This window comes from Halichoeres trimaculatus, unplaced genomic scaffold, assembly GCF_033239565.1.
Source record: "Halichoeres trimaculatus isolate MK-OKI-2021-1 unplaced genomic scaffold, fHalTri1.1 fHalTri1_scaffold_5, whole genome shotgun sequence".
NCBI classification, from domain to species: domain Eukaryota; kingdom Metazoa; phylum Chordata; class Actinopteri; order Labriformes; family Labridae; genus Halichoeres; species Halichoeres trimaculatus.
In genome coordinates this window covers 27,878,654-28,020,702 of record NW_027437183.1, presented here as the reverse complement: position 1 = coordinate 28,020,702, position 142,049 = coordinate 27,878,654, and the positions used below count along the sequence as shown (strand labels likewise).

General features: G+C 40.0%; 10 protein-coding genes across 14 annotated transcripts; 5 read left to right on the top strand and 5 right to left on the bottom strand.

Moving 5' to 3' along the window:
• The first annotated feature begins 13,061 nt into the window (after positions 1–13,061).
• Positions 13,062–20,472, top strand: stc1 (stanniocalcin 1). 2 transcript variants are annotated; one of them, XM_074671221.1, is made up of 4 exons: positions 13,062–13,349; positions 15,071–15,210; positions 15,326–15,537; positions 16,138–20,472. In XM_074671221.1, exons 1-4 carry the CDS (start codon positions 13,169–13,171, stop codon positions 16,436–16,438), a joined length of 834 nt encoding a protein of 277 aa, XP_074527322.1. In that variant the 5' UTR covers positions 13,062–13,168; the 3' UTR covers positions 16,439–20,472. The 2 variants fall into 2 exon arrangements, with proteins under 2 accessions (XP_074527322.1, XP_074527321.1); XM_074671220.1 differs by having other exon boundaries at positions 15,068–15,210.
• A 12,793-nt stretch (positions 20,473–33,265) lies between these two features.
• On the top strand, positions 33,266–34,865 carry nkx2.7 (NK2 transcription factor related 7). The gene is made up of 2 exons (XM_074671137.1): positions 33,266–33,506; positions 34,327–34,865. The coding sequence occupies exons 1-2, from the start codon at positions 33,266–33,268 to the stop codon at positions 34,863–34,865; spliced, it is 780 nt and encodes a 259-aa protein (XP_074527238.1).
• Positions 34,866–40,858: 5,993 nt separating this feature from the next.
• Positions 40,859–41,670, top strand: nkx3-1 (NK3 homeobox 1). The gene is made up of 2 exons (XM_074671114.1): positions 40,859–41,036; positions 41,270–41,670. Exons 1-2 carry the CDS (start codon positions 40,859–40,861, stop codon positions 41,668–41,670), a joined length of 579 nt encoding a protein of 192 aa, XP_074527215.1.
• Positions 41,671–50,158: 8,488 nt separating this feature from the next.
• Positions 50,159–60,062, bottom strand: slc25a37 (solute carrier family 25 member 37). Its single transcript, XM_074671311.1, has 4 exons — positions 59,748–60,062; positions 55,650–55,878; positions 55,382–55,438; positions 50,159–52,816 (listed from the first exon to the last, which is right to left on the bottom strand). The coding sequence occupies exons 1-4, from the start codon at positions 59,940–59,942 to the stop codon at positions 52,287–52,289; spliced, it is 1,011 nt and encodes a 336-aa protein (XP_074527412.1). The 5' UTR covers positions 59,943–60,062; the 3' UTR covers positions 50,159–52,286.
• Positions 60,063–62,331: 2,269 nt separating this feature from the next.
• entpd4 (ectonucleoside triphosphate diphosphohydrolase 4) lies at positions 62,332–68,355 on the bottom strand. 3 transcript variants are annotated; one of them, XM_074671217.1, is made up of 13 exons: positions 68,179–68,355; positions 67,669–67,797; positions 67,376–67,573; positions 67,086–67,291; positions 66,806–66,956; positions 66,568–66,671; positions 66,233–66,292; positions 65,979–66,133; positions 65,311–65,477; positions 64,912–65,236; positions 64,722–64,807; positions 64,435–64,596; positions 62,332–63,526 (listed from the first exon to the last, which is right to left on the bottom strand). In XM_074671217.1, the coding sequence occupies exons 2-13, from the start codon at positions 67,683–67,685 to the stop codon at positions 63,292–63,294; spliced, it is 1,866 nt and encodes a 621-aa protein (XP_074527318.1). In that variant the 5' UTR covers positions 67,686–67,797; positions 68,179–68,355; the 3' UTR covers positions 62,332–63,291. The 3 variants fall into 3 exon arrangements, with proteins under 3 accessions (XP_074527318.1, XP_074527320.1, XP_074527319.1); XM_074671219.1 differs by having other exon boundaries at positions 66,003–66,133; XM_074671218.1 differs by having other exon boundaries at positions 62,333–63,526; positions 67,678–67,797; positions 68,179–68,354.
• Positions 68,356–68,834: 479 nt separating this feature from the next.
• On the bottom strand, positions 68,835–73,565 carry LOC141790635 (uncharacterized). 2 transcript variants are annotated; one of them, XM_074670642.1, is made up of 5 exons: positions 73,496–73,565; positions 72,657–72,928; positions 72,384–72,550; positions 69,860–71,034; positions 68,835–69,743 (listed from the first exon to the last, which is right to left on the bottom strand). In XM_074670642.1, the coding sequence occupies exons 2-5, from the start codon at positions 72,886–72,888 to the stop codon at positions 69,350–69,352; spliced, it is 1,968 nt and encodes a 655-aa protein (XP_074526743.1). In that variant the 5' UTR covers positions 72,889–72,928; positions 73,496–73,565; the 3' UTR covers positions 68,835–69,349. The 2 variants fall into 2 exon arrangements, with proteins under 2 accessions (XP_074526743.1, XP_074526744.1); XM_074670643.1 differs by lacking the exon at positions 73,496–73,565 and adding an exon at positions 73,204–73,350.
• Positions 73,566–74,751: 1,186 nt separating this feature from the next.
• gda (guanine deaminase) lies at positions 74,752–84,690 on the bottom strand. The gene is made up of 14 exons (XM_074670794.1): positions 84,551–84,690; positions 83,711–83,799; positions 83,442–83,613; positions 83,126–83,213; positions 79,837–79,942; positions 79,254–79,281; positions 79,043–79,150; positions 78,643–78,750; positions 78,469–78,566; positions 78,116–78,183; positions 76,786–76,932; positions 76,377–76,495; positions 76,266–76,293; positions 74,752–76,187 (listed from the first exon to the last, which is right to left on the bottom strand). The coding sequence occupies exons 1-14, from the start codon at positions 84,677–84,679 to the stop codon at positions 76,123–76,125; spliced, it is 1,353 nt and encodes a 450-aa protein (XP_074526895.1). The 5' UTR covers positions 84,680–84,690; the 3' UTR covers positions 74,752–76,122.
• Positions 84,691–88,480: 3,790 nt separating this feature from the next.
• cunh9orf85 (chromosome unknown C9orf85 homolog) lies at positions 88,481–90,696 on the bottom strand. Its single transcript, XM_074669398.1, has 4 exons — positions 90,466–90,696; positions 90,063–90,169; positions 89,434–89,547; positions 88,481–88,862 (listed from the first exon to the last, which is right to left on the bottom strand). The coding sequence occupies exons 1-4, from the start codon at positions 90,565–90,567 to the stop codon at positions 88,625–88,627; spliced, it is 561 nt and encodes a 186-aa protein (XP_074525499.1). The 5' UTR covers positions 90,568–90,696; the 3' UTR covers positions 88,481–88,624.
• A 365-nt stretch (positions 90,697–91,061) lies between these two features.
• abhd17b (abhydrolase domain containing 17B, depalmitoylase) lies at positions 91,062–108,145 on the top strand. The gene is made up of 4 exons (XM_074669818.1): positions 91,062–91,565; positions 93,658–94,134; positions 105,691–105,870; positions 106,288–108,145. The coding sequence occupies exons 2-4, from the start codon at positions 93,668–93,670 to the stop codon at positions 106,505–106,507; spliced, it is 867 nt and encodes a 288-aa protein (XP_074525919.1). The 5' UTR covers positions 91,062–91,565; positions 93,658–93,667; the 3' UTR covers positions 106,508–108,145.
• A 2,393-nt stretch (positions 108,146–110,538) lies between these two features.
• cemip2 (cell migration inducing hyaluronidase 2) lies at positions 110,539–135,276 on the top strand. The gene is made up of 24 exons (XM_074669817.1): positions 110,539–110,799; positions 113,025–113,376; positions 113,494–113,634; positions 113,802–114,369; positions 117,826–117,995; positions 118,714–118,905; positions 120,005–120,174; positions 121,426–121,638; positions 122,626–122,831; positions 123,747–123,816; positions 124,472–124,600; positions 125,398–125,486; positions 128,174–128,305; positions 128,715–128,750; positions 129,031–129,186; positions 130,437–130,614; positions 131,472–131,687; positions 131,777–131,988; positions 132,181–132,363; positions 132,461–132,680; positions 132,768–132,869; positions 132,994–133,139; positions 133,246–133,352; positions 133,445–135,276. Exons 2-24 carry the CDS (start codon positions 113,043–113,045, stop codon positions 133,642–133,644), a joined length of 4,170 nt encoding a protein of 1,389 aa, XP_074525918.1. The 5' UTR covers positions 110,539–110,799; positions 113,025–113,042; the 3' UTR covers positions 133,645–135,276.
• Positions 135,277–142,049: the final 6,773 nt, after the last annotated feature.

The window sequence follows — 142,049 nt, the reverse complement described above, 5'->3', positions numbered from 1 at the left end:
TGGGAATGATACTGAAGAGTTTGTCATTCCCAGAGTTCTGTGAGTGACTGCCCTCTGGGTCATAGTGTGGGTCTGATATATTAACACATGTCAAATGTATCTTTAACAGCATGGGTCACGCAAGTAGACAATTATTTTTTCCACCATCATACTTCAAAAGCATTCCTATTAAAAATGTTTCCAGTCAAAATTAACTGCTTGCATAAGAAAACTGGAGCAAAGGACAGACAACAAAAACACACAACACCCAAAACTGCACTTTGTACAAAGTCTTTGGGCTCCTGATCTGGGTGAACAACATACTTTGAACTCCCTGTGGAGAAAATTTTAATCTCAGCTTTTGGCGTTGAAAGGTTAAGCATAGATGAGACAAACATTGAGTTAAAAGTACGGACAGGTCTAAAAAACAAGGTGGCAGCTAAGGGTTAGCGTCTTTCGCAAGAACACTCCAGGAATACTACGTTTTGGGGGGGCGACGTGTCACAAACACACTTCAACCACAGCACTAAACTAGGGTAGAAGAAGTTTGTATTTGTTAACACAATTTTTTCACCAATTCCTCCTCTCTGTGGAGAGTGGTCGCAACTTCACGCCAGGAATTGTTCATCACACAGTTATCACAGTGATTGCTGTGTGAGTATTTCTGTACCCCAGTCACTAAGGTCCTGTTCAGCCAACATTTTGTTTGCCTGTTTCTATCCTGCAGTTAGAAATCTTCAGATGTTTATGATGTGAAATTTTTCTGCTCGAGAAGAACCACACAAGGAGGCGAAGCTGCTGAAATGACATAACTTGTCGGCGTAGAGCCTTGCGAACTTTGCAGATGCGTCAAGCATGAACCAAGCTTTAAGTACCCGTTTGAGAGGTAGGATCCTTATAGGACCTAGCCTTTGAAGGGTCCAACCTTTGCAGCGTGCAAACACTGCTCAAACTGAACTCAACGTAGACAGTCAGTTTACATCAGCTGTTTACACCCTTGCATCACATAGCGCAGTCCAGCACAGTCCAGGCCAACAGCAGGTAGTTGTAAAGATAACTCATAGTTCAAAGACAGACGTCTTTAAGCTTTGGGATCTTTTGCTGTTTCACATCCTGATTCAGACTGAACGTCATAGCAAAGGTTAAATTATGTGGTCAGGAAAGATGTTAAAGGGGACATATCATGCTTGTTTCTCCTTTTCACTATGCCAGACTAGGATGCCTGTAAAGCATTTCTGCCCTCAGTACAAGTCATTTAGTTCCTTCATTGCCCCACATTAGCGTTCTCAATATCCTCAGTTTAGGCCATTCTGAAGATCTTGTTGAAACGCTCCGTTTTGAGAATGACCTCCAGAAACCTCGCAACGTCCCAGCCCTTTGTGCTCTGATTGGTCAGTTCTGTCAGAGAGGCGGAGGGGGTAGAGCCAGGGGGCGGTTTTTGTAGCATGGCAGTATTTACAAAATCGCCATATTGAATGGAGCAGACCGAGCGAGTTTGCTGTTTGCCAAAACTTCACCGTAAGGCATTGATAGCACTAATAAAATGGCAGAGTGTACGATACGTCCTTTTGTATTGGACCCCGAGTCAGACCCGGAAGGTTCTGCAGCTAAGGAGGAAGAAAATCCACCTCGACACAGATCATCTCAGGACACTTCAGTGTGGTGAGTCAAACCAGTACTGTATAATGTGTAGTTTATATGTTTATATTCGGCTCTTGGTGGGTGTATCCCTCGGTGGCGGTTGTGTGACTAACTGACATCACAGAGGAGGAGCTGCTTTATCAGATTACTCCAATAAAAAGAAAGGATCCTCTTGTCGTCACGAAGGTCGAAATCTCGCAGCCAAATGGCAATGACCTATTTTCAGAGGCATCAAGTCTCGTACTAGGATATCAGAAAAATACAATATCTCATTTTTTGAAAATTCAGGGGGTGTAAGGTCTTTTTTCAAATTTACTGCATTATATGTAAGTATTAAATCATGGATCAGCATGATATGTCCCCTTTAAGATGTTATATTAACACCAGGATAAATTCAAAGCTGTGTCTTGATTCCCTAACTGTTGATTAAAATACTGATTGTTTTGTCTTGTGGCGTATTGTTCCATTTGTAGCAAAGTGACCTGAGCACAGCTTGTCATGTGTCTCAGAGCAGCACATGGAAAATGTGAAAACAGTTGTAGCAAATAACAGTTTGAGTGTAATGTTTTGGTGCTATAAGGTTTCATGCAGCAGAGCAGCAGTGTGTTTTCATTCCAGCCTCCAGATGTATAGCCAGCTTTGCTACTCGTATTGGATACCCTTTCAGGAATGCAGGTCCCCTGAGATTTTGCGTTATGTTCGAGTCATGCAGACATCTGTTTGAGGAAAAACACCATGCATTCAGATACTACAGTGCAAGAAACCAGCTTAACACTGTTAGGAAAATAAACTGAAACACCACAGTCTCCATTCTGGGGAGGTGACAATGAGTCTATTGTCAGTCAGAATCATACTTTCTGTATGGATTGTAAACTCTGCAGGACTGGTATAAAAAAAAAAAAAAAAAACATGAGCTCCACACAAAGTGGTGTTGGCTAATTTCAGCCTTCTGAGCAGTGAATGCCTCTCGCAATGGTAAACAGGGAAGGCTGTTCAGTCAGTGTGATCGCAGAAACCGAATCTTAGTTTGGTTTCTCGCCTTCATGTGACTATACATTTTTTTTCTAGTGATACAAATTTTACAACACAACATTAAAAAAATGTCTTTGATTCATGGATTCAATTTTAAAATGGTTTAGGACAGGATTTTTTTGATACACTGGGGTTTTACACATGAATATACAATCTTTTCTTGAAATCTAAAATCTTAGGCCTGAGCCATAAAACAATAAAGGTATGTATTGTAAAATAACTTTTCCTCCATAGAAATATGAGATGCGATTAAGCAGTTATGTGTCTGTCAAAACACAGACTCTGAGCTGATCAAGTTGGAATAGAGCCATGTCAAGTTAGGTTGACACACACAGAACATACGCAGCAGCCAGCAGCAAACGTGCCGATCTTTTCATTTGTAAGTCCACAGTAACAGAGATAATAGGCCTGATTTACCAAATATTTATGAGTTAAAAATCAGGTGCAAACTTGCAAAGCTTATTTCCTAACTGGGGTACATCGAGGATTGTGTCTGTCAAATAAGCGAAATAGCACGCGCAGTCCATTTAGCATGACTGCCTTTGTGAATGTGTAGAATATATGCAGATCATCTGAACACACAAAGTTCTGGGAGTAGGAGATGCAAATGTGATCATTTAGCACCCACAGAGTTGCACAGAGTTGCACAGAGGTGCAATGAAAAACAAAAAAGAGAGAATCCTCTGTGTGCGAATCAACACAGTTGGACTGTCAGAAATAAAAATACTAGAGCCATATCTCCAATCTAACAATGCCATTTCTGAGCTTTGATTTTGTAACTCTGGCTTTTTTCTATTTGCCAGCAGCTTTGTGTGTGTGTGTGTGTGTGTGTGTGTGTGTGTGTGTGTGTGTGTGTGTGTGGATGTACAGAATAAATTTAATTATTTTAAAACTTAAAGGCTATAACGCAAAAGATCAATTCTCATTGAGTCCTACTCCCTAAATTCAAAGATCAGAAAAATTGATTTTGACGTGCATGCGTGAGTGAGTTTATGAAGCAACAGTGACTAAAGCGCTGCGATCTTACTTTAACTCTGAAGACTTTGAAAAGAAAAGCTCGTTAACTTTGCATTTAGCAGCTGACATAACCATAGTGTGCACACTCTGTTAGCTAAATAAATGCAATGAACTTGTTCTTTACCACAGTCTGCAGTAAAGCTTTTCATCCTTTCTCCACATCTCTGGATTTATAGAGCAACTATCAGAGACAAAAGCTCTGACTCCTCATGCAGATCTAATAAACTTGCACTAACATTCAAGAGCAAAAACAAATAGAGAAACCAACGCTGTTTACAACAATTTAATTTTAGATTTGTCACTGATATGATCCTGTGCTCTGAAACAGCGCGTCAGTGCCAACCTGTACGCAGAGAGCGACTCCAATGGCAGGATAAATACGCGTTTACACATTCATGTCTGTGCAGGATCAAAGTGATATTAGAGTTCGGGTTTGAATCATGAAGACTTATTGTTATTACTTACAGAAACTACAGGTGCAGTTCACATGTTAAACTGTATCAAACTGTAACTCTGCTTTGCTGAGAGGGTCAGAGTGTGTACAGGGCTGACACATGGAGCGCGTGGTACACAGAACTTAGAGTCAAACCCATCTGTGAAAAGGGCTGGCAGACCAACATCCAAAGCATTTTTTAATGACATGCAATTCAAGGAGGGTGTACAGTTGATAGGGGACCCCACCATGTTACTGTGTAATGAGCGGTACAACCAGAGCACACTGAAAGCAAAGGGGAGCTGAGTAGCCTGCTTAAGAATATTATGAGACAGCATACTGGTGTTCCTAAAATTCATACCGTCATGAAGATGGCCGACGGTATATCACAGACACCGGTATACCGCCCAGCACTAGCCCAGCCCTTGATGCACTGTTCTGATCCTGGTTTCGGGTATCGGCCCCAATACAGCCCCTGAAAGCTGGATCAGGTTTTAGTGGGAAAGGATTGGTCTGAGCTTGACTCTAAGGCCAAACTATGATTAAGTCTACAGTAGGGATGGAACGGTTTACAAAACCCACGGTTTGGTTCCTATCACGTTTTTTTAGTCACAGTTTTCGGTTCGGTTCAGCGTACAATGTTGTTTTTAACATATTTATTTTTACCATAAACCCTAATAATCCACTATTAACACATTATTTTTAGTCAATTATCTCATGTATAGTCATGAGAAACCTGAAAAATTTGAGGCTGTGTCCGATTTAATACACATCTACAGCTAAGTGAAGCATTGCTAGTTTCAACATGCCAACTCCTCAGTAAGGAAAGTCACTATTGGCTGTCCCAGAAGTCAATAAATGTCACTAAATGACGCTGCTGTCTAATTTGCATAATCCATTTGCATGTAATGTCAAGGGCTCTGTAGGAGAGAGAAATAATGAGTGAGAGACTGAAAGCAGGTAAAACACAACATCATCACACAATATGTTTAGAACTGCAAATTAACTTTCTTCTGTCACTTCTCGTTTTTTTTTTTTTTTGACCAAATATCAACCCTCCTCCTTTATCTGGGCTGGGGACTGGCAGAAGTGACCATAATGAGACACACACTTGCGTGACTTCATCTGCTGCAAGTGAGGACTGTCTCTGTGTTTCAGATAGGGGAGGGGTTCATGATAGCACACACTGCTCATTCAGGCGATCAAAACAAGCTTCAACATCAGACTCCAAACTCCAGCAAAGTCGCAAGGATTTTTGTCTTTGAAAAAAACTCACCAGAGGGGTCTGAAATCTACTGTAAAGTGCTCCAAGATAGCAGAAGGACTCAACGCCACATAGGGATGGGTACCTTTCACATTTGATACGATTCGGTACCGATGCCCGGTACCTGGCAATCGTTACTGGTACTCAACGGTAACACTTTTCGGTACTTTTTTGAGTTTATGTAGTAAAAAATATCAATTTGTTTATTTATTTATTTATTTTTTGCAATTTAACATGCTAATTCTTCTTTATATAACCTTGCAATGCTGTCTTCATGTCCAGCAAGGAAAGTTGTCTATTCTTCCACTCCCTTTCAGGCATTCAGGTACCTAAACATGGTACCTTTTGATTTTACATGAATCGGTACTCGGCAAGAGGTACTTTTGACAGAATTTGGTCAGTACCTATAAAAGTACCTCATATCCATCCCTAACGCCACAGGTACACCCTCTAATTCTGTCTTCTCCACTGGTCGTGTAAACAACATACATGCTTTCCCACTACTGTTCCCCTGCATCCTTCCTTCATTGCACATGAGTATAATCAGAGCTACGTACTCGCCTCAAACTGAGCTGTAAAACAAAGGAAAACGAAAAACATGAACCAAATGGAGCACAAGTGCCCTGAACCGAGTGAGGGAAACCGAACGGTTCAGGTGTTTGTTTTTTTTTATAAACTGTTCTATCCGTAGTCTACAAGGAATAAATTTTACAATTGAATAGTCATTTCTATAGATTCTGAAGCATTGTTTTAACTAAACTGCTGCAAAACACTGAAACACAAATAGTTATAATAAATAGCTTCAGTAATACCATACGTACCATACGTCATCTATCATATGTCTTTTAATTAAAACATAACCATCTCATCCCACAGGGGGGCATGCAGGTTATTATTTAATCACTTTTGGTATCGGTCAACACCCAAAGCCCAGGTATCGGTATCAGGACCAGAAAAGTTGGATCCCTACTTTAAGGAGTCTCAAAACTTCTTTGTTTTGAGATGGATGGATCTTTTTTCTGTCATTTCTGTTTTTTTGCGCAGAGCACAAGCCCTCAACAGAAAATTAAGTGTTATTCTCATGAGGACGCCACAAGTGAAATGCATCATCCAACATCACACATCAAACCACCACAGACACCACAGAATCTTTGAGTGGGTCACTTGGTGATGATGATTTACGCTGGGTATTTTGCTTCCACTTCTCAAATTTGACTAGTATTTTAAGTTTCTGCTTTATAGTATCAACTCTCATGAGACAGTATGATCAAGAAAACAGATGTCCCTCTAGTGGACAGAAGCAGACAAGCACTGTTATTCAAATTACACCTTTAAAGGGATTTCATGGAAATGATAAATAAACTTCTCATTAAAGTAGTACTTCAGACATTAGTAATATCTGCAATTTCATTTCTCATATTTGAAAATGATGAACTTCCAATTTATTTAATTCTTTGCTCCCAATGAGCAATCCTGTAGTGATGGAGGAAGTTGCTGTCAGGCAACAGCAATAAGCTTAGGGCAACGTTCAACTTAAATGCAAAGTGACCTCTAATCAGTGCATCAGTCCGTCCACCCCAATGTAAATACATGCAAAACTCTCATGCTGGAGCCGGATGTGTCGACTGTGTGTTCACGCTCTGTAACCAATATGACCTTTAAGTGAACTCTGCCCTCTCTCTCTCTCCAGCATCGTGCGAGTCTTGTCTGTTATATTTTTGCACACAAGGTGAATCACCTTCTCCTACCTGACAAAGGAATTCATTATCCTTTACCCCCCCTCCCCAAAAGGGCACACAAGTGGTCTGCTTGGATATGTCTGTGGTATGGCAATGCTCCAAAAAAGGGAGAGTCTGCGGTGATGTGCCAACAAGGATGAGATCGACTTCAAAAACTCATGAATAAACTCTGTTTCAGCTGAGACACAACGACCGCCCCTCATACACGGGAGGGAAAAAAGCATAGGGAAGGAATAAATGCATGAGCAGAAACATTCATGGCAAGCATAATACCGCTCCACATCTGACTCAAATCTTACCAGGCTTAGACTATTTTTGTCAAGTTTTTTTCAAGAGTGCTGACATAACCAATAAGCAAGCAGGCCGGTCTTTGAAAGATTGTTTTCCACACATAATTTACAGGATGAAGAGCCAGTCAGATGTCACTCTGGATGCTCCCTTATTGATGCATAATGCCATGCTGAAAGTAAAAAGAGTTTAATGACTTATTTCAAACTTAACTATATTGAAACATCTAGTTTAAAGTCTAAAAAACAGTGCCACAAAATAACTTTTTTTCCAACAAAACTCTAATTTAGTTTGAGTCTGTGCTTATCAGTGGAGTGAGCTCTGGTTGAATCATTTAGCAAATGGCTTTTTTGATTAATGATAGCTTTGATTAACCACACATCATCATTTCTATGCCGGTACATGCAGTTGCAAGCTAGTGGACCATGGAGAACTGGGTCAAGAGCAACAATTACCCTCACATGTCAACAACACGGGTTGTTCATTTCCATGTTAAGGAGATTCCCTTAAAGCAACAATGGTGTCATCGCTACGTTGGTTCAGGACAATGCCAGAGTGATTAACCCTTATGATGTCCTGGGGTCATTTTGGACCCCAAACAAAAACTTTTTCTGCAATAACATGCTTGTTTTTTCATCAAATGGTTTGAAAATAATGGGGGTTGTTTATTACTATGATCTTCACAACATAAAAAAAGTTGAAGTAATTTGATTGAATTTTGAGTGCTTTTTTAAATTTAGTAACTTTCATTATCCTCTGGGGTCCAAAAATACCCCACAGCACAAGGGATGCAAAGGGGCAAATTGTCATGCCATACTGCCCCCCCCAAACAGCACAGGGACACACAGAGACACACAAAGACATAAAAACACTCACACACACACACACACACACACACACACACACACACACACACACACACACACACACACACACACACACACACACACGCACACGCACACGCACACACACAAACAAACAGACACAAGTGCATTCACACACACACATACACACAGACAAACAAACAAACACAGGTGCATTCACACACGCACACACAGATACACAAACAAACAGACACAAGTGCATTCACACACACAAACAAACAAACAAAAACAGGTGCATTCACACACACGCATACACACAGACAAACAAACAAACACAGGTGCATTCACACACGCACACACACACAAACAAGGAAACAAACACAAGTGCATTCACACACGCACAACACACACACAGACAAACAAACAAACACAGGTGCATTCACACACGCACAACACACACACAGACAAACAAACAAACACAGGTGCATTCACACACGCACACACAGATACACAAACAAACAGACACAAGTGCATTCACACACACAAACAAACAAACAAACACAGGTGCATTCACACACACACATACACACAGACAAACAAACAAACACAGGTGCATTCACACACGCACACACACACAAACAAGGAAACAAACACAAGTGCATTCACACAAGCACAACATACACACAGACAAACAAACAAACACAGGTGCATTCACACACACACACACAGAGACACAAACAAACAGACACAAGTGCATTCACACACACAAACAAACAAACAAACAGAAGTGCATATACACATGCACACACACACAAACCCAAGTGCATTCACACACGCACACACACACACAGACAAACAAACAGACACAAGTGTATTCACACAAGCACACACACACACAGACAAACAAACAAACACAGGTGCATTCACACATGCACACACACAAACAAACAAACAGACACAAGTGCATTTACACACACAAACAAACAAACAAACACAAGTGCATTTACACATGCACACACACACACAGACAAACAGACACAAGTGTATTCACACACGCACACACACACACACAGACAAACAAACAAACACAGGTGCATTCACACGCACACACACAAACAAAGAAACAGACACAAGTGCATTCACACAGACAAACAAACAAACAAACAAACACAAGTGCATTACACATGAACACACACACAAACACAAGTGCATTCACACATGCACACATGCACACACACACACAAACAAAGAAACAGACACAAGTGCATTCACACACACAAACAAACTTACAAACACAAGTGCATTCACATATGCACACACACACAAACACAAGTGCATTCACACACACACACTAACAAACAAACACAAGTGCATTCACATATGCACACACACACACTAACAAACAAACACAAGTGCATTCATACACACACACAGAAACACACGCACATGCACACACACGCAAACAGACACAAATGCATTGGCACGCAGACACACACACATGCGTGCCCACACCCTTTGATGTGTTGGGGTCAAGCGATGGACAAGACAACAAAAAATATAAAGAAAAATCAATCAGGTCCTTCTATCACAGATTTTGGGGCATTTTACATTTTATGTAAGAGACAGGCAGCAAAATGAGGAGGCAGAAGTGATATACGGCACAGGAGGTTCATGAACTAATATTTAACGTTTTAAAGTTGTGGAGACCAATTATTGAGAGGAAAATGCTGAAGAAGAGGAGGAAGAATCAACTGAGGAGGAAGAATCAACTTATGAGGAGCATTCAGGCTCAGAAGAGGAGGAAAATAATGATGAGGTGATGGATCCAACATACAGACCACATGCTAATTCTTCCTCTGAAGAGGCCCCCACATCGCCCGCTGTTGAAATTAAAGAAAATTATGAACAAGATGATGAAGGAGGATCTGAGGCTGAAATGGAAGAAGCGTCAGAAGAAGAGGACTGCACTGATTATGAGAAAGATGAGGAATCAACTGATGAGGAAGATTCTGAGAAAGAGGACCCAGCTGAGACTGAAGAAAATGATAATGTTATGTTTTGTGCTTTTTAACAGTCAAACCAGTTGGGGTCCAAATTAACCCCAGAGGACAATGAATGTTACTATTCACTGCCATTTAAAAAAAAATGAAAAAGTAAAAAAAAAATCCTGATGGAAGTTGGACTTATACCAGTGTCTAATAATCCATCTACTTATTTGCCTTTGATCTTTACTGAATTTGAAATTATTCAGAATTTTAGTTTCGTGAAACTCAAAAAATAGCTATTATTTCATATAAATAAGGTATGAATTACCAAAAAAGTGTGAAATTAGTATTAATAGGTTGGTCTGAAGTTGAATAAAAAGATGAAACACAAAACTGTGTGATAATGTTATGTTTTGTGCTTTTTAACAGTCAAACCAGTTGGGGTCCAAATTGACCCCAGAGGACAATGAATGTTACTATTCACTGCCATTTAAAAAAAAATGAAAAAGTAAAAAAAAAATCCTGATGGAAGTTGGACTTATACCAGTGTCTAATAATCCATCTACTTATTTGCCTTTGATCTTTACTGAATTTGAAATTATTCAGAATTTTAGTTTCGTGAAACTCAAAAAATAGCTATTATTTCATATAAATAAGGTATGAATTACCAAAAAAGTGTGAAATTAGTATTAATAGGTTGGTCTGAAGTTGAATAAAAAGATGAAACACAAAACTGTGTGATAATGTTATGTTTTGTGCTTTTTAACAGTCAAACCAGTTGGGGTCCAAATTGACCCCGGAGGACAATGAATGTTACTCTGTTGGGAGGACATCATGAGGGTTAAAAAAAAAAAAAAAGACAAGCCATTTGAATATATTTTAGAGTGATATTTGGACACCTCATTTGAATAAATACAGTCAGGTTAAATTAAGGGTTAGTTTTGAAAGCTAGCTACAACTAGAGGAAGATTCAAAATGTTAAAAAAGCAAAACTTCTCAACTACATAAGCCAGCAGTTATAGGAACAAGAACTCCGACTAAGGAAGCTAAGGAGGGACTGGGTTGTCTATGGCAGTAAATGACTTTACACTACTCATATTGCTCATATTAAAACATACCTTATGCAATACAGATAACCTCCAAAGTATGCAAATGACATGAAACAACTTATAGACAGCTGAAATTGTGGTGACCACATTCACATTAGCATTTTTGTTTTAGCTCTGCAATTAAGGCAACCAACTGGAACCCCAGCTCGCGACCGTTAGCCGTTAATGACGGAGTTTGCCTTAGCTTGCGAGCAGGTGGTTAATGTTAGCAGAAGGTAGGCTACAACGCAAAGCAGAGGCAGCTAACTCTCATCTCGACACTTACTGTTTTAACGTAGGTCGTTCCAATGGTGGTCCCGTCCTCCGTCCTCCTCCTCACAAGCCATTGTTTGGGTTATTAACGTGTCTTCCGGCGGGTTAGCATCGTTGTTTCAATTAGCAGTGTCATCGCCACCGCTGGCTTCAGAAGTGACAGGTGAGTCAACTTTCGGTATCAGACTTGCACTGGTTTTGGTTTAGTAGACCAAGGAGTGCCCCAAACCAGTATTCTCACGGGCTAACAAAAGGTGCCCGCGCCGATCGAGTAAAAAAACTGTCGACTTAATTTTAATAACCACTATTCTCACCAGTTAAGTAGTTAGACTCCAGGCAAATACAGAAGAGCTGGGGCCGCCCGTAAGATTTCCGGTTCTAACAGTGGACCTGATGCGCGACACATAATGCAATACGTAACAATAAAATAAATAAACAAATAGATAAATAAAAATAAATTTATACATTATAAGAAATAAATACAAACACAAATGGAAAATGCAAAATATAACATCTCCCAGTTAAAACACTGTGTTTGTGTTTTCTTGTTTAAGTAAGCATTTTCTCCTTTATTTTTATCTATTTATCTTCTTTTTAATGTCTTGCTTTGCTTTAGTCTAGACTGGTTAAATCTACTTTCTTATTCTTGGCAATAACAAATATATTTAATACATAAGTAGCTCTGATGATTAGCTTGTACTCACTAAGCACTATCTTTTTAGAAGACAACACTGAGCTTACAGTGATGCAAGCCTTAAAACCAATCAGTAGTAACTAATGCAAGAAAAGGGATTCACTGTTTGCTTGTGTACATCATCAAGTTGGATTGTACTAGTAGCTTTATTCATTTTCACTCCTTGAAACAAAAATAAGCAAATGATTGCATTTGTTAAAAAAGAATTGGAATATAGTTTTGCATATAATCTACTGTAAGGACAGGATTTGCAATATGTTTACATAATTTAATCTTCAGTCTTTTATGTCTAAATTATAGGGTCCAACTCATGGCAGTTTTTACTAAATTAAATCATTACATAGACCCACAAGCTTGTCATTGTCTTCTGCACATACTTTGTATTAACTCAATATTGAGTGATAATCGCAGTGATGGGTGCCCAGTAAAATGGCTGTTAGGCCTTCATGAGATGTGAAGGAAAGTAAGTGACAAGGTTGAACAGTATATATATATATATATATATATATATATATATATATATATATATATATATATATATATATATATATATATATATATATATATATATATACCCTCTATTTGGACATAATAAAACACTTATACCAACAGTCTCCATGTTTAGCTGGAGAGCGATGGTGTTGGCTGCTGTTAAATCATTTTATCAATTAGTAGTGGAAACACTGGGACCACGGGCTTGAATCCTGTCCTGTGATTGGTCCAGCCGCAGAACTCGTAATGTTCAGCGCTCCCATATAAACCCATGCAGACTTGCCATCGGTTCTATCTGTCATGCAAGTCAAAAGGATAGTGAGGAGTCCGGTGTAAAGAAATAGCTGGCAGCGTACTTGTAATATCTTACGTTTTTTTTCTGTGTCCGGAGCTGCAGAAGCTTTCAGAGCGTTATTCTTATGAATTACACACAGAGCAGGAGCCGTCTCTTTGTATTTAGTTGTATTATCTGTGTTGAGAGGACGATGCCTTTGAGGACCGGACTTTTTCTCCTGATGGTGCTCAACGCATCTGCATATGAACTGGATCAGAACGAGTCTTATTCGCCTAGAAGAACACGCTTTTCCGCAAATAGCCCTTGTAAGTAACATGCTGTTTCCATTTGCAGATTTCACAGAGTGCACTGCTTGCTCCGTACCATTTCCACAGTGTATTTAATAACCTTTGCACGCTTAGTATGTATGCATTTTTTCCTCTTATATGTTTATTTTCTTGGCCTATGCAGCCTTTTGTGTGTAAACGAGCGCGTTGAAGCACAGAGAAGGCTGCAGGATTAACGCTGTGGTTCTGCCGGTGTCCTGCCGGCAACAGATGAGCATGGAGCTTGGTGCTGACACCTGAGAGCGCAGGCTGTGTCATGCTGATAGTCTCTTTCTCATGGCTTTGGCTGCTGCATAGGTCCCTCTGTTCAGAATTATAGTGGACTTGGAGCGTGCATAAAACATAAAGCTTCTGGTAGCCTTCCTGTGTTGCCTTCAAGTCAAAAAGAAAGTAGGATAAATCACTGTTTTTTCTCAGTATGCCTCAGAAAAAAAGATACAGTTTGTCACCTGGGCTGCTTAATGAACCCTTTTAGTTTCTTATGCTTGAAACAGAATTGACTGTCATAATCCCCCATTGACATCTGCAATGAATGAAACAGCAAAGCACTAATCTGCACTGCTTTATTCAAATGTTTGTAACACAAAGATACAGTGCAGCGGTAAAAGGTAGGGGGTAACAGAGATGCTGATTCCCTTCTGCAGGAATTGCTTCATCATCATAAGAACTGCAGCTCATTCCCTGTATTTTGAGAACAATCTCTGGTCCCGAATGGCACGCAGACTTTATCTGACTGTGCAGGTCAACATGGGGCCCCAGATTCAGGAGTCTGCCAAGTAGGCTTAGGCTCTGCAGTGACATTTCTTGATGGTTATTACAAAGGATTTGAAGTCAGGCTGCTTGACAATTAAGTAAGGGACAACTGTTTGGATGAACTGATTAGCAGATTATGTTTTATGGCTCTGTCTTTGCGTAACCTTTCATCGGCTTCAGATGTTTTTTGAGCTCCTTGTGGTCATGGTCAGTTTTTGAAAATTAGACTGAAGTGATGAATTATGTCACAGATGTGTCGGAACTTGCAAAATGCAGATTAGGATTATGTATATTTTTGTAGGCCAAATAAATATTTTCATCATGTGACACTTAACTGAAATATGGCAGAATTTTCTGGATGTGTGTTTTATAATCTAGATCACTTTGTGATCAGTGCTGGATATTTAGCTTGATTCTGACACGTGCTGAGTTACTAGTTATGAATATTTAAGTGGTTTGGATGTTCTCAATTTAGCCTTTCTGCTACAGCTTGTAATAAAATTGAAGACAGACTCCAGTTGCAACATGTTTTTTTATGTGTGTGTGTTTGTGTGCCAGCAGCACAAGTGTATTGTTTTGTGTGTCGACAGGCATGCCAACAATTTTCAGGAAACTCTTTGGTATTTCTGGGGCTGTTCATCCAAACTCTGCTGAATAGAACCAAACAGTGGACTTCAGGTCCCTGCCAAGAGAAAAGAGCACTCGTGCCAAATAGTGTCTGAGACTCTCCCAGTTGTAAGGTATCCAATCTTCAGTCAAGTTTGCCCCAAGTGACTGTATGTCTTTTGTGAATCACCAAAGTATGAAAATTCTCTTGTGTTTGCTGCATTTTTCGAGCTGAAACCCTGGCAACCTTTTGTGTAATGAGCTCAGTGAGTGTGCAGTGATTCCCACTGAAGCCACTGTTGGCTCCCCCGCTGATGGTCCATTCTCTGTGCCCACAGCAGATGTGGCACGCTGTCTCAACAGTGCCCTCCAAGTTGGCTGCGGAGCCTTCGCCTGCCTGGAAAACTCGACTTGTGACACAGATGGAATGCATGACATCTGCAAGTCCTTCCTATACAGTGCTGCTAAATTTGACACTCAGGTACACACTCCAATCCACCTCACAAAGACTGCTTTCTCTGTGTTTGAACATGCACATTAAATGGGTGTAACTGTCAGGGCATGAAGGTGTGAAGCACTGCTGTTCTTTTTTATAGGGTAAAGCATTTGTGAAGGAGAGCCTTAAGTGTATTGCCAATGGTATCACCTCGAAGGCATTCCCCACCATCCGCCGCTGCTCCACCTTTCAAAGAATGATATCAGAGGTCCAAGAGGAGTGTTACAGCAAGCTGGATATCTGCACTGTGGCTCGATCGAATCCAGATGCTATTGGTGAAGTGGCACAGCTTCCAAGTCACTTCCCTAATAGGTGAGTTCTTCCTTTTCTGTGCTTACTTAACAGAGACAGGCTGGCCAAGGTTAAAGCTGTAGTTCATATTGTACAAATAACTTTCATTTAAGAGTTAAAGCTTGTGATGTCGACAGGTCTCTTTGTCCATAAAAAGGGTTTATAACATTGGTTCATTACAAGTGCAGACAAGCCTCGGCAGTGTGTTTAGAGCATGCCCAAAACTACAAATAAACATGGCTTGAATGTTACAAAAACCTCTCAGACTCCAATTTATGCAGCAGAGCAGATGGCTGAATTTGTATTGATTTCCATGTTTTGGTTACCATCTGCTTCATACATTCTTCCCTACAATGAGAGAAAATGAAACAGGAATATCAAGTTTGCATGTTTTTGTTCCTATTGTTCTTGCAAGACATGTAGGATTGCAGTTTGGGAGTGGATACAAAAGGGGGCTGAAAGGGAGGTGCACATGGCTTAGTAGTGACTGGAGAAAGGACAGTTACTCCCATATGGATGACATCAGACTGCAGAGAAGTGTGCAAATGCACAGAAACACCTATGAAGCAGAGTGTAAAAGTACATCATGAACATTTGTGATGCTTTTTTTCGTCCTCCCAGGTTTTATGGTAAGCTGCTACAGAGCCTGATGGACTGCGACGAGGACACGGTGGATCGCGTTCGGGCCAGCATGGTGTCGCGGCTGGGCCCAGAGATGACCATGCTTATTCAGCTGCTGCAGAGCAAGCCCTGCCCATCCACTGCTGTGGCTGCAGCTGCCGCCATCCCAACTGGAGTGGAGGGCCGTGGGAGCTGGCGCTGGTCCATGGGTCCCCATATGTACAAGATCCAGCCTAATCTGCGAAACAGAGACTCCGCCAGTCATTTTGGCAAAAAACGCTCGGCCACTGACAGCTCCTAACTTCCATTCAGATTCAGAAACTCCACACACTCCTCAAAACATCATGAAAGCTCCTCTATTCCCTAAGGGTGACAGTATACATTCCTCTGCTAGACTGGAAGTTACAGAAACATGCACCTCTAGGGAATGCCGGAACGCCCATAGAGTCGATATCAGAATTTGATTGTTGTTGCATCGTATATCCCACACTTAGGCCCATCCATCGACTGTTTCCAAACGTGTCTGCTCACAGTTAGTGTCGAACATGTGGCTGTTGCAGCGTTGCGACATGGTCCTATTAACTCCTCTTCACCTCCTCCTCCAACAGAGCTGAATCCTTAACAAGTCTTTTGATGCCAAGAAAAAAAAGAAAGAAAAAAACAGTCATAGTGGTAAATGCCTCTCGAGCACAAGTACATTAAAAGATGAAAACTCATTATCTTGACATTTGTTCATGACTAGAAATTAGTAGTTGGATTACTATCATTAGTTCACTGATAGGAGTGAGAATTTATTGGTAGATGTGTCTAATATTTCTGCACTGAGACCTGTGAAATTGTGAGCATGAGATGTGGAAAAAAAAATCTATTTTCTAACACTAACATAACAGTTAAATGTACTGTATAATAAGTTATCTGAGACAGCCATAGTTAGCCATCTAAGAAAGAGACAGCTCACATGGAGGGAGGTCTGCAGAGGTTTCATGATAACCTTTGAGAGGTTACCTTAAAACTGACCAAAAAACTAAAAACTGCCCTGAATGCTATTCATAAAAACCAAAATAGTGTATAGTGATAGCACTTATAGTTGTTGTTTTTTCTTCTGATGGCAGATGTAGCCATGGTTGCGTGTTTCAAAGCATCGTCCTGCACATAAGGATCGTCCAGGTCATGGCCAAGTCAAAGTATCAGAAAAAGCCCATTTTACATATCTTGTATCCAGCTACTTGTAAAGCATATGACTGTTGAGCTCTGAAGTGTATGTGGGACCATGTTTAGTGTAATCTGTATCCGTGTTTTTAACTGAGTGTGAAGCGGTAGTGTATGTGCAGTAGCTCATTAGCACGTTCACCGATGAGACTGAGAGCAGCTGTCTTCTTGGACTGATGATCACTGCTCTCTGAGGTGAATATCGTGACATACACACTGGCTTCAAGTGTCAAGATTCAGAATGACTATTTAAAAAAAAGCCTTGTTGGAATGATATTTATTTTCCTACTTTATTATTTAATGTTTGTTTTTTAATGCATTATTGTAGTTTTAATTAGTTTACAGGTTTAAAAACAAGTCCAGACATGGCTCCTATTTGAACATGAGCTCTATGCCAAAAAAAAAAAAAGTGAGCTGACACTCTGATGACTGAATGGGACCCATGTCATGACTCTGTGCTGGCCATAGGGGAACAAGGTTGGTCATTCAAGTCAGGTGATCTACTTCCTGGGTGTTACAAGGGACCACAACAAAACAATAGCTTCATTTTGACACAATTTCTGGTTGACAAAGGTCTTCACTGCAGCTGCTAGCTTATTTGGTGCTGGGGGGTTGTGCGTATTTTTGAAGATTTATCAGGTGTAACTATAAGGAAACAAACACCAGCATCAAGCACCTTTAGAAACAATTAGCTTCATCTTTTTCCTGCATTTAATGTCCGTCCTGATTGCCCTCATTACATAATAGTATCTACATCAGCTTTGACCCTTTGAAACTTGTCTTTACTTTTATTATTATGTCATTAAATCTAGATAACATTGCAAACATGTAAAAATCAATCCGACTAATCATGACCCTGTAAGTTTTAATGGCTCCTGGCAGGCGTCTGAAAGTACTTTATGCCAACTGTTTTCAACCTGGGCCCCACCCATGTATTGCTCCATTTGGAGGCAGTCAGAAGGTGAAAACAAAGGTTAATGTGGGGGATATCTTTATATGTATTTATGCTATAGAACCCAGTATCTCAGGTCCAGAATTTTGCACTGTTATTTAGCTACAGACTAACAGCACAAGCCAGAGTGAAAAGGTGTTGAATGTGTGTGAAGGTATTTATGGACAGCTGTGATAGAGCACTTATGTAATGTAACATCAGGGATTTCAGTTACTTTGCGGTTCGTTGATAAGTTGGGAGAGTTCATTGAAAGTGACACTCAGGATTTCTCAGCAGATAGAAGCTTGTGATTTTCTGTAGATACTGAGGGACATTTCCTGGTGTTTAATTTACAGTTGGTGATGTCACATTTTGCAGCTCTACTGCCACTTTTTGTAACAAAATCTCAGCAGATATGCCTATATTATTATTATTGTTAGGTGCATTCCCATTTGCAACTTTACACCAACATAAACAACAAATCAAAGTAGACTTCTGCACTCCTCTCACCAAAGTGCAACGTATGAAATCTGAACATTTTTGCAACATGGTCTTTGAGGGTAAAGACAATCATTTGAAGGTTAGAGGAGAGCAGCAGTCGCTGAGATGGGTCTTCATGCTGGTGTTTGATTTATATATACCTGTTAGGTCAATGCTGGTGCTCAGCAAGATAATCAGTCGGTCAAGTAAGTTTCTGTTTGGGTGCAATATATTTGTGCACATTCAACATGCAATGTAAAGATTAACTTGGAGGCAAGGCTGGGTTCAATTGACTGTTTGATAGTTTAACACAAAGAACACTCTGTGGGATAGAAACCTTACTTTTCTCTTGCTATCATGAAAAATCACAAAAGGTTATGCTCACTTTATTTTAGCAGCTTTTCTTCAACTTTTAAAAAGAAATTGAACCCAGCCCTGTTGATGAATCATACGGGAAGAAGCAGAGACCAGAGAAAGAGATGTCAGTGTCAATTTAAAAGCTATGTTAAGAATTCCAAACTATGCAATAATCTCACATACAAAGGTTTCACAGCAACACAGAAATTGACCTTTCCTTTCATTCAGTGCCAGCTAATGCTGTGTTAATAAAGCAGCAGCATATTTGCTTTCATACTGCGCTCACAGTGTGAAGGCAATGCTTTTCTCTTAAATTTTAGTAAACTGGTGTTTTGTTTTGCTCTGTGAAGATGATCGTTTCTTTAGTGTCATTTGGTGCGAAAGGGCAGCAGTTCTGAAGGAATCACTCGGGAGGTTAGGAGCTATAGTCACACTGTAAAATATCCTAGCTTACTATGTTACGTTCAATATGCACTTTGCATCTTAACCACTATAAAGGGCATTGAAACATTCAGCACATGTGCAATCATGACACGTTTAATTTAGCCGGTGAATGGAAATCAGCCTGAAATACTTTGCATCCTGAAGGGTCAGGGCTTCTTCATGTACTATTGATACATATGTCTGTATCTTTGTTGTCCATGGGTAAATCCAAAACCCAACAGCTGCTGCTAAACTGTTACTTCCCTGTGTGATGACTTCCCTGGTCCAGATGCCTCTCTGCTGTGGCCGCTCTGATCAGTCAGCATACAGAGAGCTCAGCATCAGTCCACATTTTACATTTTAATGTCTTTCCATGTTGTCGTATTTATTTTCTATGAACTTTCCTTGTGTCAAATATATTTGGCAAAGGCAAATTGACTGTTTCCTCACTAAGTCAAATGTAATGGTAATTTCAGAGAATGTACCTGTATACTGAATGTCTGTTTCAATGTGGAAATGCCCAAGTTAGGCGACCCATGAAGGCTGTTAAAAGAGAAAAATGAATGGCCTGATTTCTGTTTAGTTGAGGGTGCTTAAGGTGGTACTGGAGCATTATTAAATGAACCCTTGGTGACTTTTGTGAAACAATTTCTCCTGTCAACACCCTTCTGGCACTTCATGGTACTCTTTCCTCTCAAGACTTGAAATATATATATATATATATATATTGATAAATGTTGTGCTTAAACAAAATCAAAAAGCTTCAGTGACTAGTAAAGTTTATTTTGTATTCATAAATATATAAATATATATATTAAAAATATATATAAGTGACAGTTATTTTACTATCAGATTTAAAAAGGATTTAAGAAGATTACTGAAGCTCCTGATGCTATGTAACGCATGATTGACCCTTGTGAATCACTTGCACTTTAAAATATACCCATTTACATATATACCCATACTGTGTATATGTTTGGGTTTTCCTCTGTACTGAAAAGTCATGAAAGATACAAATGCATCAACTGTGTGTCTTTTGCTGATAAGAAATAAAATATTTATCATATCTGGCACATCTTGTTTCAGTTATTTGAATAAATCATCACTCAGAGATTTGCATTAACAGCTGCTGATTTTATTTCCCTTAAAAAATACAAAAGTTGCATCATCCAAGACTTCTGTCAGCTTGTCAAATATCCTCACCAACATGGAAAGTGCTCACGTTTGACATCGTCCCAAACATCAGGGACAATGTAATATATAAAAAAGCAGCTTCCATGAGTCGAGGTTGTTGGCACCTGTTGTTGTGGCAACCTTTTTAACCCATGCTCACTTAAACAAAAGACGCTGTCAAGCTGAGGCAAAAGGACTTAGGGCTCAATTAGCCAAAGGGTCTCCTGAAGAAGCAAACATATGGTTGTGGTTGTGGTGGTGGTTGCTGCTGACAGATGTAGGGAGAAAACAGAGAGGCAATCGAAGGAGACTTTTTATTTTGTAGATCTGATAACCCATTACAATATTCAGGAGGAGAGTGCTTAGGCTGTCTCATGGAGGGAAGACTGCTAACCTATACTCTGGATATTGTAAGCTGTGGAAAGACAACCCTGAGGATCTCCTGAACCGGAGCCAGCCAGTCCTCTGATGAAGTTTGGGGATGTTGACTGAGCCTGTCAAGAAGCTCCTCAAAGGCAGGGCATACACCAAATCACTGTCACCTTGAGGTAAGTATAGGGTAGTATGGGTGAGGTGACTGCATTATTTTCAAACACAGAGACCAGAGGGTGTATACCAACCGTCAAGGTACCATAGTATTTGGGGATCTTGGGATACAACTTGGATGTGGTATCACCTTGGGATCCTCCTGGGAGAGCTATCAAAGTTGTTGTTGGTGGTTATTGGTGAGGGCCTATTTGTTCCCAGATTCAAGGACATCTGAGATATGAAAGTGAGAGCCAACACTTGTACCAGCTAACTAGCATATATAGAGCCTAATTTCTCCACGAGTTTATGGTCATCCAGTCTCAGGTAGCACAGTTGTTAAAACTAGGTTTTTTGAAATCCAGATATAAACTGCAGCTTTTGTCTCAGGAACGCAGTTATGATAGGCTACCTCTAAATCATTTGACTGTTGCACCTGAAAATGTTGCGATGGCTATAGCAAGGAGCCAAAACAGTAAGCTGATCCCCCCCACCGCCACCCACCCACCCACCCACACACACACACACACACACACACACACATATACAACATTTACTTAAAGAGAGCTATGAAGCTTCAACTACACACTTAGTCACCATGAGAAACCATGATTATCTAACATTAAGTCACACTGCACTATACTGCATTATGTACGACTTAATTTGTTCTTAAAAATTGTACTTTTTCAGTTTGACGACACTGAAACTACAACCTCCTTTCCCTCATTGTAGATTAAGTCTATACAAAAGTTAAAGGTCCCATATTATGCAAAAATCACTTTATTAAGTCTTTTACTGAAATTTCTGGGTCTTTGGCTTTCCTCCCAGCCCACAAAATGTGATATTTAAAGACAAAACCTGTACTTAGTAGTGCTTGTGAATGTAAAATTCTGACCTAAAACGAGCTGTTTGGAATTTGGGGATTTGCCAACATCAGCGATCCCCTTTTTTGACCAATCAGGAGCAAGTCTGATCCAATCGGTCCACCAGAGCAGATACCCCCGAACCCCCTCCACGCCTACTCCTCTCACCGCTGCTGGAGAGAAATCTCCATCACTGCTTTGTTTTTGGCTGTCCCCCCTGTCTCAGTGTCCCCCCTGTCTCTGTGTAAGCTTCAGGATGCTAACTTTAGCTGCAGTTAGCCTGTTGTTTTAGCCTGTAATGTTACGGTAAACGAGTTTCGCTGTATTCTAAACATTGTGCACTCGGAGCTCGTGGCGCTGCTCTCAGTGATGTGGAAGAGCGGGGCGGTATCAGCGGTGGCTCATTTATATATGAAGGTCACGCCCACTAAATCAGAGCGTTCTGAACAGAGGGGCTATGAGAGCCTGGAAACAATGCTGCTGTGCTTGATTTATTGGCTTTTTGGACCAAAACATCAATGATCCATATTAAACTGCAGAAAAGGAGCAGAATATGGGACCTTTAATGGTTGCCTTTAAAGGAACAGTGTCTGGCCAGTAGACTATTTGCCAGCATTGCTCACCTTCTGTCAGTGAAGTTACAGTGGCTCTTTAGGAAAAGTAGCTCCTGTGATGCTGTGAAGATTTCCTCTGTGAAGTTTTCAGATTCTTTGAACCTCAAAACAACCACTCTCGGTTTCTTCATCCTCTTCAAGCAGCACATTTTCAGCTACATAACAAAAACACACAAGTCATATGGTCTGTGTGTTCGATGATACTGTAGAAACATGGCTGCAGCTGGGGAAGATGAACTTTGCGAATAAAACAGCCTCATCTTAAAATCACAAAAACAAAATAGTTCTTACATTCAGGTGATGTAACACTAATTTAAACCTATTTATAAACACAATATTCAATTTCTATCAAGTCTGTATGCTAAGTGCTGCTAAATTATTTATTGTTGAGTGTAGGCCAAACGGTGTACAGCGGCTTTATTTTGGTATTTAAAGCTATGGGCTACGATCTGAAACCCAGTTTGGCTGATAAGACACATTTGAAAACCGCGGCCTCACTCACCCCTCCCCTTTCGTGTTCCAAGATCCCGCCCCCCCAGCTCGTATCGCCCTTCTTCGCCTCCTAACAACACGCCCCCTCTGACAGAGCAAGAAGCCTGCCGGCAGAGAATGTAACAAACAAGACAGTCACCCTCCTTGTAACACACACTGGTAGCTTTTTCAATTGGACCGGCGCGATCAAAACCATGAATTAGCCGGCGAAGCAGGTCTGGCGTTGCAACGGCCAGCTGATCAGAGCAGAGCTGACTGTGGGCGAGGCTTTACCTTTCTCAGCAGGTCTTCACCAGCTCAGTATACAATGCTAAAGATGTGTGGCTAACTTATGCTAAAATCTATTGACAGAGCCAACCCGTTCCGACCAGCAGCGTTCAGTCATTAGCCAGTGCAGGCATAGACTAACCAGAGTTATTCAGCTGACATCTCCCACTGTGGTAAACAAAGTCATTACCTGTTCAACAGAAACTCAGCTGTCTGGGCGTCAGTCTTCAGTCCCAAATCCCTCTGCAGCTTTTTCCACAGATCGTACATTTCTCCAATATTCAGTCTCTGTTGGCACCTGTATCGCTCATAATCCTTCCTTGCTTCAGCCTTTTCCTCAAAACTTTTTCGTTTTCTTCCCTTCTCTGTGGAGGGTAACAGAAACAGCTTCCTGGTTTCGGTTTTCTCTGGCTCCATGTCACTTCGGTGGCTGAGCAGCTAGCTGACATGAGAGGGGTAGTGGGGACGGACGAGGTGGGACATTGGGCATGACGGTGCAAAGCAAGGGAGACAGGGGATTGGATGGACTCACATACCAATCCAAACCGCGCATGCCATGCACGGTTCAGATTGGTCAACTAGTATGCAGCTTTGCAGCGGATATACTGAATGGATTTTTTTGTTCTTTTTGGTCTTTATATTGTGTAGATTGGACCATAGGACCATTACAGCCCTATAAACGGTGTTATTAAGATGTACAAAGCTTCCAAATTGTACACCATAGCTTTAACTAAATTTACGCTATTCCCCAGTTCTCTCTTGTACCTTGAAGCAGTTCGTTGTTTGTCTTTCCATTATGTGATCAAGGAGCACCTCTGATTAACATGAATCAATAGCATGTTGCATTGCTATCATTTACCACATGCCTTCAGTATGTGACAAATTGCATAGGCCCCACAGAGGAGCATAAAGGACACAGTGAGCACCTCCTGATGAAAATGAACTTTGCTAAACTTGAGCACAAACGAGCTGAAACTGCAAAGTGCCTGTTTGGTTGGAGAGCCTGAGGAAAAGAGGGGGCAGAATGCGAGAGGCTCCATGGACGCTAATCTCAGTCAGAGGGAGATATAATTTCATGCCTATTTAGAGAAGAGTCCTGAAGGGCTTTCTCATCAGCCGCTCTCCGGTCTCATGGATAGGTGATGCAGCAGCTCAGCACACAGATTCTATCATTTCCTTCTTTAAAGAGATACTCACTCCTCACTCATCAATGAATTTAGTACAAGCATGATGAACAAAAAGAAACGCTTCTGATTTCTTCCATATGGTCAGTTTGACAATCTGTCTCTGGCTGAGTCGACTTGTCCTGTTACATAGCAGCAGCAGCAGCAGCAGCAGCTTCGTAGTGGGCAACTTTACAAAGCAATTGGGATGGAATTACTGCTTTCAACAGAGAGAAACATCTTGTTGCCAGGAAACATTTGAACAGATTTTTGACCCTGTCTCTTCATATTGTTGCCTGTTGCTTGGACTGCTGCCGAGTGTATCACCGCCCTGACGATCACAATCCCAGATATAATGAGTAATGATGAAATTAGAATTTGATTATGCAGATTCAGTTCATACCATCTGCTTGTGTTCTTTTAATACATGTTTTGACTTAATAGGGCTGCTAATGAGACACTGCTTCATTTGAGCTGCCAGATATAACATTTTGGTGCCTCCTGGTTAAAAAAAATGCACCTTCTTCACCTGTTTGTCTGTAAAACACACTGCAACCCTCCAAACATTACCACTTGAATATCAGCATTAAATGCATGCATTTTTCAGTGAGGGATGTTGCTCTCTTTGGACTTACAGAATAATCCTGTCGTTACAAATTCAACAACCCTGCAGCTTCTGCCAGCAATCTGCAAGAAAACACACAAACCCACAATTGTTTGGCTTTGTTTTAACCTCTTGATCACATTGTGAGGGAGGGAAGCAATGCATCACTTGTGCATGCATAGTGTCAGCAATTTGATGGGACATACGAACAATGCACTGTGGTTAGCGCGGTACGGCAATCGCCTCTCCCTTTTCCCAGTGTGTTTTATATTCATTATGTCCTCCTCTTTCCCATGAAACTTGTGGCATATTCATCAGCAGTGTGACAAATTAGATGTGCAGTGAAATGGAGTATGACTGAGAGCAGTGGAAGATTAGATCCACTCCAATCTTACCCAGCAATCACTATCCCTTCATTTCTGTGGGGAAATACCAAAGGACGGGAAAGAAAATTAGATCAAATTTTACTGAACAAAGCGCTGGAGTGGCAGGGGAAAGAGATGAAACAGAGCATTTTCCATTTCTGCCAAAGCATCTTGAGATTTGTCTTGGAATCAAAAGCAATGCAGTTTGTGGTTTGGATAAGCTGTACACATCTACTCTGGCTGCACAGTTGCACATAAAATACAGGTGTTAAGATAAAGATTGGGTCATTTTATTACAGACTAGTTCCTTCTTATTCTTAACATCACTGTGTTCTTTGTTCAACTAATGTCTGATTTAGCCCAGGAAACTGATGGTGCTAATTGAGCATCATATCACTTCACCAGTGCAGCTGAAATGCTCTTGAATGCTTTTAAACACTGCTTTCTCTCACAGCACCACTTTTCACTGCTCTCCAAATGATCATTCACCGTCGGAAAGGACAGGAAGGTTTCACCGACATGGATGCAGTGATGTTCACTTTTGTTGTTTCGTTTTGAGTGCAGATGATTGATAGCTTTCCTTGGCCAGGATTCCTTGTTTTATCATCACTCTGCTGAACATTACTGACAGAGTGTGTCATGTTTTCACTTAGTGGTAAACTGTGGGAACTCTTTGCTTTACTGTAGACTTTAAAATTAATACAGTGTGGCAGAGACATCTAGTGGCCGGTAAGAGGGCACACCAAAATGAAACAAAAATCACAACTACTGAGCACTTCAGGCAAAGTTTACAGTAAAAAGAGTCAGTCTGTGATATCCAGTGTTTACCAAGAACATCATTGTAACTATAGTTCAGCAAAATAGCATTAATCTACAAAGTATCTCACACAAATAAAGCACTAAGGTACTTTGGATACTTGCATTTTTACTGGATGACACAATAACAAAATGTAACACGCTGAATACATATTAACATACACGTTACTCTTCCACCTGTCTTGCTCTCCTGGGTAAGGTGACAGTTACAGTTCAGATAAGACAACGCTGTTATCCTAAATAACCTGAAACAAGACAACAACAAGGTATGTTTAACTACTGTCTGACCTGAAAAGTGAGTTATCTCCCAAGATTTATGAGAGTAGAGGTGTTCGTATTTAAGGGAAAATACGTACTGTTGAAATTAATTTAATATGACATAACAAAAGAAAGTGAGAGAAAGAAATGAAAACTAGAAAAGTTTTCAGAGAGCGCAGACCTCCACCAAGCATATTGTGGTTGTCACGCAACACTTCAGTCCTACTTTAATGTTATACTCCCTTTCAGCAGACTGTCTGCCACAATTTGGTGTTAGTTGCAGGTTTGTACAATAATTTGTTTCCTGACAGTGTTGAAAATTAGGATGACCTGGAATCCAGAATATTGCCAGGATCTGGATCGCACTTTTACATCTGTCAGAAATTATTGTTACCTTGTCTTGTGTTGTTTTGCAAAGCAATCCGACCATTTACCTTGGTGTTTTATACATATATGGTAAAAACAGCCCTATGTCACAATGATAAAGAATCCTTCAAAAAAGTCCTGGATCCAAAAGGTGATCTGGATCATCTCCAAAACGTAATCAATTCTTCCATATCCCATTTTGAACATTTCATGAAAATTTAATCAAGTTCTGTTTGCTACTTTTTGAGTTATGTTGTTCACAGACAAACAAACAAACAAACAAATAAACAGACAGACTCCCCCCAAAACACAACCTCCTTTGCAAAGATAATAACTTATTGTGACATGACCTCTATTGACCCTTGTGTTGACTGATTTATTGTTATTGTTAGGTAATTGTTAATATTCAGAGGTTTGTCTGAATTTGTTTCTCTAGTCAGAGTTCTGTTAAATTTAACATTACCAGAAAAATTACTGCAAAAGATTCTTAGCTTGCTTGAAATGCAGTACTCTGGTTCAGTCCATTTCAGTCTTTCTTAACAAAGGACTCAAACAATGGCCACACTCAAAACTATTTTTTATTTATTTATTTGTTTAATGATGCTGCCTTTGCGATACAGTTTATGTTTATTTATTTATTCTTTCCTCATTGTTTTCTCTGTTTTATCACTTTTCTCCCTATCTTGTTTTCCATTCAGAAGCCCCCTGGGACAGGTGTTGAAAACTAGCATGATTGCTAAATCAACAACGCAGTGTATCTGGTTTGTACAATGTATCTGTGATGTCCATGACAAATGAAACACTAATTCATTCATTTTTTTTATTCATTCATTCAGTACAATTGTAGGGTAGTAGTTGATTAATACAGTTCAGCTTTCAGCAACATTGAGTTCACTTTTGAAAGTCCCTGTGAAGAGTTTTTATGTGGTTAAAAAAACAGACTGAAATGAACAGTGATGGCCCCCTATGACTTAAAAAAGCTAATACGACCAGCCACAACAATACTAATGGCTCCTGTAAATGCTGTGACATCGGACAAGACAGAAGAAACGCAGATGAAAATAAAAAGCAGGGTGAAATTTTTCATCTGTTCATTTATTTTCTGAACCCCTCATCCTGTTCAGGGTCGCGGGTGGCTGGAGCCTATCCCAGCTGTCATTGGGTGAGATGCGAGGTACACCCTGGACAGGCCAGTCAATCACAGGGCTGACACAAACAGACAGACAGACAGACAACCTTGGTGAAATTTTTCATTAAAAAATAAAAAAAAAATAGTCCAGAATAGAGGCCACGAACACAGAAACAAACAGTTCCTTACATTGAAGCTTCAAGAATTCCTTCTGAAAGAAGATATTTCTCCTCACTGCAACCTTTCCATTTTTTGTCTCTCGGGTCAGAATCAAACATGGAGATGGAGCATTCAGTTTTTATGCATCAGATATCTGAGAGTCCCAGAAAACACTAAGTCTATGAACCTCTCAGCTCCTCTAAATCCAGGTTGAAGGCTTTACCTTTTATAGCTGACTTTAATAGAATATTTCAACAAAATAATATCTTTTATTGCATAACTCTGCACGGTAACTTTTATGCTCCCATCTTAAAACCTGTTGTGACATATTTGTGAACATTCTGGGGTCTTTTTACCTTTAACATAGGTGTTTTCTTAGTTGATTTTTGTTTGTTTGTTTTATTGCCATTTTTACCATATTTTTATGTATAGTGTGAGGCACTTTGAATTGCACTGTTGTTTAAATGTACCTGAAAAATAAACACTCCTTTACTTACAGCTGAAATCATGGCTTTAATAGAACGCAAATATAAAATGTTATCCACTTCCATTTGTAGTTCTGACCATGTGTGCGTCCTTCCGATTAAGCTTTCATCTTTTTTGCGTTGGTGCACAACTTGAAAAATACTAAACAGAAAACACTTTCATATCCCCTCTTTGAATTAGTGTGAATGAAAATGTCATTGTCACAGAACATTTTTAGGAGTATCTTGAGCTGCATGTTACCATTCTGATGCTAGATTTAGTTTCACTTTGTGAGAGAGCATTATCTCCTCTTTCAGCTGCTTTCAGACTCCTATTTTCCTGGATGATGAATGAGGGGTATTTTGTGGTTAACTGTGCTTAGCTGGCTTCTTATGTTACAGTAAGGGGAAACAGTGGAATCAATAGGAAAGGCTTTTAAGGAATTGGAGTCACAGAAACTCTGAGAGAGAATTGCTTGGAGCCCTCAGAGAACACTGCTGGTGTGATTAGATAATTTACCCATCAAACTGGACACCCTGACATCCCCCAGGTGACAAACAATCCAGTTTACTTCTGTTTTTTTTTTTTCTACCTCTTTGAAGTCCAAGCTGCCTAGTTTGACCTTAGTTTTAAGTTTTTCAAGTTTGTTTTGCTGTTTTTCAAATCTGAAAAGTAAAATCTTGACAAAAAAGATTGGACACCACTTAAAGAGCTATGCCCATGGGCTAGCAATGCCACAGCTACTCACTGATAATGATCAACACATATACAAACAAATCAGTGTGGAGATCTGACTTGCAGAGCATTTGGGACATTTTTCTGTTGGCTAACAGCCTTAGCAACAGCATTACTTTAAATACGCTGTATATCACTGAGGAAAGCATGTCGCTTTATTTTGTTTTATATATACTGGTTAAAATTTGGACTGGGATTGGTAGATAATCTGGGAGGTTGGACAAACAGCCTGAAAGGGGGACGATCCACCCTGTGTGAAAGCAGAATGAGTTAGCCAAAAAGAAAATCCAGCTTTTGATTTGAGCCCATGCTCCCACCATGAAACTCAGATTTACTTACAGTGTTTTTAACAAGATCATGTACCTTAACCCTATAACATCAGAAGTATTATATTTGATACATGAGTTTTAAAGACCTTTATCTCATTAACATAACAAATAATTTCCTTAAAAACCAGTGAACAAATGTAAACAATGTACTCCACCCAAGCGGCAACCTCCGGTCTGAGAATATGAGACAATGCTGAAGTGCTAAATCTGCTGTTCCTCGAGTGTCCACTTGAGGCTGGCTCCAGAAGTACCAGAAGTCACATACACACCAAGCCAGTAAAAGACGTTTTCAAAGTAGAAATTATCCTATTTACAGCGTGGTTCAAAAAACGTCTCCTGTTTGAGTCGCTAATTTTACTATCAGCACACACTGCACGGGGGTGAATTTTTTTCTAACTCAGCGGTTCAGAGGATATCAATATCCCAAGCTCGCCCAATCAGAGGCACAGCTCAGGGTCACGTGACTGACAGGCGCCCTATAGCTGTGGGCGAAGCCATTGCCACTACCAATATGGCTGCTATAGCCGATGTGCTTCATTTTCCGTTTGAGAAACAGACGAGTGACGTCGGGAGACTATGTTCATGTTTTTTACAGTCTATGACTCTAATCAATCCACCAGTTGTATTTTGGCACTCAATGGCTACTTATATAAAATCAGCCACACACTATTTTTTTCAGGAAAATCAATGCTATTTTCAAGAAGTTGCAGCAAGTAGCCTTTAACATCTAGATTGTTACTAATTTTTCAAAATAAGTAATTTTTACATTGAAAGGATCCACGTTGCTGAAAAAGTTGCCAAAACCACCCAGTGTGTCAAATTTGATCCAAAAACATAAATCCTGAAAAGATCAACAAAACGACTTAGCCATTTTTTCAGGGATTTTGTCCAAAAGGCTAAAAGATATCTTAGGTCCAAAGAACTACAGCTTCCTGTTTTTTTTTTTTTTTTTTGTGGATCAGGCTTTACAAGGTTAAACAAGTAAAAATTCATCTTTTTTCTTTAGAATTTGTGAGATTTTATCATCCCCTCCAAATGCAGAATATTGATGCATATGTTAGTCTTTGTTATGTTGACTTCTCTTTTCTTAACTGTAGAAGCTCTCAATCACAACAGGAGTGTATAATCATCTGCTTAAATGAAGGATCTTTTAGTAGGATAAATTAATAAATGTTTGTTTTTTTCAACATCTTTACAAGGGGGCAGATGTAGACAGGGGTTTTTACTGTCTTTATAATACATTGGGGTGGTTCACACACTGCATGATCAGCTGGCTGTCTATGCATGAGTTGATATCAAAAACAAAAAATCTGAATTTTTACATTATTATATATTTATATTACATTTCTCCAGTGAGCATACACTAATAACATTTGTCTCTTTCAGATTTTTAAAAACGAACCGTACAGCCCAGACACTGACATTTGTAGGTGTATGCTTCAGAGCTGTGAAAGAGGCTCATTCAGTCTTATCCCTGTTTCCATTACTGTGGCCACACTCTCAATCTGTTTTTTAAACCTGCATTACTTTTTTGTCTCTTGTATGACTCACATAGGTGAACCTTTGAAAAATACCTCTTATAAATTTTTTTCCTTTCTGCTGTGCGACCACTGCAGGAGATTATCTAATCCCACCAGCTGAGGGACAAACAGCTATTATCAGCAGCACTGTTAGAACTTTGGCCTGATAACAGTTAAGGCAAAAACAAACAAAAGCCCTTTCAGAATATTTATTGTTTCAAAAAGATTTGATTGTAAAGAAATGTATGCAGTTTTCCAGGGGCGTGGCAAGTGATTTTGGATCCCATGTAAAGCTATAAATTTCGGTGCCCTTATGTTAATTTGCTTTCTGTTTGTTTGTTTTTTTGGGCCTTAGTCAGTCATGAGCCTGTGGAATTATTGTGACTTTTCTTGCCACTTTATGACAATCCTGCTTTTATAGAAACTGTATAAAGAGTTACAAACTCCAGGCCTTTAACTCACATAAAACACATGTGGAACCTGTTCAAGTGAAGTCTAACACACAGTGACCTCTAGTGGAGATTCTGCAATTATGCGAGTTGGTCTGCTTTAGCACTTGATGAGGCCACAACTGTTGATATTGTTTCAGACATTACAGTTTTCAGGCCTGCATATAACTGTAAACAGCAGACGAATAGCTATACTAATCGTTCACACACGGTTTGGTCTTTACTCTGAATTATCTGCTGTGTTTTAATGTTATCTGACATTTTTTTTTCTATCCTAATTTAACAAAACAAGCAAGTCCTTCAAGTCTATATGGAGGCCTGCGAATAATGATAAAAAATACGTGCCTGTTTGTTAGTAAACGTCAGGCTTTGTTTTCGTTTACTGCTTAGGAAAAGTCGAAATGTTTCTCTGAAAAAAAGACAACCCACGTGCATTTACCTACCGATTTAAGGTGATAAAAGTGTTAAGCACATACCGATCGAGTATTATCTCCTAAAATTCCTGCCCACGGCCCTAATGGACATCCATATATCTCCCGGATGAAGGACAGCAGGCCTGGTCTGTCCCTGTTCCTGTCTGAGCGCGCGCGCGTCTCGGCCTCAGTCAAGCATCTCGAGCTGGCGCCGCCGCCTCTCCACTTCCACAACATGAGGGATAAAGTTACTGTTTGTTGTGGCCTGAGAACACTAATAACGCGCCAGGAAAACAATGTTGATGGTAAAGCTGTTCAACATCACCTAAGATCACTCAACCCCTGAGGACCTGCAGGCTGATTAAGTGGCTTTACTGGGCTGACCACGAGCGCTGTTTGGGTTTACAATGAATACATTAACTGCACCTTTAGACGGGTTTAGTTATCAGGAACAAATCTACGAGTTACTAATAATATGAAAAAGTTTAGAATGATTAACTGAATGTTTTGATTTGGCTCATAGGCTGACACAACAAATGTGGAAGTGTGTCTTGAGGTCAAGTTTTTTTCTTATTCTGTCAGTCTGACTCAAAAGAATTTAAGTTTATTTTTATTATTATTATAATTATTTCTGACACTTAAAATGATAAAACAAACACAAACACAAAAAAACATACTTCATTAGATGTATGGCAGCACAAAACCACACAAAACTGCATTCGAGTAGAATCTTTGGAAGTCGTCAGTCCCATTTCTTAATGAAGCACTGACTAGACCCCCTCACACAGATCCGGTTGGGCAGCCTACTTCATGAAGTGTTTCTGTGTAAGGTGAGAAGTAATGGAGGCTAGCTGTTGGCCAGGGGTGACAGATATATCTCCACCTTGCTCTTTAGCAGCTTCTTTGAATGATCCGAATCTTCAGAGCCTCACTCAGCAGTCAAAGCACAGAAACGTCCGGCCTGCAGCACAACCTGCAGCTCGAGTGCAGCGCGTAAAAACGGATCCAGATACCGGAGTGGAGATGCATCCCGGTTCAGCCACCTCTACACCTTTTTCAGTGAAGGATATTTTGAAGCTGGAGCACCACCAGGACTTTGAAAATGGATTCTTGGCGTCTGATCAGGTAGTTCCGATACAGTATCAGCACACAAACGGTGCGCTCCGGAGCAGAGATCTGTATGATCAGCGGGCTGAGCCTTGCGTCTCTGCGCTGCAGGAGAAGAAGTTCAACTCAGCAGCAGAGGAGGAGATGGATGAGCATGGTGAGATCATTTTAACATTAAAACCAATAAGTCTTGGGTACAATCATTCTAGTAATGGTTGGTGACATACAAGGCGAATTTTAGTAGATAGGCCTTGTTTTTTTGCGAGGTAAGAGTGAGACCTGTCACAGTTTCATTTCTTTATCATTTCTCATTTGCAAACAAGAAACGCAAATACAAAGGGAGGGAGCGTTGTTATATTTAAAACACTCCAGAGTCCAAAACTTAAGTTTTCCCACGAAACACAGAGGTGATTAGTGTCAGGTTTTCCAATTACATAAAGCCTAATATTAAAAACTCTCTGTCTAAGTTTGTGTAACTTTGACATAATCAAACCAAAATATTATTTTCAACAGTTCTGTTGTTAATTAAAAAAAAGGCTATAGGATTTTTATAATTCTGTCAAATTCTAACACTTCCATTTTGGACTTTCCCCCCTAAAGCTTTATCGTAATACTCAGAAGTGGACTGACATACAACTGTTGAATGTTAAAGTAACGAAGATGCAAAAATATGCTCCACAATTGCTTCATAACAAAACAGGTTATCTTTGGCAGCAAAAAAAAGAAATACTCATTTAAAACATTCCCCTTACACTAGATAAGTACATTTTGATCATATCATTTTTAGAAAACTCAAACCGTCCATCATTTATTTAAAGGTTTAATTTAGGACTAGCCAAACGTTATTCTTAAGCCATTTTGTAGTTTTTAGAACAAGAACATCTTAGACTTTATTTCCAGCTAAATTATCTTTCAGATCGCTGCAGGTGCATAGACTAGTTTGACTTTGACTGTTTTTTCTTTTCTCTGATTCACAGAGATCAGCGGCGCTGACAGCCCACCTGACTGTGACAGCAGCTCAAAGATCAGATCCAGGCTGCGCAGGAAGCCCCGGGTCCTCTTCTCTCAGTCCCAGGTGTCCGAGCTGGAGCGTCGCTTCAGACAGCAGCGCTACCTGTCCGCCCCGGAGAGAGAGCACCTGGCCCACATCCTCAAACTCACATCCACACAGGTCAAAATCTGGTTCCAGAACAGGAGGTACAAATGTAAACGCCAGAGACAGGATCAGTCTCTGGAGCTGGCGGGGTTTCATCCCGCACCGAGGAGGGTGGCGGTGCCGGTGCTGGTGCGGGACGGACAGCTGTGCGGGGCGGGTTCGGCTCCCTATAACGTGACTCTGGGACAATATAATCCCGTGTTTGGATACGGGAACAGCAGCGTGTACAGTTACCACAGCTTGTCTCCTGCTGCACAGATTCCCAATAATAACCAGCTGACTGAGTTCACAGGTAACAGTGAGGGGCCTTTTAACCACGGACACTTCCAGACTTCACTTCAGAGCGTCAGGGGCTGGTGAAGAGTCCAGCAGCTACAACACATCCGAACACAAATTTAGAAAGAACTACAATGCTTTATGTAAATTTTGTATTACATTTCACTTGTCACCAGGTTTTTTTTTTCTGGAGAAAATTAAACAACTGCTACAGATTCACAGATATCTGTTTTTCGTGTCTATTCGATTATTCCAGTACCTGCAAATTCTGAAACTCGGATGTAAAATATAAAATTAATTGCCCAGAGATGTAGGTTTTAAGTAGTCATTTATAAAAGAATGCAGATGAAATAAAACTTCAAGTAAAATTTATAGCCTACCATGTCTACGAAGTCCTAAATTAAAAAACAAAAAACAAAACAGAATTTAATAGATGATACATTTAAACTAAATAGATAAATAAATAGATAAATAAATGAAATAAATAAATAAATTAAAACCTCGTGTTTGCTGCTTTTGGAACGTTCAGTAAATCATTTTAGGGACGATTGGTCTGATTTATGTTTTTTTTTTGTTTGTTTGTTTAAAGACAGAAATAAGCCATTTCACATAGGCTATAAACCGACTTTTGTTGTAGTCCATCAATAATAAAAGTCTCTTTTGATCAGTTCAATGTCCTAACTTCCTCTAATGATTCAATTAAAAACTGCATACCTCAGCATTAAGCCTTAGGGACTCTTGGAGTCCTGTCGCCTGCATCTTATCAAAGCGAGTCATCAGAAAGTTAACGGATGAAGATGACATGTGACCTGACAGGGCTGCTTTATCAAACTGAGCTCATTATTGTCCCATTCACAAATCCGCTGATAAGGCCGGAGAGCTTGTCCTGTGCCGCAGCTTTGCTTGGTAAACAAACCCGCAGACAGAGTGGCTCTTTAACTCTTTCAAACTCTCAATCAATGGGAAACACTTCCAATCAGACCTGTCACTCAGACCGGCTCCTCGATTCACAGCAGTTAGTTAGCCTGTCCTTATTTTAGTCTACTGAAGACTTCTCTTAGGTTTGGACACCGATACGAGCCTGGGAGTGTCAACAACAAAAAACAACATTAACAACATTATGAAATGTGGATCTCTCTTTAAGAATATTTGAATGCAATTAATGATCACACACTGGCTTTAATAAATCAGAGCACGCTCAGTATGTCACTTTCAATCGATTAATGCACGAGCTCAAGATGAGGAAGAGGAGGAGGAGGAGGAGGAGGAACACCTTCAGGTGCAGAGAGGAGCTGAAGGAGCATTTCGGTGAAGATAAGGAAGAATCTGCAGACAGAGAGGAGACCAGAGACACTTCAAGATATCAGATAGCAACCCTGTGTGTGTGTGTGTGTGTGTGTGTGTGTGTGTGTGTGTGTGTGTGTGTGTGTGTGTGTGTGTGTGTGTGTGTGTGTGTGTGTGTGTGTGTGTGTGTGTGTGTGTGTGAAAGAGTAAGAGAAAAGACTATGCTTCTAAACGTTTTAAGTTTGATATCATGTTTCTTCCATAACAGTTACACAAATTTGACTTTAATAACGACATAAACGTCGATCTGAGCAAAGCAAAGTCAAAGTCAGTGACTGTTTCTAGATGTTTCCACTTGTTTCTAACCAAAGCACAACCACATCCACTTCTATCAATTTCTAGGAAATTGCCTTAATGCGCCGATTTACTGTTCTTTCTACTTGTTTTCCGATAGAGCTTTCAGCTTGCGGATGCTGTCATCATGTACACGTGATTTTTAAGAATAACCTCAAAGGTCGTCACAGGGATGCACGTGTGTGTGAGCGTGGGGGATGCTCCACAGAGGAGAGATGTGTGATAGAAGTATGAATGGGAAAAAAAAGTCCCAAAGTAAGAATAAGACACCTGATTACTGGGATGGGGGTGAGTTCATCTAAAGCATGACGTCAAGCATGACGCTACTATAGTTAACTCAATAAGGTCTAAAATCCCACCGTGACGTCACCTCGTAGCAGTCAGGTGTGTGTGTGTGTGTGTGTGTGTGTGTGTGTGTGTGTGTGTGTGTGTGTGTGTGTGTGTGTGTGTGTGTGTGTAATAAACGTTTTAAAAGCAGCAGGTGGTCTGATAACGTGGTGTTTATGAGAGATGAGGATGTGATTCTAAAGCAGTATCAGAGTTCAGCCATCAATCGTGCAGCTATGAGATAAATAAAGATGTAACCATCCATGAAAGACAACTATTTAGACTGTATAATCATACTCTCTTCAAGTTAATCCTTCACTGAAAGAAAGCTTTGTTCTGTAGCCCGTGTAGCTTCAAGTGGCTGCTGGCTAAAATGGCTTTAAAGATCCCTCTAGTGGAGGTCTCTCATGACTTTCAAATCTGGGAAAAATCAAACTCAAATAACATGAAATTGTCTTCAAAAATAGTTTTCAAGACAACATTAAATATATTTCAATATCAGATTTCATTATAAACCAGCTGTTTTTGGTCTTTCCCAAGGTTGTAAGACTTTGACGTCTTGAATTCTCAGTAAACTTCTTTTTGATTAGATACAGTGTACAAATGAAACAGCTGATCTAAACACAGAAGATAAAAATACAAAAAATAAATTGATCTTTTCCTGATTATAATGGTACTACAAGCTTGAGAGAGTGACACATAACAACAGGGTCTCATGGAAAGTATTTAAGATTATATGAGTTGATAAATGAGACTGTGCTTAAGATTAATGGAAAAATCCCAATGATAATATTTCCATAGTTTGGGGGCGAAAAATCAGAAGGCCCTTTTTCTCTGCCTCTTAAATCCTCTTACTTGGAAAGACAGAAGCCTTTGATCAGCTGATCAAATTCTACATCTATTTATATCACAAAAAGAGCCTTTATTTTGTTTTTTGTTTTAATTGTAAACCAAACATACATATAAAAAAACACAAAGTAAATGACCTTTCTGTCATGTGCTCTGAAGCACAAAGGTCCATTAGTGGATTCACTTCTTCACTGGATGTATTTGGTGAAATGTTTTGAATGAAAGAATTTGCCTTGCTCTTCTTTTTCTTTGAGATAAGTTGATTTCTCACATTCAGGAAAAAAGAGAAACACTATGATTTGGTTAATCCACCTTGAAAAGAAGGGGTTAGGTATGACATATCAAGTCATCCCTCCATGATTTTCAGTTCATTTCTGACCCCTGTACTGATATAAAGTAAACATACACAATCCTTACTTTCACTCAGACTTGCTGTTATGTTAAACTAATAACCAATGATCTTTATCTTTCAGTAAGACACAATATGTGCCTTAGTAGTATCTTTAAGCTTTGATAGCAGTACAAAAATCTTTACTGATATTTCAATCTTTATCAAAAGTGTGTCTCTCCTTGTCAAAAAGTTGATACATGAATAATGTTTCTTTTATCTGGAAACTTTTTGGTACAACATGCACATAACTGGACATATATTGGGCCTACATGCATTGTACAAGACATGATAATTACTGCTACAATGAAATGTATCAGATTAAGTCATACATTTTCTTATACGTCTATTTATATCTATATTTGATATATTATAAAGTTTCATCATAAGCATAAACATCAGAAAAGTTTGAATTCTACTTTTAGAAATTCCCCCATTAATCTCAAAGTTTGAGTATGATCCCCGCGAGCGCGATCATACGTCATGGATCACACGTGCTGTCCGCGTGCTTGTACTCGTGCATGAAGTAAACCGTGCCGAAGCCCACCTCTACGCGTGTCAAAGCAGAGAAGTGAATCGTGCTCAAGCACGCATGGTTGTGGTCACACTGGCCATTTGAAACGTGCTTTGGGGCTGAAGTGTGCTTGAGCAGGGCACGATTTGCCAGTGTGACCGCGTCCTTGGTGAGTAACTTGGAACGTGACAGTTTTTGGCGCCCCCTGCTGGACATTCCATTTCCCCCTCCCACATCTTGTGTGCATGAGTTTTCTTTCTCTTTAATGGAGACTGAAATAAGTGAATAAATGAATGAGTGAGTGATAAAATAAACATTTTTCAGCTGCTAGAGTTAATCACGCTTTCTGACACCTACTCATGACCATGTTTTGAGGCATGTAAAACAACCATAAAGAAAAAGTATCGATATTAACTTCAGCCTGTTTCAAAACCACCAAGAAATTTCTTACTGGAGCTTGTTTTATATGTAAGCCACACAGTTCACACAGAAGAGAAGAACTTTTGCAACGTCCCAGGTGTTGGATACAGTGTAACGCCAAACTGATGGCAAGCAGATAAAACCCAACATTTACAACAAAAGTGTCCCCGCTCGTCATCCCAGACAAAGACAGAGCAGGAAAACAGCAGAAGATTGATGGCAAAACAACGTCCGGCAGCTTAAAGAAAACATCATCACCACAGAGAGTGTAATGTGGAAGACAAATACCTTGACAGAGTGAAAGGTCGGAGGTCACCCTGTGTCACATCAGACGCACAACTATGCAGACACAAAAACTCTGCAGTGAATGCTTCAGTCACAATAGATAGGAAACAAATCTTTTTTCGTTTTTAGCTCGGAGCAATCATGTGGATTGTCTCTGAACAAGAGAGGAGGATGACAGCATTGGTACAGCCTTTAAATAAAGCACTCAGTCAGCCAGTCACTCTCACTGCAGGCTTTGTTTGTGTGCCTGACATCAAACCAAGCACATGTGTTTTTTTATGAGTAATGTTTATGATGACATGTGTCACGATCAGTTTTGATTTGGTGCTGGGATGATTATCCAAGCTTGAAGACTAGGAGAGTTAAGAGGAATAAATCAAAAGCTCTTTTTCACTGTACATCTTCATTTCATTCAGTACTTCATGGTGCAATTATTACATCTAAAAACAGGAATAAGTGCTCTTTTCAGTGGACAGACTACTATCAGTATGATGCTTTGTGAGTAATTTTTATAGTTACATCCAAATTAGTTTTGATTTGATATATTGGAGTGATCAAAGCTTGTAGTAAACATTTTAGGGGAATCAGAAAAGCTGTGTCATTTTTATTTTGTATGCAGTGAAAATGGAGTGAAAACAAGCTAGGTTTAAAAACAGGAAGAAAACTGTATCTGGACAGTTGTTATAAGCTTGTCAAAGTATTTCAGCTGACAGATGGCCACAAAAACCTCAAGGTGAGACATATCAAACTGTCGATCTTAATACTGTGTTGACCATACAGTTGCTAACGCTAAAGAGGAACCATGGAAGACTGAAAACAGACTCACAGTGTGCACAAGCATCAGAAAGTTCAGCTGTAGCGCTTGGTATGAAATTGACGCCCGGCACTGCTCAGTGTGTGGTAGGTTTTCTTGGGAGGCTGGAGAAGTCAGCAGGTCCAGAGGCCACAGGGAGGACCGTGTTTATCATACCTGGACTCATTCATGGGTTTACAAATGAAGCATGAGCTCCCAGAGGAACACTATGAAGCCTGCTTCACAAGAGAAAGTCAGGCTGGGCCAACGGAGAACAACAAATTAACAGCCACCGAGTAAACACCGTTTCTGCTCAGGAGCCGGACTCAATGTGGCCAACTCATCAGGGATGAGCACCCAGTCTGACCCCCTCCTCCTGTCCTCCTCTTGCAGACAGACAGGCCCAATGAGTGGGGCACGGAGCCCAAGAGTTTAAACTACTTCCTGACACAAATAGGGAACAATTACCTATATTCCAGAAGACACTTTTCTTTCAACTTGTAATGTGTCAGAAGCTGGATTGTGTCATGGACCTATTGCTTTGAAAACCACAAGTTTACTCATCATGTTTTATTGTAAACAGTGGAGACTGTAGTTACGAGGAAGCCTTGTTTGAAATGCAATATAATGAGCACAAATGTTTGGTTTGTCAGTATGAAACTTGTTATCACCAGAAAAAAATTAACAATACAAAAATGAAGAATCTACAGCTCTGGGCACGCCTCCTAACTTGTTGGTGCACTTGAAGTGAACCCGCCCCTGCTCCTGTATAAATTCAGACAGAGTGAGTGTGCGAGGACACACACTGCCTCAGTCTCTGTCACAGAGAGGCCTCTCTCTGTTCTTGGATTACTGACTGGAAAATGTCCGACACAGTCAAACCTCTGACTTCCTTCCTCATCGAGGACATTCTCTCCACAAAAGACAGCTCCAGGTTCAACATCCAAAGCTCCTCTCAGAAGGTGGAGAGATGGAAAGACGAGAGTGAAATGTTGTCGGAGCAGCTCTGCTCTCAGGAGACAGCGTTCAGGGTGCAGACAGGTGAGCTCCTGCAGGTTGTGAAGTAATGAACTTTGTGTTTTAGACTCTGATTCACAGAATAGAAGAAGTTGACTTACTCTGTGAAAAGATTTAATACTAATGCTTTTTTTATGGAGATCTCCTTCCTTTTAGCATGAGTTAAAGTAAAGTCTTTATGGAGAGCTGTATAGTGATGCACTTACAGTCTGATTGTTATAGAACAGTACTGACCTGATCCCACCCGTCCTCCGCAGAGTCTCTGGACTCCTCCTGTCCCAGCTCCTCCGACTCCAGCAGCTTCTCCTCCTCAGGGAAACAAAAACGCTCCAGAGCTGCATTCACTCACCTCCAAGTGCTGGAGCTTGAAAAGAAGTTCAACAACCAGAAATACCTCTCTGCTCCAGAGAGGGCTCACCTGGCCAGCACCTTAAGACTGACGGAGACTCAGGTGAAAATCTGGTTTCAAAATCGCCGATACAAGACTAAACGAAAACAGCAAAACTCTGAGATCCTTAAGGACACGTTCAAAGCAGAGGGACTGAGTCTGAGGGAGGACTTAGTCCGATCATCACTGATCACTACCTTCTGTAAAGCTTATCAATACAGACCCTACCTGTGGGACTACGGTGGCCCCTGGGGGACAACATTATGGTAAAATTGACATTACGTAAAACTGTATCTGTCATCCCTGATGTTAAGTTCCTATGTTCACTTTCCATGTTGATTTCTGACTTTTGACTCCTCTGATCTGATGTACAAATGTTTTGTTCATAAATACATAAAAAACTAAGACAGCTGTAGCATTGTGCCAATGATTAAATCAACTGTGGTACCTTTCACTTTTACAAAGCTCTGTGTTGATTTTAATGGAAAAAAATAGAACTCTAAATGTAGCGTGAGTTGATTTTTTGCCACATGTGACACATAACAAGCAGTATTCAATTTTTCACCCCTGACTTAATGCTTTATTTCATCTAAACCACACCATGTGATATGTGTTCAAGTGAGAAACTCTCCTCATATGGTTTGAATATTTCATACTGTAGACACTGAAGTTATCTGTGTGGAGTTAAACTCTGATAAAAGAGTAAAACTACCTGTGGAGATAAGAACAGACAGAGATGCGGGTGATGTTGTAAATGAGGGCCAAAGAATGAGATCTGATTTCTTTAAAGAGTCTCTGACCTGATTTCGAAGAGATAAACTCCTCTCCAGCTTTCAGGTGCTGACATCACGAGGAGGACTGCTCAGCGGGAGATAAAGTTAGGGATTTTTAATGATTCGTTGTGGCAGTCAAACAAAAAATATGTAAGTAGATGTAAAAGAGGAAACTAAAGTAAAAAAGATGTGATGAATGATGCAAAGACAACAGAGAAAGCTGTTAAATTACCAATGTAAGACTTTTTCCTTCAACCTTAAGCCTAATACAGTGCTGGTTTCACAGGTAGAGCTCAAGTCGAAGACGCTGTCATGTGGCTTGTAGGTGTGAGAGAGATTTTTAAGGTGATCAAACCTGTTGAATTGACCATTTAGGCACACAGAGAGGGTGAGAGAAGGAGAAACAAACTCATAACTGTCTTACAACAACTGGTGTTGGTTGTCCAGGAAATCATAGGTGGTGTATTTGACTTAACTGCTCTTTTTGTGGCTCAGTCATTACGGAAGATAATCACTCTTAATCAAACAGTTTTAGTGTTTGACTGTAAAAGCCAGGCATATCATATCTACACACAACATCTTCATGACCAAGTACGCAAGTGAGCTTCCTGTCCACTCATGTGTCATGACAGAGTTTTTCTTCTATAAAGTTGTTGGAAACATATTGTCCATCACTGAATCTTAAGAAACGCAAAATGTAGTTGTGAATGCACCGTGACTGCACCTGTAAAATTTATTCAAAATGAAAAAATACTGTGCTTCCTGCACCCATGAGCTTTTTTCTTGTGTTTTTAGATTATCTGTATAATCTGCAAGGTGTTTGCATTCAGCCTTTGGCTCAAAGGGTGTCAATCTACAACTTTCAGACATCTGTCAGTAATGAGACAGGTTATGTCCTCTGCAGATGCAAACCTGGAATGCACTTTGTTATCTTTGAGTGTACAGATATTATCACTGACTACAATAAGATGTCATGTCCTTTTGTCACATAATGGCTTCCTGTGCTGTAAGTATGTCAACCTCTAACAGGTGAGGCCGTGACCTTCTTCAGTCTGAGGGATTCTCCCTGAGCTTCTGTTGTGTTTGTCTACTGACACGAGTGAAGGTTATCGCAGATGGAAACTCATCTTTCAGACAATACCTGACAAACACATCAGAATCATTTTAAGTTGTTTATAATCATCTGCACACCACAGGTGAGATCCTCCCTCACTCCACAGATTTACGTTAAATCTGCTGTTTCAACTCTCTAGAGGGGTTAACTAACATCAGAATTCAGCTTTTCCTGCGTTGTTAGCTTCAGTGTGTAAGAAAAGTACTGAAAGGTCAACTCATTACCAATTCAGAGAGGACAACATGTATAACTCAGATCCCATCTTTAAATGATGTCAGGGAGGCCTTTGACTGTAGTTCCACAGTATTAAAGGTAGGAAAAAATCTACAAACAAGCTAGTTGGAGCACATGAAAACAGCAGCATTGCGTTAGCGTCTGACTCCTGAAGTGAGGCTTCCTGGTTTGTATTTGAAGGGGCTGCAAGGAGTTTAAAAGTGATCTTGCAAAAGCCTCCCTTCTACATATATGCCTGATCATAATACTTCCTGATTGGGTCGCGCATAACCGGACCGATTTATGGCAGGTCTAAGTCTCTATAACACCACGCCAGCTGACAAAGTTCTACAGTGAGAAGGGAGATCTGTGTTTTTCTCTGCTGAAAACAATTTCTGTGATTAATTCTGTGGTAATGGTGGACACATGAGCCTAACTGTCAGACAGAAAAAAGGACAGAAGAGCAGAAGAAAGCTAAACAGGAGAGTGAAAGAGCACGTGGTAAAGGCTAAAAAAAGAGCTAAAATGGATAAATGGAGAGTGAGGCTCTGTTAGCTCTGTTTGGTAGATGACTGGCAGGACATAATCAGGATTCACTAATGTTACACATCACGGACATGTCTTAGAGCTGCCAGTTGCACTAAATATAGATAGCTAATACACTACAGTACAAACTGACAGCTTGCTTGTTGTCACATTAGCCTACAGAGATGTTGGAGCACCGGGGTTGCCAGCAGTGCTAAATTATCAGTTTATCACTTTTTCATGCAATAAATATTTGGAATCCAAAATCGGAAAACGGAACGACTTGTTGGTTCATTTCTCGTTTTCAAATCAAAAATCTGAAAACAAATAACGGCCTATTTTTTGCTGTTTTGATTTTGTCTTGAAATTAAAAAATGGAGAGAATAGAATTATCATGGGATTTGTTGTCGGTAGTTGTTGACTTTTTTCTCAGCGAGGTCAGTCTTTAACTGATCTTGAAACCTGTTCACAGATATAGAGGAGGCAATATACAGTAAGTGACATATAAATAGACCACTATGGCTGCACTAGAACAATATGCTGATGTTATTAAGCAGTTGTTTGAAGCTGGTAAGACCCACACAGACATTTCCGAGACGTTGCAGGACATGGGTGTCTGGAGATGCTCTGCAATGAGTGTCAGACGTTTCTGCATCCAACACAACCTCAGGCAGAAACTGATGCCTCCTAAGTGTGACACGCTTTCCCTCTTTAAGAAGCACATACAGGTCCGCCATCCTTGACAAAATCATTAACTTATAATAACTGTAAAACATTAGCTATTGTGCTGCTCGATTCACCTATCAGTAGAATCACCAGGTAGAGACTGACTAACCCTCCTGAGAAAAAAAAATTCAACAACTCCCGGGTCACAACACATCAAAAATGATACAAACTAAAAACAAATAGAACACAAATCTTATGATAATTCCATTCTCTCATATTCTATTTTCAATTTCAAAACAAAATCAAAACAGCGAAAAATAGGCCGTTATTTGTTTTCTGATTTTGGATTCTAAAACGGATATGGAATGAACGAATGATACTCTTACACCACATATAGACGGCTACTAACCTGCGGCACAAACTTACATTTCCTTGTTGTAATGTTTCAAACCATAGTGCTACACAACTGTACTAATAAATACCTTACCTCAGGTGTTGTATCCTGTAGAAAGTTATCTTGAACTAAGAAACAAACACCACAACATCTACACACCTTGTTAAAAGTCATGTCTTCACAACAGTGTATGTGAGACTCCGGGCCAGGAGGTGGTAAGGCAGTCCAATTACAACAGATCCTCCTGATAACATCTGTAATGAATGCATTTAAGCTTACTCATAATACACTCCATAAAATCCACAAGGGAAATCTACGACCGAAAAATACAAGATTTGCTCCATGGAATCACAAGTTTTGGCCTTTACTTGAATCCCTAAAGTAGAATATGACTTTTTTTTTTGCAGCATCTTCATTTTATATTTCTTGATGTTACTGTGAAGATCTCCTCAAATGAATGAAAGGAGTGCTCATCATCAACTGTAAGTGGTGAGTAAAATACACCTTCAATAACAAGAGTTACTTTGAACTATTAGTATAAATAGCTTGATGCAGGTTGGCATGTCAGGCTGACTGAGAACAGCTCTGATAAGATGCCAGGCAGGATTTAAGGCTTTACATATTTAAGAAGTTTGTAGTAACATACCCAAAGTGCGACTAGAGCACTGATGGAGGTGATAAAGAGAGACTTAAGAGCCTGTCTGACTTTGTGATGTAGAACAGGAATGACTCATCTTTTTGTTCAGATCACTCCTCCTTGCATTAGAGACGCTTTGTGGTAGTTCTGTAGTTTTCTAGAGATTAGTACGGGCAGAAAACACTTCAGTGTAAGAGTTTAGTTTTCAAGGCAGAGAAAGTTACACACGCTGTGAAAAATGAAATAAAATCTGACTCATGAATCTCATTGATTTCCTCAAACTAAAGTGAGTTCTTATCAACAACTCTATTCACTCTGAGGCTTCAGTAAACAGGTAATTAGACATGAAGAGGGCAGATAGCATCTGTTTTGACGGGACTGGGAATCTGACAGTATCTCTCAGTGTCTCTCAGTGTCTCGGGCTGTGTGTGAGCTCTGTCATCAGATAAAGGACCTTGTTTAAAGGTGAAGCTGAAGGTTAGAAGAGCTACTATTTCTGCACTTGCCATTGTACTACCTGTATGCCGAGACACGGTACATTGATTCACAAACACAGATGACTTGAAGTCAACATCCTCTTCTCTATTTCCTTCTGCTTTGGCTCAGAGTGCCTCTAAACCTGCATCTGCAGCTCCTGGATTAACTGGATTTGGTGAGTACACAATGAAAAGCATCTCTTCCTCCATACTTTGATCAGAGATTTTACAAGAACATGGCTACATAAAGCTTCTCTGATACACAAAAGCCAAGGAAAACAACGTTAAGCCGTCAGAGTTGATCTCCTGTATCTATATATTTAGGGATGTGATTGTGCGATGCAGTGAACAGTGTGGTTTGGAGCCGTCGTCATGCTCTTCAAGGTGGCCAATGATGCTTTGAAAAACATGGAGATCTTCAAAACAGATGAGGAGGAAACCAAACCCCGACCACAAAGGGGGTCTTTGTCAGTGCTCCAATATGCCGTGACTGTCTGACAAGCTATTTGGAGTTGATAAGGAGGATTCAAACCGCCCTGATCCTTCTTTTTCACATGGGAAAAGTCATAAACTTCCTCAGATAGAGAGTAACTGGATCCCTCATGTACCTGTAGAGCAGCTGTTTTCTTCTCCCATCAGCAGATACACTCCATCAATCTCTGGGATGGATACCATTCATAGTGTGATACAGTGTGTGTGTGTGTGTGTGTGTGTGTGTGTGTGTGTGTGTGTGTGTGTGTGTGTGTGTGTGTGTGTGTGTGTGTGTGTGTGTGTGTGTGTGTGTGTGTGTGTGTGTGTGTGTGTGTGTGTGTGAAAGAGAGAGAGAGAGGAACAGAGCAGAGTAGTTTTTCTTTTCCATGTGATAGAGATATAAAGTAGTGGGACAGTTTACTGCAGATTAAAGCGATTAAACACGAACAGATAGAGGACCGGGACTAAGGGGGGCCTTCATTGTGCACTTCAGATAAACAGCCTGCTCATGAACAAGGGTGAAAGCTACATGAGGGACAACAACGTTACAGCACAAGTGTACGTGTCCCACAGCATGTTGGTCTGCAATGAAGGTTCTCCACTGTCTTAATCTGACTAAAAAATCAGATCAGATCATTACATGCTGCATTGTGTGCAGAAAACTCATTGGACATGCAGAATTTACCTTCATATAAACATGAGAAAAGATCAAACCCAGGAACAGGGCTTCATAGCTACAGTAAGAATAACTGTCAACAGTGTGAGGGCATGAAAGCTTTAAACAGTGTACCATTGTGTTAGAATCTGCAACAGTACAGTTTATTGTGCTGTTATCATCATTTTAATGTGCTTATGAAAACATATCCAAGCAGTCCATTAACCTTTCATGTTTAATAACACTCAAGGGGACATAAAAGCTTTGAAAAAAACTTTTTTTAAAAAATTTTGGTGCCCCCATAGGACAAAGTAGTGCCACTAATCTTTCTAATTCTTGATATTTTTGAGGCTGATTTTTGGAAAGAAAATCATATCCTCTCTCAAGTGTATTACTTATTATGAAACTATACCTTGGAAGATTTTTAAAAAAGAAAACACCACTACGAAATAAAACAAAACAAACAAACAAAAAAAAATGCAGAGTAAAAGTCAACCTGCATTTGAGAACATTGTCTGCCATCTTCCCCCATAAGCCAAATTAAATAAACAAATAAATAAATCAGAAATAATTTAGGGAGGGGATTTTGAATAAAGTGATCCTGATTTTAATAAAATTGTGGTAAATGTGAAATGCCAAATATGGACACAGCTTGAAGTGGGTCATTATAACAAGAAAATAAGATCTGCTCCATTACAGCTTGATATGTTGTTTTAAAATGACTTGTAAGATGTGCCCATTAATTGTCTTTACAATTAAAAAATGTATTACAGAGGCAATTGATGAGATATCTTAATCATATGTTCTAAGTACTTATTGGTTATCAACATATTCAATCACATTGCATTTGTTTATTTCAGGTTTTCTGTTAAGTGAACCCCTAACTAAATGACAACCCCTCAAGAAAAGGCATGTGTGTTATGGTTTGTCGAAACAAAACTAGATATGCAGATGCAGCGAAACTTCAGAACTAAGTGTGGAAGAGATCGCCAGTCATTGTTGTCCATTTATATTAGTTATATTTAGTTAAAATGAACTTCTCATTTAGCAACAACCCCATGTTTGTCTGTTCATTTGCTTTTGTAATAATTTTGTTAAACTGTAGAGAGACTATGGACAAAATGTTCACTCAGGTCTTGGCAGGATGACGATGATTTTAAGTTCAATGTTGATTAGAGGTCTCTTTTGAATACCATGAGCAGGTTAAAAACTGAGATTAAAACAAGACTGAACTGTGCAGGACTGACTGAGCCTTTTTTTTTTATTATTATTATTTTTACCTGACTGCTGGAATCAAAAAACAGAAGTCTACTTTTGTCCAACAAATAAAGCTATATCGCCCTCTACTGGACTTGTAGGACTCCTGCAGAACAAAAGTATGCAAGAGTTGAGTCATACAAATCTCAAATGACTGTTTTCCACCCTAGTGATAACATTAGGCAATGAAATTAGTGACCCTCTCTCACAAATGTCTTTTTCATAATCATTGCTCTAATTATTCGAGGAAACAAACAAACAAAAAGTTTATTTTTTCTCCCACAGGTTGTAATTTCATGCACAAACACAGCATGTTTACATGGTCTGAATAACTCATGTTTCAATTTTACTGTTTGGGGATGAATGAAAACTGACTCCTTTGTGTCAAAAATACACAAGTTAACAACTAGACTAAGCAGCTTTGCTGAACTTGTTCTGTCTACCTCAAACACAGCACACTGAAGGGGAGGTATTTCAAAGGTCCCATACTATGCTCCTTTTCTGCAGTTTAATATGGATCATTGATGTCTTCATGAAATGGTAGTAACATGTTTTGGTCAAAAAGCCAATAAATCAAGCACAGCAGCATTGTTTCCAGGCTCTCATAGCCCCTCTGTTCGGAACGCTCTGATTTAGTGGGCATGACCTTCATATGTAAATGAGCCACCGCTGATACCGCCCCGCTCTTCCACGTCACTGAGAGCAGCGTCACGAGCTCCAAGTGCACAATGTTTAGAAAACAGCGAAGCTCGTTTACTGTAACATTACAGGCTAAAACAACAGGCTAACTGCAGCTAAAGTTAGCATCCTGAAGCTAACACAAAGACAGGGGGGACACTGAGGAAAAGCTCTTAAATCTGCTCCACAGCACACAGTATTTAAAACACTCACATTTCCAGGGTCTGAGGTTTGTTGGTGGATGGTTGGTAATGCACCTGGATTCAGGACCAGTGTATTTGCTAGCCCTCTGTTGTACTGTCCAAAGTTGGAAAAGCAGTCGGCAGTGAAGTAACTAGCACACACATGCACAGTTTTACTGAGTGTAGCTGGCACATTTCCTGATAAATGAACCCTAGCCACTTAGTCTCGTCTTCTACTGAGATGGGAAGCTTGTGTATGGAACTATGTGGCTGTTTACAGCCAAAAACAGAGCAGTGATGGCTCTTTGACTTTGGCATTCTCCTACTAGCGGGAGGGGGAGTGGGCGGGAAGAGGGTTCGGGGGGTATCTGCTCTGATGTACCAATCAGGTCAGACTTGCTCCTGATTGGTCAAGAAAGGGAATCGTTGACGTCAGCAAATCCCCAAAATCCAAACAGCTCGTTTTAGGTCAGAATTTTACATTCACAATCACTACTTAGTTCAGGTTTTGTCATTAAATGTCACATTTTGTGGGCTGGAAGGAAAGCCAAAGACCCACAAATTTCACTAAAAGACTTAATAAAGTGATTTTTGCACAATATGGGGCCTTAAAATAGAGCAGTGTAAAAATCTAAGACAGAAAATCATTAAATCAAAGCACATATTGATTTAAATCAGAAAAACCACACAAATAAAACAGGTCATATTTTACTTGCATGTTTATTTGGGCTCCAGTGTTACAAACTGTAGCAGCATTGTTACAATCATTTCATATTTGCATGGTCAAACCTCCAAGTGTTCCTGTTGTGGAGATGCCCAAAAATATCATCCCAACTCCCACTTTCATCATTTGTGCGTTCATAGCATTAAAATATTTACATCATGGAAATCTCCACATATTATGATTATATATCAGCACATCAGTCTCCTTCAACATGTCATGTAGAAACACTACATTGGTGTGGGAAAATACTTGGACACAGACACAATTTAGGGATTATCAGTCACTGTTATGGATCAACACATCAGTGAAGTGATGGAGAAAGAAGGCAGGCAGAGTGACTGAAAGTGTAACAAATCAGAAACTGTTAAAAGCAGCCGTTTTTCTTTTATTAGAAGAGTCACAGTCAAGCCTGACCCTGTTTGGTTCAGTTAGGAATGGCACAGCCGTATGAGTCTGGTAAATAGGAGGGGGAGGCGGGGGAGGCGGGGGAGGCTTTTGTTGCCTTTAATCTGCTGATCCATCAAGTACTTTAAAGAGAATAAAGTTTTGAAGAGATTGAAAACAATAAGGCAGCAGAGACACCACCAAGCCTCTAAAGATGTGCTCAGATGTCAAAGATATATCACTTCAACTAGCAGGGAGAAAGACTAGGAGCACAGAGGTGTCATGATTCCCAGGTGACAGGTGAACAGCATCTTTAAAGTAGGATGCATAGCTCGTGATGCACGTCTTTGGTAAATCAACTTTTACATAACGGACAAGTAACTGTGTCTAAGTGGAATATTATGAACTCCTTGAACTTTACCAAAGGAGGAAAAACTCTTTAATCAAAAAGCAAATAAATCTGGCTGCTTGTTAGATTATATCAATATCTGGAGGAATGCCTTGATTACTGAACGGTAAATAGAAGAGAAGCAGAGAGCAGATCACACAGGAAATACAAAACTATAACAGGATGAGAAAAATGGAAGAAAAGGCAAAGCCTGCTCGCAAGATGATTTCATTTCATGGTTTAAGAATAAAGTTTTTTTTACATTTTGAAGCAGAGAAAGTCTGTATTAATGCAACTGATACTCTGAAGACACTTATATACAACCTACAGCCTTTAGGCCAAAAGTCAATATGACACATGGATAACACAGGCCTTAGTAAAGCTAAGATATGGCTCCATCTCAAGTAACAGCCTTTTTTTGTCATCCACCATCTACGTCATTAAGTTCTTTATAATATATATTCTGCTTTCAAATACATATAAACAAGCTGCCTTCTTTCTGTGACAGGTAGGAGTCTTTGTTGTGCGTGATTCAGAAGCGTGGTAGTGCGTGTTTTACAAGGCAAATAACTGGACCACAGGAGTGGGAACATGGGATGTTTGCACTTCACCAAAAATAAACTGCATAAAAAAATAGAGCTGTGGTTGATTTTTCAATGGACATGAAGTGAAAAAATAGTACTTAAAAAAAGAGATCAGAAAGTTTCATTTTGACCAGTAAAAACAGAAAGAATAGTAAATAGTGCAGTAACAAAAACCAAATATTGTAGAAAGAAAAAAAAACAGTTTTCTGTAAAAAAAAAACAAAAGAAAGCAAAAGAGGAAATGAATGAGAAGCAGCGTGTAATATTCATGAGGCACTTGGAAAGAGCAACTGCTCTACTGGCTGTGGAGGGAATGAAAGGAATGTGTTGTGTTTTTTTTTTTTTTTTATAAATACACGATGCAAAAACAACAAATAAACAGCACTGTGGGTCTTCCGCATCCATAAAACGCAAGCCTTGAAAAAGCTAACAAAATAAATAAAAAGCTCCAATATTAAGAACTATAAACATCGTTCAAGACAACTTAATTATATCAGAAGAAAACAGAAAACTGTTTAGAGAGTCGATGTGTTTGTAAAGAGGAGGAGGAAGGAGGAAGAAGACCATCTGTGAATAGTCATATCTGTTGCATATCCTTGTTGTGCAACTTCATTTTAACACTCACACTTAAGACAATAACAGGGAGTGCAACTGTTCACCTGCCCTTCGTGACAGGAGACTACCTGTGAGCAGGAAACTCATCTTACTTCCTCACACAGACTTTCACCAGCTCCACTCAACCTGTAGTGGATTTAAAAGTTTCCATTACATGGGTCCAGGTCCTGGGTCTGAATCCAGCTGCTGTTTGGTCAGGAAGTACTTGAAAAACTCATACACAGACCAGGCGATGGCGGTGGAGGGCATCTGGTAAATAACCCGAGCTTGAACCCCTTTGAAGAATGCCGGCACACCTCCAAGCCGATACACAGTCCTGAAAGTGTTCACCATTCCTGACAGGTGTCCGCTGATGTTCATGGAGCTGAGCGCTACGTTCTCTTGCGTGTTAAGCAAAGTCTTACAAACATCAAGAGGAGTGGTTACTGCCGCGGAAATGGCTCCTGCGGCCGCTCCGGACAAGATGTGGCTGCCTGGGTGGTAATGTCTGTGGGGGTTGAGCTGTTCCTGCATCAGCTCGTACGTGATGAAGTGAACGGCCTGGAATGGGATGTTCATGGTCAGCTGTGTGCTGTAGCTGCGGTAGAAGGCTCCAACACCTTCAGTACGAGTTACCGTTCTAACACAGTCCATCAGTCCTCGATACGGAGAGTTGTACATTTGCATCCTCTGCTTTATTACTGAGGGAGGAAACAAACAGGCATGTTTGTGTGCTTTAACAATCTTCATAATACAACGATTATTCATTTTTGAATATTTTGTAAGGAAAAGAAAACACTGAACGATATTCTGGAGGTCTACCTGACTGTTGCTACCAGAAAATTATTTTCTTGCATGTAGCTAAAATCTGAAAACATATTTAATTATTCCACGCATGTAATAGTGTATACCAGGAGAAGTCAGACTTTTTTCCTTCAGTTGTTTTTCAGGCTTTTTTATGCCTTTAATTAGAGAGTATGAGACAGTGGATAGAGCAGGAAACAGGTTGAGAGAGGGGAATGACATACAGGAAACAGACCACAGGCTGGACTCAAACCTGGGCCACCCTCTGAGGGCGAACCTCATGGGGTTCAACTTGGACCGCTAGGGCCATCTGCACCTCAGTAAGTCAGAACTTGATAAAATTTCAATTCTTTTTTTTTTTTTTTTTATAAATGCAGATTTCTGATTCCACGGGTGATTCTCATCACTAATCCCTGCTTTAATTTCAGTATTCTGTTTTTTCTCTTCGAACTCTTTATTCAATCTAAGAAATCTGACTTTCTTCTCTAAATTCTTAAACCTTCTCCTCAAATTCAGATTTTTTTTTGCCCTCATAAAATTTTGACTTAACTTCAGGAATTCTGACTTTCTCCCCAAATTCTGACTCCGATCTCATGATTCTGACGACGCCTTTCTGAATAATGACAATCTCAGAATTTAACTAAAAACTGTTATTACTGAACAGAACTCTTACTTTTCCAGTGACGACTAACTTTTCTATAGATGAAGATGCATTGTTGCTCTAAATTTAAATCAACATACAGTAAAGGGTAAGTGACAGAACTGAGTCTTTCTTAAAGTGGGTTGTGAGGAGTTTGAAAATGATCTTAAAAAAAGTCTCCCTTCTAGATATGTGCCTGATAATAATCCACACTTTAAAATGGGATTATCAGCGCCAATACAGGTTCATTTGAAATTCTACTTTGTAGCTTTCCGAACAGGTCAAACAAGCCCGGATTAATTCAAGGCACGCCCAAGTCTCTAAAGTTAGAAGTGAGAAGAAAGATCTGTGTTTTTCTCTGATTGGAAACAATTTCTTCAATCAATTTTGTAGTGATGGTGGACACAGGAGCCTAACAGTCAGACAGAAAAACAACAGAAGAGCAAAAGAAAGCTAAACCAGAGAGTGATACAGCCCAAGCTAAAGGCTAAAACAGGGGCTTAACTGTTTGTGATCATGTCCATTCCAACTCGCAGTAAGCAGTTATTCTGCAGTGCTCTGTTCAAACTGGAGAGTCTATCAATAAAATGAAGTGAGGTTATGTTAGCTCTGCTTGGTAGATGACTGGCAGGACATAATCAGGATTCACTAATGTTACATAATACGGACACATCTCACATCATTGGGCTGTCGACACTACGTATGGACAGGCACTAAACTACGGTACAAACTAACAGCTTGCTCATAGTCACATTAACCTACGAATACTTGTTGTGTTATATCTGGTAATAAGTTGTCTTGAACAAAGAAAATTTGCTCCAAAACAAACACACGCCTGGTTAAAAGTTATATCTTAATGACAGTGTGCCTGACACTGAGCCAGCAGGAGGTGAAGCAGTCCAGTTAAAATAGATCCTCCTCCTCAAAGCATCTTTAATGTAATTTAGCTAAGCTATAGCTTAGCTAAATTATATGATGGCTATGTTAGCACATATTTAGAAACATTATTATTGTGTAGGCAGTAATGTCCCTAATGGACCAGTGTGTAATAAGTTTAGGTCTAAAGTCACAAACCTGAGTGGAAATATGCCATCGCTGTTTGATTTCACAACTTTGAGGGAATCACATTTTTATCAAACCAAATTATCAAAACAAACTACATAATGGAAACATGATTTGAAATAACTTTTTGAACTAAATGGTCCTGTGTTGGCAAAAGGGGATAAAAACTTAAATTATGAACTACAACAATTTGCTCACAGTGAGTGAATTTTTCAGCACCTCAGAGCTTCATAAGTGACTTTTCTGAATTTCTTGCCAAAATTCTTCCTAAACATGATCGTGTCCTTATTATTGGTGATTTTAATATTCATATCTGTTGCCCTGATGAGCCATTCTCGAGGAACTTTTTAAATGTTACTGACTTTTAACTTTGTGCAGTCTGTGTCTGGTTCCACTCATGAACTCGGGCACATATTCGACTTAGTGCTCTCGCACTGTCTATGTGTCTCCAACATGGACATTTGCAACACTACTTTCTCGGACCACATGCCAATTTTATTCGACAACCCCAGTCAACGTCTTGTTTTAATGGCACTTGCTGTGAGCTTGTCTGCTTCTTAATCTGTATTTGACTGCTTGCTTTGCTTTGTTTTCAGAGGTTTTTATATATATTCATACTGTGCAGCACTTTGGCTGGTTCTTTTAAATGTGCTATATAAATAAAGCTGTATTGTATTGCATTGTATTTTTACTCTCAAAGGAAAAACATGACATATCGACAACTTGAACCTGTTGAAAGGGGGAAGGGTTTTTTCCTTACCTTCAGCTGGGTTCATGACTGCATCATGAAGGACAGTGGCCACACTACCTGCCACACCTGAAGAAGAGTGAAACAAATAAATGACATGTTGGTTAGCTTTTCATCTTCCCATCCCAGATTGTCATGGACATTTTCTATGCTGCAACCTGGCTCTTACTGAGTGGTTGTAAACAGGATACGGCATTAAAAAGGCTAAGCTATTCTCCTGCAGGCCGTGTTTGTTGGAGTGGCGACCAAGTGAAACGTGCTTAGACTCTGGAACTCGTACCATTGGCTAAATGGCTGTTGCCTCCACTCTGAATGACGTCACTCAGTGAGCGTTTGACCCGTTCGTAGCAGGCAAAGTAGAGTGCATGAGCCGGTCCAGCTCCCATCATGGTGATGTTGAGACCCCTCAGCGGTCTGAAAACCCCCTCTGTGCGGATGATCCTCTTCAGAGCCTCATACACGCTGCGGTACTCAGCCTTTGGATCAGGCTGCAGGCTCTGCATCCTCGTCTGAAAAAAGAAAAGAAGAAGGACACACATGTAAACCTGTTTACTGTGAGCTCCTTTTTGGTAGTCAGAGAATCCACTTGACCCTGAGAGGTTCTGAAGCAGGCACCTGGAGTCATCTTTTTTTTCTGGGTGTATTGTTCTCCGTCACATTGTTCTGACAGCAAGTGTTCTTGGCAGCACTGAGGTCCTGACTGAGTGATGTGTGTCTCTCCCAAGGCTAGTGTGGCAGCTCTTTGTTTAACTCCACCATGCCAAGTTATCCACACACCACAAAGCATGTTTTTATTTGTGAGGAGATCTGGGGCTGCGTCAGGAGATAGGCTGAGCCTATCTTCCTCAGCCTGTTCCCATGTTTCCTTCCTTTGGATTAACAATAAAATATCTGTTACATTTCCGTTTGATACAGATTTGGGGACTCTGGGCACACAAAACTTTGATGGAAAGGTTGACACTTGAAGTTTCTGTGGCTGGATTTATTCACAACAAATCACACTGTAGGGAAGAAATAAGCCTGTTTATTTTTCAATATTTCAGTCGCTTGACAGAAGAAAGGATTTGAAGTTTTGTAACATCAGTTTGTTCTTCAGAAAAAAAAAGATACAGAGCACATTTTTTGGCAGCATTTAATTTAAAGCCTGTTTTCCAAAGTGTATCCCATAAAAAAATAAAAACTAATACTTGACAGGAACAGGTTTTAAACTTTTACTAAATGATAAACACTTCAAACTTGGTTGTGGTGAAAGAAAAACTTTGGTTATGGTTTAAAAAGAATCAGAGAAAAAGCTGAATGTACCTTTTCAGAAATATAAAATTCCAAGACTAATTGTTCAATCTGATTGTCATATTTTAGTATTAGTGACTAGGGATGGGTACCTCTCACATTTGAAACAATATGGTACCAATGCTAGGTACCTGGCAATCGGTATCGGTACTCAACGGTACCAATTTTTCGGTACTTTTTTGTGCTTATTTGGTAAAAAATATCAATTTGTTTAATAATGGTTCTTTTTTTTAAATTGACATATTTATTCTTTAATATATAAACTTGTAATGCTGTGTTTATGTGTAGCATGGAAAATTGCCTAATCTTCCACTCCCTCATTGTCACAGAAATGCATGTAGGTACCCTGAACATGGTACCTTTTGATTTTTCATTAATCAGTACCCAGTACTTTTGACAGATTTCGGTCGGTACCCGCAAAGGTACGTAATTTGGAACCCATCCCGATTAGTGACAGTGTTCTTCAAAGTCTTTGAGCTGCAATTTTTCCAAATGATCAAATTTAATCTGTTTCCAATATTAGAAGCTGTAAAAAAAAAAGAAAAGCTAGTTCAAAACATTCAGAATCAGAATCAGAATACCTTTATTGATCCCCGGGGATGAAATTTCATTTCAGTTACATCCCTTTCAAGACATAAGAAAACAGACATGGGGAAAATACAGAAATGAGATGAACCCAGGAGCTGCCTGGTTCAGAAATCAAAAAACAAGCACATACAGATTAAATATGTTTCTGTTCTAAACGTTTGTCTGCTTTGTACCGCCAAAAGTCATGATAATCAGTATCAACCTGTGTCACATTGTCCAATTTCATAGAAGTAACTCAGCTCTTGTCCTGCGGTAGTTTTCTAATCAACACACCAGAAGAACAACTGCCTACACACACCCTTCACTGTGTGTGGCTGATCCCAAATGTGTGTAACAGCGATAAGATCCCCCTCCTATAATCGGGCAACTCCCTGATACACAGCTGCTTCTCTTATTCACAGTGGGATTAAAACACACAGGTCAATATAAATGAACTAGTCTGCCTAATCTTAAAGTAAGTCACTACTGGTTAAATCAACTCCTGATTTAGAATCATGAATGGGAATAAACACATTTAAGTCAGCCATGTTTGTTTGACTTTTTATGATGTGTGATGAAACGGACACCAAAAATAAGTTAAAAAAGGAACTATGATTCATTCTGTCTACACTTTACACTGTCTGACATTTCAAAACACCTGCTTTGTCAGATGTAGACACCCACTGATCAAACTGATTGGACGGTGCTTGTGAAAACTCAGAAACTCCAGGAGGAAACAGCAACAATGGTTTGTGTAATGAGGGACACACAGGTGTTGGTTTGAAAAGATGACTTCGGACGCTATAACAGTGAAGCAAAGATGACATTATCTTTTTTTGCTGAGTGTTAATGGAATTGAATATCTTCTGAAGTGTTGAGAGGTAAGCTACGTTTCAGAACAGCCTCACATTGTTAGAAAACAAAAGCTGAGCAGAAGAGGAGGATTACAGGGGCAAAGTTCACAATCACTCCAACAGTAGTTGCTCTGCAATCACAAGTGAAATTTAAAGGAGCGCTGAGACAGAGTGAATGACTTTTTAGAATTAGTGAGTCTTTAACTTCCACAACTTTTTACCAACAAGTGTGACAGCCCTTTCACAGAGCGCAGCAGTGAGGGAGGTTTCCATGTCTGAGCTCATGTGATGCAGACCAAATGTTAGTATAACAAAGGCTGGCCCAACAATCCAGATTTAATTATGAATGTATGAATGACATTAAACCACTAGAGTTTTTTCTTTGTTCAGTTATGCAGAAAGACAAAGAAAATCTACTCATGCATTGGTTTGTCTTTGCAACTTTACATGCAAGGACAAACCAATGACATTTTATTAAGTTTCTTATCAATAGTCATAGGCTGCACTGAATAAGTGATTCATTAATGTGCATGAACATAAATGTTCGTTAATCCACCGCCCCAAAATACACAAAGAGAAACTGAGTTCAAAATTAAGACATTTTGCTACAATACTTCTTATTTTAGTGTAGATAAGTCAGAGTTAAGAGTGCTTTTACTTTCTAACCCTGGACAGTTAAAGCTCCTGCACACTGGTTTGTGTAAATTTCTGTGCCCCATGTAGACAAAGTAGTGGATTTTGACGCATATATTAAGGATTTTGGATGTTTTATCATAACATTTAATTTATCATCCATCAAAAATCTTTTTATTGGGAAACTTAATGAAATATAAGGCTGACTCTGTGGCATACAGCCCTGCAGCAGTTTAGGCAATGAATGTATCTTAATTCAACTTAAAATATATATATTCAGTGTACACAGTGACGGTCTTTTTTGATTTTACAGGTCATCAAAAGGCAATTCAGCCTGTTTCATAGAGAGCTAAAAACGCCTCATGGTAACTTTAATGTAAAACTTACTAGAAAGTTACAGCACAGAAACTTTGTGAGGCACAACATTGTTAAGAGTTAATGTGATGTTATTGTTCCGTGTCTAGGGTTGGTTGGTTGGTTGAATGAAAAGGCAGTTTGACATAATTCACAGTCAAGACAGTTGATGACCTTCACTCACCCTACGTCAGTCTAAATAACTCATTGTGCTTCCTTGTATGAAGAGAAACAGGCGTGAATGGAGAAAAAACCGGGATACACTAAAACACGAGCTGAAAAGTAAAAATGAAGACATCTTTATTAACCTTCACCTTTCTAAAATGTGACTTAGGGGTTAATCTGGGTGAACTGTGTGCTTGCAATGTGAGCGAAGAGTTAATAGTTATTTAACGCAATTGAGGGGATAGTCAAACTGTAACTAATGTCTATGTTATGTTAAAACTGTGTTTTTCTTCTGTTTAATTCACGCTAGCCTGTTTAACAAGTAAGTTCAGTCCACTTGAAACAGGCAGGAACGAGCTAACGTAGAGGCTAACTAAGAAGGGCAGCTTCAACATTTTAAAGCTAACGTGTGTTAGCAGGCAGTCTGTGCAGTTAGCACTTTTTTAGCCAGTAAGTGACGAGCTTTAGAGGAAAACAAGTGAGACCCGCTGCTAAGCAGCCTCTGTGTACGTTACCTTGACAGAGTCCACGGGGTACATCACGGTGTGCTCCAGTATGCCAGCCACGGCTCCGGCTGTCATGTGGGTCGTCACTGAGACATGAGGTGGCAGGCTCTCGTAGTCCCCGGCACCATCAAAGGGCTCTTCGTCTTTGCTTTGGATCTGCGACATCTCCAGTGTTACCACCACAGGCTCCGAGCTCAACTCCATGCGTGGTGAGCTCTCCCTGATGGTCTTCTACACCAGATAACACTCTAGGAGGGAGAGAGGTGTCGGCAGCATGCACAACCACAACACCATCACATCACTTAGTAGAGTTCCAGCGCCCGTGTGACGTTACCGCTGTAGCCAATGATGGACCAATCACTTTTGAATATTCTCCAACTTGGGCGGGCTCTTCGTTCAGGGTGACCAATGGTAAGTTTTCATGGTAGATTCCTCTGACACTTCGTAGCCAGCCCCTGATGTCTAACCGTGCCTGTTATTTGTTTCTTGTTTCTTTGAATGAGTTTGACCTCAGTGGAATCCTGGATCTCTGCTCCATAAGATTAGCAGGCTTGGCTTCTTTATCAGACAAAGGTTATAACAATCATAACGGAATACTTGTTTCTTGTTTTTCCTAGAGAGTACAGAAGAAATAACGGCAAATATTCAACAAATATATAAAAAAACAGTCTTGTCCCTTTCCCGCTTGAACCATTGTTATTATTCTTAATTTTATCATAAACTATTCTGAATCAGTTTAAATTACTATTCTTTATTATAGGCTATTAGTTGAATCACATTTGTAATTGATATAGGTGATTTTGATTAATAATCCAGATCCGTATAAGCATGAAAAATGTAAATGATAAGAGTACATAAAAGGGCCAGCAGAAACAAATGGAAAACAGATATCTTTACTACACAGTGAGTAAAACACAAAACAATATTTTATTCCAATGAAAAATATACCTTCTTTCACTAAAATGTGGGTGTGAATTTCTCATAAAACTCCTCAATACAGCATAAAACTTAGACAGAATCCTAGAAACAAATGTTTGCACTATCTATTTGGTAACCATTATAAGCTTCTTGGAGATTTTTCATTAAGTTACTATGATTGCACCTCAGATTAGCTGCACAAGAGGGAGTACAATAAGCTTTACACAGCTTACTTATTTGAACAAATTAGAACTTTGCATTTCAAAGCACTGACAGCCTCATCCTCATTTTTTTTTACTCCAGAAATGACATTTTGTCCAACAAACGAAGTGCTTGATCAGAATCAAAAAATGAAGAAAAATGTTGCTCCTGCATTAGTAGGAAAAAAAAGTTGTTTTTAGTTTCAAATGATGAAAAATAAGCTTAAAAATACAATACATACAAAACAATTGATGACAAATGACAGCTTTTCATCTGCAGATTGCCATTATTTGGATATTTCTTGTTATCTTTAAGCATGTTTTGTTCAACTTGAAAACAGAACTACAGAGAGGAAGTCATCGCCTCATAGTTTTCAGCACTTGTTTGATTAAACTCCAAGAAACCATTTGGCTAATCATTCAAACAAGGCTGAATGAACATGTACGCTCTTCCTCACTACATGCCTTAATCTTAATAATTAATTGTTTGTTGTTTTATGCTGTGTCATGCAGTCTCTTGTTGCAGGCCTAAAGTTTAAATTTCACCTTGATATCCAACTGCATGCCTGTTAGTGTTAGGGTTATCGTTTGATTCAGCTGAACACGTTTAAGACTTAGTGCCTCAACAAGTCAAACAACCCAACTTTTGTCTCTATGCAGAGAAACACTTGGTTTCTTCTGCGTTTGTGGACTTTGTGTCTGTCCTTTTTGATTTATTAATAACATTATTAGTGTAAAATCCAAACTATCCCATGTCACTCAACATTGGCTGAAACATAAGCCGTGCAACCCAACTACACAGCAGTGTCTGTGCAAGTGTGTTAGCCAAGTAGTGTGGCATATCAGTGACTCAGCATTTTGGGAGAGTGGCCTTGCAGCACCACTTGTTCAGACGGTTTTCCTACAGCATAAACATCAAGACTAACAACACCTGTCACATAGACTCATTCAGCCGGATTATGGGCAAATTAACCACGTTATCATACCCTACAGAGATATAACTTATATATAAGTAGATTATTAAGCTGTGTTCAGTGCGTTAATATGCGTGTTTAAACATTGATGGCTCATTGCAGGATGCAAGATGTGATAGAGGCTCTTATGCAGAACTCTGTTGAAAGGTCAAGTGGGATCAGCTCTCACCATTTCTGTGTTGTGAAATTATCCTTCAAGACCAAAAGGTCCAAATGTGTATAATGTGCAATTTCTGTCATATGCTATATGTGTCTGTGTGTGCAATACTGGTGATGTGCAATTTGTGTTGTTTTTGTGATCAGATTCTGAAGACTTGTGAGCAGCAGGTGAGTCCAAAACAAATTTCCCTAGGGGGACAATTAAGTATATTGTATCGTGTGTGTATCGTATCGTAAAACATCATTTCAAAATTTATTGAGGGAAATACAAAGAATATTTTTTTTCTTGATGCAATAAAATGAAAAACCAGACAGGTGTAAGATAAAACCTTTATTTCTGAAGTTCAATGTGACAATAAATGAGCATTCATTTGTGCAAACCAGTAGAGCATTTCCACTTTAAAAAACAGGGCGTGTACCCTCACTTAGATTCCTCTCACAGCAGTAATATAACAGCTTCTAAAAATGAAGCTCAATGTAAATATATGCAACAGTCTCCAACATTAAAGTCAGACAAGCCGACATATGAATTTCAGCAGGGCTTTAAGAGCGACTGATACTCCTGTTAGAGGAGCAGCACACAGCTCTGGAGCATTTTCCAACAGTGACAAGACACGTATTGCACTGGTAAAGCCTTTAAGGGCCTTTACTCGTTTCTCGTTTTCCTGTTCAGGCAACAAAATTTAAGAAAAGACGCAGACACACACGCGCACGCACACACACACACACACACTTCAGAAAAAAACAAACATTCAGCCTGAAAAAGGAATCCTAACTGCATCTAAAACTGCTCCTTCTACTGAATATAAATCATATTGCATTTGAGGTTCTTACATAAACAGTGAGTGTGCATAACATCTGACGATAAGAAAAACAAAGAAAATTGTGATCATACACATAAAAGGCATAAATAAAAGGCAAATACCCTATAAATTACCCCCTCAGTAACAAGTTTAGACCACACATTTATTTTGGCTAGAACTTAAGCTAGCAGGCAAGTACCATATTGTTTTCTGTAAGAAATTAAGTAGAAGACACCCAGAGGCAGTTGCCATTTGATTTCGTAAAGGGAATATGTGGCAGGCAAGAACATGATCCCTATAATGCATTTTACCATTAAACAAAGTCATTCAAATATATTCATGGCTCAGGTTAGCCTGATGTCTCAAAAAGTGTCCTTATTTCCTTTTTGTTGGCCATCTGGAGGAAGATGCTTTCAGAAGATGACCCAAAAAAGAAGGGAAGTACCCCCTGGCTTTAGAAAGTCAGACATGCTGTCCAGATGTTGCCTCCTACAGAACTCTAAAGGTTGATTGGGAGTGTGCGTGATCCAATGCCCTCCTCCAGCCATGTTACAGCAGAGGGGCTGCAGCGCTGAGCTGTACGCCGATGGATGCGGCGGAGTCGTAGTAAGTACAGCATAATGGACAACACCACGATGAAGAAACAAGCCAGGAACAAGTAGTGGTTGTTGACAAAAGAGAAGCTGTGCCGCCAGTGAGAGTGCAATCCTTTCAGACTTTCCTGTTGGATATCCCTGGAGAAGACAAAAAAAAAACATTTGATGAAACATTAACCTGTTCCCTGTAGTTTTAAGTGTAAAGAGTCTTGATCAGATCGATCTGAACGTGGTTCTGAATTAAAGCATGCAAACTACAGCTTTGTATCAAGTAAGCTGATAAGGAGCAATTTTTTTTGAAGATTAAAGTTACATGTGATCTTATAATCTGCTATGAATAGATTTCGTAGCATGATTCAGAAATAAAGTGCACAAGCATGACATTGAAATATACTCATTTTGTTGAACAGTTACTCCAAAAAGCCCTATGTCTAATGTTAAAGGGTCAAGAAGAGTGTTCTGCTATTTATGGGGGACAATCACTGGACATGTCATCAAAGAGGGGGTACTGTGCTTTTTTTATTGGGGTAACATTGTCCCTCTGAAACCCCAGTAGTAGCTTTGAATGATTTACAGTGCAACAAATATCCCCAAGTTTCTCACACTGGTGGGTTTTTTTTTTTTTTTAAATCAGCCTCTGTCCAAGCTGCTGTCTCTTTAAGGCCCCTGCTCGACAGACCTCCTTCCCTCTGATTGGCCATCCCTTTGGAATAGGGCAGAGCTATGCAAAGACATTTGTGTTTGAGGCGCACCTCCTTCCAATATTTTATGAACTAGAGATCCTTATGCTAACCTCCTCATTGTTTTACTTAGTCTCATGAATGTCTTATTTTTGAAATAGACAGTTTTGAGCAGTTAATGAACAGATTTAAGTAACTTTACAACATACGGCTATGCAGCAGTCTGAAAATTGGCACATCTAGCGGTTTAGTGGTTATGGAAGCGAAAAGGCTACAACACATAAGGTTAAAAGAGAACAATCTTTGATGGCAAACACAACCTGAAGCTTGATTACAAGAAAAAAATCTTGAGCTCATTGCCCCTACCTCAAAGGCAAAAAGCGTGTTCTGTAAAGAATAGCTCCAAGAGTCCACTGGACCTCCTTATCGTAGACCAACAGAGCGGTCTTCAGGTTTTTATAGTTGGCTGGGAAAGAGAAGCCCGAGTGTAATACTTCATACATCCATGACGATTTAAAACACTGGTACCTGTTGACAAAAGCATAGAGTGGCTGATCAACATTCTTGTCTTCTGTGGCAGGCATCTTTCTCGAGGGTGTGGCCAACTGGTTGGTTGCGGCTTGGAGATTGAGGGATAATCCCATAAGACTTACTTCAGTCTGTGAAGATCAGCGTGAGAAGCATACAGGCCAGAGTCGAAGCGCTCCCTAAGAGTCTTCCACTGGGTGGCACAGTAACTCTGTACAAGGTTGAACCAGAAGTATCAAGAGAAGTTAATCCTTCAGTCATCACGAATACACAGGAATAGTCGTACTGATATGATGATTGATAAAATGTGATTACCTTAGCAGCTTGAGCATATTTGGAAGCGTTATAATCACCACCCATGCGCAGCACATCCTCTGTGCAGTAGTAGAATTCAGAGAAACCGTAGAACTGGCTGTTGCTGTAGTCTATCTCCGGCTGATAGATCCCACTCAGGGAGGTTTGGGTCTCATTGGTGCGGTTAAGAAAGGGTTGGAGAATCTTTCTACACAGGTCGAAATCTCCTGTTCCTCTAAGGTGGAGCCTCTGAGTAGACGGACCGATCTCATCCTGCAGGTCTGTGGGAAGACATGGGTCCAGGAGAGGAGACTCTGTCGTCTCACCAATGTGCTGGTCTAAGAGCCTGAAGGAATCAGTGATGTCAGTAAAGGCGGTAAAAGGTGGTAGGAAACTTGAAAAGAAAAAGAAAGAACTAACTTGTTTTTGGTGGCAGTATTTCTGATGAGGCTCTCCTCATATCTTTGGCGAGCTGCATTTCCTCCAAATCCCAGGAAGGTGGACACATAAACACGATAAACATGCTCTGTTCGATGTGCGTCACAGCCCAGGTTGAACTCGGCCAGTAAATTCTTGGCAACTTCCTCCTAGAGGGGAAAATGAAAATTAGTCTGGGAATGATAAGACTCTCAGAATACATCCATGCTACTGCATCTTTGTTCAATGACAGGGGTGATGACATAGACAACATTAATCTTTATCTTAAATATTTTCATGTCTTGTTTAAAGCCTTTAGGTTAGATCTCCATTAAAAATCATGTGGGGTAAAGAAATAATGACAAGCAGTGTATGTCAAACCCATTACAGAGCAATAAATGTCTAATACACGTACAAATACTGGGCACTTATGTTGCATTTGACAGCTTCAGCTTGAATGTTTTCAGTTAAGAACTCCTGCTAAAGAGTCATGCAGCAGGCTTACAGTATGCCCTCAATAGTGGTGGTGAATGGAGAGCAGACCATCTCCATGGGACAAAAATGGTGCATACAGGTTTAACCAGGGAATGACAGTGGTTGAAAGAAGGGAGAAGAACAAAGGGTGAGTGACAAAAAGACAACACAAAACAGAATTGGTTGTGGATAATAACCTGCTGTGGAGAAGCAAAGCTTACAGTTTTGGGCACTTCGTATGCGATCTGTGTGGAGACCCCACCCATGTCCAGAACACCAGCAGTCCTTTTCCTCACCAGTGCCTCTTGCTGATCGCTGCCCGGGACATTAACCTCCACTACAGCTTCCTCTTCTTTGAGGACAGAGAGGTGACAGAGTTAGTCAGTCAGTCAGGAAGGGAGGACATGTTTACTCAATCTGCTGTAGACATTTGTCTTGCTTTGGCACTTACCATTGTGCACATGGTTAAACCTTCCAAGGACAAAGTTTATTCCAATCCATGCATACACACCTGAGGTCAAAGAGGATATGTTGTAAGCTGTATCTTTAAACCACAATATCAGTCTTTCTAAACTTGGAACAACCAAGATCTACTGAACTGTGTAAAATCTTAAGACAAATCGAAAGGATTTGGCCAAAATTATTGACTTAGAGAATTTTAAAAAACATCAAAGTGATTCAGAAGGCTTGCATTTGATAAAAGCTTGAGCAACAAAAAATAAATATACCCCTGAAAAATTAAAGGAGCAACAATTCGTAGTTGAGCACAGTAGTTTTTGTTATTACCTTCCTGTTTTCCAGAAATGACTTCCACATGAGAATCTGAGAAAAGGAAGTTGAAGTGGACTGGGATGTCTGTCCGTAGATCTTCAAGAAGTGCCTCTTGTTGACTAAAATGAAAGAATAAATTTTTTTAACTTAACTTAACTTAATGTTTTCTGTAATTAAGAATATTAACCTTTATTGTTGACGGTTTAGTTTTAGAGCTTCTGGAAATATTGTGAGTTAATATTTAGCACCAAACCTCTCAGGCAGGATTCTCATTCCAGCAGTGCACAAGATGTACAAAGGTGTTTCTTGGTGCTTATTTTTGGGGATGTGAAGAGCTGCAAAGCTCAACAGTGGATAAATATAATCACTGGCTTTTTCTGGAGTTTTAGCCAATTCAGAGATACCTAAAAGGGAAAGGAGATTAAAAAAATGGCTTTACAGCATCTCACAAGAAAACTTATGAACAGTTTTCTTGCATCACATTACAAGTACTCTTGGTCATACAGCAGTAAAAATGGGACTTTGCATCATACCTGGTTTAATCTTCATGACCACTGGCTTGCGGTGTTGATCTCTCATTTGCTGAATGTCCAACAATTCATGAGGATTACCGTTGTGTCTGGGCCAGCAGTACACAAACACTCTTGAGCCACTGCTGCCACAGTCCACCACCAAGCCATAGTTTAGGTTGGGGTTGTTTGTATCTGTTGCATCTATGTCAGTCACCCTTGCCAAGTGCCTTTCAGACAAATAGGGATTATTAGGATCATGTTTCAGAGGTTTTGTTCTTACATAAGCATGCTTAGGGAAACTGTTAATGTACCTGTGGAAGTGGTTCTCTTTTCTGGTCCAGCTGGCAACCCCCTGTCCAGAGGCAAGCAGCAGGTAGAGAAGTCCAATGAGGCAGAGCACCAGGCCGATGAAGAGCAGCTGTCTGAGGGAGGGGATCAAGAGCCGGGGAAGAACCTGGGATGGCAGGCTGAAATGCCATGAGGCTGGGAAAAGGCACGAAAAACTTATCCTGAGAACAAAGGAAAGAGAGGGGAAAGAATGAGCATTGTGTATGTGTAATGTGTCAGACAAGAGACATGTCAACAACATTACCACAGACAGCACCTGACCAACCTTCCCATGATGTAGCTTGACTTCAACCTGTTGGATTATTTCTTTGTATCAGTCTGCTGAAAGGGGGGCCTTTGGTTCGTTCAACGGCTCCATCCCGTTTTCTGTACCTGCCGTTATGACCTTAAGGAAGGAAAGGAAAACATCGACATGGATACATTTTAAACGAAGTCTGGTTTCTTGTATGAAAGGGGCCTTATGTCAGATGATATGCTCAGACTATAGAGCTTAACACTATTTTCTCCTCCAGTTTCGATGCGGTTTAAGTCAGTTGAAACATATACAGCATAGTAAACATGCCTTGAGTCCCTGCAGTGTACCTAACAACTAAAATGTGTGTGCCAACGTCAGCGTTTCAAGAAGTCCCCAGAGAGTGGCTCGACTGATATTACGCGAAGACTGTAACGTTAAAGCGAGCTATGAGTCTCAAAACATTTTCACTCTCCGTCAACGAAACAACGGTTAAATTACACATTCACAGTCTACTACTGATCCGATACTTACTACAGAATACGTGTAAGTCCCGTCTCGTCTGGAAATAAAGACATTTCTACGCAGCCAGATGCTAACCCCTGGCTAATATTTAGCCGTATAGTATGTGGCAAGTCTCCGGTTAGTGACGTGTTGTACGGATGAGGTTTGTTTGATTTTACCACCACAGTGCCCGCCATGCTGACAACTCAACAGGCAAACTCTAATCCGCCCAACATTCTTCTTCTGGCCCATAAAAGTTGGGACTAACCAGCTGTACGTTGCGTTACCGCCACCTACTGGTTATAATGAACTGTGTATGAGCTGTCCTATCCGATGATGTGTAAATCAGGAAACACACTTCTTTCCATCTTCTTTATTACAACAAATTTTCAAAAATAGTAAATCTTTTTCAATGTTTTCTTACTAAACCCAGCATAATATTCTATGGAAGTCCATTCTAACTGGAAGAAAGATGGAAAATTAAAAAAAAAAAGAAAAGAAAAATCATTCACAATACTGAGATACCAAGTCATAAATATGAAAAACCAATTCATTAATATGAGAAAATACATATAATAATGAGAAAATAAATCATATTTATGGGAGACTGAGACACAATAAAAAAGAGACACTAACTTAATCACAAGACACTAAGTCATAATGAGTTCATATCTCATTGGATAGATAGATGGATTGTAGAAAATGATTTATTTTTTGGTTTTACTTTACATTATTTCATTTATTTTTGTTTGATGTTATTACTTTTTTGTTCTTAATAATATGTGTTTCATTTTTGATTTGTTTACTTAGTCCTCTGAACTGCACATTGGCTTTAGCAACATGCTTTATTAAAAAAAAAAAACAGAAGAAAAAAAACTTAATGCCAATAAAGCTAATTTTGAATTTGATTTTGAATCTCATAGTTTTTTTTTTGGTGGCCGAAAGGGCTTTGAACTATACATATAACTGTACAGAAATACAACTTTTCATTAAGGCATATGTTTTGATAAGAGACCAGATTTTCATTAAAGCCAAAAAATGGTACAGGACACTTGTCTGTGGGACATCTACAAAAATAAATAAGTCTGTGGAGTTACATTTATACAAGATAAGATAGTAGTGTCATTGACATTGCAATTGTACATTGTGTTTTAACTGGAGCAGCATTATTGAGCCTGTAAAGAAGCTGACCATTTACTTACTAGGACCAGACAAGTTTGGCTTTACTGATTGAGGCACAGCTGAGGTACTCAAGCCGACTGATTTGCCAGCAACAGCTCAAATCTATGAATTTCAGTCTCTTGCAATGTAGCATTAAACTTTCCACTGTTGCTATATTGATGTCTGTTCGCTGCAGGTCAAGGTGCTGGAGCCGCTTGAGTGGAATGGGAGGTACGTGTGTGGAGTCAGCATTGAGATCCAGGTCCTCGTCGACCATGCTTAGTACATCCTGCAAAACACAGCCCAGGGGACACGGGAGGGATACTAATGAGAGCGTCTCCAGGAAAGGAGAACCAGCCATGAGGCACTTTAGCACCTTCTTTAGAGACATCCAGGACATGATGGGCTTCAGTTGGCTGTGGTCGTAGGAGAATCTTAATTTTAACAAGAGACATAAAGAAGACAACATGATTAATTTCATGTCAAAACAAATCCAGCTATTGTTTAAGAGAGGACTGAGCTACTTTATGAGCCCTAACAGTTGGCTTACTTGAGTTTTAGAGAGACAAGGTTCGGCAGCGTTGGAAGATCTGGATCAAACAGCTGTTGCGCCTCGTTGTCTTCTTCCTGTAACATGTTTGGAGACTCAGCAGAGACCATCATATCTCTGAGCCTGGGACAAGCCCTGATGATGTCCATTAGAGGAGAGTGAGGACTGGTTTTTATGCCCTCCAAAGTGAGATTCACCAAGGAGGAGCCTGATAATTGCAGGGCAGGAAGGAGATCCAGCAGAGGGCCCTGGTAGTTCAACGAGAGGCTCCTAAGCTGACCTGACCACGTTTGCAGGGCTGCTGCTAACAAAGACCCCTGATTTCTTCCTCTGGACTCTTCATCCTCATCAATATTTACAGATATTGAGTGGATGTTTGGACATAATTGACTTACACTGTCCAGGCAGTCACAAGACAAGCCTCTGACATCCTTTAGCTGCAGGATCAAGAGATCATCTCCAGACTGCGACCAAACTGCACGTCTCTTTTCTGTAGCTTGACTTTGAGAGCAAAGCAGTCCTTCGTCATCGTTTAAATCTTCTTCATTCTCACTGCCAAACCCCTCCCACAATGCATCCTCCTCCACCACTTTTTCACCCCCATCTGTTTCTCCTTCTGTCTCTTTACTCTGATTGTCTATGTCCAATCTTTGCCTCCACACCTCCTCAAGCCGGGGCACCCTTTCTCTGTCAGTAAATGCACAAGTCTGGTTGAAGTCTTGTTTTTGGATCAGGCAGCAGGCCTGTGCAACACCCTCCATGGCCACTTTCTCAAGGCAGGGCAGTGAGAGGAGGAGGTAGGCTGCTGCTGCCACAGGATCTCCCTCCTCTTCTCCAAACCCGATATCCAGAGCAAGCAGACAGCTGAGGGATGGAGGAAAGAAATGTGAAGGAGATCTGGAGGTAGAGTTAGAGTCCCTAGACAGGCAGTCGTAAGATGAAAGTGAAGCCCTGCCCCCAAGAGGAAGAAGTGCAGCAGGGGAGAGAGAATGACATCTGGAAACATCCAGATAGCGCAGAAAATGACACCGCTGGGCAATTGTCTTGATGACACGTTCATCACAGGGTGTCCCAGCAAGAGAGAGCGAGCGCAGGGCGGGTAAACAGTGCAGGGTGTCTGACAAGATCTTTGTAGGCAGCTGCTGAACTCCTGAAAGGTCCAAACTCCACAGACCCTGAGGGGAAACAAAATGGACTATTTAAAAGCGATAGACAACATGACAGCGCCCCAAAAGTGAAGACTAAATATGAGTTTCCCCTTTTGACTGGCTGTTGCATAGGTTCAGCCCCTTCATGATAGAACACAGGACAAATTTTCTCATCCAGGTACATCCCAAATACATTTTTCTTATACAGACTATCTTTGTTGTTGGTTATTATGCTTTACAATAATCAACAAGCCAACAAACCACAATTAATTGCTGCAACAGTATACGTCAAACTTCAACAACATTCAGTAGTAGGGCGAAAAAATCATAAAGCTGAGTTTTAGACCCACTGACTCAAGGGCCGTTTACACGACAACTGTTTCAGGGTGAAACACAAAAGTTTTGTTGCGTTTCAGCCTCGCGTTTACTCGGAAATGGTGTTTCAGCCGACCTAAAATTCAAACTTTTGAAAATGGACTCCAGAGCGGGATTTTTCTGAAACGCTCCCCACACGTTGCCGTGTGTAAACAGTGAGCCGGCGTTTTCAGTGAAAACACTGACGTTACACTCTGCCTCGCGCGCACATACAACAGGACAACAGTACCGTTGTTACGATCGTCGTGAACTACTGTGTTGTGCATGTGCTACTAAATCTGCTGTATCTGCTGACTGTCTTTCAACAAAATGTGCATCTGTTGCTCCACTTTTAAACTTAGTATTCCCCAATACACCAGATGACCGGCTCAACTCTACTTCAGTGGAGGTCTCCCAAAAGCGGCTTTCTGGACAAGACAGTTATAGCGCTGCCCACAGGCCTGTCTTGCTAACTACAGCGTTTTCAGTCCATCAGCGTTTCTGTGTAAACGCAGATTTTTTTCACTGCGTTTTCAGATGAAACGTTGTGTAAATGGGGCCTCATTCTACCCCTGAGGACAAAGAGGAAAAGGCTCAGATTAAGTGCACAAGTGCTCCCTGAACAGATGAGTTTTCAGACACCTATTAGAAGTAGAAAGGGACTCTGCGGATCGTATAGAGTGAGGTAATTCATTCCACCATTTGGGCACAACAGAGGAGAAGAGACTGGCTAGTGATTTGGAGCAGTGCTGGGCTGGGAGCACCAGGCGTCTTTCACAAGCAGAGCGTAGTGGGTGAGAAGGAGTGTAGACCTGGATGAGGAACCCCAGGTAGGCAGAAGCCATTCTCAGCAATGTTTTGTAAGCCAGAAGAAGAGCTTTGGATTTAATTCAAGCTGCTACTATATATACAATCCTTTTCAATCCTTCAAACTTGTATCTTCTCGACTAACTTCTAAAGGTGGTAATCGTTAACACATTTCAAACTGGGGACAATAAAAGATCACTTTGGATCTGCCTGACCTGGCAACGTGCAGTAATATGGGAGCAAAGAGCAGAGGTAACAAGACCAGGACACTTTTCCAGCGACAGAGCACGGAGCTGAGGGACCAGCAACAGGTGAAGGGCTGCTCGGGACAACTGCTTCCTGTTGCACAGCAGCAATGTCAGCTCCTCTACTAACTCACCAGCTAAAGGGACAATAAAGACAGAACAAGACAAAGTGTGAGGACAGATCAATCAGTCTGTAAATCCCTAAATCTGAGGGTGTTTGTTTGAAAAGCAGCATGAACTCACGCAGTAAGTTGAAAGGCCCCATGATGTATCTAAAGGAATATTGATCCAGGTAGTTGTCAGCGTAGTCTTTTGCCCACTCATCCTTCATGTGGTCAGCCAGGCTCAGCAGACATAGACGTGTGAGGGGAAGGACAGAACCATCCTCTTCTGTTATCCCACGTACCTTCCTCCTGTTTCTCATCCTCCTCCTCCTGGACTCACAACCTTCCCCCGCTGCCCGAAACAGAGGCATTAATGGGCTTTAGATGATGCTCTCAATGCTAAGGGAGAAGCTGTAGAAGGCAGAAAGAAGAATGATTCCAAGGTATAGATAACTCTATTTTTCTTTTTTATTCTTCCTGGCAGTTATGAAACATGAGTAAAGACTAGAAACAGGGGTTACAAATGACCCTAACATGAAAACTAGCAATTATACAGTAAACTTAACATTAAAAAGGAATTTCAATAATCGTGCCATTTGTCATTTCAAGATGTACTTAAATGAAATATTTCTCTCTGTCTCTCATAGAGTTCCATGTTGAGACATAAACGAGAGTCCCATTAATACCTTCTAGTAAGTCTAATTTAATTGGGATAAACTCTCCATGGACATCACTTTTTCCATGTTAGGTGAATTCAACTCAGGGAGTTGGAATTGTGGTTCCAGTTCGGGAGTAGTTTTGAAGTATCGATTCCGTTTTGTCAGATGTAATAAACGACAAAGAAGATTTTTCTATTCCACGTAAACCTACCTTACAAATAAAATAATAATAATATTTAATGCCCAGTAAACAAGGAGGGAGAATTGTAGAAGTATTGACACACGTACAAAAAAACACACAAAAAAAAACAGGCACAACCTTTGCTTTGAATGATACAGCACTTCCTCATTGTGAAGATTTATGAATTAGAGCCCTGAGTTTAGTCTTGTAGGCACACCTCGCGCACAGACGGTTGTCGCAAATTGTCGTTGAAAAAGGTTAAACCAAGAGAATACATTGAAAATCAGCTTGTTTTTAGATTTAAATACTAAATTAAATAAACATGATTAGTTTTTACATATAAACAAAAAAAATGTAGCAAGAATTAGAAACGTGTTTTGTCCTGAAGGACAGTACATGGGGCAGTAACTGTTGTGTTAAAGTGTCAAGATTCACCCTGTGGCTATGGCTCCACAAGTCTTCGTAAGAATTTATACAACATACTAAATAGACTAACGTGAATTCCTGTTACAAAATTATCAGTTACACCATTTCAAGAAAAGTAATGAGTCTAACCTACCTCCTCTGTATCTGGCCATGTCCCGAGCTTTGGTTTAACGATTTATTTTTTTCATTTAGAAAACAAAATTGAGTTAGCAACCAGAGGAAACACACGTCGGTGATACTGTGAAAACGGCAGTTACTACTGCTTCTTTTCGAACTAAAGTTGAATAGAAACCAGTGAACTGGGAATAAATCCACTTTGTTAGAGAAACACTGTTGGGGGAGAGAGCATGCAGACAGATAGGTACTGTTACATGCTTCAAGCTACAACGACAAACCTTTTAAAACTCTTCTATTTTGTAAAGCTTGTCTTTGATTTAAGAGAAAATAATATGCGTCAACATCATCTTGATGGGCTTTTTATTATGAAACAAAGTACCGCGTTTAATTGAACAACATTCTGTTTCTACGGTATGACTTCATCTGTGTGCAGTTGACAGACTAGTGACTTCAAGAATGAGCAACCAAACTTAACGAATCGTTATGTCATCTCAATTTATCAGTGAAAGTCAACTAACGCAGGTATAGACATTTATTTAGTCATTTTTGAAGCACTGTGTCGCCCCCTTGTGGCTATGATCGGTGGTGCTGCTTGCACTCAGTGCGCATGTGACGGCGTTTGTCAGTAGGAAATGACAGACACCATCTTCATGTCTGACTCTTGACTTCTAAATCTCTGAGATGTCAGATACAGATGGTAAAGACCTGAAAAAAAAAAAAAAAAACCTCCAGACTGTTGGTAGAGTTGTTTATCGTTTATCCTGAATGGTTTATAATTAGCTGCAACATGTAGGACCACATAGAGGAGTTAAAGAGCATATAAAGAAAAAAACACTATTTACGGTGCTTTATTTAAAACTAATGTTCTGACGCTGCCAAAAGCTCCTTTTACATGTAAAATCTGATATCAGTGTGAGATGTAAAAAAAACAATGTTACATGGCACTACAAAGGACATCATCACACATCATCACGTTTAGCAATCAATGCATTTAATTTCCCTTTACTTTTCTAAGATTCAAAAGAAAGATTGATAGAAGTATTTTACATATAAATACATTATGATCTACATCTTTGTAGCAAAAGTTGAAAAAAAAACAAAATAAAAACAAAACAAAAAAACCCCAACTGATTTGGATAATGAGGCACCAAGTTAAGAGAAACCCTGCTCTCCGACAAGCCAAAGTAGAGGGTGGGTTTTAAGGCAAATCAGACAAGTGTTAGCTAAACTAAAAGTTAATATGACATGATAAATTGTTCTTAATGAATAATAAACACTTTTTCAGAATCAGTTACTTGTGAAATAATACTGTGGCCCCTGCTACCATCTGATTTTGAATGGATGGAAATAGAACAGGTCAAAGTAAAACTTAAGAGATCACGATAGGATCATGTGCCTTTGTGCACAAAAACCAAATGAGTCATGAGTAAATTGGAAGCCTTTGATAATAAAACAATTGTGGCTACAAAAGCATAAAATTGAGATTATGGACGGTTTATAAAGTCAGGCTGCTCAGCCACACTGAGCAGCTTTACAACACCAGCACAAAGTCTGACATTCATATTGGATTTAACTTCATTAACTATTATGTTGGAATTTCATTCAGCAGCACGATGTAATATCAACACAATACAGAGAATAATTTGCAGTACACACAACATAGAGTCTACTGTACATTAGTTCTTACAACATTTATCTGTGGTTTAAAATTTAAGTTGTCTAAAGTGAGAAATAAAAGTAAACAAACTTAAAAATCTACAACAAATGTACAAAGATAATTCAAAGTTTTTCATTTTTAGCTCTAATGGCAACAAGCTAACTATCTGCAATAAGTTACGGGCAAAGGTTCTCAGCACTTGATTCGTCCCTTATGTCCTGTGTCAAATCCTGTTACCAAGCATGAGCACTCTGAGAGGAGAGGATATGAACACAGCTGACCATGTTGTTGTCTGAACCTTACTGAAACTCACTGAACTTGGTAAGAAAAAAATCATCTGGGTCTGCTGTACAAGTTCAGGGTTTATGAGAATGATTCATTTCCTACTCATTTGTCTACACATAAAAGGAAAAGAGCATAGCTACAAAATTTCAAGAAGCACTAGGTCATTTCCAGTGTTTTTTTCTTAGAAGTGGCTGAAATCTCTGACGTGTTTCACTTCTCCTTCAGACAGCTGTCGAGATTAATTTTAGGCTGGGGAAAGATGTGCAGAAAGCCAAAGTGTTTACTCTGTGAGTGGCACCACCTTTCTGCCAGCAACAAACACCTCCACTATGTTTCGGTCATCTCCTGCAAAAAAGGAAAGAAGTGAAGTGAATTTGAAGTACACATTGTAGAATGAGACTTGAAAAACTAACAAAAACTCACCCAAATTCAGGAACTTTTCCAAAAGAATCTAAATAAAACAAACAGCAAGTATTGAACTCAGATGTAATTCATGCCATTCCAATATATCAAAGACATTATTGCACTACAAACCTTAGGTCCATCACACTGGATCAGGTCTATGGGTCCATCTGGAGCAGCTACATTCACTCTCAGAGCGTCAAAGTCTTTGCCCACCTCAAAGTTCCCAGTCTGGTCATCCATGGATAAGGCTGCAGCAAAAAAAAGCCCATAAAGGAAGCTGTTGTGTTCTCCTCTGAGGTGCAAAATTGCAATTGGTCACCATTAAAAATATCCCCCTACAGCCTGTGGTGTAGTGAATCAGGCATTTTTCTGCATCTCTCTCACACTGAGGAGCTCTAAGTGGAACACTTTCAGATCCACACTTCAGTCTGAAAAATATTCTGCCTGAAAGAGCTGACTCTCTGGGGATTGACTTAAAAGGAGACCAAAGTTCAAGGTTTTTCATTAATGTGTACTGGTGTTTCTATGAGGGTCTTACCTTGGCTACCGCCTAGAGTTGCCAGTCTGAATACCTCCTCAAAGGTGAGCGTGTCGTATTCTGGCTCCTGGATGGTCAGTACCTTCGATGAGTCCAGAGCTCTCCTTATAGCATCCAGCATGGAGGCTGAATATCCCCCCGCCACGTCTGATGACCACAGATGAACCACATAAAAACAAATGCATGCAGACACTTTAAATGTGGGTATAAAAAAGGTGGATGTCTCTAAATTGTGCAGATGGAGGCCTCAATAAATACTTTTTATGCTTTCATATAAACTTTTAAACCAGTTAAACCCTCAAACAATGATCAGCTGACAGTCAGCTGCTCTGCGCGCCAAATCTCTCTGCAGACTGCATCCACAAAAACAATCAACCTATTAACATATAACAACTAATTACGTCGTTTAACCACACAGCTGACTCTTTTCAGGTTTCTTATAGCAAGGATCCAAACCATCTCTCCGTTGCTAGGCGCTGCCCAAGTAGCTGCCTGTTGCGGCAGCTCTCTCGTCTTTGTCCATTTCTTGTAATTTTTTTCGTCTCTTTTTTGTCGTCTTTGTATTTGGAGTGGATCATCACTTTGTATGGTTCATTGTTGGTCATGGACACCAAACTTTTTGTGGCTTCTGCGATATTTTTTACTACTTTTCTCCTGTGTTTGTCTGGAGATCCTACATGTAACCATGGCTGCATTGTTTACACGTGAACTCAGCTGTTAGCAGCCTGTAGCATGTCAGTGCTAACTAGTGTAGGGCTTGATGATTTCCCTCGAGGTGAGGAGGAGGAGGTGAGGACGACGTGCTGGTTCTCAGGTGTGAGCTAAGAAGCGACGACATGGACCTGTCCTTCCATCCATCGTTGTTGGGAACGTGGGATCTATCTCCAGTGGGATGGACAAGCTAGCTGTGCTAACCCAGCGGCGTCATGCTGTTCACGGACGTGGCTGACGGAGCTGACATCGGACGCCGGCCCCACATTGGAGGAGCTTCACCTGCTGTGAGCAGACAGTATCCAGGAGACAGAGACTGAACAGACTGCTGGGGAGGCTCAGTCCTGGACCCTGTGGAGGTGGAGACTGGCTGGGCTGGAGAGTGGTGGACGGGATGTCGTCATCTAATTTCTTATGGACCTTTTTGCACTTTCTATACACTTTCTTACTTTTATTTTCTTAAATGCTGCGGTGACTCCTGAATTTCCCCTCTGGGATAAATAAAGTATTTTCTATTCTATTCTATTCTATTCTATTCTATTCTATTCTATCAAACACATTTTACTCCTCATTGCAGTAAAAGAAAGCAGTCTGAAGTTTTCAGGCAATGTGTACTCACCTGTTCCCAGTCCCAACTTGACTTTGTGTTTCAAGACGTTTCGGACGTTTAAAATTCCACTGCACAACCTGGGCAGAAAACAATGGAGCAAAAAGAGGTATCTGATATATCATTACATTTTTTTTTTTTTACAAAGTTAGAATTCAACAAAATCTATTATGTCACTCTACAACCAAACTTTATCACACAAATAACTGAAGAGTCATTCTTTTCGTTTCTACATTGATGGATTTACAGTGATATGCAGTGCAAAACTTCTTTTATACAGAGAGACCTCTGTGATGTAATCCTTCGTGGGAATTTTCCCTTACATTAATCCACCGTACAATTTTAAGAAACTGTGAGAAACTTACGAAATGTTGGAGTTGGGACAGTGGGACAAAGAGGCTCCTGTTTCTCTGAACAGAGTCAACTCTTCATCAGTTAGGTAGCAGCCATGGGCCATCACTGTCTGCAAGTTCACACAACACTTATCACAACCAAGCTCAGCAAATATTGATTCATAGATGGGGGTGTTTCCTCCTTACCTTATCAGTGAGCAGGTTGTGTTTGTGGTAAATGTCTGTGTAAGACTCTGATTCAGGAAACAGCTCCTTCACCAGCTTCACCTCCTCGACGTTTTCACTGATGTGACTCTGGAAATAAAAACACATCCCAGTTTTGTAGAGTTTCAGTTGATGTCTCAGAGGAATCTTGACAACGATCAACAGAAACATTTAGACGTAAGCTGAAAATAACCAATGTCACCTCCGTTATGCAGTGTGTGTTTTTCTATTCTACTGGACAGAATTTATCCTTAAAAACGTGCTTTCATGTGTGCTTATTTTATTCTTCTAAAACCCCCAAAGGTTAAAAAAAGTCTTTGTGTTCTCTGTGGTAACAGCTCCCCATAGACACAGCCTGGTTTGGTTGTCACAGCACACTCACCTGTATGTGCAGGTTGTTATTCTTAGCGATCGCTCCCAGTTGTCCTAATAAGGCTCCCGTGCAGGATGGAGCAAATCGTGGAGTTACAACTGGTTTCACTCGAGGGTACTAGAGAGAAAGAAGAAAAACAGAAAACGTGAAAAACAGGACTATCTTTATTCATTTTTTTTTTTTTACAAACTTCAAATGTTCTGTTTGATTGTTGTGTTACCTTTTTGTTTAAGAGCTCTGCAATGAACCTAAAAGGAGCAAAGGGTAACAATTTTTATCACGGATAAAACACATTTAAAAATCCTACAATGATGATGAAATTCACAACAGCATTGTTTTTACAGCTATGATCACAGACCTTTGATCACATTATATTTTTATGAGTGTGTTTTAATGTTAGTAGAGGAGTTACAGGAGAAATTAGTAAACATCGACTGAAAGATTGGCAAACACTAGGTCAATAAAGCACCAACCCAACATTTACTCCAGCCAGTGCCACTGGATTGAAAACTCAACTCAACAGTTATTTCAACCACTTGTTCAACAAAAGGACAACAATTCTGCCTTAAAACAGTCTTATACAGCGCTCTCATCACCCAGCTTTTAGCTGTTGCTACATTAACCTCTCTGTCTTCTATGCTCTATACTACAAGCAATACTAATATAGTTGCTTCCATTTCTTAAAGTGACATTAAAACATAAAATACTCTGTGAAATATACAGCATAAACCAGAACGAGTCTACTGAATGTCCAGAACAGCTTCACACATCTGTCAGGTGTACGGTATTAAGCATTTACTCACCTACAGGTTTCCTCTTGAGACTCCTGGCTGGTTTCTCTGTAATATTTCACAGCATTATTCCTGTCCATGCACACCTTACCCACCAAAGCTCGCTGTCCGAGGTCATCTGAAAGAGAAACAGAGATGAGGGAATAATGATGATGAGCAATAATTTGGATTTAGGGAAATTTTAACCATTGGCACATTATTCCTGGCCCTCCTGTGTTCTTTAACATAGTGATACAGGATGGTAGGTATCATGGTGATGGTAGGTAGGTTGCTAGGTGCCGCCCTGTTGGTTGTGGATGCCTGTTTGTTTCTTGTAATTTTTTTTTATTTAGAGTGGATCATTACTTTGTATGGTTTATTTGTTGGTTATGGACACCAAACTTTTTGTGGCTTCAGTGATATTTTTACTAGTTTTTCTCCTGTGTTTGTCTGAAGATCCTACATGTAACCATAGCTGCATTGTTTACATGTGAACTTAGCTGTTAGCAGCCTGTAGCATTTCAATGCTAACTGGTGCAAGGCCTGATGTTTTCCCACAAGGTGAGGAGGAGGAGGTGAGGATGACGTGCTGGTTCTCAGGTGTAAGCTAAGAAGCGACGACATGGACCTGTCCTTCCATCCATCGTTAGTGGGAACGTAAGACCTATCTCCAATAAGATGGATGAGCTAGCTGTGCTAACCCAGCAGCAGAGGGAATACCAGAAGGCAGAGTAGCATCATGCTATTCACAGACATGGCTAACAGAGCTAACATCAGACACCAACGCCACATTGGAAGAGCTTCACCTGCTGTGAGCAGACAGGATCCAGGAGACAGAGATGGAGCATGACTGAAGAAGCTCAGTCCTGGACCCTGTGGAGGTGGAGGCTGGCTGAACTGGACAATGATGGACAAGCTGTCACCATCTATTTTCTTAAGGACCTTTTTGCACTTTCTATACACTTTCTTACTTCTGTTTTCTTGATTGCTGCTGTGACTCGTCCTGGAGATAAAGTATTTTCGATTCTATTCTATTGTAACCTAGAAATATGCATCATATTCATTACTTAAAGAGGGGATATCACGCTTTCCTATATTTTAAACATAGCTATAAAGCAATAATGCTGAATGTCCAAACTTAACGTGTGCAGATTTTCTGATGTATTCAAATCCCTGAATCCGTAAACTCTTCACAATGGTTCGCTCTGAAGGTAGCACAATATTTTAGGGAGACCTACATGAGATTATCTGAATTGATGAGGTCATCAGGATCTCCTAATTAGTTCATGACACATTGGAGGGGCAGACACCAGGGCCTGCCCATAGCTCTGGCCCCTGACAGGCCTTCTGAGGGCTCAGACCAAAGCAGAGGAAGAGGTTTTCTAAAACACCAGTGTGAGAATGAAAGGATTTTTTTTAGATGTTCATTGTGTAAAATGCAACTGAGGTACCAGAGGGACAGTATGAAGCCTAAAAAATCACAACAGGGCCTCTTTAAGTGACTGGTGGGACTCATACCTACAGAGAGAGAGAAATTTGCAATCGTCTTTCTTTTTAAGGAATTATAAACTACCCAGAGAATACCTCCAGTTAGGGGAGCTATTGTTTCATTACAGCTTGTGGTCAGTCTCAACTAAATTAATGAATTCCATTGTTGTTGACCTAATTAATAAAACCCCTGAACAGCCTAATAACCTTCTCTAATCTGAGATTTCACTACAATAGGTGGATTCTTCTCATGTTGTCAAAAAAGAAATGGCAATGAGAGATTAGATTTTAATTCTGAATTGTTTCACAGTGGACTAGTTTTCCTTTTCAGAAACAATTCACAGACCTGCAACATGTGTGTTATGGTGTCAGTCTGTTTGAAACACAGCAGCAGCAGAGAGCGGGCGATAGAGTTTGAACTCTTGCCTCTATCTTTCTCTCAAAATGATGTCACTGTTTATATGACATTAATTAAAACATAACTATTAATTACACACACACACACACACACACACACACACACACACACACACACACACACACACACACACACACACACACACACACACACACACACACACACACACACACACACACACACACCTTCATTAGAAAACAGAATTGTTCTTTTAAATGGATCTGCAGCTCAGACCAGAGCAAAGGTGAGAGTTCAACAACCCTGATTACACAAAACCACTGTGTAAAGCTGCCAAAGGCAGTGTTCAATGCAGAGTGATTGTATTATTACACGTTCATGTGAGTGTTTGCCCGTGTGTGATTGCATAACACGACAAGAAGATAAGGCGTTCAGGTGAAGTAAATATGTGTGTTTTGACCTGGTTGACTTTACCACGTGAAACAAGAGCTCTGCTCTCATAAAACTTAGTTACTAAAGTACTTTCAGTTTGAAAGAAAATCATTTCTCCTTCTGGGTGAGTGTCAGACAGGTCATATTGCTCTGTTCAGACATGAAGTTGTTCAGACACTTAAGTGCCATACACCTAGAAATACTGGTCTAAACATTTATCTTTAGTTGACTTGATTTTACAGATAACCCTAAAAATATTCTCAATCAGTACAAACCAACGAGATCACTGGTCATCTGGGACAAAATCTCCTTTCTGTTTCCAGAGCCAGAACCGAACCAAATGTCTGAAACTCTCAGGTCTTTTCAATCCAGGCTGAAGATAAACCTTTTACAGCTGCCTTTTGTTAGAATATTTTTAACAAATTGTTTCAATATCTAACACATTGCACAACTCTGCTCTGTAACTTTTAAACTTGCATTTTAAAAACCTGCTTTAATATATTTCAACCTTCTATTTGTTGCCATTTTAATATTTGCTTTAACTCAAGGGTTTTCCTCTAATTGATTTTTTTAAAATGTTTTCTTTTAATTTGTTTTGTTGCCCTTTTTCAACGATTATTATTATTATTATGTCTTGCATGATGCACTTGTCTTGCCTGGTCTTGCCTATAAAACCCTTGCACTCACAATTACAAATGTCTTTACTTTGGTTTTGCTTTAAAGCGTATTTTAATAACTTTAATTCACTGTATCTTTTCTTATACACAAATTATTAACCGCATTAATAACCCCCAATTAACTTCTGCACTAATGAAAACCTTCAGTGCTCTGTGCTTGATATTGCCCAGTATATCATGGCCCATACAGAGATAGTAGTTGCATGTAACACAGTTAAACTGACACATTGTTGCTCCTGTGGTCTACATAACCATTGCACTCAACACTGACATTTAAAGCACTTTTGAAAAGAATTAAAGAGAAGGATTAAAACAAAAATCTACATCCGTGTCTTAATGTCACACATACTTGCGATCTGTGCCAGCAGGAGAGAAGCATCAGTATGTATGGTGGCGTGGTAGCATGCAGTGGTTGTACCATTTCTCAGGGTCCGTCTCTATAAGCACAAGATCATGTTACAGAAATAACATTCAAGCATGTTGTCTAACCAGACCAGATGATTCACGCCTCCTTCGTTTATAAGCTGTGTGACAATGGAGAGGAGCCTCACTGGAGTTTAAACCTTTGCTAACTAAGGTCATCAACTCAGAGGGTGTGAACAACCTAATAACAACCTGTGGCTGCTGCACAACATATACATGGACAATTATTCCAGCAAACTCACCACAACTTGAGTGTAGACTTTACGGGCGAACTCCAGGTCCTTAAACTGTGACTCCACAGGGAAAGTGTAGGTATTGAGCCACTGCAGTAAGGGCATGTCCAGGGCTGTGCCAGCGTAGCTGTACTGTGATGCATGGATGTGTGTGTCCACAAGTCCTGGCATGAAGAACTCACTGCAGTGCCGGACCACAAGTAGATAGTTAATTAAAATATGAAGCTGAAACTCTAAAACACTTTTATAAAGTTAACTCAGTTGTATGATTAGCTTACTGTTGAGCCAGTTGAGTGATGTTGGTTTCACTGAATCCAAAGGTTTGAGACAGCTTGTCTAGCTCTCCACCTTTTCCAATGAAAGCAATCTGTGGGCAGTACAGGGATCAGTTTAGAGTTCAAATGTTAAAACACTTAAATAGTGTTTGACGTGAGTGAGGTGACAACATGATGAGTTGTAAAAGGCTGGTTTTGATCAAAACAGCCTTGTCACAGGGAAAAATACTTGAATGACAGGTTACTTTGTTTTATGCATCAAAAGTTTCTGTCACAAGAAAAATGAACTCATGTTGAGAATCTTTAAACACATTTTTCGTGCCTTCCTGCCTACAGAAAAATTCCTAAAAAACTTTACTCTAAATGAAAAATGTCTACATAATTAAAATCCTTATTCACAGCAGCAACCTAATCGGAGATTATGGGACTTTCTGTTGTTCTAATGAAGGTTAAATGGTGTTTGTGGAATTTTAAGCCCTCTTGGATCTGAAGAGTCCACTTCAGACTGTCATTGGGTTATTATATTTTAGAGCTGAGTGTGACAGAAATGGTCTAAGTTGCTCAGCAACTGCTCTCGGAGGGAGAAAATTATTTTATTATGTAACAGACTGGTATAATTTCTCTCTGAAAATCTCAGATACACTTCAAAGCAAAGCGTTTCATCACTACCCACTATTAACTTTAGGATGAGCTGCCTTATAGTGAGTACACAATATTTTTATCACTTCAAAAATAACAACCAGACACATGTATTACCCGCAGATTAGTTGACAGGTCCATAAAAGTTAAGTTTTTTTTTTTGAAAAATGTTTTCTCTAGACATGACAGAAACATGTGACGAACCTTTCCCTCTGAATCCACTCCGAGAAGGCCATCTTCCAGGATCTCTACAGCTGTTAGCGGGGTCGAGTGCGCAAATGTTCCCCTGAATACGTGGGAGATGTCGGTGTTGGTTCTGCTAGAGTTTGCCATCCTGCTGAGTCGACCTGTGAGACACCTGCTGCACTGGCAGTGCACCGGGGTTTTATGCTCCGAGAACTCTTATCACCCAGAGGCTGGAGTGCGCACAGCTCCACCTGACTGCAGAGGCAACATACAGCCAATGAGAGGGAAGGGTGTGTGTCTGTGGAAGTGTGTGTGCGTCTGGTGGAGGTGGGGGCTCTAGTAAGACAGAACAAAAAGAGAACATAGGTTTATGGTTATCTAAGGGTTAGTAAAAACCAAACCAAGATCTAACGCTTAGGGAACTCCCCCCCTTGGTGAAACCTAACAAAGCCTAACGTTCCCTAAACATTAAGGGAACTATCTATCTATCTATCTATCTATCTATCTATCTATCTATCTATCTATCTATCTATCTATCTATCTATCTATCTATCTATCTATCTGAAGTATTTGGGCTCAGTTTTATTTATGATTGGAAGATTATTATTTTTATTTTTTCACTAGAACTGGTTATTACTAAACCTCAGTGATAGCCGACCACCACTCTGATTCATTAAAGATCTTTACAGTGCATTTTGAGAACCACATTGGATTGAAATAGTGCCTTATCTTGAGATGGGCATTTGTGATTTGCTAAGTGTGTTTGAGTTCTCTGAAATGATATACAAAGAAAATGTTTCATCATCGACAGTGGTATAGTTATTCTTATAGTGATTATGGTTATAGTTATTCTTATTATTTTAATTGCTTATGCTTTTGTGATCATAATAAATGTTATCATTACAAGACTCCTACCTGGAACATACTGTATTTTTTGTTACAGCATCAGGTCTCTGTTTAAACACACAACATGGAAAGTAAATAACAAGAACTCCCCTGGAAAGTAAAACACATGTACATAAATAACGCCTCTTTCAGGACATGCTCCTTGTTCTTGCAAATGTCACTCGGTAAAGAGCTGTTCTTTCAATTTGCTAGAAGTGTTTCATGCCTCCCCCCACCCACTGAACTTTAAAATGCACAGCTCCACATTGCACCTTTTTTCCTTTGTTTCTTATTTCTATTATTATTATTTTCTTTTTTCTAAATGTACAGATATTCTTTAAATTTCTATATTTTTGTATATTTTCATATTTTGTATCTTAACTTTTTCTACGTTCTTTTTACCAGAGTGTATAGCATGAAATTCTGTATTATAGTTGCTCAGTTGCTGTTCATGTTATTTACTTGTCAATAATCAAATCACATTTCTTTATAAAGCACTTTACAACACTCGAGGTGACCAAAGTGCTTTCCAGATAAAATAAATAGCAAGATAAGAATTAAAAGCAGATTAAAAGAAAGCAACAATGGAACACGTCGGGAAAATAAAAACAGATAAAAACAGATTGAACAAGACAAAAATAAAATAACATGTCACCACATTAATACACCAAGTCAAATTCCTTGTATGTGCAGATGTACTTGGCAATAAAACCTGATTCTGATTCTGATAACAGAGTATGAAGAGTGAGGGTAGACAAAGTATCAAAACATTGAAATACATCCTGAGACTTCAACAACAAAAGTGAAAAGAGCCTGAAATGCAGGACCACATCAGCCAGGCAATCCTTTCATGCTTGTAACTGTAGTTTTACTGCTTTTATAAATAACTTGAACTGTCACTTTAGCTGATATTTTCACTGATGGATTTTTAATAGAGCCTTCTGACTCAGTGGGGTTGCTTTTTGGGAAACCTCTCAGTTGTAATAAACTTCAGGGTAAACATAGAATCACTGTTTAAGTCATGGGTGTTCAAGCAGAACAAAAAACATGTGAGCGACCCTATGAGCTCAGTGACTAATCCATTCATATGTCACGATGTCAAATATCCTCATGAGGAAGTGCGGCTTAACAATGATTTAAATTTATCAACCCCTCATGATGAGTGACGACAAGCTCCTTCCATGTAACTACGGGTTATTTTAGCGACAGTGAGTGTGAAGAGGATGAGGAAATGATGTAAAAGAAAGCTTTAAGCTGTTAGATTGTGCAAAAACATAAAAGAAGACGGTAATTAAGGAGCTTTATTTAATGAGTAAAGTGTGCATAGTAGACACCACCATACAATTTGCTCTCACTAACAAATCTATGATGCTGAGATGGTAGAGTGGAAAATACTGAAAATGAACAAATATTTATGCATTTAGAAATGTTGGTGAATCATGTTAATGACACAAAATCTTTTTTTTTCTTTTTACATAGGGATAATATTTCTCATTTCAGAAGATAGGTTTAGATGTTTAAGGTAAAATAACCTTTGACAAACCCTTTGAGAATAATGAAACCATCTGTATGTGGATCCATCATCTCCTTGTTAGTTGGCTGAGGATTTGGGTTCTAAGTGTTCAATTGGTTATAATAGTTAGTTTAATAAGGCTTTGCCACTTTTCTGTATTGGTTTACCCATAAGCTATAGCCTTATTTATTTATTTATTTTTTTTTTTAAAAAAAGAGTATTCTGATCATTTACCTTTTTTATATTTTGATAGAAATATTTTTTTTACCATAATTCCTTATAACCTTATTTCTACTTTTAAAAACAGGAAAAACTACATAAATAAATTAACCAACAGAACACGAGTTGATTAAGTCACTTGTACCAGAAAACCTCAATTTAACAGCTCCACCTCATATCAAATACTATTGAAATTTATGTGGCTGCTGTTAAGCAGCTATTTGGTCCCCTTATGTCCATTTTGCCATTCAGCTGTAAATTTCCCAAGTTACCATCTTTCTTCTTTACATTTTAAATGACAGGGAGTTAAAATCTTAAACAGTTACACGCTGCTGTTATGATGCATGCGATATTGCAGTTCAATCATGTTTCTTCGTCATGTTCTTAAATATGATCTAAATATATTTTTCTATTTTATTAATTGAAAATATATCTGAACATGTATCTGGCCAAGATAATCACGTCAATTAGTCTTGAGAACCCCCTTTTTTATGAATAAAGTGATGGTTCCCTCCAATGCAAAAACAACATGGTTTGGTAATATATATCAGCTTTTGGCCATTCTGCTATCATCAGCCTTGGCTATTGAAAAACTATTACTGGTCAATCAATAAAAATATAACTCATCATGGCAAGATAGACTAAAGCAGCACTTAAGGATCACACCTCACACTCAAGAATCACACTTCTCTCTAGAGATAAAAAAAAGATGTCACTATTGCTTCTAGAAGGTGTGATTTCTTCATTGCAGTTGTGTTGGGATGAACTACTTTTAACTGAGTGTGACTGATAAAAGGGGCAACTTGGTGTGCTGACAGCATCAAAATGTCAGACTTTTATTGATATCCGGTGTCTCACTTCCCCTTTTTAGTAAAGGCTGCTGATATTATTCGCATTATTTTTTATGCTTTCAATAGCTGATGTAACTAACAGCTATACTGGATAAAAGTTATTATCAGTTTACAGTATGAAAGTCAAAAAATGTTGGTGAAGCTGGCGTTCTTCATTAATGGGATTTGAATGTTGCAGCCCAATAAGTGTTCTTGACTTAAAAACTTTAATGAATAACTATAAACTACCAATACATTTTTTATAACATTTGTTAGGATTTCCTTCTCCTTAACCTGGAATAGCAAAAATCTTCCCACATTTACTCCTCTTGCAGAGGTTGATGGACAAAGACAACAGAGTCCAAATTAACAGAAGTGAGTTCCTGCACACTGGCCAACTTCCAGAAAGAATAACTTCAATGTTATGATACATCAGTCGCATATTTTTTTTTGAACTTGCTTCTTCTTAACCTGAAATGAGCTTTTCTCCCATGTTATACATCGAACCAGAAAAAGAATTTATTTGCATTGGCAATATTTGAGAACAATCACATCTCAAACCTCATGCCATGTTTGATCAGAAAAATCTTCTCTGTAAAAATATAAAATAAAAATAGTCCACTGAAACTGCCTGGCTTGATGTCTTTAGTCTGCCACTTTTATTTGAGCTACATCTGGGAGGACATCACTCTTTTTCAGTGGCTTCTTTGGCTTTAGTTCACACTTCAAATCTTCTTCATCATCATCTTCAAAGTCACTCAAGTCATCCCCAAAGTCATCATCGCTGTCCAAGTCATCAATGTCTTCCTTCTTTCGTCCACCCCTTTCCTTTCTCTGTTCTCCATCTTCATCTTGCTCTGTATTGTCTTCTTGTGAATTTATTCTGCAAAGAACACCAAACAATACCTCAGCTGTTACAATGACCCATTTTACTTCAACTATTGCATAGAAAAAATCCACTAAGCCTCATTTAAACACCATAACATTATCAAATGAATGGCTGAGATTATATATGAACATCAATGGACACCAAAGGTTTTTATTAAGATATGGATGATGAGGCTTAAATTCTTCATTGGGTTAAAGAATTTCAAAGAGCTTGTAATGTATCGCTACATCCACAAGGTGGCAGGCTTGCAGAAGTATAAACTGCCTCTCTTTATTAAAAAAATATCAGCACAGAAACAATAAATGATTCCGATATAGCACAACTGCTTAAAATATAGGCTACATCTATATTTTCCACTTATCAGACACTGCCAGCAATTAGGAAATAGGATAAAATATGAAAAAAAAAGGTTCATTGGACAAATAAATTCTACATAACATCAAAATGTCGGGGCATAGGTATCAGTTGTTAACCTTTTCATATACTTAACTTTGCACACTGGTGAACACACTCATATGCATGATTAGGCTGTTTTTAAAATAATATTAAAAAATAAAATACTCACGGAACAACAATATCTTCTTTCTTCCCACACTTGCAGCAGATCTCGAGCTGAAGGGAACAGGGCTTACAAATAATGTGATATGCGTCCCTCACAGCTTTCTGAGAACACTTGACACTGAAGGGATAGAAATAAACGTTCACATATGCACATGAACACATCTTGCTGTATTCCACTCCCCTATGAAATCTCAGATACACAATGATTCACAATGAGCAGCAAAACAAAATGTCTGGTGCTGTTTGAAAAATCTGGCCTTTAAGCCAAGCATGCTCATGGTACAAAATTCAAATGAATTAATGCAAATTAAATTTTCACTGGCTGCTCTGATTAAAAGTTTTATTATGTCATAGATTCTGGGAGGTAATGAATCACTGCACTTTTCTGCCTGTCAAAACTAAAAATGTAATTGACCTGGGTTTTGACATGTTTGTATTGTTTGGCAATTCATAAATGCAATCAAAGGGAAAAAGACGAATTTCAAAACTATTATGGTGGCTGTAACATGCACATGTTTTGTTGATAAGTAAATTCTTACTAATTTTACTACAAACTACAGCCATGCCATTTTGAAGAAGTAAAGATCTAGTTCTCACTTATAATGAAACTTAATGCTCGGGGTTGGTACTTACCATTTTTTGGGCTGTGTTAGTGATTTATATTTGTTGTACTTCACTTTCCATTCAAGAATACCCTTACAGTGTTGACAGAGTCCATCGTGGATCTTTGAGTTTGCTTTCTATAACAAAGAACACATACGTATATACATTAGAGACGGTAACAAAATACTGTTCAGCACTACACTACATCTCTTTAACAGGGTCGAATAGATATGCAAGCACATGCGATGCCACAGTGTTAGGATTGCTTCACATAGACAATCTTAACGCTGAATTACAAAGAGCACCTCATTAACTGTATGACATTATAATTTAACAGAATCCCTGCATTAATTACTCATGACTTCAACAGAGACCATCATAAAGTGTACATAAGATAAACAAGACACACTATAGTCCACAAATGTTAACATACCTTTACTTGTGCAGTTGCTCCGTACTTGTTGTTTTTGTATGCGGTCGCGTTTTGATGCTTCTGGCCCCGCGATCGAGACACGTTACCTTTTTGAGAACTCATCTTTTTCACAGATTTTATTTACACATGTGATAGGATAAATCTATAAAAGTCCTAAACAGGCTCCAAACCCACGCCACAGTGAGCCCCGACCCGGAAGAGGTAAGAGTAGTCGGTGACGTTAATGAGGTCAGGAGACGATCCTTCCACCTCACTAAAAATATGTTAAATTCTACTTAGGTAGTGGTGCATTCATCAAAATAAAAAGAAAAAAAAAAGATTTCTTTCCTCTTTTTGAAATCGAAAAATGAACCTAATAAAGTACCACCATATTAATGACGTCACCTGTTTGAACGTTAGAAACACCGCAATCGCTTCTGATTGGACTGTTTATCTCCATAGTAATCATCGATTGGCTGTCCCAAACGTCGATCAAACCAGTAGCTCCCCACCCTGTAGAGGCGCATAGCACCGCCCAGATATTTCAACTCCTTCTGCAATTGGTGGGCTCTTTGTATCATCAGCTATATCATTGGTCAAAGAGCTGTCAATTACCTCCTGTGCTTCCTTACGAACTGCGATAACAAGCTGAGTGATTTTCACAACGACAGCGGTGATGTTTCAGTTGCGAGTGATACTGTGGTGAACCACAACGGACGTGTGACAAGAACTTACTTTATTTTAGACCTTTTCCACATTTCCCCATGAAGCTGGACAGCTGTATAGACTCGGACGTGTTGAATGAATCGGCCTCGTTATCATTCAGGACCATATGTTGTTAAAGCCCAGCGGAGGAACAAGAAGCGACCGCTTCGGAAGCTGTCTGGACCCCGGAGGACGAAGCTGCTAGCTCACAGCTGTGGTGCCAGGAGGGATATACACAGACCGAGACAACACGCTAAACACAGGATAATCTGGTCAAGGATAACCTTGTCAATCTCCCTGCGTTCAGAAGAAGATAAATTAGTTAGCTCGGCGCGAAGAAAACACCTGACCACGGCGACGTTGGCCAATACTGTCACCTCAAAATAGAAAGAAAAACCAAACAAGTCACCCTCCAGGTAATGTTGCAATATCTCTGCTGTGTTTATGTTGGAAGAGGCGTGCATGAATTTATCGTGATGCCAGCTAATTAACTCACCACGCTTGGGGATAAATGGGTCATATCAGTGGATATTAAACCCCTACAAACCAGCCAAGAATTGCTGCAATCTCACTGAACACATTTTAGCCCCCACCACCATTTTACTGTAAAGCTTGGAGGCTCCATTCTGACTCCATAGCTGGAGATAATGGACTTTTCAGGGGAATATGACAAGAAAATAACCTATACTATGTGCTTTGCTGCTACTTGCTTGTAATAGTTGATAGATTACACGTGGCTTTAAATATTACACGCCAGACATCTGTTAATGAAGTCACATTGAAGTCACCTTTATGTTTTTTGAGATGCCACAAGTGAGCTGCATGTATTCGTGAGCTTCAACTGCACGTTAGTCAGTTTTCTTGTAAATCTGGTCACTTGAATTAAATACACTTCAAATAAATCAAGCAAAAAAAAAAAAAAAAGGAAAATCCTGAATGAATGAACTTAATTATGCAATATAAACCAAAAACATCTCTTGAAGGGCAGTATTTCTTCTGTCTTAGTAAAGACGCTTAAGGAAAGTAATAAAGACCTATAGAGAAGATCATCATGTGTTGAAGTTCAGCACTGAAGTAAAGCTGGGAAGGTGATGCTTGAAATCAGGCAACATACAGGCGTATCCTGGAAGAGACACAAGTTGCCATAGACTGTTTGAGAACTGCTATAATATAGGTTATCTAACCTTTATTTACCTTGGCAGTAGTGCTGGGATAGCAACCTCTCTAATAGGTGAGGCCAAGCCTATGGCAACTACATAGACCATTTTCAAAAGGACAACAGGATCATTAAAAAATATGAAGAAAACAACACTACTGACAGAAATTTGAGTAATTTAGAACTGAAACGATTCCTCGAATGATTCGAGGTACTCGATTACAAAAGTTACTCGAGTATTTTTCTCCACCTCGAGGAATCGTTTAATTTTAAAAAAGATCAAAGAGTGGTATTTCAGATAGAGCTGAGGCCATATTAAGAGAGTTTTCAGACCCCTCAAGCTACCTCTTATACAAAATAGCAACTAGCAACAAATCTAGCTTCTTTTCTGGAGTTTGGAGACCAATGGGTCATTCTACCAAACGGGTGCCATTTGGGTCCGCAACATTTGATGAGATGTACAAGGCACAAAAAATGTGTCAAAGTGTGTTTACAAATTTTGGAGCTACCAAAGCAAGTGCTCTAACTGACATGCTGTATCAGAAAATTCTGTTTCTTAAAGAGAAAAATTTTCATTTGAAAAATAACTGCTCTTTAACTAAACAAAAATGTATTTTATCCGATTACTCGATTGATCGATGGGATTTCCAGTAGAATACTCAAATACTAAAATATTGGATAGCTGCAGCCCTAATGTCATTGCACACATGTAAAATGATCTTCATTAGAAATACTGATGTTGATCACCACCAGTATTTTCAAAAGGGCATATGTAGTCATGTGGAGTCAAATTACAACCCCTCTTTAGTGGAGGGCCGTGCAACTCAAAAGCACCTGGGATATCTGAAAGGTTGCCTCAGGTGGGGGTCCAGGTGCAGAGTGAAACAAGAAAGCTTTTCTAGCCAATACTGGCTGTGTGGCTGGAGCCAAAACAGGGTCAGGGAAATGTCTTTCTAAAAAACGAATACTGGCTGTTCTCCTGAGAGGGGAATAGATGGATGTTTTTAAAAGAGGACAGCAGCAGCATGGCTTTAGGCCCCAGTCCCAGAGCCCTCTTGCTCCTCCACTTATAAAAGACAAGTGTTCACATTCATGGAGAGAGCCTCATTCAAGAGTTGTTTTTTTTCTGGCATCAATGTGCTCTTGTGGTGTTTTCCTTGTGATCAATCTGCAGGGGATGTAGTGGCAAATTGGTGTGTCAGTAATGTGTGAGATCCAAGGCACTTGTGTTTGAAGAGGCTGTTATATCTGTTCTCTCTCAGCGTGTTCGCTCTTCCTCCCTGTGTTTCTCCCGCTCTCTGTCTCTGGGAATTCTTTTTCTGTTTTAACCATCTTCATTTTCTCTGTTACAGGCTTTTTAGGATGAATCACTTGTCCATTAGCGAGCTATGTTGCCTGTTCTGCTGTCCGCCATGCCCCAGCAAGATCGCCTCCAAGCTGGCCTTCCTACCCCCAGAGCCCACCTACAGCCTCATGTGTGATGAGAGTGGCAGCCGGTGGACGCTACATCTTTCTGAGCGTGCGGACTGGCAGTACTCATCACGTGAGAAGGACGCCATTGAGTGCTTTATGACTCGCACCTCAAGAGGGAACCGTATTGCATGCATGTTCGTCCGCTGCTCACCCAGTGCCCGCTACACACTTTTATTCTCTCATGGTAATGCAGTGGACTTAGGCCAAATGAGCAGCTTCTACATCGGCCTAGGATCACGGATCAACTGCAATGTCTTCTCTTATGACTACTCGGGCTATGGGGCCAGTTCTGGAAAACCCTCGGAGAAGAACCTGTACGCTGATGTGGATGCTGCCTGGCAGGCGCTCCGCTCACGGTAAGAAGGGATGATGGTGATGAGAAAGAACCCACACACTAATGTTGGCCCAGGCTGTAAAGAAATAATTCAATCATGGATTTGTGGTGATGATTGCGCTGACAGCACTAACAACAAATTTAGGCCAAAATTGTGACCTAGATGAGGCTTGATGAACGCTTACGGAATGATCAGTAAAGCCCATAAACTTTTAAAGGAGGGATGAAAGAGGCTAAACACTTGAGATGTATTGCATGGTTAATTTGGAATGCAGAAAATGCTCCCACAACCCAGATCTGACAGAGTTAGGGAAGTGATGTAACACAGATTGTAGAAACAGTTGGCGCCTGAGCGATTCTTGTAATTTTTTTTCTCTGCATGTTGCAAGTCACAAACAAAGCTACAAGCTGTGTTAATGGAGAGGAGGGAGAAACATAAGTAGCAAATCAAGGTTTATTCCATTCTTATGTGACAGAGCTGCACCAGGAGAGAAACAGTGTTGTGAATAACAACAATGGCAACCTTTCTACAGCGTTAGGGAGGTTGGCCTGAGTACATGGAGAGTCCTGGAATGGAAAGCAGGTGTAAAGTCGAACGTGAGGAAAGTGGGCTGAGAAAGATTAAAATAAAAAACAGAGCCAGTGTGTGAGAGTTTGAAGTCAGAGTTGAAGATGTAAAAAGCCTCCTGAAGGAGCTGGGTGCAGAGCTGATGAGATTGGATGTGATAATGTCATGGGTGGAGGTGATGGGGAACGGTTTAGGAGGGATGACATGGTGTTCTTGTAGGCGATATCAAGAAGTGTGTTTTCTGCTGGCCAGCCACCACATGTAGGTGTGGGTGGGTGTTCTGCAGCATCTTTTTGCTCTCTGGGCTATGAATAGACTTGTACTTATTGGACAGTATTGAACCACTAATAATTTTCATGCGGTAGCACCAAGGTTATAATAGTTTTGGATTTGTCATTATAGTTTAGTTTTAGTTAGTTTTGACATTTTATTTTCCATTACAGTTTAGTTTTAATTAGTTTTAGAGCAGGCATTCTAGTTTTTATTTAGTTTTGATTTTTGCAACAACGCTTAGTTTTGTTTAGTTTTAGTTTTTCATACCTTATTAACCAGGAGCAGGATTCAAAAAGGTCAGAGTAAATATTTTGTCATACTGTTTATTTTCAAGTCCAACATAGTGCTCACTGCTCAGTCAATGCTGATACTGAACTGTTGGCTGCTGCCTTAAACACATGAAAATAACATAAACTTAGTATAAAACATATAAGCATAAATTATATAAAATAATGTTAACATGAATTACATAAAAATAATATAAACATAAATTGTAAAAAAACAATATGGTATGAGCTTTAATAATTAGGAACTTGGACTCTGTAACAAATAAACTATTACAGATGCTCTGATTTATTGCTCCTCTACGTTTCATCGCAGCACAGAGCACAGCCAGTCAGTGCAGTAAACAAGCTCGTCCCTAAACGCCGCTATGATGGTGCTGTGCGGCACTGACAACTGCCGAAAACTGTCTAAAATGGTTGGGAAAATGTGTCTGATTAATTTAAATACTAAAGGCTATTAATATTGTCAAAAAACTATAACTAAGGGAATTTTGTCTATAATTTTAGTTTGTTTCAGTTAGTTTTGTGAACACAAGATACAGTTTTAGTTTACTATCGTTTTTGTTTCTAGTTTTTATTAGTTTGAGGTAACTGAAATGTATTTTAAATTTTAGTTTTCGTTTTTAGTTTCCTTTTAGTTAACTATTATAGCCCTGGGTAGCACTTAGTTATGCAGCGCTTGTAATGGTTGGTGTCTGCATTGTATCTTTGTGATGTTTATGGAAAAAGTAAAACTCCCTGCTTATGCTGCTGATGGTTTACAGGAATTTCCTCGTGCTTCGTCACAGCCATTTATAATTCATGTTAACTTTGTAAACAGATTGTCAACCGATGATCTAATCACATGAATTACGAGTCCTTTTCCCCAGATAAGACCATCTGTTTAACCCCATGTCCCTCACTTCCTTCCACCCATTTAAACCCCCTCATCATCTACTTCTTTTGTCCTTTTGTTACACCATAGCTATTGTCTCTGAGGAGGAGAGGAGCAAAATCTGTAGCTTCTGTGCTGGGTTTGACAAACGTTCAAGTCAAATGCATGCAGATCTTCAACACCCAGAGCCAGAGATTCACTTTTTAAACTATGATTTCTCTGAAGAAACTCTGACTTTGCCAAATATGAATGAATCACAACTGAAACTTGAACTGGAAGAGGATGAGTATTTTTTTGCCAAGAAGAAGAAACTTTATCAGGTTTTCTTCCTAACTGAACTCAATCTAGTGTAAGCTATCAATGGCTTTAATGGAGGACAGATATTCTAATGAACAGAAGTAAAAATAACTTTCATTGCTTGACACATGGGCACCATACAAGCCACTCACCTGTCCAAATATTCAACAGGATGTGGAGCAAGTGTGCTCAGTGTTTACGTGTCCATCATATTTCTGGCATTTTGTTTATGTGGATGAGGGAAAAATAAAAGGTCACCCAGTAGGCCTGGTTGTTTTCGTATACTTCCTGTTGGAAGACAAACAAATGACTCAGAGAAGAGAGAGGGGACGCTGGCTCAGGAAAACAGGGCTAAGGAGAGAAGCCAAAGCGGTTTAAATCAACCACAAAGATTAAAAAGTAGGCTTTTAGTGCGGAGAACGCCTCCTGTGTCACTGCTGATGTGGGTGTATACTCCTCTCTGTGTTAAATGAAGGTGTTGGCACTGCAGAGATTTAAAAGTGCTGATGGTTATCACTCGTAGGGCCACTGGCGTAACATATAGTTTCATATCTACTTACTTTTCCTGTTGATCTCTTGCTACACTTCTTATTTCTTTTCCATATCTACAGGGATGTGAATACAGGCCCTTTAAACAAGGAAGCTGGCAAGTTAAACAGGAAACTCCTGATCATAAAGCTTGAGCATACAGGAAATAAGCCGCAGTGAAGAAGAACCTGCTTTTCTGGTGGTTAGGCAAGTTGAAACCTTTATGCCACAAAGACAAACCTTTCACCAAACCTTAAGACACCACGCCGGATGTGATAGAATTGAAAACAACCAAAGATATGCCCTCTGTGTTTGAAAATATAAAGGAAGGATACATCTCTTCTTTGTTCAGAGTTTGACTATGAGAAAGACACAAATACTTTTGGCTGATGGGTACTTTTGTTATCTGCAATTCTTTTTACCCAGCCTACTCCTTCATTTTTGTTGTTGCACATAAATCTCTTTTTCCCACTCACAGTCGTGATTAGCGAAAAATATTAGCTCATAAATCACTCTGATTGAAGCAGAAAATATGATATGAATCAAATAAAATTAGGTTTGGTGTTTTATGTCTAGGACAGAAAGTGTTCACTTCATTCCTTCACATAAAGGGGAGAAAAACCTGCTGTACTCTTTTTAGAGACAGTCTAATATAGGTTAGATAAAAATTTGCATGACCCAGCTTTTCTTCCTTGTCTGTTTCTTGCACACTCTGTGGCTTTGGCTTTTTCTTCACCGTCAGTAGAGATGAATCATGTTGAATCATCATCATTTCAGCTGTCTAGTCATTTTATTGCAGTACAACACACCTACTTTCTACTAGTGAGGTTAATTGAGCATTCACAGCGATGGAAATTATTTTAAGAAGTTTTAAGATGTAATGAATAATTTGTACATATACATCCCTCATTACCAAATGTTGCCAGATTGTCTGAATGAGCTGAATTTACGCACGGATTGAAACTACTGATGTTATTGTCAAGTCCCACATTGTCACTGTCTGATTCACCTACAGGCCAAATAAATTTTTATAGCTCATTCACACAGGTTGGCTCGATGCCTGCTGGTGTTACCAAGGCCCTGAGGGTTGTTTTAACCGTGGAAAACCAGCTATTCCCGTGAACGCTATTAATGAGCTGTTTCTTAGAAGCAGACCTTTTATCAAATGGGAAAGATGCTGCTTGCATCACTTGGCTTTTTTGGTTTATAGGCATGATTCTTCTTTGAAATCAGATGTGAGGCTCACAGGAATAAGGGTGTAACTAGAAAGTTGAAGAAGACTCTGCTTGTGTAATATTGCCACATTGTTAACTGTCTCTCTGTGTAGTTGAGTTTAGATAATTTTACTGGATTGGCTGTCTGTCACAAGGTCAAATATCAAAATGTCGGTAAAGTTATGCTCAAGCTGTACCTCCTGGTCTTTGAATATGAAGCTCATTCAATGTAGCTCTTAACTTCTTAACTGTGTTTCTTTGAGATTCTGCTTGAGGGCAGGTGCAGATCTGAAACCACATAAACAGCAAGGCGAAAAAAAAAATTACAGCAAAGATAACATCTTTACAGCGCAGTGAACAAAAAGACTTGGGTCTGAACAACTCACTTTATTTTCACATGCTGTATGGGAGTATAGATTTAACCTTACAGAGCAGACGGATCTGATTCAGTTTCTGAACTCCTGCAGGTCCATCTTGCCAGGTTCCACTGACCAATGATTTCATTTGGCTAAATTCTGACCGGCCCAATCAGGGAAGAGAGGTGGGAGCTGTGGGAGCAGACGTGACGTCAGCAGACTTTCGTACTTGTCAGCTCTTTGATTCTTAAGTTAAATTGATAAAAACGGAAGCTGTCGTCTAACACCTTTTTCACAGCTGTATCTCGTGATTCAGTAGTTGTTCATCTATTGTTTCTTAGAAGCATCGGCTCACAAAAGCTACGTCATACCGTGGCTTGATGTGGATTGGTCCGTGGTGAGTGTGTTAATCAGAACGGTCGTCCAATCACCAGCTGCAGATTTTTTTTAAAGTCCCGCCTCTGAAAACAAATCAGAAGAGCTGCTACCCAGATGGACTTGTGAAATAATTATGTGGCGGATATATCAAACTGTCCATCTGGAGTGTCAGGTTAGTATACATTTGCCTCATCACATCTTGAACTGGACCAAGTAGAGTTCAGCAATAAAACCAGTTTGTCAAATGTCCGCTTGAGGTTGACTCAGGATGTACCAGGACCACGTATACACCAAGCTAAAATTGACTATCTTAACAGCAAAAATAGACAATTAGAATCCGATACAAAAAATGACTTCAGCCCAAAGCCTGTCTCATTTCCAATATGGCACCTGCTGACAATTTGGTTGAAAACTTTGAACCAGAAACAGACAGGAGACGAGATGGAGACTTATAAAGTCTGAGATTGTAACTTAATGTAAGGATTGTCAGCATTTGCTGCTTGTTGTGAATTTCACTGGCTGTTGCCTGACAAATACCTTTGGGTGTCATTAAGTCTCTTTTGTTTCAGTCCACTCATCAACCATCAATCTTGCCTCTCCAGATCAGTCTGTAAAATAAATGCTAACATTAGCATCAGGTTCATATCATATGAATAACTTTAGCTTCACTCCACTCTGTATTACTTGAGGGAAATTTTCCAGAATCTGTGTTATTTATTAAAAAAACAATGGATGAAAGTTTGCCCATAAACAACAGAAGTTCAGAAAGAATAAATGTAAGCTTTTTTGGTTCTGTCTAGAAAAGAAGATAACTTAGATTGCATGTTTATCGGATGATAATCTGACTGATCATTCCAGGGAGTTAGGAAATATAACCGCTAGGTAGCTGAAAAGGTGGCTAGCTGCACTTGCATGCAGATGTACCACCTGTTTTTGCTATTTACTGACTGTTAGATACGCCAACGCCTGCTTATGTGTGATTGGTCTGTGCTACCTAGACCACATGTGATTGTTAAGTTCTGCACAGACTACAAAAATTACCATAACACCTCACAAATTTAGGCCCTACACTTTCTATATAACTTACTTATAAAGACTACTATCTAAGGTTATTGTAGCCATGAAAAGCTGAGAGTCTGGCTTACAGTCTGCTGTTTTATATAACACCAAAAGAAGAAGATTGACATATTTAAGGATCTTTTACAGTTATTCAGGTCTACTTCCTGATATCTGAGGGTATCTTTGAATCATATATAAGACTTTTGATTTTACTATTCTGCGAGTAATAACAAGTTAAGAGAGATTTAAGGACAGATAAGATGAAAGTCTTGTGTGTATCTTTGCTGTTATGAACAAACAAAAGAGTTTCAAAGCTCAGAGAGACTCATTTATACTCTTTCTAGATCAGCTGTCTCTATCATGGCTGTTGAGGGATATGTCTGATATATGAAAGACTTTTCCTGTGACAGAAAGAGGGTACATCCCAGCCTTTTGACCCTGCTGAACACGAATCAAGTAGATTGAGTTTATCACATCAAAGAGCCTCTCTGAGAAATCTCCCTTTAGTCTGCTTCATTCACTCCCTCGTGTGTGTGTCTCTCATGCTAGATCAGACGTACAGCCTGAGGAGCAGAGCGGCTCTGGTGTCTCCCTTCCCTGCAGCACTTGTCGTATTTTGTCTTTTTTTTGTTTGTTTTTTGACTGTTTGACATTTTGAAAACAGCCGATCTGGCCTCTTTCTGCCTGCTTTATCGTCTGTGTCTTCTGCTTCTGATCCAGCAGTCGACAAATCCTCTTCCTCTTGAGTGTTGACACACTTGAGTTGGCTGCTTTTGTATCACAGTCATATGACTGAGGGCAGCCACCTGTCACTCACTCCAGTGACAGTGGAACCACAATGACAAAGTCAGGCACACACACGCACACACACACACACACACACACACACACACACACACACACACACACACACACACACACACACACACACACACACACACACACACACACACACACACACACACACACACACACACACACTCACAAACACTCTCACAGCTCATGGCTCATGTGTGTTTTCGTGTTCATTCGTGGTTGATGAGCCACTCCCTTTACCTGAGCAGAGAGTGAGCCAGCTGATTCAGTAATGATGAGTCACCAGGTTAACACACGCTCGCCTCCTTCATCACAAAAAGATTACACAAAATATGCGTGATCAGTTGGTTGTTACATCAGAATAAAACCAAGTCTGAAAAAAAAGAAAGAGTGAGTGAGGGACCAGGCTGTCAGCTCATTTCCCCTTTTTTCCTTTGTGTGTGTGTAAGTGTGTGTGTTTGTGTGTCTTTCACTACAGAAAGCCACTGTATCATTTTCTTTTCCCTCTGAGATGGAGGCAGGCCAGCAATCAATCCAGCTAGGCTAATATTGAGCGGTAGCCTAGCAACTGATATCCAATAAGCTCTCAGACCGAGGTCTTCCTGCACCATGGCCAGTAAAAACAAACAGGGGAAACTCACTTCCTGGTCAATAAGCATTATTGATCAATATGAAAGTGCCATCTGTCTCCTCAGACATCCAGCTGTAGAGAGGAAGAGAAATTCTTCCAGACACACAGAGGCAATCCAACGTGTCCATGAGGTATTGACTTTTTTTAAGTTGAAATACCAGTGGTGGTCTTTGTGTTGAATCAGGTGCTGTTCTTTGGCTAACTTTCTCAAAACGTGTTGAGTCTTAAAGAGAGATCTTGCAATCTTTTTAATTTCAGGGATGATCTGAATAAACAACTGAAGGGATCAAGTGTGAACCTGCTCTGCCTAATATGAGATCACCGTGGCTTCTCAGTGAAGGATCCCCCTGCTGCACTGCAGATGGTGCGCTAATCTGTTAAAAATTCCCACACATATGTTCAGGATGTCCTAAAATATCTATTCGTCATTGTGAGTAATACGGGATGAGAATACTTTCACTCGCCAGGGAGCAAGAGGTGGGCAGCCAAGAGAGAGCAGGAGACAGAGCAGGGGAACAAGGGAGGATGTGATGCATAATGGATTGAATTTGTGTCAGGAGGCCAAATGATGAAGGTCTGGGGGAGGGGTGTAACCATGGAGCATGGCCAGCAATGGTTGGGTACGGTCTATTGGGGCAGAAATGAAATGGAGTAAATTGTAAGCTAGTGCTGGACGATCCAGGGGGTCGGCTGTTGGTTGTCCTTAGACTGATGTAAGGCTGTCTGAACAGGGGCGCAGCTGCAGAGCTACACTGTGGATTCGCTCCTATTTGCTTGTTTTCTGCTGGAAGAGGGGAAAATAAATCCACAGCAGTCTGTCTAACAAAGTCAAGACAGCATGCTGGGAGAGCAGCTAGCATGACCTTGTTGTCAGTGGAGGGTCATGAGTTCAAGCTTTGCATTATTTATTGTGTCTATATTTGTGTCCTTGAGTAAAACTCTGCTTGCACCGTGTTGGTGTAAAGATGTAGACCAGGGTGTCCGCGGGGTCTTAAAAAGTATTAAAACTTGATAAATCAATTTTGGGAAAATTAAGGCCCTTAAAAAGTATTTAAAAAGTCTTAGTTGTGGTTTTATGAGGGATTAAGTTTCATAGGTGTTCAAGCTTTGACCCAAAAAATATCCATGAATATTTATTTTCCTCCTTGCAACTTTCACCTGATTGGGACGTTAAACATTCAGCCGATAAAGTTCTAAAATAGAATAGAATAGAAAAGAATGGAGTTACTTTATTGATCCCAAACTGGAAAATAGTTGTTAACAGCAGAAATGATGGAGTCAGTAAAAAAATACAAAAATAAAAAAGAATAAAATAAAAAAAAATACATACAGACTCTAGTTACAATAAAATACAACAATAAGGATTGTGAGCGGTATAAACACCAGCTATAAATTAACGTCATTTCTAGTTTCATAAAGAGAAATTAAATACAACATTAAAGCAAATCACACAATCTCCGGCACATGTCCTAAATTTTAAAAATGATTAAATAATTTCTCATTTTCTTCAGCAAGTTGTCCTTGAATAACTGCTGTTTCTTGTTGTGGGAGTGTGGATAAACCTGCCTTTAGTTTCATTTGTTCTTTCAAGCTTTATTCCTCCTTAGCTTACATCATTTCTTTAAAAATGTAAACTACAACTGTTAAAAATATGATGCCAACAACAACTGAAAGTTGCGATAAAGTCTTAAAAAGGTATTGAAATCAACCTCAGGATTTTAGCATATACCCTGTACTATAGACAGAGCATGTCAGGTTAGGTCTGGGGAACGCCTTTCTGTGTTTACTGTCGCCTGTCCTCAGGCCTCATGACTAAGCTGTCAAAAGGTTTCAATTTACCTTGTCTATTGACTCTGCATAAGCTGTATATTGTGGCGACATCCATGTGCTGAGTGTCTTGTGATTGGTCAGGATCTTGTGGGCTGATGTGCCAAAGAACATAGACTCGATAAGCGTAAACAACTAGAGATAAGTTACAGGTTATCACTGATACACGTACATTTATGTTCTGCACTGATAAAGCTGTTTGTAACTACAAGCAAATCTAACAAGAAAGCTCAAACTGCAGCTCTCAAAGGATCTCAGTAGACTTCAGCATGCCTGCAGAAAGTACAGTGTTCAGCAGGACTGTGAAGTTAGGAGATCTAATTAAACTCCCTCATTCAGATTTTCTTCAAACCCGTTGCTGCCTGTGTTCAGTCATGAGGAAGTGAAGCAAGCAACTGAACAACCCCCCTCCTGCCATGTGATTTATTTTCCTCTCTCCTGGGAGGAGTTAATATTATAAGTCAACAGTGGCAGTCATCTCTCAGCTTGCTTGACATCTTATTTCACTAATCTCTCCTTTTCAAGATGGATTTTTACTGGAAGTCCCTCGCTGTTTGCTAATCTTAAGCACAGATATGAAATACCTGACTTTGATAAATCCTTTTTGATGTGGCAGATTTATCATCTTCCTCTCTAATTTTACTTTGTAAATTCACATGTTCATATTATCTCTCATTTTAACTGGCATGTTTACTGGTTATTTTTTTCAAGTATTTACTCACAGTCATTGCATTTTGCTGATCTGATCCATGGCAATAAACTTACTGATTTCACTTAATCCTGCTTTATCTAAAAAAAAAATTCTCTCTCTGTTGTTGATGTTATTTTTACTCTGAGCCAGGTGAAAGAGGTAATCTTACTTGTGCTGCCCTCATCCAGAGTACAGGTCACTGTTTGGTCTCCTGCTTAAATTTGAGGGTTTTTGCCCTCCGTGATACCACTGCATGATTTAACTGTTAAAACCCTGGAAGCCCTTTAAGATTCTGAGAAACAGCTTTTCCAAAAACTAGACTAATCCAAAGTGGATTTCCAGTCCCTGAACAGCGAAAATGATTTCTTTATTCTGTCAACGAACGGCTAAGATTGATCTGAACATGGAGGGTCAAAAAGGCACGGTGTTTACGTGGGAATAGTAAAACAAAGCTTTAAAGCTTTTTAGTCTCTCATCAGACTATTTTGAAAGGTCAGCCCTTTTTTGATACAGTGTTTGGTCGACTTGGGGTTTCCAATCCTTTTATCTGCTTCAAAAAGCTACACTTTCTAATGATGGAGCTGTACTTCTCATCTCATCTGAATTATGTGACGTTTTCTCAGCTAACCTTGAGGGTAAATGGTGCTGTTTAAACCAAAGCACCCAACAATTTGCTGTAGCTCTTTTCATGCTCTGCCAGTATTTCCACCCCTATTTATACTCTGTGACGGCCAGCTGACTCACCATCAGCAAACAGGCCCTATATTCCTGCTAATGACTTGGCTTGTATGTACATTTCCAGGTTCAGTCTGTACTTCGATTTATTGGCCTTTTGTTGGAGCAGACTTGTGTTACAGTTGTGTTTTCAGATGTCCTAATTCTTCATCACTGCAGTGCGTCTTGTTGTCAGATTGTATAGTTTGTGTTTCATAGAAAAGCAGCGGCAGAGGGTGTGAAGCCAAGCCTGAAGTATTTGGCTTCACAGTTTTCATAACGCAGTAGTACTGCTGTGCTTTCTCCAGCGGCACAGACAGTGATGCAGTGTTCCCGACTTGGTCTCAGGTTGTCAGCTGACTGCTCGCTTGCTAGACTGGGTCACGTTCTACATAATAAGCTGAGGAATGTCTTCCCTTTCATTTCCCTGTTTCTCCCTCACCCTTGATCCAGTATCAGTGTCTCCTTTGCTCCCTTTTTGCTTGACTTGGTCTAATTCCTCCTCCTTAGCTCTGAATCACGAGGCGAGGGTGGTGGTCCTCTGTGTTCCGCTGCTTTGAAGGGCTGCAGAGAGCCACTGAACCTTTGCTGCTTCCCATCCTTGTGTGCTTGTTTTAGGGAGCTGTATAATCACTGAGTCACTGTGGCATGACGTTTCAGCTGATTATAGAGTGTGCGTAAGTCTCTGTTAGCTCACAGGTGTATGTTTGCTTATGGAGCAACATGTGTGAAGAAGTAGAAGATGATGGGAGATGTAAGAGAATTTACTATGTGTGGACTTAAGGCAGACTGTTCTAATAGATTTAAGGTTACATTGAGCTTCACCCAAACTTTAAGAAAGTCCATTTTTTTACTAATTAAAGTATTCAAAATATGCAACATTTGCTTTTTTTCTTTTGCCAGCCAGGCTGCTCTCTCTAATTAACAGAAGGCCCAGTTGGAGCCCTGCCAGTGTCTGGCAGAGCAGGGAAAATTTACCAGAGTGCGACTGGCTGCTACCAGTGCAAGAGTCCTTTTTAACATTTGTAAAAAGTGAGAAATTCATATTTTTCTGTCTTCATCTCACAGGTACGGCATCCGGCCAGAGAATGTCATCGTGTACGGTCAGAGCATTGGCACCGTGCCCTCTGTGGATCTGGCCTCACGCTATGAGAGCGCTGCCGTCATCCTCCACTCCCCGCTCACCTCTGGCATGAGGGTGGCCTTTCCCGACACCAAGAAGACCTACTGCTTTGACGCCTTCCCGAAGTGAGTCCTCTGCTTGAACAGATGGCGTGTGAAAACCAGACTTAGAAAATCAGAAACATCAACAGAGAGGCTCACAGACTCGCTGCACAGTTTCATTAAATAACAAGAGAGCATGTGTATTTCAAACAGAGTAGTGAATGAATGAATCTGTCATTAAAACACACACACACACACACTCAGACACACACACACACACACACACACACACACAGGCCTCAGAGAAAGGACTTTTAAATATAGATGTGTCAAAACAATTTAGGAAGGGGGCTTTCTTCTTCAAGAAGTACTCAGAATTTTTTCCCGTTGCTCCCTCTGGTGGTCAGTTTGTGTACATGTTCTTAAAGGCTTCTTTTGTCTTTTTTTAATCTCTTACAATCCCTACTAATAATTACTTTTGTTTTTATTTTCTCTCTGTAGCATTGACAAGATTTCTAAGGTAACATCTCCAGTGCTGGTGATTCACGGTACAGAAGACGAGGTCATCGACTTCTCCCACGGCCTGGCTCTGTATGAACGCTGTCAGCGCCCAGTGGAGCCGCTCTGGGTGGAGGGGGCCGGACACAATGATGTGGAGCTCTACGGACAATACCTGGAGAGACTCAAACAGTTCGTTGCACATGAGCTGGTCAACTTGTAGAGGCACTGAATCACAAAGGGTGGAGAGGGAAGAAGAGGAGGAAAGAATTATTTTTCAGGAGGAAAAAAAGGTGCTGATTTTTCCTTTTTTGTGAAGTGGTGCAGGTTTAGGTGGTGTTTGTTTGTATTAAGCTGAAGTTTTGGTGGCAGTCTTCTCTCTGTATCAAACACCTCTCCCCCTGAGGACTGTCTGCTCCACATGATGCAGCTGTGAGCTCACAAGTTCCCATCACTTTTTTGTTATTTTATCATGTTGAAAATTGCACATCTTGCAAGTGTGTGAATGAGAGAAGAAGAGATGTGCGTACTAAACAAAGCAAGTGTCCGCACAGAGTGAGACTGTGAGAGTATGTGTGTGTCACATTTTGCTGCCTTTTGAGAATAATACAGTCCACGGTACTTTAAGGAGAATTTTCATCAGATCTCGAGGCTTTTGTAGTTTGAGCAGAGGCCACACTTCAAACTGGACTGGACCAGAAGTGGACCAGACTCTCTCCAACCCAACTGAACACCATCTGACTTTGGCGTCAGGTTTAATCCTACACACTGCAGACATCATGGATTTCATTTTTTGGAGTACTGTTTCTTATATTTTTTTATATTCTACATGATATTTGCACGTTTCAGCTGTAACTGAAGAGCTGTACCAGACAAACTGACATGTTATCTAGCTGTGCCAGTGTTGCCAAATGTTTAGTAACATACTGTGGACACTTACACGCACAAAGAACTTTGTACTTTGTGGAAATAACTTCTAGAAACTTCTCCATGGCTTTGTTTGCTGATTTTCTGTCTTCACTTCTCTCAGTGGTTTGGAAATGGTACAATGTGATGTTCAAATGTGCAAGAACAGGATGCAGCATGGAGCCAAATCAGCAGCTCGTGCAGCCACTCAAAATGCTGAAATTTAACATCATTGACCGACAAAGCTTAGACCATTTACTCATGTGTTTCAGCAGCTCTTACTTTGGGTTTACTTCCAAGTGTATTGGCTGTAAAATCCGTCACTTCTGGTTTTATCAGCAAACAAAAAAGGAATTCAATTTCTGTCTCCACCTAAGAAATTACAGGTGTCCTCAGCCATGTTTGAATAGAATCAGTATACTTTCTGTTTTTGGTTCTGACAACCTCATGTCCAATAATGTGCAGTTATTTTTCAGGATCTCTCCCGTGAACCCTTATCAGATCTTTCTATGTGTCCTTATATGATACAAATAGAGCTGCTGTGGCAGCAGCTTACGCTCTGGTCTTTGATCAAGACTCTCACCACTCATGCCAACCAGGACTGAATGGTTAATGTTATTACCACAGCAGATGTTGACTCATTTTCATTTCAGGAAATCAGAAACAAAACAGGTTCATATACTTTGGTGTATTTAGGATGATAAATGAATTGACTCTAACCTAATTTATTCTTTAACAAAAGTCAGCTGTAACCATGAGTTAACCTCGACCTCTGTCACAACCAGAAGATTCTTTTTTGTCTTAACTTTTTCTCCGCATGGTATTTCTGGATCCATTGTATCTGTTGATTTGACCTTTAATGCTGGGTCATGATAGCAAAAAAAAAAAAAAAAAAAAAAAGCCAGCCTGTGACTCCCTTAAAGCACTGACAGAGCCTGAGAAGCAAATGTCAAAGAACTAAAAGGCTTATCTCTGGCCTGTGTATCAAACCCTGACAACATAAAAAGATAAAGTGTAAATCTCAATGAAACATCTTCCTGCAGGTGTGTTTAATACCTGCTGTGCTCTAGAATCTGTTTCAGCAAAAGGGGTCAAATACTGTTGGTAATGAACCAATAAGCCAATGGGTGCTATTGAAAACTTTCAGGTCTAATTACTTACATGTTGGATGAAGTAAAACTCCACATCAGGGTTGGTAACTGTGGTTTGTCAGGTGATGGTGTGTTGTAATGAAAACTTTTTTTTCGTAACTTGTGTCTTTTGAAGGTTTCTTTCTTTCTTACATTTTCACTTTGAGAATATCCTTTGTACTTGGACATATTGTCATTTTTATTTTCACCTTTTTTTTCGTGATCTGTCAGCTGTACTTCTTTTCACTTCTTTAAGTCTGGATAGAAAATATCAGACCAAGTTAGGCCGTCATTATGGCTTTTCAGAGGGACTTTATACCAGTCACTTTGACTAATGTCATCTCTGATTTCACTAGATTCATTTTGTATAGCATATTTCAATAAAGGAGGAACCTAAATGTAATAACAATATAATTATAGTAATTCTAACATGGATAGAGAAAATAAAACTGTATCTGAGAAGCAACAAAATTTGTCACTGCTCATTTATTTTTTTAGACTGTACCTCTTCTTTTCAGGTCTGTGCCACTATAACCACCTATTTTATGCTCTTGTATTTATTAGTAAAACTCAGAGCATTATTACACTTTATATGGTTTACATTAAGAAGTGAAGGTAATGTGCTCTTGCTGTAAAAGTTAAGAAATCCAGTTCTGGTAGAGGTGAGATTTAGCGGATCAATAAATGTTTAGCTAACTGTAATGAACACATCTCACACTCCCTGTGTTAGAAATATTGGACCTAAAATGATTTAATTATCTTTTAATTTTCTGGTAATAGCAATCTCTTTCTTGTGTTTGTATAGGATGCAATTAAGCAGAACCCAGCTCCATTGTTTTAATGTTTAACATTTTCATATCTACAGCACTGCAAAGCACTAATCATGGATGATATCAGATAAAATTAAATACAGTGCATCAGCCATTTCCCTCGTGGGTTATTGACACGTCATTGAGAAAGGGAGCTGTTTAGATTTTCCTTAATGGTGCTCATAAAACTGCTCCTTTGTTATTTAGATATTCAATTGGAGAGTACAGAGTTCTGTGGGTCAGAAAACACTTTTTCTTCTTTCAGTCATAGTTAACTGAGATGGTATTTCACAGCAAGCTCTTTTTCAAAGAAAAATGTCAATGTGATACTGTTAATGTTAAGAGTATGAATCTTATGCTTCAGATTACAGATAGCAATACTAAAAAGATGAGGAGATGAGATCAGAGGTTATCAGATTTTTGGTGGGGCCCCAATTTTGTGGCTGCTCTTGAAACGACCATTGTGAAGAGTGACACACTTTTCTATTGCTCTGATGTAATATCCACTTGAATGACTGAATTAGGCAAAAATGACAAAGGTTCTGTTCAATTTCCCCCCTACAAGTCAAGTTTCATTTGTGTAGCTCTGAAGGTGGTATCGCAGTATTTCTCCTTTGCACCAGCAGGTGGCAGTGTGACGAGGGCTCAAGCCCCTCCCTTTAAATCATGCCGCTCGAATTCCCCTATGGTACTTTCAAGAACACCTCGAAAACCTCGGACTTTAGTTTCACTTCATATAGAGGCCAGTCTCCTTTTCAAATGCCTTGGCCTGGTATCAGAGATAATTGTCCCATTGTGTTTTTTTAATTTTTTATTTTTTAACTTTTTTTTTCGTGAAGTGGTGGTGGGCAGAAAGGTGTATTTGTAAAGACACATTCAGCTTCTGTCAGTGGGTTCATACTTTGCTATTTCATGTTTATTCTCTTTCCTGAATCTGACAGTTGTGCAAATTTACGTGAGGACATCTTTGAGTCAGGGATATATTAACAAAATGCCTCAATGTGAATCAACAGTGAAGGTAAAACTATGTACTGAATCAGAGGGCAACTACTTGTTACTCAGTAGACATTACCTCCAGGAATTTCTATTTTTCAAGCATCCATAGTCTATTTTGGTGGTTATTTTAGATCTCCAGACAGTATTCAGTAAAAGTAAATCAACATAATGACTAATGGAAACCTTGGATTTAGTGTAATACAGTTAAGGTCAGTCAGTTAAGTGGCTTGACAATAACAACTCAACAAGGCTTGGCGTATTTGAGGTCCATTCGGAGGAAAATGAATATTCTATACGTGATATAATAATGAATGATTTCAACATTTGTCACCGAACTTTCGTCCTTGTTGCCACATTCATCTGATTGTGCCCTCTGCATCGAGTATCACGCGTCTTTTTGACAGCACTTGAACGCATCACCACTTCCTCTATCTCAAGCCGCGCCTGCTTCCCTCTCGGTGGGACAGGGGGCTGCCCGACGGATGGACGACGGCCCATCAGCAGAAAAAAACACCATGTGAAGAAAAAGTACATAAAAAGGGACACGGAGTGTAAAGTAGCGAGGGTGAGATCTTATTCAGTGGTCTCACCAACACTGAGTCAGCGGCACCGACGGCTCGGCAGGGAGCGAATGGACAGAGCGGTAGCGGAGCTGGACTGCAGTCTCACCAACGGTAACGGCTCGAGCTCACCGTCCGTACGACCGTTTACATTGTGTCTGTGTGTCTGTGTGTGTCTGTCAGCCCATGGGGGTGATATGGGAGATTCACTGGGATAAACTTTCGCTGTAGGATAGTTTTCGTCGGATCAGACTTCTCATTGGTGTTGGTTAGTAAGTCAGTTTAGTAAGTTATTTTCTTCTCTCAAAACTAATTTCAAAGTTGTATCGTTAAGCGATTTTACTTGCTACGTAACTTAATAACGTATGTCGCAAGTTTCTCAGGTTCTTCTCCTGTGGTAATTTAGCAGTAAAGGAAAAGCTAGTTTCTGAAAAGTTTACCGTTTTTGAGTGTTTTGTATCTGTGTTTTTTTTACTGCGTTGAGTTTGTTGAAACAAAATTAATAAATAATTATGGGAAATTAAATCCCCCTGTTGAACACATCTCCTTTAACCTCAATGTGGCTCAGTGGGCCATCTCTCTTACTTCACTTAGTGTTACAACAACCCTTACCCATTTACCCAGTTAAAATAAGAAACACGTGGCTCACTGTTTGTTACATTGCCAGTGCTGATTTCCAAAGTAAAGGATGATTTTACAGTTGAGGAATGTGCAAATGGTGTGTCCCCCTTTGACTTCAGTGTTTCCCCGACACATCTGTTTGATATTCAGTAGCTTTGGAATCAGTTAAATATGGGGGTGAGTGATGGAGGAGATGGGATTGTAAGAAAATATATGGGGCCCAAATGAAGCAGGGCAGCCCTTTGATAATTACGTGAACATTTTCCAGAAGAGCCCCAAGGTGTGTAAAGTCCACAACTCTTTATGCTCTAGCAGGTCACTTAATAGCAGGGGAGCAGTCGCAGCCTGGCTCTTTTATGGCATGGAATGTGAATAAAAACATAGCTGTAGATGGGGTTATATAGACTGATGCCTGAGGAATCATCCCAGCACTAGGCACTGACCACGTGAAGATGAACACCTAAGCAAAGGGTTATCAGTGATTCTACCTCCTTGACTTTCCTGTTCAGGTTTACACAATGAAAAATAAAGAAGGGATCATTTATCTTTAAGTGGGTGTTGGATCAAGCGTTCAGAAGTCACAGAGCCCTTGTTGAGTGCCCTACAGTGTACATTGCTTTGTTTATAAGTAGAAGAGGATTGTTGTACTCTGGGTTAAAATGATGACAATGGACAGTTGTTTGTGTCCGTGGGTTGGCACAGAGTGTGTGTATGAGACTGTATTCGTGTGTGGTTTGAGCAGTGATACTCACCCTGATGATGTAAAGTCTGAAAGTGATCACTCTGGTTTCATCAAACCTGTCCTCAGTGGTTTTAGCAGCCTCTGAAGAAGACCGGGGTCATCCATGGAGTCAGACTCTGATGTGCTGATGCTGTGTTTTTGAGGACCTACAGCACCAAGCTGTCGTGTCATTACAGACATACACGGTGTTTGTGTTAGACAAAAGTGCTTATGAAGCCTTTTTTTCCTGCACTGCCATTTCCTCTGCCCCTGTGTCTGTGTGTGCAGGTGTGTGTCCTTATGATCCTGTGTACATGGGTTCTCTTTGTGCGAACTTCAGTATTTGTGTGAAATAAAGTTAACTCCGGCTCAAGCTGGAGCACTCTCCTGCTTCCCTACTGTAATTGGTGCCATCTGTTTTGGCTGTGTTAACACAGTCTTAGGAATGCTGAGATCTACTTATTCACCACCTCCTGCGTTACTTTGTGGACAAGAGCAGCCAATGTCACTGTTAGTTAGCCAAACTAACCAGGAAATAAGCTGTTTTTGAGTAATGCATTTTCAAGGCTGCCTCTCAGGTTTGTAACTTCAGAGTCTTTGAGTTGGATGCTCGTTCCCTGTTTCCCAAGAATTAGCCTTTTATCTGCCTTTGCCTCCTACTGCTTTTACTCACACTTTATGTGCTCTTTTAGTGTCCTCTTCCTCTTTCTTGACCTCTTCTGTATGACCTTGTTTTAAACACTCCTATTTGTTGAAACCCCAAACTCTTCATGCAGCTATTTACAAGAGAATAAAAACCTTTTGAACTTTGTGTGTGAAGTAATTGCTGATGACATCTTCAGTTTGAATCGAAGGTACTTGCTAGGCTCTGATTCATGTTTAAATAAAAAAATCTGACAGACAGTAAATATCAAGCGTGAAAGTACAGTCCAAATACATTTTGAATTGGCTTTAATAGTATAAGTTTGTTTTTCTTTTGTCACTTTTCTACTCTCAGGTAGAAGACACGTATACCATGCCGACGAATGATGGCCCTGGCCGCTTCCCGGTCTTTGTGGCTCCACCTCATGGCACCCCTCAGAGGTCCCCAGGTTATGTCCCTGGGCGAGTGGTTCCAGTTCGCTCCCCACCACCTGCCAAAGCTCCACCGCCTCCACCAATAAAACCTCATGGCCCTCGTCTGGAGCGCCAAGCCACTTTCAGCGTGTCAGAGGAAAACCAGCGCAGAGAGCGTGCCAAGAGCCTCAAGCAAAGAAAGAACACATTTATCTGTTTTGGTGTTTCTATCGGGGCGTTCTTCTTCACCCTCATCCTTGCTCTTAGTCTCTCCAGTGGAGATGTGTTGGATGGTCAGTATTTACAAGGACTGGTTACATGTGTAATTCTAAATATAATCCATGTCTTTGTGTTTTGGTGCTAGTGTGTTCCTTGCTGGTTAAATACCTGATTTCTGGTCACGTACACAGAGAATTGTCCAGACCATGACCTTGCCCTTAGCAGCTGGAATCCAGGCCACCAACCAGAGAAGGCTGTTGTTGTCAGGAGAGGGCATTTGTTTCGATTAGATGCTTCAGCTTCCTTCCGTTCACTCACCATCCAGTCAGGAGGTGAGCATATCAAGGGCTGGATCAGTTGGGTGGCTCTTTCTCAGGTTGTAACATGGTTAGCTAGTTAATAAAAAATGCAGAAGTAGAACATACAGAGTTCAGTTTATTGGGTGTGTAATATATCATGAAATGCAGAAGGACTGATGTTTATTGCTGCTTCTCTACAGGTCGGGTAGTTTTTGCTGACAATAAAGATGGCACCAAAAACATAACCTTGAGAACACGGCACATCCTCATTGAAGCTGGAGGGGCGCTTCACATTGGTGCTCCAAAATGTCGCTACCGTTCTCGTGCCACCATCACTCTCGTTGGCCGTTCTGATGATAAAGGAATCCCTGAAGTGCCGGGTCTCGGCCGCAAGTTCATTGGTGTCATGAGCGGTGGGACTCTGGAGCTGCATGGTACTGAGCGCATTTCCTGGACCTTGCTGACCCGAAGCATCCCAGCCTCTGGTTTGGTCACAGGAGGTTACGCCTTCCAGAGGAACTTCAGCCGAGGCATTAACCTGCGCGTGGTGGACCAGGACACGGCTGCTGTGCTGTTAACAGAGCGCTTTGACACACATGAGTCTCGCAATGACAGTCGACGGCTGACACAGCTGCTGCAGACCCTGCCTGACGGTCGTATTGTTACCCTGGCTGTTGGTGACTCAGCTGTTAAAAGTCTTCTGGATGAAACTAAGAAGGCCATTGAAGACAGGCTGGGCAGCAGATTTGTCTATGATCTCAAATACAGGTAAGCATGCTGATGATGTGGGTAGAAAGTCATGATCAAAGTAAATAATGTTTTCTTTTTAAATCAAAATGCAAATTCACAGCAGTTGTTTTTATATGTTGCCCTGGAAAGGGGCTTCTCTTGTCAGATTGTGTGACAGCACAGTGTGTTTCAGCTGTGCTGCAAAAGGCACCAGCCTATAAAAGGTTTGTATTGGTTCTCCATGGTTTGCTGTGTTTCAAAGTCTTTGGGAGTGTTTTGTTTAGTCCTGGTCTCTGGGGGCTGATGAAGATGGTGAACGTGTTCCTGAGCACTTAAGTAACCCCTTCACCCTAAAAGCCTCAATACTCAGAGTGACGATAAAAACTATTTGTTCCATGTCCATCCCTTGTGGAAAGTTGTTCTCTTTCATCTTTCGCTCTTTTCATTCGTGATGTTCCCATGAATGGTAATTGCTCTTCCTGTATCCCTTGTGTTTCCCTTTTGTCGTGCTCTGCCAGAGAAAGGAAATGCGTACGGGATATCGAGGTAATGGCAGGAGAGTTTCCAGGATAGATGCGAAATGTGGTGATTAAAGAGATTATACGTCTATCATGTTCCCTCAGGAGGACAGTTATGAGACCATGAACTCAGCTTCACGTGACACTGATTCCATTCACTGCCAATCAAACTCATGTACGCACATGTTTTTTTTCAAAGGGAAGTCTTAGTTCAGCATTTCACTTGGAGTTATTCGTTGCTGCCTGATTTGGTCCTCGGTTGGCTGAGAAGCCAAGTGCTGCGCCGGATTCTCCAGTGTCACGTTTCACTCTCTGGGGGTGGATGCCAAGGCAGCACACAGTTTTCAAACAAATCCACACACACTGGTTTAAATGGCTCAGAGGGTTAAGCTTCCAGTATGTCTATAGGTGTGTGAGTTAGTGTGCATCTGAAGAGTGCCAGTAAGTTATCAGTGTGTTCCCTTTCACTGCTGTCATCATTTACTGGAGTGGGGATTTGCGTCTTAGCTTTCTGTGGATTTTCTTTTGGTAAGAGGAAACATAGCACACATTTATGAGCGTACATGCAGTTTAATGTCTCATTAAAGTCACACTAAGTTAGGCTGAGTGATTTAGGTTGAAAGAGTTGTGTGGTAAAAGCATGTGACTTGTAGGACTGCGAGTAATGATGTGAAGATCTGTTTATGACGTGTAATGGACGGATGTGTAGGAATGGCAGGGAATGCAGCTGGAGCTTACACGAAAACCAACCATTGTGCCTGTCTTTACAGTGTTTTCTACATCAGGTCTGTAACACTATACTGAATCAATTTGTGATCCCGTGTGCGATTCGAAGATTAAAAAAAGAGTACATCACCCAAGTTCCTCAAACTTCCCACAGCTGGATCTTAGTGGTGTCTTCCTCCTTTCAGACACAGGTAACATAAAAAAATTGGCTCCTGCTTCTTGCCTGTCAGCCCCTCTGTCTTTCGTCTTCATCTCTCAGCACACGTAAACACACATTCTAGCAGGTCTTCTGAGAATTCACCTCTGGCCCCCACACATTTACAATTTCCATGCCAAACAATGAGATTGTTAAAACACTATTGAGCATCATTTAAAGGATGTGGCAAAGGAAACAGTGAAACTATCGCTCTCCCTGATCCTCCCCTCTCCTCAGCGTTTGGTTTGTAAAGCACACACTTACACAGGCTGCACATCAGCTGCCTCGGGACAGAAAAGAGGCCTTCCTCGATTATTTTCCCAGCAGGATAAGCTACACTCTGGGGCTGCTGCGACAGAGTACAGTCGATCCCCAGATGGCTTCAGTTTGTGTGTCAGTGGGGTATGCAGTGACATGGTAGAAGGTCTTTTCATCTATGGGAGGATGTGTTAAGGTTGTGATTATGCCACTGGGAGCAATTATTATGAATAGAGACAGACATTTACATGCAGGCATATGGAGCTGAAAACATCTTGAACTAATAATTCAGAAGACTTTTAAGTAGACATGAGGGATTTTAAACTCAGTGTAGATTAGGGCTGGACAATTAATCGGATTTTAATCGTGATTTCAATTTTGCCATCTGACAATCATAAAAACAATATAATCGGAGAAAAACAATTAATATGCCACTCAGTGTAGATGTATGCAAGTTCCTGTACTTCATAGCTCTTCTGTGTTCCATGTGCAGCCACAGCGAGTGTGTGTGACTTATGTGTATCAATAATACTGTATGTGCCACTTGCAGGTTCTTAAAAGTTGTGTTTAAATCAGTACTGAAGTTTTTGAATAAATGAACAATTGTGTATATTAATTGGGATTTCACTTAAAATAATCAGGATTCTTATTTTTACCATAATCGCCCAGCCCTAGTGTATGTGCAGGTTAGTTTTCATTTATTTATTTCAAAAACGTTTAATAAAGTGGTATGTTTTACTGTTTGTGTTTGGTGTTTAAGTAGGTTGTGCTATCATTTCTAGGACATAAATATTTTTTCATGCATTAATAGAGAATAAGTTTTAGGACTGTCTCAGTTAATGCTGAGCAACAAAACAGGAAGAAGTCATTCTTTTGAAGCCAAGACCATGACATTTAAAAAACAGGGCTGCAACTTGGAGTCTACTGTCTTGTTTAAGGTCATACGCCCTTTCAAGTACACCAAATCTCTTTTGCTATCCACACCCTCAAGCTCCTAAACTACATCTTCTCTTTGAAACTGTGTTTGAATTTTATTCTTGCTTCCAGGGATTGGAAATGAAAGACGGTGAAAACTTCAACAGAACTTCAAGCAATAGTAACAAACTTTGGTTTTGACAGACTGTTTCCTCTGACTCATCTGAAACACTTCCTGAAGTCCCTTGTTCTTATTTTAATAACCCCTCAACCCCTCATTGTCTTTTTATCATTACATGACATCTGCTCTGATATTCAGTGTCCTCTTCAGTTTAGCTTCAGGCTAATTGTTCTGCCACCAGAGTATTACACTGGTTCAGTCTCTTCTCCAGATACCCAACATGCTGCTGTCTGTTACAATCTGAAGTACCTATAGTGTCAGGGGAGGAGGTATGTGTGTGGTTGGCACATATTCGTGCTGATGTATGACTCAGAAAGACGCTGGACGAGTTGTTCAGTTAAAGTTTCCCCTTTCCTGGCTAGATATTGCGTCAATACAATATTACATATAAATCTGGTTATATAACGGTTAGTTTCAACTGACACATATCATGGTGTACTGAAACTTGTCAGTGAAGGATATCTTTGACAGAGTCATCAGCATTTGACACAAAGTGAAACATGCTGTTTAAATGATTCACTGAAGAGCATTAAAAGAAATTTCATCCAAACACCAAAGTGATATTTCTCATCCAAAGTGATCCAATGGGAATCTACAGTTGATCCCTTGCTGGTACGGATGTGTTAGGCTTGTCTATGGACTTTTGATGTGAGAAAAAATGTAACTATATCTGCTTCCTGTTGCCTTCCATGTGTCAATAGAGCAGCGTGGGCCTTGGTCTCAGTTGTAGGCGGTGGCAACGTGTCATGCTCAGAAGATGTTAAGGAACATGAAAACCACGACACCGGAGGAAGGGCCTTGGCAAGACGAAACTTCAGCACCGTGGATGGAGTGGGCTTCTCGGTCACTGCCTACAGCGAATGGAAAAATGGTAAGAAAGTCAACACAGGAGTCATATTCAGAACTCATGACACAAATTTTGTTTCATTTTGAAGGAAACCGTTGAGTATTACATTTGTTTTGCCTTGGATCATGCTCTATATCAAGTCCGTGTGTGGTACCAACACTGTACTTGTATACAATAACAAGTTCTAGCATCAGGAAGCTGGAGTGGCTTCTTGAAGTGTAAAGAGGCTTTAAGTGGTGTGGTCAGCCTGAGGTGTTAGGTTCCTCCATGCCAGCTATTTTACAGCTCAATCATCTTGCCATGAAAGACATTCCTGTGGCTAAAAGGACATTTGTGACGGCTCTTATGACAGATGAGTGTTGTGGCAGGTCTCTTTGTGTTTGTATGTAGTTGGGTTGGGCACCGGCACAATCTTATCTTTTGAGAATGCCCACACCTCAAAAAGTGCATGTTTTTTCAGTGACTCAGTATTAACAGGAAACAACAAGTGCAAATGCACCCGATTTAGATTTCAAGTTTTGGTTCTTGGTGGCCTAAACTGAACAGTTTTAATAGCTGCTGTTAAAAATATTTACTTTAAGGTCTCAAGTCAGCCTATATGTCACAATATGACCATGGTTGATGACCTTTGGAGCCAGTAGATTCATGGTTGTTTACTCCAAGCGAGGTGTTGTAAATCATTATAATCAACACTCTGGCCCCTGTGAAAATTAAAAAAAAACCATGGCGTTGTCTCCCACAGGTTTCCCAATCTCAGGCTTTCAGGTGGATGCTGTGGACCAGGTGGTGTTGAACCTGCAGCATGAAGTGCAGCCCAGCTGGAGGCCTGGGCACCAGATTGTCGTTGCCAGCACAGATTACTCCATGCATCAGGCGGAAGAGTTCACCTTGATGCCCTGCCCTGACTGCACCAGCAGGCAGGTCAGGATACAAGGTGAGAGAGTGAAGCCCTTTCTATTTCTTCTTTGCCAACCCTTCCTTTACTGAGCTAAATGTCTTTGTCTGTGATTGTGTTTGTCACCTTCTCATGTGTAGCTTTTAATCTGACTTTAGGTTTGATACAGAGGTTTGTATTAGTGCTGTACAGTTTAGTAAATATGTGGCAGTGAAAGGGAGGAAGAAACATGCAGAGTACAGTACTGATATTTTTCCTATTGAAAGAGTTTATGACATGACTCATGATTAAAGTCATTCCAGCAGCAGAAGACAGAGGAGATCCCCTGCTAATACTCCAGTTGAGTCAATGAATATGATTAGCAGATGTGCTTCTCATCTCAGTGTCCAGAGAGACCTAATTTCCTGTTCAGCTGTAATGTTGATGTAAGATTATAGAAAAGACTCAAAAAGAGATTATCAGCCTAAATATTGATGCAACCCTATCTCAAAGAACCACAGAGGTTCTCACCTTATTTAACTCCTGTTGTCTTAAACTCTGATCCTATACTGTTGGTTCCCCTGATTTATCTGTATCAGATATGTTTCCTGATCTCATTCCTCTGTGTCAACAAACGACAACACCCTTCCCTAGAAGGGTGTATCAGTTTGTTTTACTGCTGTGAGAATGGGTGAGCAGCCGGAGTACTGCTGTGCTTTATCATTGGCAGCTGCAACACAAGGGCAAGGGTACTTTCCACACTGGAGGTGGGCTGATTATTTTTGGGCCTGGGTCGTTTATGTTTTAGGAAGTGTGCTGAATTTACTTCCTGAAGTTGGCATTTCTAAGCATGTCACTTTCAGAACTGTGACGCCTCAGTTTAGTTTAAATCCTACTACTGTTTGCCCGAACTTCTCATAAAAAGCATTTATTTTCAGTGAGAAGCTTTCTTCTCAGTATATGTCTACACAGTGAAAAGAACTCCCCAGTTTACTAGCAAGTAGAGATGTTTTTTCAGTAAAATCAAGTGATTTATATCAGTGTGTTCTGATTTCATCAGATGAGATGGAATATAGTGATAGACATTTGTAGCCACACAAAGAAATGAGTTCCTCTGGTCAGGATTTTGCCCATGAATCTGTCTGTCTGTTCTGCCCAGGGAAACCTCAGTACAATCATGTCGGGGAGATCTTGGACGGGGTGGACATGCGCGCTGAAGTGGCTCTTCTCTCCAGGAACATTCTGATCAATGGAGAAATGGAAAACTCATGCTATGGAAACAACAAGTGCCAGTTCTACAACCATGACACCTTTGGAGGCCACATCAAGGTGTGTAGTTTGTGTGTATGTGAGAGCTGTGTGTATTTAAAATGTGCCTTCTGTCTGTATTTACTGTTTGCATAACTCTGCCTGTTTCAGCAGGACTTGGTACTCTCATTAAATGTCACTGTGTCTGCAGTAATGTGTCTGACAGTTTCCAGAGCTCTATATTTATACACTGTTCTAAATGAAATGCTTTTCCAGGCATCAGCTCTACTTCTCTCTCCCAGACTCTCCTCACTCTTCCACAACATGACGTGTTTTAATTACTGTGGCTGACATATCTTGTTAAGGAGATATGTATCTATTAATCTTAGCAAAGACTGGACACGTAAGACCAGTTCAGGACAAATGAAGGCAGCTCTCTTTATTTCGGTTAATGATCTTACAGTTATTTTGTCTGTAGCATTCCTCAGGCTTTTGTAACTGAACCCCTGTAGCTAAACAAACGTACCACATTAACATTAAACACCAAAAACATTCTCTCATATTACACAGTTGGCAGTAAAAACTACTGACCTGCCCAGCCCCAAAATATGTGACTAAAAGAGCCAAGCCTTTACTAACTCACAGCATGTGCCTTCTTTGCAGATTTGATCAGTCCATTTTTACATGCTCTAAACCAGCTTCAGATCCTGTTATGGGTATTTTAACTGACTTTATCAATACCATATTAGTCTTACTCTACGCGTCAATATATAGTGTGCGTCTGTGTGTGTGTTTGTGTGTATGTGTGTGTGTGTGTGTGGTTAAGCTGCAGTTAGCTGGGGGGGATTAGCCAATACCTCCATAACAGGAACCAGACTGTTTTGATTATGCTATACCCACAAGAGAAACTCTCAGGCAGTATTTTCCATCATATTTGAATTGAATTATTTGTTGATGTTCATCTGTAACTTAAATGCCCCCCAGTCCTTTAGTGTTGTGCGTGTGAGCATCCCCATGTGATGCGTCAGTATCTTAAATTTATAGTTCATTGAAAGGAACATCAGTGGTTTTTGTGCAATTAGAGGCGCTGGAGCACAATGCCAACAAAGCTTCACATCCCAGTGGAGTCATAGACAAACCCAGAAAGTAAAACTGTAAACCTCTCAACCTCTCACTGGACCAGAGTGGATAGATTTTCAGCCTGCCTATGTGGCACGATACAAACCATGTGGCTGTGTGGAACTGCTTACTGATCTTGCCTGGTTTTACCCTTTGTTTTTGACAGTATTCCTGTACCGGGACCTTTATTTATGTTTTCTCCAATGTTTGCAGATCTTTGGTAACTTCTCATCAGTGCATCTCTCCCATGTGGAGCTAAAGAACATGGGTCAGCAGGCTGAAACTGGCCGCTACCCTCTCCACTTCCACATGTGCGGAGATGTGGACCAGAAGGGAGGGTACTGGGAGCCCACCTATGTGGACGGACTTGCAATACACCACTCCTTTTCCCGCTGCCTCACCATTCATGCCACCAATGGATTACTGGTAAGGGAAGCATAGTTCAGCCTTAGATGTATGTGAGGACAAAGAAAAGAAAGCTTTAGGCATTAAAATACATCTGTATGCTTTGATGATGTGTGAGAGAGCTCCTGCTAATAAAACATTTTGTAATTTAAGCTGTTGAATGCTCATCAGTCTCAATGGCTGGATTACAGTAATGGCTCATTTCCTCCTTTACTTTACTTTTCTTTTTCATTTTCCTAAGCCTCCTAAAGCCTACTATCTCATATCGTTTAACAATCTTTAAGATGTCTTTTTGGAATAAGATACAACAGGTACAATTATTCCTCTCACTTAGCACGAATGTTAACATGTGCTTTCTGTGCTTTCTGGATAAAGGAAGTCCTAAGGCTTGTTTACACAAGCATATCTATCAGCAGCAAAATCACAATGTCTTTGTTTGTGTGAGTCCTGCTCCCTCTTGACGTCATCCAGTGATAGGTCTAACGTTTGTCCTTGAGGCTGTAGAATTAACAGCATTCTTCCCATTTGTGTGAAGGAAATGGACTTTCTAAGATTTTTGCCGGCTGCTTTTCCTGTCTCGCCTTTGGTACTAAGAGCATGTTAATACTCAGTTGTTTTGTATCCTCAACTGGAGCTCCCCTAAGACCATAATTTTCTACATACCTACATACCATGGATTTAATGAGAAATGGTCTAAGTAGGAAGTACTTAATGGAATTTAAAGTATTGAGGAAAATGGGCACATCTCCCAGTTGGAACATAAAGTATTTTCCTGTGGCTTGGTGATGATTCCAACATGGACTAAAATGTTGTCTTAGCCCTCGTGTTTACTAAGGTTTTCTGCATATTTCCAAAACACCTTTTCCTTGTTAAAGGAAAGATTGCCACATATGAGACACAGTACTGTCTTTATTTTCTTCCATGTTCTCTCAAACTCTTAAAAGTTCTAGTTTTTCTCCTGTTTTCAAAGATCTTACAGTTTTATTGACTCCTTCACCTTTGACACAGGTGAAGAACACTGTAGGTTATGACACCCTGGGTCACTGTTTCTTCCTCGAGGATGGGATTGAGCAGCGAAACACCCTGTACCACAACCTTGGTCTGCTGACCCGACCTGGGACTCTACTGCCAACTGACCGCAATGACACACTCTGCACCAGCATCAAAGACAAAGTCTACCCAGGCTATACTCCTTCACCCAGCACAGAGTGCAAGTAAGAGATTGTTGACCGCATTTTTCTGTTTGCAGATACAAGTACAGAACAAACTGATAAGTTACAGCAAGAATGTCATCCTTGGAGGGCATGTCTTTAAGTAGTTATAGTGCATTGCTCCTTAGAACATGTAAAGTTTCTGTAGTGTGATCAAAGTATGGTTGTTAAAGTAATTGATTTACCAGTGAATAATGCAAGTTCACATAGCCATCACAGTAAATACAGCAGTTTGGCAGTCTCAGTACAAGAAAAACAAGGAGCTGCCCTTTGTACACATATAGAAGCTTGCATTTTATGATACAGAATGTCTTATCCATCAACCAGTTATGTGATCCAACCCCTGGCAGTGGCAGTTAGCCTAACATCTCAATTTGAGGATGGTAATAAAGTTGACAAAGAAAAATTGAGTTATCTGGATAGAGTCAGTATAGAATTCTCCCCTCTCAGACAAGTGGACATATGGAAATCTGATAAGATAGTGCAAACATACTTTGAGGAAAGACAGAGAGGTTCATGTCCGTGTGAAAGAGATACGTCATGTGGACCAGTGTTTGCAAGAGATATTGGCGGGAGGTTTTATCCTTGCAATAACAACCAACTTCTATCTGCTGGATGTTTTTATGTTGTATCAGGAACCAGAAAAGCGCCTCTCTTCAGAGAAGCAGTGAAGCCTGTTTCCAGGAGTTTCAGTCTGTATGAGTTGGCAGAGTCGTCTCTGTCCGGGGTTTATGTTGGAAGAGGTGGATCATTTAGAGAATTCTGAAGGATCACTGGTTTCTTTGATCTCTGTCTACTTATTAGTCACAGTCTCTGTCATGTTGAGATACTGCCTGCTTAATATCTTTTTCTGTATGCATGACTGTGATTTGATATGTCTGTGTTTTTGTCTGGGTGCGTGGTGGGGGTGCCTTCCAGGGCAGTTTCAACTTTCTGGATTGCCAACCCCAACAACAATCTCATCAGCAATGCAGCTGCTGGTTCTCAGGTAATAACATTGGACTTATAAAAGAAAACGGCTTCAAATTACCCTTTGAAAAAAACAGCAAACAACTATGAAAAATTGATGACCAATAAGAACAGCCCTTTATTAAAGTATGACCTTTGGTACATCAGGTAAGGCTGCACTGACTGTTGTGTTCCTCTAACTTATTAGAGCAAATAAGAAATGCTAATAACAAAGTGATCCATCAATAAAACAGGACTTAAGAGGCTTTAGTGTCTGATTAAAGAGTGAGACCTTTAATATAAAAATGAAAAGTGGATCCCTCAGCTTGTCTTTTCTATTTGGCACAAACAGTGTGAGGATCCATGGGCAGGGCTGTTTATGAACTACATTCTGGAAGGAGAGATGCGTGTTATTGGTTTGTTTTTGTTTTAGTTTTTTTCTAGTCTACTGACCGTAAAATTTGATGAGCCCTTGAGCTCAAATGAACTCCTGGGTTATTCTCTGTTTGGGACCTGACCAACTTGTAAATTGATATCCTGCCCAGTTCTGCATGGTACTTTCCTGTGTTGCTTCCACCTGCTGCCTATGGATGATGTGTTTATGAGCCCAGATTTGGGCTGCTGACCAGCTGCACTCTTGACAGAATATATGTAGTTTATCTCCCTCATTTGTCTCCTCTCGCTTCCTGTTCCAGGATGCCGGCATATGGTTTGTGTTCCACAGCTCTTCCACCGGAGACTCTCACGGGCTGGTACCAGAGACCAAGGCAGAGCTCACCCCTCTGGGGATTTTTTACAACAACCGAGTACACTCCAACTTTAAGGTGTTATCATTTATCTGGGTTATCTTAAAGCTTTTTCTTATTGGTTTAGGCTCAACTTAGTGTTCCCCCTGTAAATATCCCATTTTAAAACATGCCAGACATCACAAAGATGTAATTTTCTGACTTTGTTTTATAAACAAAAAGAAATACAGGATTTAAACTTGTAAAAATAAATTTCATATACCTTCTGCATACTCATTTGGTTCTTGCTCAAAAAAGCATGGACATACACACACCAGCAGGCTCTACAATAGTGCTCTGTGGTGTAGTGACAGAAGTCAGGCAGGTGAACTGTAAGTTCTTTGTTCAGTCTGACCACTGCAGCCTCTCTTATAGAGGAAGCAGCCCTGAGGTTTCTGACTATACCTCACTTATACCACAAGACCAACTTGAGCCCATGTTTCCATAAACAGAAGCCGCACACAAACCCACAGACATGACATTTATCCTCTCATTTATCTTACAATCATTTTTGTTAACATACAAAACTAATCCATGGGTCAGGAGCGTGTAAATATACAGCACATGTTCATACACATTGGAAAATAGGCACAGGAATTCTGTTTACCTTTTTCATACTCCCCGCAGCACCCTGTGCCACATTGACTCCATAACTCGGTTAGCCCAGGACTTAAATTTAGTGCATTTATTATTGGCTCACATCCCACGCTGTAAAATATACTGGTAGGCTTGTTTATGTCCGTCAGACAGAAATAAACCTGAGGCCAAACATGTATTTTTTTAAACTGTGGTTAAAAAGAAGTATCAGAATTTTGACGCATCATCCCTCTTCCCAGGCGGGGCTGTTCATTGACAAAGGGGTGAAGACTACCAATGCTAGTGCTGCTGACCCTCGAGAGTACCTGTGTCTAGATAACAGTGCCAGGTATGTATCTTCATGCAAACAAGAAATTCATTTTTTACTTGAAAAGTGCATTACTGTCTCTGTGTGAAGAGAATCTCAGCCATCTGACAAGTTTTTCTATAGTCAGTTGTGTGTGATGTTTGTGAATGATGTGTATTCACAGCTGATTAGTATGCTGCACATGCATTTGCATAAAGCCCGAAAGTATGCACCCATAGAGGGTCTATGGTTGGTGTTCAGTTACACTATGTAAACATCAAGGTATTTGTGGTTTACTAATATATTTGTCTAATTCTACCGTCAATACCTTTTTGTGAGTTCAGTTATTTATGGCCATATTTTCGAGGGTATAGCCATTGACTGGGACAGATAGATAGCCTTGTACTCTGTTGCTGCATTTGGTGGAAGGTCTGTCAGGTCTGTGTTGACAGAGAAAACAAGGCTTCACAGATAGAGTTTCCTCTCCGTAGCTCCCTACCCAAATACAGCCCTCAACTGGATGGAAAAAATCTTATGTGTCCACAGAGACTGCTGGAAATGCTCTGCATGTGTGTGTGTGTGTGTGTGTGTGTGTGTGTGTGTGTGTGTGTGTGTGTGTGTGTGTGTGTGTGTGTGTGTGTGTGTGTGTGTGTGTGTGTGTGTGTGTGTGTGTGTGTGTGTGTGTGTGTATTTCTGTGTGTGCGTTTCTACGTGGGAGTTTATGTATGCGTACAGAGGTGTGAGGGGGAGGATTTTAAATGTCAAGATGTGCATTAATCTTACATAAGAGAAAGAAAAAGAAAAAGAGGGAATTTTGTAAATGCAGGGCACTCTTACCAGGAGGGCATTAGAGAGAGAAATATTCTATCAGATTTTTGTAATCTTTTTTCAGACTTTTCATGCCATATTCAGAAAAAATGTATTATATCTATTGAGTAATAATGTGACTAGGCTTCTTTAACTTGTAAGGAGAAGTATTTGACTTGTAGGATCTGTACTTTGACTTGAAGTAATGAAGCTGTGTACTTTGTCCACCACTGGTGCAGTCACACCCTCAAGCAGCTGAAAGTGGGGCATTGGTCTGGATGTTAAGTTTCTATGAAAGCTATAAGGCTTTTATGAGAAGGAACACATTGAAATATTCTGTTTTATATAGAGGGATTATCGGTCTATGTCATCATAAAGATGCGCACGCTTCTTGACCGCAGAAGCAGCATTTAGCTCTGTTCGTTCAGATGAGTTAGTGTTTTTAAACACTAAATTCAACCTGTTAGAAGCATCAAAATGTACGGCTGTTCTGTGGACAGCTGTCAAAAACAATACTAAACAATAGAGGCAACTTCTGTCAAGTTTCGATCGTTACAGCGCAACCGGTGTTTCGGCGTTAATAGCGACCATGCTAACTGGTGACTTTCAGCAGCTGTGATTAACGGCCAAGAGTCACCAGTTAACAGGGTCACACTTTACTCTGATACACCAGCGACGTCTGCGTGTGTGTAATTAAATGTGTATTCTTTATCTAACCTCAGTTAACCAGGTTTGACTGCAAACAAACAATAATAACTGCTGATACTCAAAATACAGATTTGACTTTGTTTATTTAATGAAAAAGTTGGTTTGGGGCTGAGGTTCTGACCAAACATGGACTCAATATGGACAGTAAATAATGAGTGAACCCATAAATTATGATGAACAGAAACAGATTTTATGACCAAAGTAAAATTAGGGAATATTGTAAAACAATGTTAACATCCTGGTCTGTCACAGTCTGATAAGTGTCCACGGACAATGCAGTCACGAACATTCAGTGAATATCTGTCCACTTGCTGCTATTTCACAAACCTGGGAGCATTTTCCCGTCTGTCAAAGTGATGACATTAATTTAAAAAACATGTTTTTTGGTGGTTAACTCCTCAACATCAGTTGACAAACCATTTTACTCTGCAGTGCTTCTGTACCCAAGTTGCGTGCCCGTCCACCGTTACTGTTAACAAATAATCCCTCTATACGTTGATCCTTAAAACTTAACTCAAAACTTACTGCTTTATGCACAAACAAACTAATGCTTTCTGGATTTAGCTGACAAAAAGCAAACTGCTGTGAGAAGAGTTGACACTAAACCATCTTTTTTTGATTTTAGAAAATGTTTCCACACTGGTTACTTTTTTGGACATGGTGTCAATTAATTTGGGGTGGAGTGTTGTGCCTCAAGGTCTTCAGTCACTTCTTGAAAAGACAGAGAACTTGTTCCAGCTCTGTCTATTAAATTATATGATTAATGAAACAGGATATAAGTAAAAATGTCTGGATAGATTTATTTGTAATCAGAGTTGTTTTTTTCTGATGGTATGATTAAAAGTACTCATCAAGTCTTCCTACCACCCTGTGAATGGATTGAATTTTTCATTCCCTTGGAAGCAACATGTGAAGCACCAATAAGATATGAGCTCATCAACCAGCTAATAATCAACCAACTGGGGGGTTTCAGCCCTCAATCATTCATTATTTGGTCATAAAATCTAGGAGTAGGTTATGTCATGGCATAACCTATGATGTCATGATTATCAGGTTCAAAAATCACTAATCATGCAATAGCAAGTGGGGACATTAGTGTTTTTTTTCCTTTTTTTTTTTAACCAAGAACCACATCTCTTGAAGGTTTAAGAAAAGATATGAGCTGAAGAGGAAAGTTATTGGAGGAATCTGCCATGATCATCATTTTCTTACAGATTCAGACCACATCAGAACGCTGATCCCAACCTCCCCCGGGTGGCAGCTATCATCGACTCTCTGATCTCCTTCAAGAACAACGACTTGGGAGCGTGGATACGAGGAGGAGATATCGTCATCGAGAACTCTGGGTGGGACATCTTTCAGGCTGTGATGTGATTAATGTGTGGTATTAAAGAAATCCAAGGACTGACAAACTGTCTGATGAAAAATATGAAGAGGGTGTTCAAAAATAAGACTTAAGAAAAATGTATGTAATCCTTCCACAGCTCCTTTGATGACTTCATGCAGTTTGAAACAAATGACACTTTAATTCATTTTTTCTCTCACTTGGCTGGTTTCCATATTACTTCAAATATTAGCTTTAAGTTGGCATTCCAGTGCAGAATATCAGATAGTTCTACTTTGAATTATCAAGACATTGATTAATGACTCTCCTTTTTATTCAGTGACTGTCTTTAGAAATTTACTCTACCTCGAAATTACTGAATGAACTTATATTTTATTCCACTAACAGATGTCTCTTCTTTCTCTCATCAGCTTTGCAGACAATGGAGTAGGATTATCTTTTGCCAGGTGTGTATTACTTACTAAAATCAATCAGTCCCATGTATTTTTATTTTTACAACATGCACGCCTTTCCTTTTCCTCTTGGTAATAATGTCATTTTGTAGGACATAAAACTTGCCTCATAATTGATGAGAGTATTTTGTGGTCTTGAGTTTGTCTGTCTGGCATGGCACCGAGCATTTTTCCTCAAAAGAATATCAATCATCTTAAACAAATTGAAAAATTCGTAGGATGTAATTTTCTTTCTTTGAATAACTATGAATTTCCTCTCCCTCTCTCTTCCCAGTGATGGCAGCTACCCAAAGGATGAAGGATCCAGTCAGGAGGTGACGCAGTCTCTGTTTGTGGGTGAAAGCCGAAACAGAGGAACAAATGGAGGTCAGAATAAATACTGGGGCCCTGGAGGAGCTGATGCAAAAATGAGGACGCTACCTAGAAACAGGTGAGGGGGAGTTGGGGAAAGGATGAAAAGAGGTTATTAAATGTTTTTTCAGGAATTGCAGGGGAGTTGGAGTAGTTGGCAAGAAAAACTATGCAGGGAAAAACAAGCAAGGAAAGAGAGCCGGACAGGCAGTCAGGTAGCTGGACAGATCAGTCTCCTACAGCTGCTGCAGACAGTGGGTGAAAGGACGTCCTGTTTTTAGTGATTTCTCAGCAGGGATATTTTGAGCTTTCTATGAAAACTGTGGAGGCAACCCTTGGTCATATTTTCAGAAGAAATCTTTTTTAACATTTCATAATGCAAGAGCTGAGAGAAGTTCTTCTTTTATTTACATTTAAGTAATCTGTGACACATATCTCCTGTTTTTAGCATAATTTTCTTCCTTATTCATGTCCTTTTTTATTCAGTTGTATGAAGACATCACCAACAGCCCTTCCAAAACAAATTAGATCTGTTTTTTGATGATTTGGTTTCTGTGCAACTTGTTCCTGACTGGCTACAGTTTATATAAAGCAATTTTATTAGGAAGTAAGTAAAATCTTTCCATGCTGTAATGACATTTCTTAAAAAGTGAACAATGTTATGAGAGCAGAGTCACAAGTTTTAGTGTCTCTTCACAGTTCTATCAGAGTCTGTTATACAACAGCAAAGCAACATAAACTCAGACTGGTTAAAAAGCTTCCACTCTTAGCTTTAAGGACACAGCTTTATATCAGTGTCAGCACCAAGCGCAGCTTTACAGGCGCTTTACAGGCTTCCTGACCACACTGTGACATCTGACTCAGTCAGTTCAACTGTCGTCATTGTGGTCACTGCCAAAACTGCAGACACCCTTTTCCTCTCTATTGAGGAGATAATTCCACTTAAATAGATGTTCTTTTTAATCTTTTCCAGATAACAGAAGTTCAGATTTAAACATTATTTTCAACACAAGGCTGCCAATTCTGATTAACACTAAATAAAGTCTGCTGGTAAATCTTAACTTCTTATCTGAGAGAAAGCAAAGAATGGGTGTGAAGAACAAAATGTTTCTTAACCTCAAAGGGTAAATTATTTTATCAAAGAGCATCAGTGGTGTTGTTTTGAGTTTCATATTTTTAATATGACCATACCATTCAGGTATGAGCATGTGTTTGGTAAACTAAAGGAAAATAATGTAGTTCAATAAAGAATCCCTTCTCTGAGACCCCTACACGGGCTCTTATTACTGTATTCACTACATTAAGGTTTGATCTTGATTGTGTGTTAAGGACATTCCCTATCCGAGGTTTCCAGATCTATGACGGTCCGATACGGCTTACACAGAGCACATTTCGCGGGTATATCCCAACACCCGAGCGTTATACCAGTGCTGTGGGATTCAACCTGAAGAACACATGGCAGCTTACCCCACGCAACAACCTGTCTCAGCTCAACTTCCACTCCACAGTGAGTAAAAATGCAAGAGGGGTTTCCTTTTTGAAACATAAGAACTTAAAATTTTCTCTTTTGCCAGTAAATGTGCATAGAATTTGTTTTTGATACAGTTCTGTCAGAGAGTGTAGAGTTAGAAGTAATAACATGAAGGAGTTTATCTGAATCTTCTGGTCTCTTTTCTACTATCGGTGATCCTTACTGCTTGCTTGGTGTGTTGTGTGTGTGTTTTCTCTTGACAAACTGAGTCTGAAAGTCCCTTTTTTGGCAATTTGCACCAATTTGGTTTCTTCATCCCTGTAATCAACCCCCATTGTTGACAGCACTGATCAGCACACCGAAATATGAGGTAGAAAATTTAATAGAACAAAGAATGGAGGAGGAGAGAAGGCACTTCTCCAACTAGGCCCTACTTAAAAGCCAATGTACATCACTGATGCCCTCCTGTGGTGGAAAAGAACATTGCAAGGGCATCATTTGTTCAATAGATAATAATTTTATGTTGTGATATTTTGCCCTATTCAACCACAATGTTCTAACTTTACTTATCCTTAACATAAAGTTTACATTTTAAGTCTTTTGAGAAAAATCACTTGAAACTGCACACAACCAGAAAACAAAAAAATGAATTAAACTGTAGAAAAAAAAAAACTTTTAACAGAAAATGCTTTGTCCTTAAAAGATCAAATAATCATGAAGCCAGATTTCATTTTACATTCTGCTTAGGATATGATCTACAGTGCTTTCATACTCACATTTCCTATTGCACAAATATTTACTTGAGATGGTTCCAAAATAAAGCAAGAACAGCTTAAATTGATGTGTTGCTTCCATATGGCATAAACTTCTCTCTTTGTAAATCATACCCTCAGGTTGGTCTGCGAACCTTCTTTGGTCGCCCAGGTCAATGGTTTGAAGATAACGATCTGGACGGTGACAAAAACTCCATGTTTCATGATGTGGATGGGTCAGTAACAGGCTACACAGACACGTATGTGGGAAGAGCAGACAATTACCTGATCCAACACCCCAGCTGTGTGAACATGTCCCAGTGGAGTGGTGTCATCTGCAGCGGCCGCTACTCTCAGGTACAGCATGTTTGAATCTGAGCTTCTGTCATTTTCATTCAAAGTATACACTAATCCTGATCATTCCACTTCACCACATCCTCCCACAGGTGTATATTCAGACCCAGGGAGCCCCCGGCCTTAGTTTATCCATTAGCAGAGATGAATATCCTTCTGCTCCACTGGTACTGAGAGGAATTAACAGCCAGGGGGCGACCTCACAGCAGTACCAGCCAATTTTGATGATGAGCAAGAGCTACACGCTGCACTGGAGTGGACCAGCAGCCAGAGAAATTGTGCTCTCTCTCATCAACTTCGACAAGTAAGTAGCAAGAGTTCATGCTGTCTGTGGAGGTGTGATAGTAACCAGGCCTCCAGCAGCATTAGGGATATCTCACTGTAGTTATTTTGTAATTTGGGGATATCTTGACAACTATTTTTGCTAGAATAAAGATAAAAACGAGTGTAAAACCATCTGTCTGGAATGCACTTTTTTCCACTTTCTCCCTGTCAGAGACGACTGGGTGCTGGTGGGACTCTGCTACCCATCGGACACCACATTCCAGATCATGGCTGACATCTATGATAGACAAAGCAACACTTTTGATGACATCACAGACTATGGTACTGTGCCATCCCTTGCAGAGCTGGAGAAGAGGCCGATGGATAGAAAGTACTACTTTGATCAAACTGTTGGGTGAGATAAAAAACACGAACAGAATTAGACTTTTAAAACTCTTTTCTTGCCTATAAACACTTGTGATACGATTTTGTTTTCTTCCCATCTCTACCAGGTTGCTGTGGCTTTACCTGCGAGCCCGGCATGGACGTGATGGTCACAGCTACTGCTCATTTAAAGGCTGTGAGAGAGTGAAAGTCATGGCCACCACATCCTCTAAGCAGACGTGTAACTGCACAGCTAAAGCCTACCCCAAGTACGCCAAGACTCCCTCTGCAGTGGTGTCTATGCCACCTCCAAACAAAGATCCCTGCAAAGGCTGTGGTGCTAACCAGGTTTGTGTTGCCACAATTGTGCATGTCGATCTCTGTTTGGACACAAAAAGTGAAGTTAAAAACACTCACTATGGTTTTCTTTTACAGCTTGTGTTTACTAGTGAGCCATGGACTTCCTACCTCCAGACACAAATCAAATCTCTCAGCAGCAAAGAGGAGCAGAGAGGAGACAAGAGTTCTTTTATCACTGTGAGTGTGCCATACCTCATTTACAAAACAAAGCAAGAAGCATATTTTCAGGTCTGAATAAAATGAGGCAGAACTTGAACATGTGGCTCATCTGACCTACTTTTTCTTTCCTGAAACCTGCCAGGTGAATGAGGTGACCATGCCCCTCTCTCAGCCTGGCTTTTTCCTTGTCACAGTGGATGCCTGCTCTGGAAAAGTCACTAAAATGACCTCTTTTGCTAAAATGGATGCCAAGATGGAGCAGTACCTAAAAACTGAAGTACCAAAAAGGTTATTAAGAGGAAAATAAGAAGACACAAGTTCACATGGAACTGTGTTGTACAGCAGAGTTTTCCATTTTCCTGTTTCATTTATAGAGTTGTTGTTTTCTTTTAAGGTCCATTGTCCTTATGGCAACACGAGGTCAACCACAGGGCCTTGTGGGTGTAGCACCATATCTGGTTTCCTTTGGTTTGGCTAAAGCTGCTGATCTGCAGAGTAAAGGTTAGAAACTGTTTATTTATATTTCATTTTCTGTCTCGTCACTATTCTGGGTTCTCTTTCTCACGCACTATCTTTGCAACCTCTCATCACAGAGAGTCTGGCACTTTGGGGGTTCCAGGGTGGTTCTTCAACCCCTCCGTGGGTCACGCTACAAACCGGGCAGGGTGATGAGGTCCTTGGGCTGCAGGAGCGGTACTTGCCCCTGGGTTTGGAGGCATACGGCTGTACGCCACCTGCAGCTCAAAAGCGAAAAGATCTGGAGCTACTCAAAAAAGCCACGGAACAACAATGACCATTGTGAACTACACAACTTAACTACCCATACACTCTTGCACAGAGACATACAAACACACAACCAGCTGATGAATGTGAACTGCTGAACCTTTAATTTATTAACAATGGCAATGATGTTTACCGATTCCAAGTGGAAAGAAGGTATTTTATTTTGAATGGGGTGAGTATTTTTGTAATTCTTGCGTGTTTATGTGTGTGTGTTTGTGTGTGTGTGTGTGTGTGTGTGTGTGTGTGTGTGTGTGTGTGTGTGTGTGTGTGTGTGTGGAAGTATGCCTTGGGGCTGTTGAGTCAATGCACTTTCCTTTTAAAGACACAACTTGCCTTATCAGCCAAAGTGATCAAATAGAGCTGTACAGTAACTCGGCGGTTAATTTTAGACAGCTGAAAACAAAACCAGCCCAAAGTGATTCTGAGCATCTTCCTTCTTATCTTATTTATTACGGATGAAATGAAAGCAGACTGAAATGGATTGGATCTGGTTAAAGAGCATAAGGCATTAATTACTCGCATAACAGAAGGAAATTATGAGAATAAATTGCATGGTTTCTGAAATTAAACGGTGTTGGACTGGAACTAAAAGGCAAATAGCTGAGCTGTAATCAAAGGGACATAATAAAAAAGGCCATCTGATACTCAAACAACAATGCCAAGCCAAAAAATATTGTGTATTATTATGTAAAAAGAGTCAATGGGTTAGAAGTTAGAAGTCATAACAAGCCATATTCACAATGTTTAAATTAGATTAGTAAGATGTTATACAGACAAATTAATGGAAGTATACAGTGAGATATACCTACCTATCTTGCTTTATAAAACACAAAAATGCAGTTTCAGTGTTATTCATATAAAGACTATTACCTTTCACCAAAGCGCATATAAACCAGTTGGATTTTTAGTTGCTGTCTATGACAACTGAATTATTGACTGGAAAACCTCCTCGGATCATCGTGCAGCTTTTCAGCGACAGACTTTAAGCACCTTTTTACGGATTCCTACACGGACTTACTGGACCTTTTTATCTCATATTTATATCTGTCTTCTCTCAGTGATTACGTCCCAAGTGCTCGCCACATGTGCAGTACTGGTGTACGTGTTTATTACTCTTTGTTATGTTTTTGCAAGCGGAGTTGAATGTTTTTCTTTATCTGCCTCATTTCAGATGTTTTTCTTTGTGCATTATTGCCAAAACTGTGTTGAGATATATCACAGGGTGCCTTTTTAGAGCTGACGCCCTGACTGCACAGTAGTTCGCTGCAAGATGCATTCAGATCATTTAACAGCAGAAGGCTCCATGTGAAGTCTTGGAGTTTATCTCTTAAAGGGTGTTTGGTTGTGAGCAGGGCTCCCCCACTGCACGATTATAAGTACCTATTTGTGACTGTGTGTATGTGTGTGTGGGTGACTTGCTGTGTGTGACTGAGCATGAGAGACATGAAAGAGAAATCCTCTGGAGGACAATGACCTTGTTGCCTTTTAACCACTCTACTGTCAAAAAGAGCAAAAAAGAGAAAGATGTTTCCAATCTTTGCTTTTCTTTATGCTTCTAATGCACAACCAGATTTCCGTTTGTTTTTTAATTTAGAGTGAGCTTTGTAAATAAAGTTTTTTATGTAACTACTCATTTAGTAATGTTTTGAAAATGTCAAACAGGTTGTCTTTAGTGTTTTTTTTCTTTTTCTTTTCTTATTTTTTTTGCTAATTGACAACATGGTTGATTCTTAAAACAAGGACACTTGGCATTGATTTGAAATTACAGATTAAATAAAATTGTTTTCTTGTGATAGAATCATTTTTGGTCGGTGGGGATCACCTCTCTTGACAAGTCAAATGAACAAAACACAAGTCTTTTCAGTAAACACATCTTGCATTTGTATTACACATCACCACTTGGGGGCAGCATAGTATTTATAGAAATTATTACTCGGGTTGGAAATTTATCCGAGCACAAATCCATGTTTCGTGTTCCAGATTACTAAAAGAAACCATGTTAATACAATTATACAGATACATGAAAAAAAGCATCAGACCCATGTATGTCAAGATATTCAGCACTTTAAGATGTGTACTTGTGCAGTAATTCTCTAACTAGAGGAACTTTTAGCCAATTCACAATTACCTTCGAACTGTCGCCTGAACAAAACCTGTTCATTTTTTGACACCCAGAGGTGAACAGAGGGATATTGGTGAGTTTATATGAGGTTGTGCAGCTAAAAGTTAAAACCTAATATCCAATACATCAAACTGTAACAGCTACGACCATCAGTTTGGAGAAGAACAAGCTAGAAAACAATCAACATGAAGTAACGTGTTCTGAATACAACAGCATAAAACAAATATGATGCAAAAAATGAAAAGATTAGTGGATCTTCCCAGCGAAGCAAGGACAAAACGTTGCATGCTCTGTTGCTGCTGTTATCCAACTGGAACATTTTTTTTTTTTTTTTTTTTGGTGCCAGTGGGAGAAGATCCCCGACATAAAAACCCTCTCTGCCCTGAGAAATATGCTCTGGTTCTCACCATATGGCCCACATAGTGGATTTACTTGTCCATAAAATGATCTAACTACCAAGACTGAGCTCTCCCACACACTTCACGCTTTTCTAGAAAGAGGACAGATTGTGTGTGGCAGAGTCTGTTGGCAAAATGCTGAACAAATACAGCCTCCCTTTTCTAAAACAGGCATCTAACGTAAGAAAATAAAAAATCAATGTTTGAATCACATCTTTCAGTGCTTTCCTTTCAAGAATTGCTCTCTGCAACTGCCTGTGTTGTAGGTTGGCTGGGACATATCTAACCTGACACTGAGATAGGTCAAAGCAGAACGACTATTTTGATCTGATGTGCCAGCAAATACATTCCTCATTAGCTTTGTGTGGAGTGACATTCACTTCTCAAGTAATCTTTTGATGATATGGTTTCTATGTAGCATGGACTGAGTGTGCTGTATATAATATTATACTCAGGCTTTTGAACTGTGTAAATACAATTAGAGAAATGCCGACACTAAAAATATGACACTAAAGGCTCCTGAGCGTGTGCTGGAGTGTGGGCGGTAGCCTTTAGCGATATACTGTATATTGTTTTTATGAGAGAGTATAGCCATAGCAACGAGCACAGAACACTGACATGTTTAGTAGTGACTCTATTCTTTTTTCCAGCTTTTATAGTATTTAACACTGCTAGGCAACTTCTCTTACGTATTTTTCTGCTCTTAGTCCTCTTCGAAAGGTTAAATGAGGTGGCAGAAAATAAACTGCAGGAAAAGAAGCACTAATGGAGACAAATCTGTCTTGGAGGTAGAAAGTGTGAAGACAGAAAAGATGAATAGTTGGGTGTTTAAACTTTTCAGTTTTACTGCATAAAGAAAAAGCTATTCACTGAGCAGAGAATCGTGAAGACATAAGAATTTTAGAAATGATTATGACGCTCTTAAGTTTGGCACAGTCTGAACACAAAACTGTTTTTTTTAAGCTTTTTATTCATTGTACTGAATATGTTCATTTAAGTATATGTAGACAAGAAAAAAGGATGATTTAACCAGTCTCACGGGCAGAGCCAGATATAGTACTTATCATAAAAAGTGGCTATAAAACAGTAAAAACAATTTAGAAGGGTCTGTAAAAACTGACAGGATTGGGAGAGGTGAGGGATGATGCTGTCTTTGTTTAGAATTATTTTAATCCGTCATCAAAGCCATTTGTGTTCCTAAATACTTTGAATTTATTTAAGTGTAATAAAATGAAATACGTAAGTTAATATTTTAAACTGGAGGATCTTCTCTCCCAAAATGAACAAAGAAAGGATTGTTCAGGTGATCTTAATCTTGTCTGGCTGCCTAATGCCCCTGAAGAGATCCAGGGATTAAGATTATTTTCCAAACGATCTTCTCTGGCAAAAAAGAGGTTGATTAAGATGTGTTTTTTTTAATAGTAAGTAAGGGAAACATAAATGGTTTTCAGGGCTTAGATAAGAGTTGCTAATTGTGATATTTTAAATGACTGTGCTTTGTTACTCAGAAAAGTGAATGCATTTGTAATCACACGCTGAGACTGAGTTTTCCTGCCAAGGCTATGGAGCTCTTTTGTGTCAGTCAGTTCTGTGGTATTAGAATAGAATAGAACAGAACTGTATTGTCATTGTAACAAGTACAACAAAGTTGAAGTCGCAGCAATCAAGAAAACAAAAGTAAGAAAGTGTATAGAAAGTGCATAAAGGTCCATAAGAAAATATATGATGACAGCTTGTCCATCATTGTCCAGTTCAGCCAGCCTCCACCTCCACAGGGTCCAGGACTGAGCTTCTTCAGTCATGCTCCATCTCTGTCTCCTGGATCCTGTCTGCTCACAGCAGGTGAAGCTCTTCCAATGTGGCGTTGGTGTCTGATGTTAGCTCAGTTAGCCATGTCTGTGAATGACATGATGCTACTCTGCCTTCTGGTATTCCCTCTGTTGCTGGGTTAGCACAGCTAGCTCGTCCATCTTACTGGAGATAGTTCTTACGTTCCCAATAACGATGGATGGAAGGACAGGTCCATATCATCACTTCCTAGCTCACACCTGAAAACCAGCACGTCGTCCTCACCACTTCCTCCTCACCTTGTGGGAAGACATCAGGCCTTACACCAGCTAGCATTGACATGCTACAGGCTGCTAACAGCTGAGTTCACATGTGAACAATGCAGCCATGGCTACATGTAAGATCTCCAGACAAACACAGGAGAAAATGTAGTAAAAATATCACTGAAGCCTCAAAAAGTTTGGTGTCCATGACCAACAAATGAGCCATACAAAGTAATGATCCACTCCAAATACAGAGATTATGAAAAAGAGACAAAAAAAATTACAAGAAACGAACAAAAAAAAAGAGAGCTGCTGCAAAAGGCAGCCATAGCCAACAGAGCAGCGCCTAGCAACCATATTACTCACTGTTACAAGTGAATAACTTGTTTGTGGGCTAAGAAACAATAGTACCATCATGTTGATTTATCATCTTCGATACACTGTGTACATCTTTGTTTGCATTTGAGAGGAAACGTGTGTTACATTTAGCCCAAGCCTTGGCTAACCTCGGCTTTCTTACCAAGATACCATATCTATGTTCCCCTCTACATTTGATGTTAGATGCTGTCATTATTATTTACACTGTGTGTGGAAAAGCCTAGCATGAGACAAACTCTCTGTGCAATATCTGATAAAATCATTATCGCCTTGTTTTGGTTGGAAAGTAAAACAGTTTTTAGATCACAGTTAAAGAAATAGTAGACTCTTAAATGACTATGAACCCACTGTTAAATCAGTCATTAATATAATCTAACTCCTAGCTTTATACTGCTAGAATGATTTATAGTAGATGGCATATATACTGTATATACAACTCTCATCTTTAAAACCTCAACCAATTTCTGTTTAAAGGGATATTCCCCACACCTGAAGCAAAATCTGTCACAAGCACTGTAATATGTAAAAGAGGCTTCATGTCTCTGGCTCGTGGTACTTGAGTGAACATGCTGACATGGAAATGAGGTGTGTGTGCAGAGCATCAGATACTCATTAGTCAAGTCCACCCAGGAGCTTCATAGTCCAGCAGTTCAGTATATTCGAGGTGAGCTTATCTGGATTCCCCAACTTGCTACATCGCATAATTTTTTAATCTCATCATTCAATCGGTTCAGCAGCTCCAGTTGATTCCCCGCTGATGTTCAGTGATGGTGGTCCTGAATAATTAAACAATTCTGACAGCCTTGTGGGGGTCCGTTTCTATGACAACCCATCTCCCGGTGTCCCCTGAGTAATGTAAATCTCCTGTCTGCTTAATGTCACAGTTACAGCAGAAATATGACACAGAGAGATCCTCAGGGTGAGGTCAGAGGGAGATGTTGGATTACATGTCCAGGCTTTCTCTTCGCTCCATCAACTCTACACCTGTTGCTCGGCCTACATCTTCACTTTTAGAGCCTTCCTGTCACAACTGAAAGTGACCAGAAGCATCTAGGAGACTGAAGAGCTTTGTGAAACCTCAGAGCAAATGTTTGAGTGATGTCAGTAATCTTTCCTGACAGTTCTTGACATATCTTCGCTTCCGAAAGTCATACTCCAACCGTGCACATCCTCAGTCTCCTCACGCACAACAAACCTGAGCTACAGTCAATTACCCTTTAACTTCAAATGCTTCATCAGTCCCCCAGCCCATCAGACAGTGAATTAACCTTATCTACCTGCCGTTAAAGAGGTGTGTGTCCAAAGCTTAATGCCTGGTCCCAGTTGGAGCTATTACAAGAAAATATGTCCTGACTTTGCAAGCAGCATGATGCTGGCTAATCAGGTCCTGAGAAATGCAATAAAAAAGGGATTATGATGCAGCTTTTTCTATTATTTTCAAAAGTGCTTACTCCACGTTTTAATCATTCCCTCTATTAATATGTGGCTCTGTGTTGTGCTGCGGGACTTGAAGGGGCTATGAGATGTTTAAATGCTTAAACCCAGCATGAGATTTTGGAAGGCAAACTTCCAAGTCTCAACTGATTTGTGCAGCATTTCATGAGTCAGTGGATTCGGAGAAAATTAAATTCCCCCATGTGTGTAACATTAACAGATGCTTTAATTTGGTTGAATGTAATGTTCGTTTTGTTGAGCTTTAAAGGGAGCTTGTGGAAGCTGTTAGGTCTCTTGTGTGCTGCTTTATTCAGACTCACAGTCTTGTATCAGAGATGAGAGATAACCAAAGGGTTTTTTTGCATCTCGTGTTAGAATAAAACCCTTACTTATGAGGCGACCAAATGCTCATGGTAATGTAAGGACATTTGTGTTTGGCAATCACTGTGATGATTACCATCGCGAATACGAGGACAATGATGGCAGAAAACGTGCCTGATGATGCCAACCTCAATCTCCAAACTGAACTAATTCTCTCTGTGAAACCAATTGCCTGTTGAGACAATTCAAGTTGAGACATGAAGTGTGCTCACTAAACCAAGATAATCACCATACCCTGGAGGCAACGGCACTAGATTTGTGTGTGCTGGGATTGACCAGACAGAAGGGGTAGCTACTGCAGGCTGTCACTGATGCATCTGATCCAGCAAGCAAGCTAAAACCAACTTTCGTCATCGCCTGGGGGCCTGTGCCCAATCAAGACGAATCACAGGCTAAAGACTGAGCGGGTGTCTCAGAGGTTCTCCCCTGTTAGCCTGAAGACAGCCTACAGACGTACAGTTAGCAGCCTGAAACCAGCTTACTCAACTGAATGACTTGATGTGTGTCTGTCCATTAGTAACCTGACTGCACAGTCAGACTTTAGACTGCTTGAATGGAAGGAGATCTGTGCTGTCTGCCTGACTGACAGACTTCACCACACAGTTTGATTGAATATAGATTTTGTGTATTGAGAAAACAGAAGACTCTTAATATTTTCTGCTTTTGCACTGAGTCCAGACTGTCCTTGGCCACAGTCAAGTAGGAAGACAAGAGCAGTATACAACATGAACATCTAACATAACCAATATGAAATTAATTCTTAGATGAATTTTAAATCAGTTAACTTCTTTTGTGTAAGATAAGATAATATAGTACGGCTGGGATGATATGCTTTTCTTTTTACGAGTGATGGGGTGCTGATTCGTATGAATTGCAGTTCTTCAACATTTCTGAATTTTGCAATTTTAAGTTTGCTGTTTTGACACCAGACTATGTGAAGAAGTTGAATGATGATGATGATAATGTCCACAGACTATATCAGGAGCCATAGTTTCCCAAAAATTGCACATCACATGTGAGTCCGTTTTTAGAGGTTATTCAGGGGATCTGATGTAGCAGCTTTTTCCAACCCAGCTTATGAACAAAGACTAAAATGAAGGACTTACATTTTAAAAATAAAATAAATAAAAAGGTTTTTGACCAAAAGGCACAATTTAAAATCATGAAACCACCAATTCAGATACTTTGATACATTTTTTTCTCCTACTCCTATAATATAGCTTGATATATGAAACCATACAGCACAAAACAGTGAAGTATGATAACGTAAAATACAATATGATATATTACAAATAAGTATAGTAAGGTTGACTATGTTAAAACAAAACTGTGCAGTTTTAAGATGCCAACAGGTGCAATACAGTAAAATACAGAGTGATACTTCACCACATAATACTGTGGAGTCAATATGGGGAACCACGAGCACAGAAACAACCCTCGAGCAAGCAAAGCTTCTTCTCCGAGGGCGAGAGCAGAACCTCTTGAGCTCGCGGGATTCAGGCCCCGTCAAATCTGCACGCGGTAGTCAAATACGGCGCGTGTGAAATCATGTACAACCGCTCGTGAGACGTTGTTTTGTGCGTGGGATTATTGTCCCCATATTGACTCCACATAATACAATACATGAGAGTATTATACTATAATATATGAT

What these genes read in the sequence shown, in the direction of transcription:
- nkx3-1 (XM_074671114.1), top strand. Translation starts at nt 40,859, where the DNA reads ATGTCCGACACAGTCAAACCTCTGACTTCCTTCCTCATCGAGGACATT. An exon ending in AGCGTTCAGGGTGCAGACAG is followed by an intron (nt 41,037 to 41,269) that starts GTGAGCTCCTGC and finishes CGTCCTCCGCAG; the next exon opens with AGTCTCTGGACTCCTCCTGT.
- gda (XM_074670794.1), bottom strand. Translation starts at nt 84,679, where the DNA reads ATGGCAAACTCTAGCAGAACCAACACCGACATCTCCCACGTATTCAGG. An exon ending in GAGTGGATTCAGAGGGAAAG is followed by an intron (nt 83,800 to 84,550) that starts GTTCGTCACATG and finishes TACTGCCCACAG; the next exon opens with ATTGCTTTCATTGGAAAAGG. An exon ending in TCTCAAGAGGAAACCTGTAG is followed by an intron (nt 79,282 to 79,836) that starts GTGAGTAAATGC and finishes TGCTCCTTTTAG; the next exon opens with GTTCATTGCAGAGCTCTTAA.
- slc25a37 (XM_074671311.1), bottom strand. Translation starts at nt 59,942, where the DNA reads ATGGAGTTGAGCTCGGAGCCTGTGGTGGTAACACTGGAGATGTCGCAG. An exon ending in ACCCCGTGGACTCTGTCAAG is followed by an intron (nt 55,879 to 59,747) that starts GTAACGTACACA and finishes TTCTTTTTTCAG; the next exon opens with ACGAGGATGCAGAGCCTGCA. An exon ending in CAACAGCCATTTAGCCAATG is followed by an intron (nt 55,439 to 55,649) that starts GTACGAGTTCCA and finishes ACTCTTCTTCAG; the next exon opens with GTGTGGCAGGTAGTGTGGCC.
- stc1 (XM_074671220.1), top strand. Translation starts at nt 13,169, where the DNA reads ATGAATTACACACAGAGCAGGAGCCGTCTCTTTGTATTTAGTTGTATT. An exon ending in CTTTTCCGCAAATAGCCCTT is followed by an intron (nt 13,350 to 15,067) that starts GTAAGTAACATG and finishes CTGTGCCCACAG; the next exon opens with CAGATGTGGCACGCTGTCTC. An exon ending in CCAAGTCACTTCCCTAATAG is followed by an intron (nt 15,538 to 16,137) that starts GTGAGTTCTTCC and finishes TCGTCCTCCCAG; the next exon opens with GTTTTATGGTAAGCTGCTAC.
- cemip2 (XM_074669817.1), top strand. Translation starts at nt 113,043, where the DNA reads ATGCCGACGAATGATGGCCCTGGCCGCTTCCCGGTCTTTGTGGCTCCA. An exon ending in GAGTACACTCCAACTTTAAG is followed by an intron (nt 124,601 to 125,397) that starts GTGTTATCATTT and finishes CCCTCTTCCCAG; the next exon opens with GCGGGGCTGTTCATTGACAA. An exon ending in AGGACGCTACCTAGAAACAG is followed by an intron (nt 129,187 to 130,436) that starts GTGAGGGGGAGT and finishes TTGTGTGTTAAG; the next exon opens with GACATTCCCTATCCGAGGTT.
- LOC141790635 (XM_074670642.1), bottom strand. Translation starts at nt 72,888, where the DNA reads ATGCCTCTGTTTCGGGCAGCGGGGGAAGGTTGTGAGTCCAGGAGGAGG. An exon ending in ATATTACTGCACGTTGCCAG is followed by an intron (nt 71,035 to 72,383) that starts GTCAGGCAGATC and finishes GTTTCCCCTCAG; the next exon opens with GGTCTGTGGAGTTTGGACCT. An exon ending in CTTGTCTCTCTAAAACTCAA is followed by an intron (nt 69,744 to 69,859) that starts GTAAGCCAACTG and finishes GTTAAAATTAAG; the next exon opens with ATTCTCCTACGACCACAGCC.
- abhd17b (XM_074669818.1), top strand. Translation starts at nt 93,668, where the DNA reads ATGAATCACTTGTCCATTAGCGAGCTATGTTGCCTGTTCTGCTGTCCG. An exon ending in TGGCAGGCGCTCCGCTCACG is followed by an intron (nt 94,135 to 105,690) that starts GTAAGAAGGGAT and finishes TTCATCTCACAG; the next exon opens with GTACGGCATCCGGCCAGAGA. An exon ending in TGCTTTGACGCCTTCCCGAA is followed by an intron (nt 105,871 to 106,287) that starts GTGAGTCCTCTG and finishes TTCTCTCTGTAG; the next exon opens with CATTGACAAGATTTCTAAGG.
- cunh9orf85 (XM_074669398.1), bottom strand. Translation starts at nt 90,567, where the DNA reads ATGAGTTCTCAAAAAGGTAACGTGTCTCGATCGCGGGGCCAGAAGCAT. An exon ending in CTAACACAGCCCAAAAAATG is followed by an intron (nt 89,548 to 90,062) that starts GTAAGTACCAAC and finishes CTATCCCTTCAG; the next exon opens with TGTCAAGTGTTCTCAGAAAG. An exon ending in AAAGAAGATATTGTTGTTCC is followed by an intron (nt 88,863 to 89,433) that starts GTGAGTATTTTA and finishes TGTTCTTTGCAG; the next exon opens with AATAAATTCACAAGAAGACA.
- entpd4 (XM_074671217.1), bottom strand. An exon ending in GTTTAACCATGTGCACAATG is followed by an intron (nt 66,134 to 66,232) that starts GTAAGTGCCAAA and finishes CTGTCCTCAAAG; the next exon opens with AAGAGGAAGCTGTAGTGGAG. An exon ending in AATATGCTCAAGCTGCTAAG is followed by an intron (nt 64,808 to 64,911) that starts GTAATCACATTT and finishes AACCTTGTACAG; the next exon opens with AGTTACTGTGCCACCCAGTG.
- nkx2.7 (XM_074671137.1), top strand. Translation starts at nt 33,266, where the DNA reads ATGCATCCCGGTTCAGCCACCTCTACACCTTTTTCAGTGAAGGATATT. An exon ending in GGAGGAGATGGATGAGCATG is followed by an intron (nt 33,507 to 34,326) that starts GTGAGATCATTT and finishes TCTGATTCACAG; the next exon opens with AGATCAGCGGCGCTGACAGC.